At 46.7% G+C, this 124,676-nt stretch overlaps 1 protein-coding gene across 2 annotated transcripts; it reads right to left on the reverse strand.

Annotated features, from left to right (window-relative positions):
- Nucleotides 1-18,231: 18,231 nt before the first annotated feature.
- NSFL1C (NSFL1 cofactor) lies at nucleotides 18,232-85,831 on the reverse strand. Of its 2 annotated transcripts, XM_029611324.1 has the most exons (9): nucleotides 85,493-85,831; nucleotides 51,186-51,283; nucleotides 48,647-48,721; nucleotides 33,874-34,039; nucleotides 33,603-33,695; nucleotides 33,275-33,384; nucleotides 32,998-33,135; nucleotides 32,696-32,860; nucleotides 18,232-18,595 (listed from the first exon to the last, which is right to left on the reverse strand). In XM_029611324.1, the coding sequence occupies exons 1-9, from the start codon at nucleotides 85,793-85,795 to the stop codon at nucleotides 18,433-18,435; spliced, it is 1,311 nt and encodes a 436-aa protein (XP_029467184.1). In that variant the 5' UTR covers nucleotides 85,796-85,831; the 3' UTR covers nucleotides 18,232-18,432. The 2 variants fall into 2 exon arrangements, with proteins under 2 accessions (XP_029467184.1, XP_029467185.1); XM_029611325.1 differs by lacking the exon at nucleotides 33,603-33,695.
- Nucleotides 85,832-124,676: the final 38,845 nt, after the last annotated feature.

The raw sequence follows: 124,676 nt of genomic DNA on the forward strand, positions 1-124,676 counted from the left end.
AGGCCTTGACTTGTAGAGGTGGAGGCTTGCCTGCCTCTACGTAGGCCGCCTTGATTACTTCTTTGATCCTGCGGACTATGGTTGCCCACGAGGCCGCTTCCCGTTGCTTCTTCCCGCTGAGAAGAACGAATAATCCGTCTTTCGTACAGATTCTGATCTTTCCAGGTATCAGACTAGGAGTCTGCCGACATTCAGGTGGCGAAGAAGGCATGAGTCTTCCGAGTCCTTATGCTTGTCTGGAGATGGCAGCGAGATGGTTTGGTTTAAATGGAAGTGAGAAAGCATCTTTGGCAGGAAGGAGGGTACAGTGCACAGATGTATGGATCCTGGCATGAATCTGAGGAACGGGCTCCCGGCATGATAGTGCTTGAAGTTCGGAGATTCGATTGGCTGAGCAGATTGCCACGAGGAACACCGTCTTCAAGGTCAGGAGCCGTAGGGACAGACCGCGAGTTGATCTGAACGAAGCTCCCACTAGGAAGTCTAACACTAGATTGAGATTCCATAGGGGTATCGGCCACTTTAGAGGTGGCCGAATGTGCTTGACCCCTTTTAAGATGCGGGAGACGTCTAGGTGGGCCGCTAGGCTGGTGCCGTCCACCATGGGTCTGAAGCTGGCCAGGGCAGCCAGTTGCACCTTGATGGAGTTGAGAGACAACCCTTTGTTCACGCCGTCCTGCAGAAATTCCAGGATCATGGGGATTTTGACTGTCTGTGGAAGGATGTCGCGGTCCTCACACCAGACTTTGAATATTCTCCATACTTGTATATATGTTAAGGAGGTGGAGAACTTGCGCGCTCGGAGCAGTGTGTAAATCACTGGTCCTGAGTATCCACTCTTTTTCAGGCGAGACCTCTCAATGGCCAGACAGTAAGCGAGAATCTCGTTGGGTCTTCGTGGAGGATCGGTCCTTGCTGGAGTAGATACCTGTGTGGAAGTAGGTATAGAGGGTTTCCCGCCAGAAGTCTTCGCATGTCTGCGTACCACGGTCTTCTTGGCCAGTCCGGGGCCACTAGAAGTACCAGCCCTCTGTGGTGTTCTATCTTGTGGATGATTCCACCCAGTAGTGGCCATGGAGGGAAGGTGTATAGTAGGTCCTCTTGTGGCCAGGTCTGGACGAGGGCGTCAATTCACTGGGACAGCAGTTCCCGTCTTCGGCTGAAGACCTTGGGAACCCGGGTGTTGGACCCAGTTGCCAGAAGATCCATGGCTGGGGTTCCCCAGTGGTTTACTATCCGCTGGAAGGCTGCTGTAGACAGTGTCCATTCCCCCGGATCCAGACTCTCTCTGTTCCATGCCGACTCTTCTTTGTCCCATTGCCCTTGAGCCATTAGCTCCTGGCAGTGGGCTCCCCATCATCGCAGGCACACATCCATGGTGAGCAAGGTCCATTCCGGTGAGGATAGGCTTGTTCCCTCACTCAGATGGTCTTCTTGTAGCTGGTTCCAAACCTTCGCCGGTAGCTGGAGGGGGGCAGAGTAGTTTTGAGACATCGGGTTCCACTGTGACAATAGGGAATGTTGTAGGGGCCGCATGTGAGCCCTTGCCCACGGGACAACTTCTATGATTAATGCCATGAATCCGAGGACTTGGAGATAGTCCCATGCCATGGGAAGGATGGAGTTCAACAATGTTGTTCCATCAATCTCTTTCTCCTTGTAGGGGGAAGGGTGACTTTGTTCCATTTGGCGTCGAACCAGACTCCCAGGTACTCTAGGGAATGGGAGGGCTGCTGCAGTAGTTCCTTGACTCTGGTGGTTGCTTGATGGCTTTCCACTGGTGATTTTGCTCTGATCAGCCAATCGTCCAGGTATGGGTGCACGAGGATTCCTTCTTTCCTCAGTGTCGCCGCTACTACCACCATGATCTTGGTGAACGTTCGGGGAGCCGTAGCTAGCCTGAATGGAAGGGCCTGGAACTGGTAGTGATGGCCCAGTATTGCAAAGAGTAGGAAACGCTGGTGGATGTGATGGATCGGTATGTGGAGATAGGCTTCTGATAGATCCAGGGAGGTCAGGAATTCTCCCGGTTGTACCGCCTTTATGACCGAACGCAGGGTTTCCATGCAGAAGCGGGGTACTTTCAGGTAGCGATTTACGGTCTTGAGGTCCAGTATGGGCCGGAATGTTCCCTCTTTCTTGGGCACGATGAAGTAGATGGAATAGTGCCCAGAACTTTGTTGGTGCATGGGCAATTATTGCCTTTAGGGTGAGGAGTTTTGATAGTGTGGTTTCCACTGCCTTCCTCTTGGAGGGTTCGTGGCATGGAGAAATCACAAACTTGTCCGGGGGATGCTGTGGAAGTCCAGGTAGTATCCCTCTCTGATGATGGATAGGACCCAATTGTCCAACGTTATTTCAACCCATCTTTGGTAGAATAGAGCGAGTCTGCCCCCTATGATCTCTTCCTGCAGATGGGTCTGCTGATTCTCATTGCATGTTGCGGCTGGGGCCTGGTCCCGAGCCAGCTCCTCTTTTGTTGTGTCTGTTCTGAAAGAACTGTCCCCTGCCGGCGGGGCAAGGGGCTTGGAAAGTGTTTTTGTATGGTCTAAAACACTGGGATCCTCTGCCCTTGGGTGCCTGGGGAGAGGGGAGTTGGTTCCTCTTGTTTTTGTCCTCCGGTAGACGGGGTACTGGGGACTCGCCCCATTTGTCGGCTAATTTGTCCAGTTCGCTTCCAAACAGGAGTGTTCCTCTAAAGGGCATTCTCGTGAGCTTTGTGTTAGAGGTTGCGTCGGCTGACCAGCTTCGGAGCCAGAGCTGTCTTCTGGCTGCCACTATGGATGAGAGGCTCCTGGCTGAGGTGTGTACCAGGTCTGAGGTTGCATCTGTGAGGAATGATATTGCCGGGTCTAATGCCTCGATTGGCGTAGTTGCGTCCCTGGCCATAGCCAGGGAAGCATGTGATACCACGGCGCAGCAGGCAGCGATCTGTAAGGTTATAGCTGATACATCGTGAGACTGCTTGAGGATGGATTCCTGCCATCTGTCATTGGCATTCTTGAGTGAAGCTCCTCCCTCGACTGGTATGGTAGTGCGCTTTGTGGTGGCGCAGACCAGGGCGTCGACCTTGGGAAACATCAGGAGTTCCTTCGTTGCGGGGTCCAAGGGGTAGAGAGCTTCTAGGGCTCGCCCTCCCTTAAAGGTGGCCTCTGGAGTGTCCCATTCCAGGTTGATCAGTTGTTGTACGGCCTGTAGTGTAGGAAAATGGCGTGAGGTCTAGCAGAGCCCGGCCAGGAAGGGGCTTGCCTTGGACTCTGCTGTGTTGCATGTGTCTGGGATGGCCAATGCCTTCAGGCTCGTGGCTACGAGATCTGATAATTCGTCTTCTGGAAAGAAGCGCATCATGGTTCGATACGGTGCTGTTCCTGAAGGGATTTCCCCCTCTTCCAGGGGTTCTGATTCCTCCTCAGAGTCATCTGTGCCCCCTAAGGGGAGGTATTTGTCCAGGGGAGGCTCAACTGGTGGAGGCTGGGAGGGGCCTGGGAGGTTCTGGACTACTGGCAGGGGTTGTGGTTGAGCTGCTGGTGGCCCTGTCTGTGCATGGATGTAAGAATGCAGCTCAGCAAAGAAAGCCGCCCAGGCACTGGGTCCGACGGCACTCCCCGAGGGCCCCCACTGTAGAGGGGCTGAGTCGGGAATAGAGAGGTCTGGGGTAGTCTCGCTGGTGAATCCAGAGTCCTCTACAGGCTGAGGGGGACCTTGTCTCGGTTCCCCCCAAGCTTCTTCGCATAGAAGGCACAGGGCGGAAGTCACCTCGGGCTGCGCCACTCTCAGGTGGCACGCCGGACAGAGGGCTGGACCCTTAGCTGTCTTAGACAGTGGTGCCATGATTTGTGTGTGTATCCTGTACAGGTGTGCGTGCCGGGAAGCCTGGATATGTGCTCTGGGTGCACCTACGTTGTGCGCGTAGGAGCGAAAGATGCAAGCATAGCTGTGCGCACGGGCCTAGATGTGCGCTTGGCACCCTTGAGCATGCCGCTGTGCACCCAGCCCCGATGTGCGCGTCGATGTGTGCACGGCGCAGATGCGCACAAGTACTTTGTGCACCCAGCTGGCCACTGTGCGGACGATGTGGCGACCAGGGGGGGGGGGGGTGTAAGTCGCCGGCGACCACGCGGTAAGATGGCGGCCCCTTCAAGGGGTCTCCACGTGGGAGGACCCTCTTGCTGAATTGGGGTCTAGCCTGGACGGGGCTGCTCAACCCGATTGTACAGACGCCGGAGGGACAATCTGTGCGGCTGTCCGAGCCTCGGAGAGCGGAGACTTAGAGAAAGTTTTCTACCTTACCTTGTCTCGGCGCTTCTCAGTCCTCTGCCAGGCGGTCTCCAGCTACGGGGGGAGAGGGAATTACTTTCACCGCCGCGCTCGGTTTTGCTCCTGCTGCCTCTCAACCGCTCCCCCTTTTCAGGGTGCTAAGTCCAAGCCGGGTCAGCTGCCGGATCGAGGCTGCCTCTCAGCCACTCCCTTTCCCAGGGGCTAAGTCCACACCGGGACCAAGGCTTACTTCTGAGGGATCTCGGAAATCACCTCAGGAAATCTTGACTGGGGGAGAGACCCTTAGGTATCACCGCAGGAGAACGGGGCTCGTTTTGGAAGTAAGGTTTTCTTAGTTTCTTCTTTAAATTTGGAGTTTGGTTTTCTAATGCTGTGCAAGTGTGTGTGAAGTCTCAAACTGCTATGGAGACGGAAAAAACTGAAGATCAGAGCCTCATGCACGGGTATATGTAGTGCTGACGTCAGATTGAAATCTGATCCGTCTCCAACTGCTATCAGGAGCACACTATACCCATTGGTCCTGAGTCCATCTGCTACATGCTAGGAAATTTGGTATTTAAAATGATTTAACATTTTTGGTAAATATGTTTTGTAGAATTGCAATTCCCCTGATGAAGCCGTGAGGGTGAAACAAGGGTCCCATGTAGGGAGCTATCACATGGAAGTAATTGGGTATCCAAACTTTGGAATGACGATCATTTTGTGAAATAGCCAATTGATGTCTTCTCTTTCAGAGGAGAATTGTGAAGGAATGGATCTGCTAAGCGACGAACATTTAAGTGGTGTAATTACAGTGATGCTATGGAACTGTGATTTGATTAACATTTTGTTAAAAAGGATGGTGAAGAAGTGAAAGGTTTTTTTGAGTATGGAAATGATGTAACAACTATTTTGTGAAAACTGATGAACATTGTACAAAACTACAGTTTTGATTATGTATATGAGTATTAGGATGGGATGCTTTTAATGTATGAGTGGGAATGAGTGTTTTGGTATTTACTAATATTTGAGAGTCTGGTGTAATTCCACCCACATTTTGTTACCACAGAGAATCTATACATGCTTCAATGAACTTGATTCTCTCGAGTTGGAATTAGATTTGATTTCTCAAAATTGATTAGAAACCTCAGGGACTGCAGAAGTTGTAATGATATTTGCAATGAGATTAGTACAACTTCCTGGGAATTTTCTGTCACCGGTCAATTGTCCAGGTAAGGGAAGACTTAAGTGCTACTACTACAGCTAGGCACTTCATGAAGATTGTCAGTGCTGATGACAGGCCGAAAGGAAGTGCTGTCTACTGGTAGTGGGAAGAGTCCACTATATAGCACAGGTAATGCCAGTTGGAAGGATGGATGGCAATGTGAGCATATGCATTCTTTGAATCCAGAGCGCACATCCATTTCTCCTTCTGGATGAAGGGGAGGATCATGTGGAGGAAATTTATTTTGAATTTCTGCTGGAGTATGTGCTTGTTCAGGCTTCTTAAATCCAGGATGGGTCTCAGTCCCCCCTATTTCTTGGGGATGAGGAAGTGGAGGGAGTAGAACCCTTGGCCGTATAGATTGGAAGGAATTGGTTCTTTTGCTCACTGATCAAGAAGTAGCTGCACCTCTAGGCAGAGTTGAATTGAGTGAGATGGATCCAAATTGAAGTCTGAACAATGAAAAAGCATGGGAAGCCTGGAGAAATGCAAGCAGTATCAAGACTCCACAAGTTTGAGAACACAGCAGTTTTTTGTCACTCCTTCAGTTAGTAATGGATTCTCCCTCCTGTAGGAGGGAAGTTGCTGGATTTGAAAGCTATTAAAACTTTTATCCAGATTTGGGCTGGATTTATGTGTGGCATTTTGCTGATGGCATTCACGTTGTCTGGGATGAAACAGAAGTTGATGCTGTGGAAGTACGAGGCGACATCTGGTAACACTGGAATTGCCGAAAAGAGCATCTCTGGAAGGATGACCTTTTATAATAGGATGCCTTGTGGAAACTTGTTCTGGTCTTACAAAGGAGGACCGGATCACTACATTGTTCCTTTATTTGCGCCACTGTTTCTCTGAGCTTTTCTCTCCATCTGTCATCGAAGCAGAGCACATCTGTCAACTTTTCGTAGGATTCTTGAAAGCTACTGGCTCTGAACTAGGCTATGCAGTGCACTGTGATTGAGGCTGAGGGGGAACGTGCAGTAGTGTCAAAAACCTTGTAGACTAAACAAATCAGATGGTGGTTGAGAGTAAGTCTAAATGATCAATTTTCTCGATAGAGGAAAGTGAATAGTGGAGTGTCCTAGGGATCTGTACCAGGACCACTGCTTTTTAAAATGGTTATTTATGACCTATAGATGGGAACATGTGAGGTGATCAAATTTGCTGATACAAAATTATTCAAAATTGTTAAATCACAAGAGAATTGTGAGAAAGGACCTGGGACAATAGCATTCAGATGATTTAATGTTCACAAGTTCAAAGCGATGCATGTAGGGAAGAGTAACCCAAATTACAGCTACACAATGGAAGGTTCCACATTGGGAATCATCACCTAGGAAAAGGATCTAGGCGTCATCGTGAATATTTGTATTTTGTATTTATTAAAATGTATTAATCGCTTGCATCAAGGCCCTAAGCGATATACATAAAAACATATATAATTGATACAATAACAAATTTTAAAATATTTAAAACAAACTTACACAAAGACTATGACAATTACTATTTATAATGAAAATAGCCATCTTGAAGTTTATATTCAAGTTACCTGCATAATCAGTAATGGAGTAAAAAGCAGAGTCAAACAAAAGCCAGTCCTAGCAAAAAAGACTTTAGGAGTGTTAAAAATTTTTGTGCACTCTGTAAATCGTAGGGCTTCAGGAATTGTATTCCATCACAATGGCGCAGCAATAGAGAATGCACAATCCCTTGTTACAAGCAATCTTGCTATTCTTACTGATGGGACTTCATTGAGGCCTCTCTGTTGAGATCGACGAGTTTTTGTTGTTTGGGAAATTAATAACAGAGAATTTACCCATGGGAACGAGCTAGTACTGAGCAATTTATGAATTATCAGTAGAACTTTATACTGAATCTGAAACTGGCCAGGTAGCCACTGAAACTGGACCAATGTCAGGATGATATGGTCAGTCATTTCTTTCCACTAATTAGTCAAGCTATAGGATCTATTAGTATCTATAGAGTCTTAGTGTAGAGTCTATTAGTATCTATAGAGTCTTAGTGTAGAGTCCTATATTTACAGCATTTCAATAGTCTATCATAAGTAGTATAGATGCTTGAACTATCAATTTAAATTCATCAGGAGATTTTCTTAGAGATTTTTTAGGCTGCAAAGTACCCAAAGCTTATACAAACCATTCCTTATGACCATTTTGATATGATGGTGAAACAATTTAGTATCTAGCCTTATCCCAAGGCTTCTTGCATGTGGGAGAATGGAAAATTTATGATCATTCAAGATTTTTGAGCAAGGAATGGAATTATCATGAACACTGAATTAACATGAATTCAGTTTTAGAACTGTTCAGGGCCAATTTGTTGTGTCGAAGCCATTGTTTAATGGCTGATAAGCAGATTCCAATTTAGCTAATAGTATCATACCATGTAAGAAGTGCTTTGATGAAAAACTGGAAGTCATCTGCAAATATTCTGTAACCTTCACATCATCCTGCTAAAATCTTGCAGATGGGTGCAAGATAAATGTTAAATAGTAACGAGGAGCAGGCAGAGCCTTGGGGTACACCAGTGTGATTTGTAAACCATGTGGAGCTCTCATCCCATTTTTATTTGAGACAATCATTGAGACAGATAGGACGAAAACCATGATAATACATGACCAGCAATGTCACATTCCCTCAGTTGAAAATGTAGAATGTCATGGTCTAGTGTATCAAACATGGAAGATATAGCCAGCATTACCAATACGTAACTAGAACCACCATCTAGACCTCTCCTTAAATTATCAAGCAGTGATACCATAAGAATGTTGGTATTTAGGAATTTCCTGAAGCCAAATTGATATGGGTCAAGAATGTACCGTTCAACAAAATCTGACAATTGCTTTAGGCCCTTAGATGTAAATTATAAGGAGGAAATTGGCTTATAGTTAGCAGGGTTAGAAGAATCTAATCCATGTTTTTTCAAAAGAGGTCTTACAACTGATTTTTTTAATGCAGCTGGAACAATTCCTTCAGCCTGTGATAAGTTCACACAGTGGTTAGAGCAGGGGCAATGGACAGCTCTACAAACGTTTATAATGGGTATGCTATAAGTGTTTAAAGGACAAAATGAAGATTTCATCTTTGCAATGATATTGGAAACCTCACTCATAGATGAGATGTCAAAATTAGTCCAGATTGGTTCGGATGTAGATGAAATATCCGTATACCAGGATGGTATTGCCTGAAAGGTGATGAGCAAGTCAGAAATTTTAGCATGATTGAATATGTTGAAATCCTCTGCTCAGTGTGCAGCCACAGCCAAGAAAGCAAATAGAATGTTAGGAATTATTAGGAAAGGAATGGAGAATTAAAACAGAGAATATCATAATGCCTCTGTATCACGCAATGCACCTTGGGTATTGTGTGCAATTCTGGTCATTGCATCTCAAAAAAGAGATAACAGAATTAGAGAAGGGCGACCAACAAGAGAAAGGGGATGGAACAATTCCACTGTGAGGAAAGGCTAAAGAGGTTAGGACTCTTCAGTCTGGAGAAAAGATGGCTAAGAGGAGATATGATAGAGGTCTATAAAATAAGTGGAGTAGAATGGGTAGTAAATGAAAATCAGTTTACTCTTTCATAAAGTAAAGACTAGGGGACAACACAATGAAGTCACTAGGTAATACACTGTAGACAAAAGGAGAAAATATTTTTTTCCTCAATGCATAATTAAACTCTGGAATTCGTTGCTGGAGGATGTAGTAAAAACTGTTCGTGTAGCAGGATTTAAAAAAAGATTAGACAAGTCTATAAACCATTATTAAGATGGACTTGGGTATATAACCCTGGGATAAGCGCATGGAATCTATTGACCTTTTAGGATCCTGTCAGGTACTTGTGACATGGATTGGTCACTGTTGGACTTGATGGACTCTCGGTTTTACCCCGTTTGGCATGTTCTTATGAGGGTATATGACACCAGTATCTCTGGCCGGAAGAAAGGGCTTCAATCTTTCTAAACAGTCATGTAAGTATTGGACCACGTAGAATTGGTGGCTAGAAATCCTTGCAGTTAGCATGGAGCTTTGAAATATCTTTTTTTCGAAAATTGTCTAGGAGTCTGGGATCCTTTCCTGGTTCAGTATTTGAGTATATTCTAATTTTCTTTGCTTTCTTTACAGCTAATTTTACCATTACAAATTGATGGGATAGTTATACAATTCCAAATCCTGGAGATATTTGTACCCTGTACATAAGGTTTCGTTTCCTTAATACTAGGATGCAGGTAACAGGATTTTCCCACATTCTCATTTGCAATTCTTGCAGAATTTAATGGATTGGAAGAGATGCTGGCTTGGATGGTATTTATAGAATTTGGAGGAGACCCATAACATTTGTGCAAGGGTCTTTGTCCTTATGCACATTTATTGCAAGGGCTTTTCCCAACTTGTCCAGTATGAAAGGTCTTCCAGGGAAGATAAGTGTTCTGGAAGGGAGTTGGACGGTATCTCTGTTGAATCCTCTTCAAAACTCTGAGGTGAGGGAATACTAATCCAGGACTCCAGTGAAGAAGATGGTGACTGAGGCAGGGTCCTTGGTTACCTTGGAGGGATCTGGTGCACCTCCTGTGAGTGACTAGAGTACTGCGAAAGAAGGTCACAGGCTAGGAACATCCTTGCAGGGGTTCTGATGATGTATAAGTGTGAACTGAAGACAGTGGGATTTCATGGGAGTAAAATGGAAATCCTGGAAATGAGAGCTTGGATGGTATCCTCTTTTGCCTTAGCCACTAAAGAGGTAAAGAACTCCTTCACTAATTTTACTACTTGGTCAAATGGCTGGTGTACCCTTTGACTTGGTGTGAGTGGTAGTACATCCTCCTCTGAGACTGACCAGAATATCTTACGAGCTCTATAAATTTGAGACAGAGGTCAGTTGGAAATTAGAGAGCAAATTGGATCTGATGTCTCTAGTTGCAGTCTTTGGCCTAGTAATTTTCTTGTCCTGACCGTTCTGGTGATTTGATTGAGGGAAAGGTATCATGTCTCCTCTGAACCTATAAACCAACTCGTGTAACCCACATATAGTTGTGTAGGGAGAATTGCATCCAAAACAATGCTTCTGACTGCAAGGGCATCCAGGAATGATGTGTAGATAATTTATGTATCGATGGTGCCGGGGTATAATGCGCAAATGGCACTCCATGCAACTGCCCACTGCAGCTCTGTGCGTCAATAAGGTTTCATATGTCGATGGCACCAATGCACTCAAGTGTCTATGCTTTTTTAATGCAGAGCGCGAGTGTTCCACAGACTGGAGCCCCAAGGATTCAGCTTGTTCTTCTATCCGGGAAGATATTTTGGAAGAGCTCCTGTTCAACTCCTTTCCTGGTGAGGCAGATAAAACTGTGCTGCAGGAGGATAGACTATGGCTTGTCTGATCCTTTCGCAGTTCTTCCATTTTGTAGGCCCTTGCCTTCTGTGTACATGGGGACATCCATCCACAGTTATAACAATTAACCTGGTTGTGGTCAGGACACAGGCAAATGTAACAAAACTCATGTACATCTGTAATTGTTATTTTTCTCTGCTGAAAATACAGTCCTTAAAACCACTTACTGTGGTCTTCTTTCCTGACTCTGAGGAAGAAGGCTTCTTGCTTCTCTTTTTTAGCACTGAAAAGTACTGTTTAGAAGCAGCAAGGCAACTTTTTCATAGCAAATAGTATAGATTATTAGAAAAAGTGAGAGATCATACGCGTCCGTGCTGCTGCTAGGATGAAGAAGACTGAGGGGGCTCACAAGGCAATACCCATGCAGGAACTCCCGTACATATTCAGTACAGCAAAAATGTGGAAATCTTGTCCGAGTACTCGGTATCAACAGTTGTGCAGACTCTTAAGTATCGGAACTTATAGCAGAATCCTGATGCAGAGCAACTTCGAAACATGTTACAATGTCAGGACAGTTTTTGATGACTGTTAATACCAAGTACTTAGAGAAGAATTCCACATTTTTGCAATATAAGTTTGTCATTTATTATTTAAGTTGTCACGTGTGGTGAATATACGATAGTATATTTTCAGTTTGGGACATTCTGAATAGACCATATGATTTTTCAATTCCAAAAATAAGAAGTTATCCCATTATGATGATCATTTAAACATTTTTTTTAATTTGGAAAGGACATATAGATACTGTATATGTTGGTGAATTTTTTTTTTTTATTTATCATTTTTTTCACCTGGTGGGTTTATATTCTAAATCTATGAACATTTCACTGCTTAATGAACTGTTGTACTGATATCCTCAACAACAAATTGTTTTCTCCAGTTGAATAACAAAATCGATTCTGTGCTGGTTAATGGAAACAGTAAACATTAATCAGTTGTTTACTCTTTCGAAAAGTACAAAGACCAGGGGACCCACAATGAAGTTACTGTGTAATACATTTAAAATATGAAAAAATATTTTTTTTTTACTGAATGCATAATTAAGCTCTGGAATTCGTTGCCAGAGGGTGTGGTAAAAGCTTTTTGTGTATTGTGTTTAAAAAAAGATTTTGACAAGCTCCTGGGGAAAAGTCCATAAAACATTAAGGTGGAGTTGCAGAAATCCCCTGCTTATTCTTGGGATAAGGAGCTTGGAATTTATCTACCCCTTGGGATTCTGCCAGGTACTTGTGATCTGGATTGGCCTCTGTTGGAAACAGGATGCTGGGCTTGATGGAACCTTGGTCTGACCCAGTAAGGCAAGTTCTTATGTTTTTATGTTAATACTTTTCTCTAGAGCAGTAATGTTTAAAAGTCTAACTACAACATAATTTGAATTTTTGTGACTTGTGGAAATGTTTTCCCAATCAAGACAGGTTCCCAGGGCAGTGGCACATGCATGAGATGGGGGAGGTGTAAATCATTAAAGCTATAAAGGGCAGGACAGTGGGGGGGATGAGACAGTCCTGGCAGATTTCTAACCCAGGCTGTGTGTGATAAGGAAGGAGACTTCCCTGGCACTACAGGGAAGAACTGCTATTTAGTATTTAAGTTACAGAAGATTAGAGCTGAAACACCAGATCTTATGAGCTGGCATTTCTGCTCTTTTTATAAATCATTACAAGCAGCTCTCACGTTACCCTCTAGCTGCATCTGAGCCCCGATAAAGAACATTTGTTCTTACCTGTTAATTTTCATTCCTATAGTACCACAGATCAGTCCAGACTCCTGGGTTTTGCCTCCCTTCCTCCAGGTGGAGACAGAGAAATTTTCACAGCCACCAGCACATAACCTGGTGTAGCACCTGCAGTCCCTCAGTATTACTATGTACCCAAGCAGATAAAGCAACACCTTCAACAAATTTTAGAATCATTAACCCTCGAACGAGCAGAGGAAGGAATGTATATCCATAAACAATTTTGAAGCCTTTGAGGTAAAAAAAACCAGCCTGTGCCATTCTTCAAACAATAAAGTAAACAGGACAAAAGACAGATCGAGCGGACTCTCTAAATGTACACTCACCCTTGGGCGGGTCTCTGGACCCATCTTTGGGTCTACAGGAACGAAAATTAGCAGGTAGGAACCAATTTTCCTTTTGCTGTACATACCCAGATCAGTCCAGACTCCTGGGTTGTACCAAAGCTTCCCTAACCTGGATGGGTCTTGTAAGAGTCCCACTTGAAGGATGCTCTCTCTGAAACTAGCAACTTCCAGTGCATGAATGTCCAATCTATAGTGTCTGGCGAAGGTATGCAAAGATTTCCAATTTGCCATCCTGCAAATCTCTTGCAGGGACACTAGCTAACATTCTGCCTAGGAGGCTGCCTGGGACCGGGTTGAATGAGCCCTTAACCCCTCCGGGACAGGATGACCTTAACAAATGTAAGCAGAATCAATGGCCTCCTTCAACCAACGGGCAATCGTGGCCTACAAAGCCTTCTAACCCTTTTTTGCACCACTCCACAGCACAAAAAGGTGATCCGACAATCTAAAACTGTTAGTAACCTCTATGTATCGTAGAAAAGCGCATCTGTCATCGAAATGTCTTAAGTTTTTGGCATGAGGCATACCAAGCTCCAGATGTGGAAAAGCTGGAAATTCCACTTATTGACTTAAGTGGAACGCCAAAACCAATTTTGGCAGAAAAGACGGAACCGTCCTCAACAAGACTACCGAATCCGAGATCCGTAAGAAAGGCTCCCTGCATGACAAGGCTTGAAGTTCAGAGATCCTTCTGGCTGAACAAATAGCCATCAAGAATACCACCTTCAAAGTGAGATCTTTTATGGTAGCCCTTTTAAGAGGCTCAAACGGCGCCGCACACATGCCCTTGAAGACTAAATTAAGGCTCTAAGACGGACACACAGAACAAGCTGAAGGCTGTAAATGCTTCGCCCCTCTGAGGAAACACACCACATCCAGATGTGCCGCCAGGGGCTTTCAATGAATCTTACCTCGAAAACAGCCCAGGCCGAGACCTGCACTCTCAGGGAGTTGAAAGACAAACCTTTTGTCAACCCTCTCTGCAGAAAGGACAGACGCTCGCCACGGATCAATCCTTTGATCAGTGCACCAAGACTCGAAAATCCTCCACACCCTAACTTACGCCAAAGAGGTGGAAGTCTTTCGAGCCTGCAACAGAGTAGTAATAACATCCTCAGGCTATCCCTTCTTTCTTAATCGCTGCCTCTCAAAAGCCAAGCCTCAAGACAAAAGTGATCTGCCTGATCTAAAAATGTGAGTCCCTGTCGTAGCAAGTTTGGAAGATATCTCAGCCTCAGCAGGACATCCAGTGCTAGATTGACCAGATCCGAAAAACAAGAACTCTGAGGCCACTCAGGAGCCACTAGAATTACCCTTCCTGGATGAACCTCTATTCTCACTACCTTGCCCACCAGAGGCCACGGTGGACATACATATATCAGGATGTCACTTGGCCAAGGAAGAACCAGGACATCGACCCCTTCTGCTCCTTGCTTTCTCCTGTGACTGAAGAATAGAGGAGCCTTGGCATTTAGCTGAGTCACCATTAGATCCATATGAAGAATGCCCCATCTGCAGGTAATGAGACGCATTGCTTCTTCCAACAGCTCCCATTCTCCAGGATTCAACTGCTGACAGCTAAGAAAGTCGACCTGCACATTGTCGGTCCCCGCAATGTGGGAGGCTGCTATCAAAGACAGATGCTGCTTCGCCCAACACATCAGCATCTCCGCTTCCTGAGCCACTGCTTGACTCTTAGCGGTTGATGCAGGCAACCATCGTCGCATTGTCGGACAGGTATCCTGACCTGGTAGTGGTGCAACAGAAGTAAAAACACCTGGAGGGCTAAAGATAGACCACAATGCTTCCTCTGACGACCATTGCCCTTGGATTGACTGGGACTGGCACACTGCTCAACTGGAGATGCTGGCATCGGTAGTCACCACCATCCACTATGGAACCTCCAAGTCCACTCCACAGCACAAATAGCAGCAAGAAAGCCACCATGACAGACTGGACCTTGATGAGTCGATAAGCGGTAGGGGAAGATGAAACTGCTCCAACACTGGATCTCAGTGGGATAGCAATGCCTGCTGAAGTGGTTTCATATGAGCAAACACCCAGGGAACGAGTTCCATGGTAGATACCAAGTAATCCCAGACCCTGGGCACACGGGCCTGCAAGAGACTCCACACCTTGGACTGTAACTTGAGCATACACTCCTACGTGAGAAAAACCTTCCTCACTCAGGTATCGAAACATGCCCACAGAAAATTCAAGACTTGCGAAGGGAGAAGCTGGCTCTTGGATTGCAAGCAGCACATCACTATCTCTACTGCTTACCTGCATAGATCTTGTGACTTTGCTCGAATCAGCCAGTCATCCAGATATGGGTGCACCAGCCTGCCCTCTTTCCTGAGGGCTGCCACTACCACTGCCATCACCTTGGTGAAGATCCGGGGAGCAGTCGCCAATCCAAATGAAAGAGCGCAAAATTGAAAATGCTCTCCTAGTACCATGAACCGGAGAAATCTTTGATGGTCTGGATGGATCCCAATATGCAGATACGCCTCTGTCAAATCCAAGGATGGCAAAAACTCTCCTCTTCGCACCGTTGCGATGACAGAACGCAAAGTTTCCATTCGAAACCGAGGAACTTTGAGAGCTAGATTCACTTTCTTTAAGTCTAGAATTGGGTGGAACACTCAGTCCTTTTTGGGCACCACAAATTAAATGGAGTAACGACCCATTCCTTGCTCCTGCGGAGGCACGGGAACTATGGTCGCTAGCAGACGTTCGAGAGTCTGAAGCACAATCCGCTTCTTTTCGGCCAAGACACATGGAAACACCATAAATAGGCTTCGCAGAGGGTAACCTTGTTCTATCACGCTTAGAACCCACTGGTCCGACGTGATCTTGGCCCACTCCTCGTAAAACTGAGTAAGATGACATTCTATCACCGGGATGGAGGAGTGGGTCAGCCTCCATTCATTACGAAGGCTTGGCTCCGCCAGACCCCTGGCTGGAGCTTTCCCTGCCCAGTCTATGGGCCCAAAAGGACTGATTCCAGGATTGCGACCTCCCCGAGGCCTGCCTCTTGTCCAGTAGCTGGAGCTCTGCCGGAAGTGCCTCTGCCCCTGGAACCACAAAAGCTTTACCAGCTGATTCAAGTCATCACCAAAAAGAAGCTTGCCCTTGAACAGCAATGCTCAAGCTGAGCCTTTGAGGAAACATCAGCTAAGAACATGCCATACTGGGTCAGACCAAGGGTCCATCAAGCCCAGCATCCTGTCTCCAACAGTGGCCAATCCAGGCCATAAGAACCTGGCAAGTTCCCAAAAACTAAGTCTATACCATGTTACTGCTACTAGTAGTGGCTGATCAATTCCCCAACCAGAGAAGCTTCCTGGCGGAAACTGCGGACATCATCATTCTGGACGAAGTATGGATGAGGTCATATAAGGCATCAGCGCCATAAGCAACTGCAGCCTCTAGGTACTCTGCCTGCTGAGACTCGAGGGTGACATATCCCTATGTTCCTGTACCTGCTGCATCCACCGCAGAGATGTTCTAAGCATAAAACTGCTACAGTCAGCCGCCTGGATGCTTAGCGTTGACACCTCAAATATATTTTTAAGATGCAACTCAAGCTTCTTGTCTTGCACATCTTTCAGAGTGGCGGCCTCTCCTACTGGAATGGTCATCTTTGTAACCGCCGAGATGGAGGCATCCACCTTCAGAACCAGGAGTTGTTCCAAAGTGTCCTCACCTTAAGGCCAGTCTCTGGAGTATCCCACTTTCTGACCATCAACTGCTTGACCGACAAACGGAAAAGGCTTTGCTGGACCTCTCAGGCCAGCCATGACCGGGTCCACATCCTCCTGGTCCGATTCCACTTGGGGTGCCGCTATGCCTAACTCTGCTAGGACATGCGGAATCAAGGGACCCAACTCCTCCTTCTGAAAAAGGTGAAGCACCTTGGGATCATCGCCCTTTACTGACAGAACCTTCTCCAGTTCAATGGACGGGTCCTGCGGGCCCGGATCAGGATCGGTGATTGTGGTGCCAACCCATCGGTGGCAATTCCCTATCAGATTCATCGGAGGAAACCTCCTCTAAAATCACTGACTTAGGAGGACCCTGGATCCACCAAGCTCATGTGGCTCCTGAGAGCTTGGACCTCTTCTCCAGTGGGGGTCCAGTGGCCCGACACTTATGCAAAGGCCAACCCATGGCCTCTCGGGCTAAAAATGCCTTGAGCATAAATTCAGGCGAAAAAGGGGAGAAATAATCCGAACCCTCATCCAGAGGATCCGACTTCCCCTCCAACTTCCCCCCGCAGACCCCTGGGCCTCCCCTCAGGGCTTAAATCGGCCGGAGAAAGTGTGGGTGGGAGATCCCCTCCCCCTGCTGCAAGCTGTGTTTTAGACATGAAGGTCCCCAAATGGCTGTCATTCCTGTGCTCAGTGGGGATGGATCCTCAGCCCCACACCGCACAGCTTTCGGCCCACCAGACTGGCACTGCCTGAGAGACGCTGCTGGCCCCCCCCCCACATGCCCTCACCGGCAGTGAGGCATCTGGTACAGTGGCTGACCCGCGACAGGCACAAAGATTCACTCCTACAAATGGAACATCGGAGATCCCGCAGCATTCTGAGGCGCAGCAGTGACCATGAGGGAAGTGAACCACCGGGAGAGCGAAAAAGAAAAAAATAACTATCCCTCGAACCATTTCCCAGCACCGCTGGCACCGGGAAATCAAAGGAAGGCCATGCAATCTCTTATTTCTTTTTCAACTTTATAAAAAAAGGAAAGAGACCAGAAAACAAAGACCACATATCAGGTTTATCTGAAGCATGGCAAAGGGTTCTTCCTGGACCACCAGCTTTCACCCCCCGACAGGTCACCAAGAGCAATTTAGGGTCCCCTACGGCCAGGAGGGATGGTCCCACCAGCACCTGACAACCTCCTAGGAGGGAAATGTCCTCTGGAGGACAAACTTCTATCCGCTTTCTTCTTTTTTTTTTGAGGTTTAGAACTGCAGGTTTTGCATCTCCTCCATCTGCTGGAGACAGAGAAGTACTGAGGGACTGCAGGTGCTACACCAGGTTACGTGCCGGTGGCTGTGAAACTTTCTCTGTCTCCATCTGCTGGAAGGGAGGCAAAACCCAGGAGTCTGGACTGATCTGGGTACATACAGGGGATGCAGAGTCAGCTGAGAGCTGGTGTGTTCAGCAAGCACAAATCCAGGAGGGACCTGGGAAAACGTTTCTCCTGCAGCACAGGGCTGACACAGCAACTGCACTCTCTGAATTTTCCATTTTCTTTTTTTTTTTTTTTTTTTTTTTATTTCTTAAAGTTCACTGATCACCACAAAATCTGAAAAATGCAACTAAGGAGAGAAAAGAAGTCCAACCAAGAACCCGGAGCTAGGAGACACCATGAGGCAGTTTCAGGCACTGTACAGGGTCACTCGTGAGATGGCACCACCTCTCCAAGGGACACAAGCAGCCTTCATATTAACCTCTGCACAATCACAGCATTAAGCAGGTTGGCTTCCTTCAGTGTTTGGGTCTCGTCCGACAACTCTTTGCTGGGAAAGGTGGTCATGAGAATGAAGCTGGTCGCTGCCATGGCTGGTCGGGCATCCACAATAAAGAGACGAATATCACAAATCCTGAGCAAACATGGTAGGGAGACAAGGGAAGAGGAGAAAAGTTATTTCTTGTACTTGTGGAGAACTTGTTTGATCTTCTCAAGAAAACACAAGAGTAAATCATTCTTCTACTACTTCTCACTTCTATAATGCTACTCAATGTACACAGCATTGTACAAACACACGTAAGAGACAGTCCCTGCTCTGCAGAGCTTACAATCTAATCAAGACAAACATGCAGGGCAAAGGAGACTTGGGGAATTTCATCTATTAAGAAAATGGTTAAAATCCATAAGGCTGCAAGTGGAAGAATCAGGGGTTGAGATTTGGGTTTTTAGACTGGATTTCAATAAAGCCAGACAGGGAGCATGATGCATCAGTTCAGGCAGTCTGTTTCAAGCATATGGCGCAGCCTGGTGGACAGCATGGGGTCGGGAATTGTCAGTAAAGGAGAAGGGCACAGATAGGAGTGACTTGCTTGATGAGGGGAGTTAACAAGGAGGGTGTAGGGGGAAATAAGAGAGGAGAAATAGTGAGGAGCTGCAGAGCGAAGGCTCTTGTTAGCAAGTACGAGCTTGAACTAAACGTGGAAGCTCCTACTTGAACTATATATAGGAAGCCAATTTAGTGACTTGAGAAGAGGGGTTATATAGGTGTAATGACTGGCGACAGTGGTGCTGCTGAATTTTGGACAGTTATGGCTCACTGGGAGACCTGTGAGGAGCAGGCTGCAACAGTCTAAGTGGGAAGTGACAAGTGTGGATCAGGACTCTGATAGTGTGTTCAGAAAGAAAAGGACAGATTTTGCTAATGTTAGAGAGAAAGAAACGACAAATTTCAGCAGTGTTTTGGATGTGTGTACAGCAGGAGAGAGAGGAGTTGAAGATGATCCCAAGAAGATGGGCTGAGGAGACTGGGAAGATAGTGAAATTTATACTTACCAGATAATTTCCTTTCCTTTAGTCCTAGCATTCCAGTCCACACTGCAGGATTCCTGTTTGCCAGTAGGTGGTGGCAGAGAACTTTTTCCACATTCTTTTTATTTTTTTCTTACTCACTCACGTTATATATCCTTGGATTACTGGGAGTTTCCTCAGTAGCCTCTTGCCCTAGCCTATTAGGTTAATATCCTGCATTTCTCTCTTTCTTTTATTTTAACCCCCTCCCCCCTTTTTTTTTTCCTTTCTTTCAAGAGGGTACTTGGAATGGTCTGCTAGGACTAAAGGAAAGGAAATTATCTGGTAAGAATAAATTAGACCTCTTTTCTCATCCTGCAGAACAGTTCACACCTGTGGGATATACCAGAGCAGTAACAAATTCAGGTGGGCTGAGGCCTTAGAGGCCCCCAACACTACTTTGCTAAACTTCAGATCCTCTTCTACCTACAGATCTAACCTGTAATGGTTTGTGAAAGTTCTTCAGGAGGACCATATGGATGCCTTACAAATATCCTGTGGCATTACAGCCCTACTCTCTACTCACGAGGTTGTTTGAGCTCTATTAGAGTGGGCGCACAAGGCCCTCGGGGCCTGCTTTCCCTGCGCAACATATGCCGCCACTATCGCTTCCCTAATCCAGCGTGCAAACAATCCGACTGACCTCCTAAATTCATTGGTGACCTTTAAATAATGTAGCAGCGTCCTCCGGACATCTAGCGAGTGAGGGCTGCCCCCTACCTGTCCCCCCTCTGTCCTCCTCAGAGCTGGTAAAACAATCTTCTGATTTGCGAGAAAACCGATAGCACCTCAGGTAAGAAGGATGGGACAGGACGAATAACTACCCTGTCCTTGTGAATCGACAGGTAGGGCTCCCTATAGGACAACGCCTGGATCTCTGAGACCCTTCGGGCTGAGCATATCGCCACTAGAAAGACTGCCTTTAAAGTGAGGTCCTTTAATGTTGCCCCTGTAAGTGGTTCAAAGGGTGCCTTGGACAAGGCCCTAAGGACAACATTAAGGTCCCACATGGGTATTACCTGGCACTTCGGAAGCCGCATGTGTTTTACTGCCCTCAAGAAACGTGCTATGTCAGGGTGAGTCCCTAGGGAGCTTCCTTGCATTTGGCACCTAAAACAGGTTAATGTGCCACCTGCACTTCGAGAGAGTTTAGGGCTAGCCCTCTCTCTAGGATGTGCTGCAGAACTGCAAGATTCCCCCTGTTTTTGCTGTTTCTGGGGAAACTTTTCTTCCCTTGCACCACTCCTCAAAAACCTTCCAAACACTACCATACCCCTGGAAGGTAGAGTGCCTCCTAGACCTTAACAAGATGGCTACTACTGCCCTTGAATAGCCTTTTTTCTCTCAATTACCAGGCTGTAAGATAATAACGATCTGTCTTACCCTGCCTGAGCATGCTCTCGGTTTTCCCTAGCCTTAGAGGTGCATCCCTGCTCAGCCTCACTAGGTCTGCATAGCACGACCTTCTGGGCCAGTCTGGGGCCACCATAATAATCCAGCCCCCGTAATCTGCTGCTTTCCTCAGTACTCTCACTATCAAGGGCCATGGCGGAAACATGTACAACAGCTGGTCCACCGGCCATGGCTGGACTAGAGCATCTACACCTTTTGAACCCTGCTCCTGGTGCCTGCTGAAAAATGTTTCTGCCTTGGCATTCTTTTGTATTACCATCAAGTCCCATTCTGACCTTCCCTACCACTCTCGAAAACACTTCCTACACTAATTCACCTGCTCCGAGGTCTGATGTATGTCTGTTGTGGTAGTCTGCCTGTGCGTTCTCCTTCCCTGCTATGTAACTGGCAGCAGAGGGGGACTGGAAGGGCAGTAGAGGAGGACTGGAAGCGCGTGCCTAACAGCACGTGAATCTCAAACCCTTCAATTAACTGAGTGAAGATTAATTTAACGGTGGTTAAAGAGGATTGGTAAGTATAGTTTTCAGCAATTTTTGGACTTATAAAAGTTTGGAAAAAGGTGAAATTGTGGGATATATTCTTTAGAGTTTGTGTGTGTCTGAGGTAATAAGCAAGCCAGAGATAGTTAATTCTAGTGTCTGTCTTTCCCACCCACTCAACCCTTGATTTTTAGGCATGAGACACTTTCTCATTAAGAATCAATCAGGGTCTTATCTAAATCATACTATTGTACCAGCCCTTATTGAAAGTTTAATAATCCCCTTTGTAGGACACTAGCTGATTAATTAGTAAATTCACCTGTAAATTTAAAGTACTCTCATTCCAACTCCCTTAGTATCCTAAACTTAACTAGGAATTCAATAAAACTAAGATGAAGGCAGCAGTCCAGCAGCAAGAGGGGGGCTTTCCAGTGTTTTGCACTGAGTGTCACATGTATGATTTTTTACCCGCCGGTGAGAGATTGTATGTGTGCACTCGGTGCAAAGAGCTCCTGGCTCTCAGGGAACGAGTCCGATCTCTAGAGGCTAGAGTAGCAGACTTGAAGTAGCTGAGGCAGACAGACAGGTACATTGGTGAGACCTTCAGGGACATAGTAGCCAAGTCCCAAATCCAGTCTGGCAGCCCCAGTGCTGCCTTGGATCAGAAAAGTCTCTCAGTAGGAGAACATCACCCTGGTGTAGCAGGAAGTGATCCTGTAGCAAGGACCTGCTCTCCAGGTAATGTATTGTCCTCTCGCACTGAGGAAAAGTCTCCCAGGGCTACTGCCCAGGAGGGAAGGGTTAGGCTGGCCATCATAGTTGGTGATTCAATTATTAGAAATGTAGATAGCAGGCTGGCTGGTGGACCTGAGGACCGCCTGGTAACTTGCCTGCCTGGTGCGAAAGTGGCAGACCTCACGCGTCACCTAGATAGGATTATAGACAGTGCTGGGGAGGAGCAGGCTGTTGTGGTACATGTGTGCACCAACGACATAGGAAAATGTGGGACAGCGGTTCTGGAAGCCAAATTTAGGCTCTTAGGTAGAAAGCTTAAATCCAGAACCTCCAGGGCAGCGTTCTCTGAAATGCTCCCTGTTCCACGTGCAGGTCCCCAGAGGAAGGCAGAGCTCTGGAGTCTCAATGCATGGATGAGACGATGGTGCAAGGAAGAGGGATTCAGTTTTGTAAGGAACTGGGGAAACCTTTGGGGAAGGAGGAGACTTTTCCGAAAGGATGGGCTCCACCTTAACCAGAGTGGAACCAAGTTGCTGGCACTAACTTTCAAAAAGGAGATAGAGTAGCTTTTAAACTAGAACAAGGGGGAAAGCAGACAGTCATTCAGCAGTGCATGGTTCAGAGAAATGTTTCCTTGAAGGATACTAATCAAAAAGGAGAGTTAGGGCATCCCAACAGAGAGGTTCCAATAAAAGCAAACATAGTCCATGTGCCTATATGTAAAAAATCACCGAAGCTAATGATTTCCGAATTATCCCTAAGAACTGAATTACCGGCCCTGGGTGGATTTCTATTCTCCGAAGCACCTTTCCCACCAGGGGCTATGGCAGGAACACGTAAAGGAGGAGGTTCCGTTGCCATGGAAGGACTAGGGCATACACGCCCTCTGCGCCGTGCTCCCTTCTGTGACTGAAGAAGCGCAGAGCTTTTGCCTTCCTTTGAGTGGCCATCAGGTCCAGATGGGGGGGGGGGTTCCCTACCGGGCGAAGAGAATTGCCACTGCTTCGTCTGAGACCTCCCACTCTCCGGGATCTATGTGCTGACAGCTTAAGAAATCCGCTTGAACATTGTCCACCCCTGCTATGTGCAACGCCACCAGGCAAGAAGTGGAGCTCTGCCCATGCCATCAACTTGTCCGCCTCCCGAGAGACATGCCGGCTTTTCGTTCCCCCCTGACAGTTGATGTACATTACTGTAATGGTGTTGTCGGAGAGTACTCTTTCAGCTTGTTGAAGAACTAGGGGGGAGGAAGCGCTTCAAAGCGAGCCGGACTGCTCTGGTTTCCAGACGATCGATCGGCCATGTCGCTTGCACTGATGTCCATTGGCCCTGGGCCGACTGCGATTGACACACAGCTCCCTAGCCGGAGAGGCTGGCATCTGTGGTAATGATCACCCACTGAGGGATCTCCAAGTCCACTCCCTGCAGCAAGTGACCCCGACTGAGCCACCAGTTCAGGCTGTCCTTGGCGACTTCCTACAGCGGGAGGAGGGCTTGAAACTCCTGAGAGACTGGCTTCCAGTGGGAGAGTAATGCTCTCTGCAAAGGCCGCATATGCGCAAAGGCCCAGGGAACTAAATCTATAGTTGAAGCCATAGAGCCCAGGACCTGGAGATAGTCCCATACTGTGGGGAGGGCGAGGCAACGGAAACAATGTACCTGAGAGATGAAACCAAGCACGGTCCTGACGAAGGAAGACTTTGCCCAGATTGGTATCGAACTATGCTCCCAAGAAGTCGAACGTCTGAGAGGGAGTAAGGTTGCTCTTGGCAAAGTTGACAACCCATCCAAGAGAGTGGAGAAGAAGCAAAACTCTGTCCACCACCCATTGGCAAAGGTCCAGGGACTTCGCTCGAATGAGCCAACCATCCAGGTAGGGATGGACCAGAATCCCCTCCCTCCGCAGAGCTACTGCCATCACCACCATTACCTTGGTGAAGGTGCGGGGAGCGGTCGCCAGGCCAAAAGGGAGGGCCTGAAATTGAAAATGTTGACTGAGGATCTTGAAGCAAAGGAAGTGTTGATGTTCCTTGCGGATGGGGATGTGAAGATAAGCCTCTGTCAAGTCCAAGGAAGCTAGAAATTCTCTGCGGTGTACCGCCGCTATCACAGAGAGTAACATTTCCATCCTGAAGTGTGGGATCTTGAGGGCCCTGTTGACCATCTTGAGGTCCAGAATTGGACGGAAGGAGTCTTCCTTTTTGGGAACTACGAAGTAGACAGATTAGTGGCCTAACCCTTGTTCCGTCAGTGGCACCGGGAGGATAGCCCCTAAGTCCAGGAGCTGGTCGAGCGTTTGACGCATTATCCGTTGTTTCTGAACTGGTCCGCAGGGAGAGAAGAGAAACCTGTCTCTTAGGGGCCGAGCAAAGTCTAAAGCGTAGCCGTGCTGTAGAATATCCAGAACCCATTGGTCTGAGGTAATGTTGACCAACTCCTCGTAGAAGAGGGAGAGATGTCCCCCTATCCTGGGGGTTGAAGAGTGGGCTAGCAAACCTTCATTGGGAAGACTTGGAAGGGGCTCCATGAGGGAGGTTATCTCGAGCTGGCCTCCTGCCATGAAAGGAATGCGACCAGGACTGTGACCATGAGGAAGGCGGTCTTTGTGAGACCGGTCTTGACTGTCGAAAACGCTGCTGTCCTCGGAATTGGCTTCTAGTCGAGTTGAACATCCTGGAGGAGCGAGGACGATCCTCAGGCAGCTTATGCACCTTATTCTCTCCCAGGGATTTGATGATCTATTCTAGATCCTCACCTTAGAAACATAGAAACATAGAAACATAGAAATGACGGCAGAAGAAGACCGAATGGCCCATCCAGTCTGCCCAGCAAGCCTCACACATTTTTTCTCTCATTCTTATCTGTTACTCTTAGCTCCTTGTTCTATTCCCCTTCCACCCCCACCATTAATGTAGAGAGCAGTGATGGAGCTGCATGCAAGTGAAATATCTAGCTTGATTAGTTAGGGGTAGTAGGGGCAGTAACCGCCGCGATAAGCAAGCTACACCCATGCTTATTTGTTTTACCTAGACTATGTTGTACAGCTCTTGTTGGTTTTTTTTTTTTTTTTTTTTTTTTTTTTCTTCTCCCCTGCTGTAGAAGCAGAGAGCCATGCTGGATATGCATTGAAAGTGAAGTATCAGGCACATTTGGTTGGGGTAGTAACCGCCGTGACAAGCCAGCTACTCCTCGCTTTGTGATTGCGAATCCTTTTTTTTTCTTCACCCCTGTCGTTGAAGCTATGCAGGATATGCGTGAAGCATCAGTTTTTTGTTTTTTGTTTTTTTTTTTTCCCCCTGCCCTTGAAGCAGAGAGCTATGCTGGAAATGCGTGATGTATCAGTCTTTCTCCCATGCCGATGCAGGAGAGAACCATGCTGGATATGCATGGAAAGTGAAGTATCAGGCACATTTGGTTTGGGGTAGTAACTGCCGTAACAAGCCAGCTACTCCCCGCATTTTGAGTGCGAACCCTTTTTCTTCTCCTTTGCCGTTGTAGCAGAGAGCTCTGCTGGATGTGTGAAGTATCAGTTATTCTTCTCCCCTGTCATTGAAGCAGAGAGCTATGCTGTATATGCATTGAAAGTGAAGTATCAGGCATATTTGGTTTGGGGTAGTAACCGCCGTAACAAGCCAGCTACTCCCCTCTTTATGAGTGCAAATCCTTTTTTCCATTACCTCTTGCTGTTGAAGCTTAGAGTGATGTAGGAGTCACAGTAAGCATGTGTATGTTTATTTAGTAAGGGTATTGTGTCAATAGCCATCATTCTGGCGAGTCACCCACTCTTCATTGGTGGCCTCTTGACTTTATGGATCCGCAGTGTTTATCCCACGCCCCTTTGAAGTCTTTCACAGTTCTGGTCTTCACCACTTCCTCCGGAAGGGCATTCCAGGCATCCACCACCCTCTCCGTGAAGAAATACTTCCTGACATTGGTTCTGAATCTTCCTCCCTGGAGCCTCAAATCGTGACCCCTGGTTCTGCTGATTATTTTCCTACGGAAGAGGTTTGTCGTTGTTTTTGGATCATTAAAACCTTTCAAGTATCTGAAAGTCTGTATCATATCACCTCTGCTCCTCCTCTCCTCCAGGGTGTACATATTTAGATTCTTCAATCTCTCCTCGTACGTCATCCTATGAAGATCCTCCACCTTCCTGGTCGCCCTTCTCTGTACCGCTTCCATCTTGTCTTTGTCTTTTTGTAGATACGGTCTCCAGAACTGAACACAGTACTCCAGGTGAGGCCTCACCAAGGACCTGTACAAGGGAATAATCACTTCCCTTTTCTTACTTGATATTCCTCTCTCTATGCAGCCCAGCATTCTTCTGGCTTTTGCTATCGCCTTGTCGCATTGTTTCGCAGACTTCATATCATTAGACACTATCACCCCAAGGTCCCTCTCCTGCTCCGTGCTCATCAGCCTTTCCCCCCTCATCGAGTACAGTTCATTCGGATTTCCACTCCCCATATGCATGACTTTGCACTTCTTGGCATTGAATCTCAGCTGCCATATCTTCGACCACTCTTCCAGTTTCCTTAGATCCCGTCTCATTCTCTCTACTCCTTCCGGCGTGTCCACTCTGTTGCAGATCTTAGTGTCATCCGCAAAAAGACAAACCTTACCTTCTATCCCGTCTGCAATGTCGCTCACAAAGATATTGAACAGGACCGGTCCCAACACCGATCCTTGCGGCACACCACTTAAAACCGCTCTCTCTTCAGAGAAGGCTCCATTTACCATCACACATTGTTTTCTGTCCGTCAACCAATTTGCAATCCAGGTCACCACATCGGCACTCACTCCCAAGCTTCTCGTTTTATTCACCAGTCTCCTGTGCGGAACCGTATCAAAAGCTTTGCTGAAATCCAAGTAGATGACATCTAGTGCTCTTCCTTGATCCAATTCCTTGGTTACCCAGTCAAAAAAGTCAATCAAATTTGTCTGACAGGATCTTCCCCTGGTGAATCCATGCTGCCTCTGGTCCATCAATTCTCCAGACTGTAGATAGTTGACTATTCTCTCTTTCAGCAGTGACTCCATTACTTTTCCCACCACCGATGTGAGGCTAACCGGTCTGTAGTTGCCTGCCTCTTCCCTGTTCCCACTCTTGTGAAGCGGGACCACCACCGCTCTTCTCCAATCACTCGGCACCACTCCCGTTTCTAGGGATCTATTGAACAGGTCACACAGCGGACCCGCCAGAACATCTCTGAGCTCCTCAATATCCTTGGATGAATCCCATCAGGCCCCATGGCTTTGTCCACTTTCAGGTTCTTTAGTTCTTCCCACACATTTTCTACTGTAAAAGGATTTCATCTATTCCCCTTCCCTCCAGTTTCTTGTTGTTTAGAGATGGTCCTTCTCCAGGGTCTTCTTTAGTGAACACAGAGCTGAAGTATTCGTTTAATATTTCTGCCATTTCTTCGTCTCTCTCTACACATTGATCATTACCACCTTTCAATTTCACTATACCACTTTGGACCTTTCTCTTTTCGCTGATGTATCTGAAAAATGTTTTGTCACCATTTTTTATCTCCTTGGCAATCCTCTCTTCCGCTTGACTCTTTGCCAACTTGATTAATTTCTTTGTCTCCCTCAGTTGATACAAATATTCTTCTTTGTGCTCCTCCCTTTGGGATCCTTTATATTTCTTGAATGCTGTTCTTTTAGCTTTAATTTTGTCAGCCACCTCCATTGAGAACCAGATAGGTTTCAGTTTTCTTTTGCTTTTCTTTACATTTCTAACATATAGAGCAGTTGCCTTGGTGATTGCTCCTTTTAGATTGGTCCACTGCTGATCCACATCTCTCTCGTTCTCCCATCCTTTAAGTTCTTCCTCCAGGTAGTTCCCCATTTCCTCAAAGTCTGTGTTTTTGAACTGTAAAACTCGGGTCTTTGTGGTTCTTTTCCCTATTATTTTAGTGATATTAAACCATACCGTTTGATGATCACTGCTGCTGAGGTGGGCGCCCACCTGGACATCTGAGACATTATCTGCATTAGTGAGCACTAAGTCGAGTATAGCTCCTTCTCTCGTGGGTTCCAACACCATTTGTTTGAACAAAGATACTTGCATGGCATCCACTATCGCTCTACTATTTTTAGTTTCTGCAGATGGGATTTTCCAGTCTACATCTGGCATATTAAAGTCACCCACGATCACCACTTCTCCCTTCTTACCTATCTTATGGATGTCTTTAACCAGATCTCTGTCCAGCTCTTCCTTTTGGTTTGGAGGCCTGTAAACCACTCCAATATAAATGGATGCTCCGTCATCGTTTTTTAGGTCGACCCATAGAGCTTCTTCAATACCCCAACTTCCTTGTAGCTCAGTTGCTTGGATGTTGTTTCTGACATAAAGAGCCACACCTCCCCCTTTTCTATCCTCTCTGTCCTTCCTTAACAAGTTGTAGCCTGGTATTGTTGTATCCCATTCATGAGATTCTGTGAACCATGTTTCTGTGATAGCAACAATGTCCAATTCTGCCTCAGCCATTAGGGCCTGCAGATCTGGGATTTTATTTCCCAAACTATGAGCATTTGTGGTCATAGCCTTCCAGGTACTCTCTTTACGGTTATTGCATTTCCTGGACTCCTTGTGAGATATTTGTTGAGATTTGTTATTCACTTCACTATTTCTTTTTGCGGTAGTGCCACTGTTGACAGAGTTTTCCATCTCAATTAGATTTTTTTTTTGCTTATGGATCTTTAAATACTGCATGCATTGTGTTTTCTCTCTCTTTTCTGGTAATACTGCAATGCTTTTCTCAAGAACTTCTTCAGTTTTTATTTTAGAGAAGGCTTGTTCTTTTTGCATTTGGTACATTGTGTGTCTCCTCATCACAGGTCTAATTCTACCAGAGCCAACTGTATTCCTGGTTTTTAAAGAATTTCCTGATGACCTGTTTGAGTGGGGCGGTATACCTGTTGGCTGCTGTTCTGTCAAGAATGGGTGACTGTGGGTCCTACCTGAGCCTAATGGATCTCCTTTTCTTGACTCCTGGTTTGTTTGTGGTATTGGGGAATTATTTTCTGAGTAATGCAATGTGGGTGTAATTCTTTTAATTGAAGCTAATTGATCTTTAATCACAGTCAGCTCCATTTTCAAGGATGAGAGTTGTGCACAAATTGGGCAAGCTCTAAGTTTCCAGATGCTTTCCCTCAGAATAAAGGCTCCACAGCAGTTACATTGGATAGTCCTCATCTTGGTAATTTGTGGCTTTATTTCCTTGACTGTAACCAATGTACTAATTTATCTTGCTGCCAATGGTAATCTAGGCAGTCTTTATTAGAAACAAGCCCCAGGGGTGGGTGGGAGTCAAACAGTTTAGCCTGGGACAAGCTGGGTAAAGCAGGGCACTACTGGACAGTTGTCTTTGCCTTTTGGTCAATTCTTTTTTTTAAAAAAACAGTCTTTATGCCCCAGTTTTTTAGTTGTGCCAGCTAACCCCAAACTAGAGAGATTTTCCCAGTTTAAAAGCTGATAGCTTTGCAGACAGGAAATAATCAACAGAAGCTTTCTACACAAGCTTCTACACAAAATGAAACAGACTAGAAAGAAGTTAAAACACAGGCAGTAAATAATCACAGAAGCTTTCTACACAAGCTCCTACACAACTTCAGATCAATAAGCAAAAAGAAGTAAAATAAGCAGAAAATACTTAGCCAGAATGAAGATTTTGCAATGCAGTTAAACAGTTCCACCAGAGAAATCCCTTAGCATGTGCTCAGGACAACAATGGCTAACAATGGCTCCCTTCCTTGCTCTGATTACCTTGCACAGGTCTGAGCCACACCCAATTTAGTTAGATTACGTCACTTCTGGACTGTTGTCTTTGCCTTTTGGTCAATTCTTTTTTTTAAAAAAACAGTCTTTATGCCCCAGTTTTTTAGTTGTGCCAGCTAACCCCAAACTAATCACCAAACAATAACTTGCCCTTGAAGGGGAGAGATCCCAGCTGAGACTTAGACAACGAATCCGCCGACCAGTTACGAAGCCAGAGGAGATATCTAACAGAAACTGCGGATACCATTGATCTGGCCTGGACGCGGAGAAGATCACATAGCGCATCTGTCCCATAAGCTATTACCGCTTCTAGGCCTCCGCCTGTTGCGCTTCCTCTAGTGGCAGGTCTTGAGTACTGAGCAGCTGGTTGGACCCATCTGAGACCTGCATGCTGCATTAGAGAGCTACATACTGCAGCTCTGACCCCCAGGGCTGATACCTCAAAAATCCTTTTGAGGGACACTTCAAGCTTCCGATCCTGGAGTTCTCAGAGGGTGGCTCCACCTGTCACCGGGATGGTAGTTCTCTTTGTGACCACCGATACTGACGCGTCAATCTTGGGAACTTTGAGGAGCTCTACGTACTCCTCTGGGAGAGGGTAGAGCTTGTCCATAGCCCTGCCTACTCGCAGAGAAGACTGGCGAATCCAATTCTCTGGATAATAATTGAAGGAGCATAGGATGAAAGGGAAACATTTTCGCCAATGGACGCATACCGGCAAGAACGGGGTGCCCCTTCGTGGGTCCCGCACTGGTGCCAGGAGGGTCTTGTGGAGGATCAATATCCAACTCAGCTAGGACATGGGGGATAAGAGAATCCAGCTCATCCCTCTGAAACAGACGTAAGACCCTAGGGTCGTCCCCTTCCATTGCATGTGAGAAGCCAGATCATCCTGGTCCAGCACCGGAGCCCCCTGAGAAGCAGAATCTGGATGGGGAACTACCCTAACCCGAGAGGACCCCTGAGAAACTGCAGCGGCTCCCTGAGGAACCGCAGTGGATCCCAAGGGATCTGCCAACCTGATAACTTTGGGAGGAGGGGGCCCTGAAGATGCATCCTGGTACTGGTCCAGACTGGCCAAGTAGGCATTGTGCAGAAGAAGCATAAAATCCGCTGAAAATAGCCTGGGGGGGTGAAGAACCCAAAGGAGGTATAACAGGAAGGTCCCTCGATGTTGTTCTCTGGTCCGGGGCGTTAACACGGGTCAAAACCGGTGGAGGAGAAAAACTGCCGTCTGATTCTTCATTTGGCTGCATGGGAACGCAGGGCTGTGAAGACAAAATGGCCACCGTTCCCATGTTAGATGGGATTGGGGCCATCTCCTCAGCGAGCAGCCACGCTTGAGAGCGCAAAGCCGACCATCCAGCCGGCCTCGAGGGACCCTCCCCGTTGGGGAGGCACCTTGAACAGATTCCTTCGCGGGAGAGCCGGGCTCCCCGCAGGTGGCACAGCGCTATGATCGCGGCATGGGGAAAATGAGTCTGGCCAAAAAAAAACCAGAGACGGAGCCTGGCAGAAGCCGGTAAGGAAAACCTCTGCTAAAAAATGACGACTTGGCTTTTTTTTTTTTTTTAAATAAGCAGAGGAATGTTGCCTCAGTGCTAGCGCTGCCCCGAGGAAGTCGGCGTCTCAGGGCAGAGTGCCGTTGTATAGAGGGAGAGGTTGGACCACCTACTTTCACCTCAGTAAACCAGAAAAAGCCCGTGAAAGGAAAAAATACAAAACCTACCCTATGTAGGTCCTGAAACAATGCTAGGTAAAACTATCACCAGTTCTGCCTGCAAGCATGGAAGTGATTGAATACTCAGAAAGTAATTTAAACTTTTTTTTTTTGCTAAACTTGATCCATCCAGACAGAGAAATAAAAAATAGGAGAAATCTAAATCTCTATCCCCCCCCTTTTTTTTTTAAACTGAACTAGGGAACCGCAGGATCTGTCACCTTCATCTGCTGGAGTCAGAGAAATACTGAAGGGACGCAGAGGGCGCCCCAGGTTATGGGAGGGCACCCTTCAACTTTTTCTCTGACTCCGTCTGCTGGAAGGGAGACACAACCCACTGTCTGGACTGATCCGGGTACGTAGAGGGAACAAGCTGCTCTCGCGGCTCCCCTGTTCTCCGGCGATTCACAGCCATGACAGCAGGGGCAAAAGGAGCCTGTGAATGGAGCTCCTCCTGCGTGCATTTTCGGCCACGCGTCTTGCCGCTGCAGGGGAGAAGCTTGCGATCCCACTGCTGTGGCTGAGGACGCCGAACCGCTCCCTATGAGCGTGAGCCTCCCCCTCCTGGAACTGCCCCTCTGCAGACCGCGGCTCGCTTAGGACTACTCCAGGTTTGTTTGGGTTTTTTTTTTTTTTTTTAAAGGTAAAGCTTCATCTATTTCTTTGATTTTTTTCTTTTTTGATAGCTCCTAACTAGCCCAGTATACACTCCCACCTCCTGGAGGCAGAGAACTACTGAGGAACCTCCCAGCTATCCCAGGATATATAGCATGAGTGACAAAAGCAGGAAAAAGAAAGAACGCAGAAAACGTTCTCTGCCTCCATCCACTGGCAAGCAGGGGAATCCCACAGGAGTGGACTGGTCTGCAAGACGAAAAGGAAGATAGTGCTAGCCATAGAAATAGGAAAGAGGGGAAGATAAAAGAAGGAGGCACCAACAGCAAACACCCAGCCCCCCAATAAGACTTGGCCCCCAGTGTATTCCCACTGCCCCATGCTGCATTCACATAATGAGATTCCCTTCTTTGGTACCTGTGATTGTGGTTGAATTTCTGGACCAGTCGGCTGCCATCAGCAAGACGGATCTGGATACTGGTGACAGGCTCAGTCTCTCTGATAGTGACAGAGGAGCTAGCTTTGGCTTCGTTCTCTGCCTGCTGTGATGGAGAGCTGGCGCCAATCACCTGTGGGGCCGTGCTGAGGAGAACACCAGCAGGGAAGGGGACACAGAGAACAGCAGCTTAGAACGCAAGAACCTTCTAGCAATCAGAGGCAGCTGCATCCAATCCAGGTCCTATCACCATCGCACAGCCCATCCCAGTCTTCACACATACCTGCCCAGTTTCTGCCCCTCTCCAGTGAAAGCCTTGAAGATGCCCTTCGCTTTTATAAACTCTTCATCCCGATGGTCCTCCATGTCCAGATTGACCTGCCCTCCGTGTGCCAACCTGCGCAGCTCTGATGGTACCTCTCTGCCAACAGAGAGAAGCTACAGTGTCAGAATCCAGATGCCAAGAAGCAAGTCACCCATTTCACCATGCCAGTCCCCTGCCTTCTCCCAGCATGCCACTCAGTAAGGTCACAGCCCCTGCAAGGAACGCTCCTTCATACCCTCTGCGGATGGACTCCAGAAACTGAGCGTTGGCTGGGTCCTGATAGCTCTGTAGCTCCCCATTGTCCAAGCTAAATCCGTTCTTCCACAGTTTCAGCACCACATGCACCTGCACGAGAAAGGGAGAGACGAGCTACGGCACAAGGGTCTTCAGTGTCACATTACTCCCTTAATCCCCTCTTCCCCACCTGAGGATTCAGGACTCCAAAATAAGGAAAGGAATCTGTTTCTATACAGAGACTTCCATAAAAATGGTACTTTCTCCCCAGCCAGAGAACCGGCTGTGTGCACACTGGAGAGGGCGGCACTGCAGCAGCCTATACTCACATCCTGAGCAAAGTGCTGCGCTCTCTCTGCTGCTACGTACGCAGATGCCTCCTCCGGTGCTGCCCCCAAACGGTATCCTCCCCCAGCAAAGGGCTGCAAGAGAAACAGACCAAATTACAGCCCGCAGCCCGCAGCACGAGTTTCTAGACCTGTACTCAGACCCAAAGCAAGCTGCATTCTCCGCAGGCTCGGATCCTGCTGTACAGGAGCTCTCAGAAGCAGACTGGGAAACGAAAATATGCAGCTGTCATCCCAATGGGGTCAGTCTCACCGTGGCTCTACTGCTTTCACCGGGGCTCTTCGCTGCCCGATCCACGGCCACAGCTCCGTGCTCTTTGGCCCCTCTAAATAAGTCCTCTACCAGCTCATTGGGACTTTTCTTTCTGGGAGGCCCAACAATCTGCTGCCCGCTTCTTTCAGAGCCCCCAGCATAAAACCTGCACAGAAAACAGCACAGGAATACCAAGGCTCTGTCATGGGTTCTCACAACATTTAGAAAGGCTCCAAGTGAGCTGGGCCCATAGAACAGATAAACACATAACCAATCCCAGGACGTGCACAGGCACACACAATGGGGGAGACCACTAACCACACAAATGAGAAATGACCACTTACCTCATAATTTCCTGTTCTTTAGGACAGTCAGATGAATCCAAAACACAAGGGTTATGCACCTCTACCAGCAGATGGAGATGGAGCAAACTAAGGTCATCTGCAGCGATCCCAGCCTGCCAGTATTTCCCTTCAAAAGCAACTGTGGACAGACTAGCAAAAAACTTGATTAAAAACATAACCATTTCAGTACTCAGCCAACAGGCAACACTGAGCTCAGATAAGAATGTAATAACAGTCCAGGGACTGGACTAACACTCATCAGTAATCCCTGTAACACGTACCCACACAGGAGGGCTATAATACAATCGTTTGTCAGCCAAGGGAGGGAAGCTGGATTCATCTGTCTATCCTAAGGAAAAGGAAAATTATCAGGTAAGTAGTAATTTTTCATTTCTTAGCATCTAGACAGATGAATCCACAACCAGTGGGATGTACCAAAGCTACTCCTGAATAGGGCGGGAGGCTGCCCGCAATCCAGTCAGAACCGTATGTACGAAAGCTGCGTCCTCCTGGGCTTGAACATCCAGACGATAATACCTGGAAAAAGTGTATAAGGAGGACCACATCCCAGCTCAGCTTAGCAAATGTCGATGGGAGACAATCTAACTTCTGCCCATGACACTGCCTGAGCCCTAGTGGAATGAACTCTAACCTGACCAGGTAACGGCTGCTCAGGATTTACATATGCAGCCGCCACTACCTCCTTAATCCAGTGAACTATTGTAGCCCGTGAAACCAGCTCGCCCTGTTTACATCCACCGTGAAGAACAACAGGCGATCTGATTTCTGTAAAGTCTCAGTAACCTCCAATTACCGGATGATATGTCTCCTGACATCCAAGGATCACAACAGATGATACTCCTCTACATCTCTCTCTGTCCAGACACGGCAGGGAGATGGACTGATTCAAGTGAAAAATCAGTGACCACTTTCGGTAAAAAAGAAGGAACAGTACACAGCTGTACCGCCCCTGGAGTTACCTGGAGGAAAGCCTGGAAACTCCCCGCAAAACAAATTGCCACAAGAAGCACAGTTTTCAAAGTCAGTAACTGCAAAGACAAGCTACGCATCGGTCCAAACATAGGACCAAGAAATCCAAGACCAAATTTAGACTCCATAAGGTTACTGGAAACAGCAAGGGAAGATGAAGATGTTTTGCTCCTTTCAGGAAATGGGCCACATCAGGATGAGCCAACAAGGAGCCACCATTCACCTGGCCCCTGAAACAGGAGAGAGCCGCTATCTGTACCTTTACTCATCCCACAATCCAGTGGGAGCACTGAGAGGAGAGGATCACCTTGCTGCTGGCTGAAAGGAATCAGTAAGATTTTGCTTGGGAAATTTTCTTTTTTAAAAGTATTGGGACGAAGTTAACTATTTGGTATTATTATTTAGTTTGTTTGTGATTTTAATAGTCAGTAAGGCAGGGAATAAACTGAAGTTAGACTGTATTTTTAAATAGTCAGTAAGGCAGCTAGTAAGCAGTAGTTAGTGTGTTTATTTTTAATAGTCTGTAAGGTAGCTAATAAGCAGTAGTTAGTGTGTTTATTTTTAATAGTCTGTAAGGCAGCTAGTAAGCAGAAGTTAGAGTGTTTGTATATTAAAAAAAATGTAGCCAGAAACTAGAAATAAGCTAGGAGCAGTGTATACCTAAGTAAAAAGGTTAAAAAGTTCAGCACTCACCTTGGAAAAGTGTTAAGGTAGTGTGATTTGGTTTGCTTAGGTACCAACATTGTTAATCAAGAGAGAGGTGAGTCACTCTGGCTGACTAACTGAAGTTAGACTGTTTGCCTACTGCCCAGGAGGGAAGGGTTAGGTCGGCCGTCATAGTTGGTGATTCGATTATTAGGAATGTAGACAGCCGGGTGGCTGGTGAGCGTGAGGATCGCCTGGTAACATGCCTACCTGGTGCTAAGGAGGTGGACCTCATGCGTCACCTAGATAGGATTTTAGACAGTGCTGGGGAGGAGCCGGCTGTCGTGATACATGTGGGCACCAACGACATAGGAAAATGTGGGAGGGAGGTTCTGGAAGCCAAATTTAGGCTCTTAGGTAGAAAGCTTAAATCCAGAACCTCCAGGGTAGCATTCTCTGAAATGCTCCCTGTTCCACGCGCAGGTCACCAGAGGCAGGCAGAGCTCCGGAGTCTCAATGCGTGGATGAGACGATAGTGCAAGGAAGAGGGATTCTGTTTTGTTAGGAACTGGGAAACCTTTTGGGGAAGGGGGATGGGCTCCACCTTAATCAGGGTGGAACCAGACTGCTGGCGCTAACATTTAAAAAGGAGATAGAGCAGCTTTTAAACTAGAACAAAGGGGAAAGCTGACAGTCGCTACCTTACCACCCTTCCTTGGTCCAGTGAATAACACAAAAAGGTGGTCTGAGGTCTGAAATTCATTAGTCACCTTGAGATATCTTAGGAGAACCCGACGCACATCCAAAAGATGAAGCTCCCTCACATGGGGAGAATTGGGATTCAAATGCAAAAACCCCAGCAACTCCACAGTCTGGCTAAGATGAAGAGCTGACACCACCTTGGACAAAAGGAAGGACCACTCACAACAAGATCCCATCATCGGAATTCCGCAAAAAGGGCTCCCTGCACGATAAGAAAACAAAGAGGTAGGCGATTCTATGATACCTTCAGGCGAACACAAAAAGAATAGATGTCTGGATCTTTTTCAGCGCTTTATTGGTGCAGAGACGTGTCAAATAAAATCGCCCGACTCAGGCCGAGTTTCACAGCTTTACAGCCGCTGCCTCAGGGGCTCCACAATTCCACTTATCCAATCATCGACGTTGTTTCATCCAATCTATAACTGAATCAGACGTAAGCAGAGACTGCTGATTGTTATGCTGGCATGCGTTTCGAACCTTTGTGTATAAGTTTGCTTTTTTACTGCCGGCATACCAGTACAATAGATTGGATGAAACAACGTCGATGATTGGATAAGTGGAATTGTGGAGCCCCTGAGGGCAGCGGCTGTAAAGCTGTGAAACTCGGCCTGAGTCGGGCGATTTTATTTGACACGTCTCTGCACCAATAAAGCATTGAAAAAGATCCAGGCATCTATTCTTTTTGTGTTCACACTCCCTGCACGATAAGGCTTGGAGCTCAGAAATCCATCTTGCTGAGCAAATCACCACTAGAAAAACCACCTTCAGTGTCAGATCCTTCAAAGTAGCCCCGCATAAAGGCTCAAAAGAAGGGCAATACAAAACTCGCAGAACCAAATTAAGATTCCAAGATGGACAAAGTCTACGAACTAGAGGATGAAAATGCTTTGCTCCTTTCAAAAAAATGCACTACAACCGGATGTGAAGCTAAAAGTCTTCCCTGCAACCTTTCTTTAAAACAACTTAAGTCTGTAACCTGGACTCGGAGAGAATTATAGGCTAAACTTTGACAGCCCCTCCTGCAAAAAGGCCAAAACCTGGGCCACATTTGCCTGCAAGGGATCAGTGTCATGGACACCACACCAGGCCTCAAACACTCTCCAAATTCTGATATATGCTAAAGAGGATCTCCTAGCCTAAAGCAGAGTAGAAATCACTGGCTTGGAAAACTCCTTCAGGTGGAAACGTCGCCTTTCAAAAGCCAAACTCCTAGCCACCTGTTCCGACAAGATGGGTTCCTGATACAGCAGACACTTCAAATGGCTTAAGCGAACGGGTACATCCACCGCCAGCTGCATGAGATCCGCAAACCATGGATGTCAAGGCCACTCCAGCACGACCAGAATCACTCGTCCCTGATGCTTCTCGGTGAAACGTAACCCCCAACCTACAAACGGCCACGGAGGAAACACATACAGCAGTAAGAACATAAGAACATGCCATACTGGGTCAGACCAAGGGTCCATCAAGCCCAGCATCCTGTTTCCAACAGTGGCCAATCCAGGCCATAAGAACCTGGCAAGTACCCAAAAACTAAGTCTATTCCATGTTACCGTTGCTAGTAATAGAAGGCTATTTTCTAAGTCAACTTAATTAATAGCAGGTAATGGACTTCTCCTCCAAGAACTTATCCAATCCCTTTTTTAAACCCAGCTACACTAACTGCACTAACCACATCCTCTGGCAACAAATTCCAGAGCTTTATTGTGCATTGAGTGAAAAAGAACTTTCTCCGATTAGTTTTAAATGTGCCACATGCTAACTTCATGGAGTGCCCCCTAGTCTATTATCCGAAAGAGTAAATAACCAATTTACATTTACCCGTTCTAGACCTCATGATTTTAAACACCTCTATTATATCCCCCCCTCAGCTGTCTCTTCTCCAAGCTGAAAAATCCTAACCTCTTTAGTCTTTCCTCATAGGGGAGCTGTTCCATTCCCTTTATCATTTTGGTTGCCCTTCTCTGTACCTTCTCCATCGCAACTATATCTTTTTTGAGATGCGACGACCAGAATTGTACACAGTATTCAAGGTACGATCTCACAATGGAGCGATACAGAGGCATTATCACATTTTCCGTTTTATTCATCATTCCCTTTCTAATAATTCCCAACATTCTGTTTGCTTTTTTGACTGCCGCAGCACACTGAACCGACGATTTCAATGTGTTATCCACTATGACACCTAGATCTCTTTCTTGAGTAGAAGCACCTAATATGGAACCTAACATTGTGTAACTATAGCATGGGTTAATTTTCCCTACATGCATCACTTTGCACTTGTCCACATTAAATTTCATCTGCCATTTCAGTGCCCAATTTTCCAGTCTCACAAGGTCTTCCCGCAATTTATCACAATCTGCTTGTGATTTAACTACTCTGAACAATTTTGTATCATCTGCAAATTTGATTACCTCACTCGTTGTATTTCTTTCCAGATTATTTATAAATATATTGAAAAGTACGGGTCCCAATACAGATCTCTGAGGCACTCCACTGCCCACTCCCTTCCACTGAGAAAATTGTCCATTTAATCCTACTCTATGTTTCCTGTCTTTTAACCAGTTTGTAATCCACAAAAGGACATCGCCACCTATCCCATGACTTTTTACTTTGTCAACTGCCTTCTGAAAATCCAAATATACTACATCTACCAGTTCACCTTTATCTACATGTTTATTAACTCCTTCAAAAATGTGAAGCAGATTTGTGAGGCAAGACTTGCCCTGGGTAAAGCCATGCTGACTTTGTTCCATTAAACCATGTCTTTCTATATGTTCTGTGATTTTGATATTTAGAACACTTTCCACTATTTTTCCTGGCACTGAAGTCAGGCTAACTGATCTGTAGTTTCCTGGATCTCCCTTGGAGCCCTTTTTAAATATTGGGGTTACATTAGCCACCCTCTAGTCTTCAGGTACAATGGATGATTTTAATGATAAGTTACAAATTTTTACTAATAGGTCTGACATTTTTTAGTTCCTTCAGAACCCTGGGGTGTATGCCATCTGGTCCGGGTGATTTACTACTCTTCAGTTTGTCAATCAGGCCTACCACATCTTCTAGGTTCACCGTGATTTGATTCAGTCCATCTGAATCATTACCCATGAAAACCTCTCCATTACGGGTACCTCCCCAACATCCTCTTCAGTAAACACCGAAGCAAAGAAATCATTTAATATTTCCGCGATGGCCTTATTTTCTCTAAGTGCCACTTTAACCCCTCGAACATCTAACGGTTCAACTTACTCCCTTCACTGGCTTTCTGCTTCGGATATATTTAAAAACGTTTTTACTGTGAGTTTTTGCCTCTACGGCCAACTTCTTTTCAAATTCTCTCTTAGCCTGTCATATCAACGTCTTACATTTAACTTGCCAACGCTTATACATTACCCTATTTTCTTCTGTTGGATCCTTCTTCCAATTTTTGAATGAAGATCTTTTGGCTAAAATAGCTTCTTTCACCTCCCCTTTTAACCATGCCGGTAATCGTTTTGCCTTCTTTCCACCTTTCTTAATATGTGGACTAAATCTGGACTGTGCTTCTAGGATGGAATTTTTTAACAATGAGGACGCCTCTTGCACACTTTTTACCTTTGTAGCTGCTCCTTTCAGTTTTTTTCTATTTTTCTCATTTTATCAAAGTTTCCCTTTTGAAAGTTTAGCACTAGAGCAGTGGATTTGCTTACTGTCCCCCTTCCAGTTGTTAATTCAAATTTGATCACTATTGCCAAGCGGCCCCACCATCATTACCTCTCTCACCAATTCCTGTGCTCCACTGAGAATTAGATCTAAAATTGCTCCATCCCTCGTCGGTTCCTGAACCAATTGCTCCATAAAACTGTCATTTATTCCATCCAGGGACTTTATATCTCTAGCATGTACCAATGATACATTTAGCCAGTCAGTATTGGGGTAATTGAAATCTCCCATTACTACCGCACTACCAATTTGGTTAGCTTCCCTAATTTCTCTTAGCATTTCACTGTCCGTCTCACCATCTTGACCAGGTGGATGGTAATATACTCCTATCACTATAGTCTTCCCCGACACACAAGGGATTTCTACCCATAAAGATTCAATTTTGCATTTAGTCTCGTGCAGGATGTTTATCCTGTTGGACTCTATGCCAGCCCGGACATAAAGCGCTACACCGCCTCCCGGGTGCTCCTCTCTGTCACTGAGATATAATTTGTACCCCGGTATAGCACTGTCCCATTGGTTGTCCTCTTTCCACCATGTCTCTGAGATGCCAATTAAGCCTATGTCATCATTCACTGCTATACATTCTAATTCTCCCATCTTACTTCTTAGACTTCTGGCATTAGTATACAAACATTTCAAAGTTTGTTTTTTGTTTGTATTTTCATTCTGCTTTTTAATTGATAGGGATAAGTTAGAATTTTTTAGCTCAGGTGAGTTTCTAGTTACAGGCACTTGGACTACTTTTCTTATTATTGGAACCTCACTGTCGGGATGCCCTAATTCTAATGCATGCATGGAATAAATGATAGCTTTATGGAGCAATTGGTTCAGGAACCGACGAGAGAGGGAACAATTTTAGATCTAATTCTCAGTGGAGCACAGGACTTGGTGAGAGAGGTAACGGTGGTGGGGCCACTTGGCAATAGTGATCATAATATGATCAAATTTGATTTAATGATTGGAAAAGGAACAGTGTGCAGATCCAAGGCTCTCGTGCTAAACTTTCAAAAGGGAAACTTTGATAAAATGAGAAAAATTGTTAGAAAAAAACTGAAAGGAGCAGCTACAAAAGTTAAAAATGTCCAAGAGGCGTGGTCATTGTTAAAAAATAACATTCTAGAAGCACAGTCCAGATGTACTCCACACATTAAGAAAGGTGGAAAGAAGGCAAAACAATTACCGGCATGGTTAAAAGGGGAGGTGAAAGAAGCTATTTTAGCCAAAAGATCTTCATTCAAAAATTGGAAGAAGGATCCAACAGAAGAAAATAGGATAAAGCATAAACGTTGGCAAGTTAAATGTAAGACTTTGATAAGACAGGCTAAGAGAGAATTTGAAAAGTTGGCAGCTGTAGAGGCAAAAACTCACAGTAAAAACTTTTTTAAATATATCCGAAGCAGAAAGCCTGTGAGGGAGTCAGTTGGACCGTTAGATGATCAAGGGGTTAAAGGGGCACTCAGAGAAGATAAGGCCATCGCGGAAAGATTAAATGATTTCTTTGCTTCGGTGTTTACTGAAGAGGATGTTGGGGAGGTACCCATAATGGAGAAGGTTTTCATGGGTAATGATTCAGATGGACTGAATCAAATCACGGTGAACCTAGAAGATGTGGTAGGCCTGATTGACAAACTGAAGAGTAGTAAATCACCTGGACCGGATGGTATACACCCCAGAGTTCTGAAGGAACTAAAAAATGAAATTTCAGACCTATTAGTAAAAATTTGTAACGTATCATTAAAATCATCCATTGTACCTGAAGACTGGAGGATAGCAAATGTAACCCCAATATTTAAAAAGGGCTCCAGGGGCGATCCGGGAAACTAAAGACCAGTTAGCCTGACTTCAGTGCCAGGAAAAATAGTGGAAAGTGTTCTAAACATCAAAATCACAGAACATATAGAAAGACATGATTTAATGGAACAAAGTCAGCATGGCTTTACCCAGGGCAAGTCTTGCCTCACAAATCTGCTTCACTTTTTTGAAGGAGTTAATAAACATGTGGATAAAGGTGAACCGGTAGATATAGTATACTTGGATTTTCAGAAGGCGTTTGACAAAGTTCCTCATGAGAGGCTTCTAGGAAAAGTAAAAAGTCATGGGATAGGTGGTGATGTCCTTTCGTGGATTGCAAACTGGCTAAAAGACAGGAAACAGAGAGTAGGATTAAATGGGCAATTTTCTCAGTGGAAGGGAGAGGACAGTGGAGTGCCTCAGGGATCTGTATTGGGACCCTTACTTTTCAATATATTTATAAATGATCTGGAAAGAAATACGAGGAGTGATATAATCAAATTTGCAGATGACACAAAATTGTTCAGAGTAGTTAAATCACAAGCAGATTGTGATAAATTGCAGGAAGACCTTCTAAGACTGGAAAATTGGGCATCCAAATGGCAGATGAAATTTAATGTGGATAAGTGCAAGGTGATGCATATAGGGAAAAATAACCCATGCTATAACTACACAATGTTGGGTTCCATATTAGGTGCTACAACCCAAGAAAGAGATCTAGGTGTCATAGTGGATAACACATTGAAATCATCGGTTCAGTGTGCTGCGGCAGTCAAAAAAGCAAACAGAATGTTGGGAATTATTAGAAAGGGAATGGTGAATAAAAGGGAAAATGTCATAATGCCTCTGTATCGCTCCATTGTGAGACCGCACCTTGAATACTGTGTACAATTCTGGTCGCCGCATCTCAAAAAAGATATAATTGCGATGGAGAAGGTACAGAGAAGGGTTACCAAAATGATAAGGGGAATGGAACAACTCCCCTATGAGGAAAGACTAAAGAGGTTAGGACTTTTCAGCTTGGAGAAGAGACGACTGAGGGGGGATATGATAGAGGTGTTTAAAATCATGAGAGGTCTAGAACGGGTAGATGTGAATCGGTTATTTACTCTTTCGGATAGTAGAAAGACTAGGGGGCACTCCATGAAGTTAGCATGGGGCACATTTAAAACTAATCGGAGAAAGTTCTTTTTTACTCAACGCACAATTAAATTCTGGAATTTGTTGCCAGAGGATGTGGTTAGTGCAGTTAGTATAGCTGTGTTTAAAAAAGGATTGGATAAGTTCTTGGAGGAGAAGTGCATTACCTGCTATTAAGTTCACTTAGAGAATAGCCACTGCCATTAGCAATGGTTACATGGAATAGACTTAGTTTTTGGGTACTTGCCAGGTTCTTATGGCCTGGATTGGCCACTGTTGGAAACAGGATGCTGGGCTTGATGGACCCTTGGTCTGACCCAGTATGGCATTTTCTTATGTTCTTATCCTTTGAAGATACCTCCCTCCGAACCATGCGCTGCTGAGCAACTGTCAGCTTTCCCCTTTGTTCTGGTTTAAAAGCTGCTCTATCTCCTTTTTAAAGGTTAGCGCCAGCAGTCTGGTTCCACCTTAAGGTGGAGCCCATCCCTTCGGAAAAGACTCCCCCTTCCCCAAAAGGTTCCTCAGTTCCTTACAAAACTGAATCCCTCTTCCTTGCACCATCGTCTCATCCACGCATTGAGACTCCGGAGCTCTGCCTTTCTCTGGTAACCTGCGTGTGGAAAAGGGCGCATTTCAGAGAATGCTACCCTGGAGGGTCTGGATTTAAGCTTTCTACCTAAGAGCCTAAATTTGGCTTCCAGAACCTCCCTCCCACATTTTCTTATGTCGTTGGTGCCCACATGTACCATGACAGCCGGCTCCTCCCCAGCACTGTCTAAAATCCTATCTAGGTGACACGTGAGGTCCGCCACCTTCGCACCAGGTAGGCATGTTACCAGGCGATCCTCATGCCCACCAGCCACCCAGCTATCTACATTCCTAATAATCGAATCACCAACTATGACGGCCGACCTAACCCTTCCCTCCTGGGCAGTAGGCCTTGGGGAGACATCCTCGGTGCGAAAGGACAATGCACCACCTGGAGAGCAGGTCCTTGCTACAGGATCACTTCCTGCTGCATGAGGTTGATGCTCTCCAATCATGAGACCTTCTTCCTCCAAGGCAGCACCAGGGCTGCCAGTCTGAAGTTGGGACTTGGCTACTATGTCCCTGGAGGTCTCGTTAATGTACCTCTCTGTCTGCCTCAGCTCCTCCAGGTCTGCCACTCTAGCCTCCAGAGATCAAACTCATTCTCTGCGAGCCAGGAGCTCTTTGCATCGCATGCACATTTATTTATTTATTTATTTAACATTTTTCTATACCGACCTTCAAGGTTGAATACCATATCAGGTCAGTTTACATCGAACATGGGGTAGATAAATATAAAATAAGGAACAACTTTTATAATTAGAGGAAGCAAAAAAGCAGAAAAAGTTACATAAAACAAGGACCATGAACTTGGAAGCTGATTCAGCTGGAAGAAGAAAGGCCTTAAGAGGGTATTAAATTAAATACAGTGAGTCATGTCCGAGTCTGGTCTAGAGCCAGTTAACTTATTAGGGTAAGTTTTTGCCCTAATAAGTTTTGCCCCAATGCACATGTACAACTTCTCACCGGCGGGTAAAAAATCATACATGTGACCCTCTATGCAAAAGACTGGGAAGCCCCCCTCGTGCTGCTGGACTGCTGCCTTCATCTCAATTTTGTTCAGTTCCTACTTAGGTTTTAGGTTGTCTAAGTAACGTCCTTTAAACGTATTAGTTAATTCACCATATGTTTGGTAGTGGCCTACAGGAGAATGATCAAACTCTCAATAAGGGTTTGTTTTTTTTGTGAAAGTGGCACCTGCCTATAAATTAAAGGATGAGCTAGGGGTGGGAAGGTTGGGAAATACAAACAGTCTAACTTCAGTTAGTCAGCCAGAGTGACTCACTGCTCTCTTGATTAACAAATGTTGGTACCTAATCAAACCAAATCACACTACCTCAACACCTTTCCAAGGTGAGTAACTGAACTGAACTTTTCAACCTTTTTACTTAGGTATACACTGCTCCTAGCTTATTTCTAGCTTCTGGCTACTTTTTTTTTTTTTTATATATATATATACAAACACTAACTTCTGTTTATTCGCTGCCTTACTAACTATTAAAAGCACAAATACACAAACACACTAAATAATATTCCCCAATAGTTAACTTTGCCCCAATACTTTTAAAAAAAGAAAAATTTCCCAAGCAAAAACTTACTGATTCCCGTCAGCCACCAGCAAGGTGATCCTCTCCTCTCAGTGCTCCGCCCAGGCAAAGAGCTTATGAACCTCTCTGGCCATGGCTGTACTATGGCATCTATCCCTGCGGAGCCAAATTCCCTCCGTCCACTGAAAAACATGGTTGCCTTGGCATTCTTCCTTGTTGCCATGAGATTGAATTGGGGTTCACCCCACCTGTGCCAAAGAAGCACAAAGGCCTCCGCCGACAACTCCCAATCTTCTGAGTCTAGTTGTTGCCCGTTGAGATAGTCCGCCTGCACATTGTCCACGCCTGCTATGTGAGACGCAGCAAGAACCGCTAGATGAAGCTCCGCCCAGGCAAAGAGTCTGTGAACCTCCTGAGCCAAACAACTCCTCTTCGTTCCACTCTGCCGATTGATATAGGCCATCGTCGTTACAATGTCCGAGAACACACATACTGTCCGGCCCTGAATACAAGGTAGGAAACAGTGCCCTTGTTTCCAGATGGTTGATCGACCAGGACACTTCCACCGGGGGCCACTGCCCTTGGGCTCCCAATCCTTGACACACCGCTCCCCAACTGCTGAGTCTGGCATCTGTGATCACTAACACCCAGTCTGGAACATCTAGATCCACGCCCTTCTCCAATCTGGACCGCAATCGCCTCCACAAGAGACTGGACCTGGCCTCTTCCTGGAGCAGCAACTGCACTTACTCCTCTGACATCTGATTCCAATGGGATAGGAGAGCTTTCTGTAAGGGATGCATGTGTGCAAAAGCCCATGGCACCAGATCTAGCGTAGAAGACATGGACCCTAGGACCTGCAAATAATCCCAGTCCCTGGGGACCAGCAGGTCCCTCAGACGAACCACTTGCGACTGCAACTTGAGAATCCTTTCTGGGGTGAGGAACATCTTGCCCACCATGGTGTTGAATCTTGCACCCAGATAGTCCAAGGACTGAGATGGGAGTAGCTGACTCTTTGCCTAGTTTATCACCTAGCCTAGGGACTCCAGGCGCTCCGTCACTGGCCAAGTGGAGGTGAAGCACTCTTCTGACTTCGCCCAAATCGTGAATGTTTGCGGTGCCGTAGCCAATCTGAAGGGCAGGGTTTGAAACTGAAAATGCTCTCCTAGTACAGTGAATCAAACAATCTCTGATGATCTACCCTGATGGGAATATGGAGATATGCCTCCGTCAGATCGAGGGAGGCCAGGAACTCCCCCTTGTGCACCACTGCAATCACTGTTTGCAACATCTCCATCCGAAAACTTGGGACCTGCAATGTCACATTGACCCTTTTTGCAGATCCAGAATGGGTCGAAATGAGCCCTCTTTCTTGGAACCACGAAGTACACGGAATACCTTCCTTGACCATGCTTCTCGGGCGGCACCAGGAGAATGGCTTTCAATCGCTGTAGGCGTAGCAGAGTGTCCCACACCACCGCTCACTTGGCGAGCAAAGCACAATGGGACACTATGAAGGCCTCCTTAAGGGGTCAAGAAAATTCTAATGTGTAGCCATCTCTTATTACTTCCAGCACTCATTGATCCAAGGTAATTCTAGTCCACGCCTCATAAAAGTGAGAGAACCTTCCTCTGACAGCCACAAGGGAGCAGTGGACCAGCCTGCCTTCATTGGGCGGGCATGGCACCTCCAGAACCCTTTCCTGCCGGTCTATGGTCTTCTTATCCTCGGGCAAACTATTCCCCTTAGAGTCTGCCAGATGCCTCATCAGCTTCTTCAGGTCCTCACCAAACAATAACTGACCCTTAAAAGGGAGATTAGCAAGTTGCGCTTTCAACCAAACATCTGCCAACCAACTGCGTAGCCACAGAAGCCTTCGCGCAGACACCATATTCCTAGCTGAAGTACAAAGCAAATCCTAGAGGGCATCCACCACATAAGCCACACACACTTCTAAGCGAACATCCTGGCCAGCAGCTGCAGGGGTACCTCCGGTAGTCTCCTGTGCCTTCTGCACTCAGCACAAACAAGCCCCCTGCATAAGGCTGGCACAGACTGTAGCCCTCAGGCTCAGCTGAGACATCAAACAGCCTCAACAGGATCTCCAGCTTCCAATGCTGGACACATAGAAACGACGGCAGAAGACGACCAAATGGTCCATCCAGTCTGCCCAGCAAGCTTTCACACTTATTTTTTCATACTTTTCTGTTACTCTTGTCCCTTTTAAGTAACTTTTTGGTTCTATTTTCCTTCCACCCCTGCCATCGATATAGATAGCAGTGCTGGAGCTGCATCTAAGTGAAGTATCTCGCTAATTGTTTTGGGGTAGTAACCGCCATAATAAGCAAGCTACTCCCACGCTTGTTTACCTATCCTTTGCAATTCAGTCTTTGCTGGTTGTTTGAATATAAATAATCTTTTCTTCATTCCCCCTGCTGTGGAAGCAGAGAGTTGCGCTGGATATGTATTCCAAGTGAAGTATCAGGCTTGATTCGGGGTAGTAACTGCCATAACAAGCAAGCTACACCCATGCTTATTTGTTTTACCCAGACTATGTAATTCACTCCTTGTTGGTAGTTGTCTGAATATAAATCATCTTTTCTTCATTCCCCCTGCCGCTGAAGCAGAGAGCTACGCTGGATATGCATCCTTCAAATCCGCCGACCTCAGTGACTCTATCTGCAGGTGGAAGTGCATAACCCACTGGTCTGGACTGATCTGGGTATGTACAGGAACTGCTATTAATCAAGTTGACTTAAGGAATAGTCACTGCTATTACTGGCATCAATAGAATGGGATCTATTTAATCTTTGGGTACTTGTAGCCTGGATTAGCAACTGCTGCAAACAGGATGCTGGGCTTGATGGACCCTTGGTCTGACCCAGTATGGCAATTTCTTATGTTCTTTTGTTCATCTGGTGGTGGAAGTGCATAACCCATGAGTTCTGGATTCATCTGACTGGTCGCTAAGAAAGTACAATTTGCTCACACAGATATAATCAGCTCTAATGACAACTCATCTCCACACACACAACAGATAAAGCCACCACTGACACAATGGATGAAGATACCAATAATAACACAAACCACATTCAAACACACCCAAGACACACATCAGAGGACTCTGAAGAGCTTGGCCATTAACTACCCTCAAAGACCCTCCCACCCAGTGAAGTCTGAATAATGTGCAACAAGAAAGCAGAAATTCCAATCCTGCCCTCTCAGGTCTCAGCAAAAAGCAGACGTATTCTTCTGACCTTTGCCCTTCGTCCTCATCCTCGTCTTCTTCCTGAGCATGGACCAGGTCTCTGAAGGAAGTTACCCTATGACCACTGCCAGCATAAGCCAAGAGAGAAAAAGAAAGCAAGCATCAGAAAGCAGCTGATGTGTGCACCACACAGAATTTTAAAAGTACATATAGCAGGTAACAATGTGCACTCTGTAGCAATTCAAAATTGCACATTTTTAAAACGCCTCCTAGAACATCCCAGAACAATTCGAGGTGCAGTATGTTGTGTAATCTAAAGCCGAGGTGGAGCTTTTGCAGGCAAACCTGGGCATAAAACATTGTGAAAACAAATACATCACAGTTAAATCCATTTATGTAACTGCTTCAGCGTTATACATTTCAGGTAGACAGCATGAGCCATAGTTGCAGTGTGAGACTCTAGATTTAAAGCAAACAGTCTAACACTCAGTGTCTTGCCTCGGGTACCTGATGAAAAGGTGAATCCTCAAGTGTAGAGAAAATATGTATTTCTGAGAGCTTTAGTCTCTGCTTTCAGCATCTTTAACAGTTCTTGTATTACCATGGGAAGTAGTGAGGAGACGGAAGTAAAACAGCTGACAGGAAAAACGGGCACAAGACTTTTTTTTTGTTTAGGATATATTAGTGATACGAAGAAATGCAAAAGTGGAATTGGAAGACTTAGAAGAGAAAAAGGGAAATATGTAGAGGCTTAACAAATATATTTGTTTGGTGTTCACTTAATATGTTTAAATTGCTTAATTTTTATTTCTTTTATATTCTGCTTTTTGGCACATTACACTCAGGTACTGAGGGAGGGCCTGGAGCAGGGCCACATTAAACAAACAAATAAGATTGGAAGTGAGGTAAACCTCAAATGATTTTCAGAAAACTGTGAGGCAGAGCTGAACTAAAAGTAGATAAACGATGGGGCCTGATGGGATTCAACCCAGGGTATTAAGGGAACTTAGAGATGTCCTGGCAGCTCCGCTGGTGACCTGTTCAATGCTTCCTTAGAGCTGGGAGTAGTTCCGGAGGACTGGAGACAGGAGGATGCAATTCCTGTTCATAAAAGTGGAAGTAAGAGGGAGGCTGGGAACTATAAGATAGTTAGTCTGACCTCTGAGGTGAGCTCACTAATGGAATCGCTGCTAAAACAGAGGATGGTGCAGCTTTTGGAATCCAATGGACTGCAAGATCCGAGGCAGCAAGGTTTTACCAGAGGTGAATCCTGTCAGATGAACCTGATCAGTTTCTTTGATTGGGTGACCAGAGAGTTGGATCAAGGGAGAGCACTAGACGTAATGTACTTGGATTTCAGTAAAGCCTTTGACCCAGTTCTGCACCGAAGGCTTATAACCTGAGAGCCCTTGTATAGCCCTAAACTGACTAAGTGGGTTAGAAATTAGTTGATGGGAGGCAACAAAGAGTAGTGGTAAACGGGGTTTACTCTGAGGAGAGGGCGTTACTAGTGGTGTCTACAATAATCAGTCTTTGGATCGGATCTTTTCAACATTTTCATAAGTGATACTGTGGGAGGGCTTTCAGGAAAGGTTTGTCTTTTTCCCAATGATACCAAAATCTGCAACAGGATAGACACCCAAGAAGGAGGGGAAAGTATAGAAGGGATCTAGTGAATGTCGAGGAATGGTCTATAGTCTGGCAGCAGCATAAAGCATTTGTACTCCAAATACCCAAGTATAGGGAGTGAAATTCTTCTAAGCACGAAAGAAAAGCGGGATCTGAGGGGATCGCATCTGATGATCTTAAGAGGGCCAAAAAGGTGGATAAAGTGATGGTAAAAGCCAGAAAGATGCCTGGCTGCATAGAGAAAGGAATGGTCAGCAGAGAAAGGGAGGTGATATTGCCCCTGTGTAGGTCCCTGGTGAGAGCTCACTTGGGATACTGAGTCCAGTTCTGGAGACCTCACCTTCAAAAGGATAGAAACAGGATGGAGTCGCTCCAGAGGAGGCTACTAAAATGGTCAATGGAGACAGACTTCCAGATCTAAACATATTTGCCCTAGCGGAAAGGTAGGGAAGGGGAAATCTGATACAGACATTTAAATACCTTCAAGATATCAATACACAGGAAGCTGCCTCTTCCAACAAAAAGGCGACTCTGAGAGGAGGGTGAAAGGGGGAAGAAGTCAGGAGTAAAGTAAGGAAGTGCATCCTGTGATACAGCTCCAGAGAAGTGCATGCAAGTCCCAGCCCCAGCCGAAGTGTAAGCCCTTAGGACAGCAGTGTGCCCTGTAACATTCCCAGAGAACTGTCGGATTTTCAATACAGGTTAGGTCATTTAACACATGCCAAAATGTCCCCAAATAAAACGTGTGATGAAAGCTCATCACAGACTATTGAGCCAGTCTCACCTACAGCTTGTTTATTGACCCTTATTTCTACACAGTCAAGTAGACTAAAAGCAAGCGCAATACATTGCCTGCGATTAAATGGGATTTCTTAGGTCCATCTGATTGCTTCAGGCGTGCAGGGACACAGAGAAGAGAATCCTGCAGCGCAGGAGGAGTCTGGACAGTTGCTCCTCACCTAGGCCCAGTGCCGCGGGACCCAGAACTGGGATGTTGCTGTGGTATGGTGATCAGGTCATCCTCGACGCCATCCTCATAGAAACTGGCAAGTGCGAGCTGTAGAAAAACAAAACCCATGAAGGGAGCAGCCCAAGATAAGCTCACCATCTCCACCCTAGCGCTGAGGTGAAAGGATAAAGGCGATGTACCCAGGAGGGGGACAGGGCTAGGGTTTCTCGCTCTTTCATGGCTGGAAAATCAATTTTACATCCCCTCCTGTTAATCTCGACTGTGGCGTTCCCCAAGGATCCTCCCTCTCTTCCACCTTATTTAACATTTACATGCTCCCCCTTACAAACCTCCTCTCCAACCTTGGTATCACACACTTCATCTATGCGGATGATGTGCAAATCCTCATCCCTTTCAAAAACTCTGTTCTCACTGCACTCCAAAACTGGAACACCATTCTCGCCTCCATAAACCAGCTCCTCACTGACATGCACCTAGCCCTCAATCCGCAAAAAAACTGAACTCCTCCTCGTCTCCTCTAGACATGCAGCCACACCCACTCTCTCCACTCTCCATTCCCCCAACTTTCTCTCTGACACAAGAAACCTGGGTGTTATACTTGATAACCAACTAACCTTCAAACCATATATCAAATCTATCCTTAGCAGCTGCTATTTCAAACTACAAACCCTCAAAAAACTCAAACCCCTTCTCTACTTTTCCGATTTCCGTACTGTACTCCAATCCATAATTTTTTCGAAAATTGACTACTGTAACGCTCTCCTACTTGGACTCCCTTCTACCCACATCAAACCTCTACTGCACGCATCCTCACCAATGTCAACAAGAAAGACCACATCACTCCCACCCTCATTGATCTCCACTGGCTTCCCATTCACTCACGAATTATTTACAAGACCCTTACCCTCATCCACAAAAGTATTACTAACGAACACTAAAACTGGCTAAACCCACCCTTCCTCCCTCGTACCTCCACAAGACCCACCCGTGCTTCCCTCCGTGGAACTCTTATCCCTCCTTCCATAAAATCCACTAGACTCATCTCCACCACCAATAGAGCCCTTTCCCTTGCAGGCCCCTCCCTCTGGAACTCTATGCCTCTTGACCTACGCACCGAAACCTCCACACCTACTTTCAAAAAGAAACTCAAAACTTGGCTTTTCCTCCAAGCATACCCCCATTCTTCATCATCTTCACCAACTAACACACTAGCCCAACCATCATCTCTCTCCAACACCCCCCATTCAGGACCTACACCCAACACCCTCCCCCTCTAAAGATTCATACAATTTTTGTATATAACCAGTGTACATATTTCTACCTCGAATCCCTATTCATATCTTATCCCTATGTATCTGTTTGCACCCTCCCCCTGCCCCCCCTTTTGTCTCGACTACCCCCCTCCATCCCTCCCCTAGTTATTTAGTTAATTTTTCCGTTACTGTGTTTATGTTATATACCGTTCTCTGTAAAGGCTATGCCTATATATATTTTGTGGTAAGTTACTTGTAAACCGGCACGATGTGCAAACGGTTGCTGGTATATAAAATTAAATAAATAAATAAAAAAATAAATAAAAAATCTCTCACTGTTGGGGAAAGGGAGGAAGAAAAGGGGGGTAGGGGCAGGAAAGCCTCTCTCTCGGGGCATGGTAGTAAGTCTCTCTCTCTCTCGAGGGAGCCAATATGTTGGTTTCTCTTGAGAGAGAGAGAGAGAAAGAAAGAGGGGAGATGGCGTCTGTCTCTCTCAGGGGAGGCAGTGTGTGTTCCTCGAGAGACGGAGGGAGGAAGGGTATATGTCTGTCTCTCTCTCTCTCTCGAGGGTGGAGGACGTGTGTGTCTTTCTCTCTCGAGGGTGGAGGACGTGTGTGTCTCTCTCGAGGGTGGAGGACGTGTGTGTGTGTCTCTCTCGAGGGTGGAGGATGTGTGTGTGTGTCTCTCTCGAGGGTGGAGGATGTGTGTGTGTGTCTCTCTCGAGGGTGGAGGATGTGTGTGTGTGTCTCTCTCTAGGGTGGAGGATGTGTGTGTGTGTCTCTCTCTAGGGTGGAGGATGTGTGTGTGTGTCTCTCTCTAGGGTGGAGGATGTGTCTCTCTCTCTAGGGTGGAGGATGTGTGTCTCTCGAGGGTGGAGGATGTGTGTCTCTCGAGGGTGGAGGATGTGTGTCTCTCGAGGGTGGAGGATGTGTGTCTCTCGAGGGTGGAGGATGTGTGTCTCTCTCTCTCGAAGGTGGAGGATGTGTGTGTGTCTCTCTCGAAGGTGGAGGATTTGAGTCTCTCGAGGGTGGAGGATGTGCGTGTGTCTTTCTCTCTCTCTTGAGAGTGGAGGATGTGTGTGTCTCTCTCTCTCGACAGTGGAGGATGTGTGTCTCTCTCTCTCTTGGGGGGGGGAGGGGCAGAGGTAGGAAGTGTGTGTCTGCCTTGTGAGAGAGATAGCGAGAAGGGGAGTTGGTGTGTGTGTCTCTCTCTTAAGAGAGAGGGGGAGCCAGTGCATGGGTCTGTCTCTCTCACAGCAGAGATAGAGGGGATGGAGGATGTGTGTGTGTGTCTCTCTCTCTCTCGAGGGTGGAGGATGTGTGTGTCTCTCTCTCTCGAGGGTGGAGGATGTGTGTCTCTTTCTCTCTCTCTCAAGGGTGGAGGATGTGTGTCTCTTTCTCTCTCTCTCAAGGGTGGAGGATGTGTGTCTCTCTCTCGAGGGTGGAGAACGTGTGTGTTCCTCAAGAGAGAGGGAGGCAGTGTGTATATGTCTGTTTCTCTCTCTCTCTCTCGAGGGTGGAGGACGTGTGTGTCTCTCTCTCTTGAGGGTGGAGGATGTGTGTCTCTCTCTCTCTCTCTCTCGAGGGTGGAGGATGTGTGTGTCTCTATCGAGGGTGGAGGACGTGTGTCTCTCTCTCTCTCGAGGGTGGAGGACGTGTGTGTCTCTTTCTCTCGAGGGTGGAGGACGTGTGTGTCTCTTTCTCTCGAGGGTGGAGGACGTGTGTGTCTCTTTCTCTCGAGGGTGGAGGACGTGTTTGTTCCTCGAGAGAAAGGGAGGCAGTGTGTATGTGTCTGTCTCTCTCCCAAGGAGGAAGGGGCAGTGGGTGTTTGTCTCGAGGGGGGTGGGGGAAGATGAAGAGACCACTGTGTGTCTTTCATTCCTTTTTTTTTTTTTAAGGGGCTGGGGCAAGGCAGGGGGGAGAATGGGCAGTGTCTTCTCTTTCTCTCCCTCTCAGGAAAATGGAGAACTCTGTGCATCCTTCTCTTTCTCGGGGGGAGGAGCAGCATGTCTCTCTCTTGGGAGAGAAGGGAGCCAGTGCGTGTCACGAGAGATGGGGGGTGGGTAGGTCTGTGTCTCTCTCAGTCTTGAAGGGAGGCGGTTAGTGTCCGTTTCTTTCTCTCTTAATAGGGAAGGGCGGTACGTGTCTGTCTTGGTGGGGGATCACTTTGTCTCTCTCTCTTGAGAGGGGGAGGCAGTGTAGGTAGTGAGAGAGAGAGAGAGAGAAAGCGGGGAGGCAATATCTGTCTCTCTCAAAACAGAGGCAGGTGATGTCTGCCTGTCTCAAGAGAGAAAGAGGGGGAGGCAGTGTCAGAATCCCTAGAGAGAGGGGTGGGGGGAGCCAGCGTGTGGGTCTGTCTCTATCTCTCAAGAGAGGCAAAGAGGGGGAGCCAGCTCGCCAATAAGTCTCTCTCCCTCAAGCTGGTGCGTGTCTGTCTATCAAGAGAGGGGGGTTGCTGGTGTGTATCTGTCTTTCTCTCTCGGGGGGGGGGGGGGGGCAGAGGTAGGAAGTGTGTGTCTGCCTTGTGAGAGAGATAGCGAGAAGGGGAGTTGGTGTGTGTGTCTCTCTCTTAAGAGAGAGGGGGAGCCAGTGCATGGGTCTGTCTCTCTCACAGCAGAGATAGAGGGGATGCTAGTGTTCATGAACGTCTATCTTTCTCGCTAGGGGTGGGGGATTTGGTGTGTGGGTCTGTGTCTCGAGAGAGGAAGAGGGAGCCAGTGTGTGTTGATCTCTCATGAAAGACAAGGGAAGTGGTGTCTCTCTCTATGTCTCAAGGGAGGCAGTATATGTCTCTTTCTCTTTTAAGAGGGGTGGAAATGTGGTGTGTGTCTATCTTGGGGGGAGGCAGTGTGGGTGAGACTCTCTTTCTGTATCTACAGAGAGATAGGGAGGCAGTGTAGGGATGTCAGAGAGAGAAGGGGGAGCTGATGAGTGTGTCATGTCTCTCAATGAGGAGTGGTGGGGGGAGCTAGTGTGTGGTGTGTCAAGAGAGGGGTGGGGCAGCCAATGTGTGTGTGTGTCAAGAGACAGAGGGAGAGAGAATGTGTTTTCCATAGATAGCAGGATGAACTAGCCATGACGAATGTGTGATGTCATCCAGTAGCACCAAATGGACTTTTCTCTCCAAGTTAGTACAGCTTTGAGCTCTACTGAGCATGTGTGGAAAGTCCCATGCTCAGTACCACAATTTAACAGATGTGTAAAACTCTCCAGGGAGGTGGGTGGGTATTCCATGGATAATTCATCCTGCTCTCTACAGAAAACACACTTGCTTTTTCTTTACTGATAAGCAGGCTGAATTAGTCATTACATGTGGGGAGTCCCAAGCTGAGGGTTACAGTGCAGTATTTACTTAATAAGTAACCCGGACCCCACTGTGGAGAGTGGACTGTAGCAAGAACAGATTGCGCAAACCTGGTATCCAAATTTACTGTCAGTCTTTGAGATATTCTTAAGATAGTTGTGAGAAGTGAAGGTATGAACTGAAGACCAAGGTGCACGTTACAGATTTCTTCTATGGGTATCTCTCAAAGGTGAGCGACACAGGAGACTACAGCTCTCAGTTGATGAGTTGATTTGTAGTCCTGCTAACAATTAGAAGTGCCGAACGCACTCAGCCACCAAATTAGATAAGGTCCGCTTGGTAATTGCCATGCCCAGATGATTTGGGTCGTAGGAGACAAAAAGTTGATTTTTTTTTTTTAATATCTTTACGCAATTTTACATATTTTGCAAATTCATCAAAAATTTGACTGGAAATAATACACAGATCAAAATTAAGTAGGAAATACACTTAAAGAAAATATAAAATCTCTAATACTTTGTTAGATCACAAATGTGGTAAGGGAGAAATCTTCAAAATATTTGAACACCTTTATGTCATGGGAACTACTGACTAGCTGCTGGAGGCACAATATCCTGCCTGCTTCTATCATTAAAGAAAACATTTAAGTGAGAGGGGTCAAAAAAAGCATATTTAACTCTCTGAAATTTAACACCACACTTACAGGGGAAATATAGCGAAAACAAAGCCCCCAAGTTTATAACAGCCGGACGCATCAATAAATGCTTCCTCTTAGATTGGGTCACTTTAGCTTCATCTGGAAACATACGAATTTTAAGCCCTACAAAGGGGATTCAAAATAAAGTCTCGGTCAGAATCTAAAGCAAAGGTGACAATTAAGGTAGATAACTTCTTCATCTGCAGATTTTTCAAGAAATGATGAGAGATGTGATGATTCAAGTAGAACAGCAGAATCTTCTTACGATTTACCGGAACATAATAAGCTTAGATACTGGAGGGAGCAAGTTCTCTGTAACTTTTCCATAAAATATTTACATAACATCCTTATAGGAGATACCAAATTTTTTCTTAGGAAAATTAATGATCCTGATATTCTGATGACGAATGATGTTTTCCAGATTTTCTATCTTATTTTGTAAATATAAATGACCAGAAGAAACAGCGTCAACAGATTTTTGTAGAACTATCTCCTTAGTTTCCCAAAAATCCATTCTCAAAGAAATTTCCAATATTTGAGATTGTGAAGTTTGGAAGGTTTTGGATAAATCTCATCGTTGTAAGTCAAAATGAGCAACTTGAGTAGAAAGTTTTGTTATAGCTTCCCATATTATATCCAAGGTAATATTAGGGGGTTTAACAATAGGTGTAGACATTACCTCTTTGTAGATAACCTCCTCCGTAAAAATTGAAGAAGAAAAAGGAGCGGGCAGAGATTCAGCCCCCTGTGCACACCAGCCAGGTTCCCCACAGCTCAGCTCTGCCGTTCGGGCACCTCCCGACGCTACTACAGCTGGCATTCCAATGTCAACTGGTCGCAACGGAGGCAGCACACTTCCACTGGCAATGACCACAGGGAGGGGCCCAGGTTAAAGAGGAGTTCAGCGCGGCTCTGGAGTGAGAGATAACTCAGTCTGGGACTGCAGCCAACAAACCTTTGCTTGGCAAATTGTTAAAGACTGCTCTACAGAGCCTGGTGGAAGATCTCAGATTCGGAGGAAATGTTTGTCCATTGAGCTAACCGGCATACAGGTTTCAGACATCTCTGGGAACAGTCTCGCTTTGCCCTTCCTCTTACCCATGAGAATGAAAAAGACAAGTTTCTAAATACTGGTAAGAGGGAATTGACGGAGCTACTTCTCTTAGCGTGTGTCCATCTTGGATTCCCCATTAGTGAAAAGTTGATTTGTTTGATGGTGTGGCTGAGTTCGTCTTTTGTAATATGCCAAGGCCTGTGTGCAATCCAGAGTATGGAGGGCTTGACCATGTGGTTTTGGAAAAAAATATAGGCAATACCATGTATTGATTGATATGGAAAGCCAAGACCACCTTTCAAAGAAACATGGGGTGATTTCGAAGAACCTCCTTGTGGTGAAAAAATTGCAGATATGCAAGAAAGTTGGCAAGAGGCTGGATTTCACTGACTCATCTAGCAGAGAGGACCGCAACCAGAAAAATCACCTTTCAAGTCAAACATTTTAGAGAAGCTGATTCCAAAGGCTCAAATGGAGGTTTTATCAACTGAGAAAGAATTATGTTTAAATCCTACAGTAATGGTTTGATTTTCTACAGTTCTTTCATGAAACACAATATTAAGGGATGAGTAGAAATTAGTTTGCTGTCCATTGTATTGTGGCTTGCCCCAATGTTGCTGAGGTGCACTTGCACCGAAGAAATAGCAAGCCCTGAGTTGGAAAGGTAGAATCCACAACAGATGCTGAAGTGAACATTGAGAAAGGGTTGAAAGCATTTTGCAGCTACCATGTGGAATATCTATTCCATTTGAAAGCATAATTTCTTCTAGTTGATCGTTTCCCAGATGAAATCAATATATCCACAATGTCTGCTGGTAAATGGAAATCAGCAATAACCAAGTGCTCAGCATCCAGGCTGTTAGGTTGCAAGCTGAGAAATTAGGATGGAAAGCGTCCTGTCCTCTTGAGTTAGAGCAGGATCTGATCTCAGTGGTATGGAAGGACTGTTGGACAGTTGTACAAGATATGCATACTATGCTTGTCTGAGCCATGCTGGATCTATAAGAATCGGCTGAGCATAATTGTGAAGAACCTTCTGCAGTGTCTTGGCCATGAGTGATATCAGTGGAAAAGCATATATGAGGTTTGCGGCCCCCCCCCCCCCCTCCCCGTCAAGGATGAAAGTGCCCTGAGCCAGTCTGAGGTCGCTTGGAAGAACAGAAGAAGTGATCTAGTTTGCTGTTTACCTGAGAGACGAACAGATCCACTGATGGCTGACCCCACAAGAAGATCCTGTGTGCTACAGATTGGTGCAGAGATCACGTGTGGGCAAATGATTCTGCTGAGGTGATCTGCCAATGTGTTGGAGATTCCTAGCAGGTAGGGGGCTTGTAAGGTGGCTCGATTGTATGCCAAATGCCAGATTCTGGGAGCTTCCTTGGCAGCAGGGCCATAACATACCTTTTTGTTTGCTGACAAACATGGTCACTTGGTTACCGGTCTTGCCCTGAAGAAGATGCATAAACACAATCAGTGAATTCCTTATCACTCGCAACTCCAGCAGTCTGATTTGATACCGACTTTCCTCAGGAGACCAAGTGTCCTGGATGTGACAGGATTATTTATTTAACCAATTTATATTCTGCCGATCTGAGCACCCCATCCCTTTGTGGAGGCATCTGTTAGGGTTATTCAGTAGAGAAGTTGAAGAGGAACACCCTTCTAGACATGAGGCTGTAGCCACCATGTGAGCTCCTGAGTCATGGTCCCAGGAAACCCTGATGACTTTGGACAGTGGCTGAGTCAGCTGAACTCATTGGGAACATAGGCCCTACTGAACATAACAAAGATGAAGTCGAATCAGAGGGACCACGTAGACCATCGCAGCCATATGCACAGGTATGACTAGAAGAGATCTCGCTGTCGTCCACTGGAAGGCAAGCAATCGATGGATCAGTATGTTCATGATGGTTGCTCGATCTGAAGGTAGAAATACTCTCTCTTGCATGGAGTCTATCTACACTCCAATAAACTGAGATGGGACTAGGTTCGATTTCTCAAAGTTTATCAGGAAGCCTAAGCTCTGCAGGAGGGAGACTGTTTCATGTACAGATTTGAAGAGGTGTTAAATGAGCTGCTATTACAGTGAGACGTTTGATGACTAGTTTTGGGGCAGGCACTAGACCAAATGGGAGCACTCTGTATTAGCAGTGGGCAGAATCCACTTTGAACCAAAGATACTGTCAATGTGAATGGTGGACAGATATGTGCAGATAAGCATTCTTGAGATCCAAAGCACACATCCATTCTGAATGTACGGTAGAATCATGCTGAGGGAATTTATTTTGAACTTCTCTCAAAGGAGAATGCCTCAGATCCAAAATAGGCCTCAATCCCCCTGATTTTTGGAGATGAGGAAGTATCTGGAGTAGAAACCCTGTGTATGTTGTGATATAGAAAGGGGCTCTATCACCCATTGCTGTAGAAGCATCTGAACCTCCAGGCAAAGCTGTGGTACATGACATATCCAGTTGAAGACCCAAACACAGCAGATGTGGTAGTCAGGAAAAACGAAACAGGTACCCAGAATGCACAATTTGGAGGACCCAAGAGTCTTTGGTTATGTGGTTTCACTTGTCTAGGAAAAATTGAATTATGCCCCCAACTGGAATAAATAGATGGGAATTAGTTGAAGGGGTCAAAAGCTGGGTTCCAGCTTTGTTTGAGCCAGCTCAATCATCTTCTACTGACATTGCTCCCTTTGTCTAAGCCTGTTGATGTTAACCTGAGAGAAGTTGTGGGAGGTATTGTTGATATGAACAGAAGGGTAATTTGTGAAAGTAGGGCCAATTACGATACAAGGGCCATTACAACGTAGTTGGTTGGTCAAGGACTGGCGAAAGGGATTGAACTGCAACATTTTGATCCTTTATTTGCGCCACTGTTTCTCGAAGCTTCTCTCCAAAGAGATTATCTCCAAGGGAGATCCACTAGATTTTCAGGCACATCTTCCTGTATGCTGATGGCTTAAAGCCACGCACCCTGCAGCGTACTCCAATCAATGATGCAGAGGTCCTGGAAACTGAATCAAAGGCCTCATAGACTGAACGGAGGAAGTGGCAGATGACGTCTTCCGCACTCAGAATTGGTTGAGGATAGGCCAAAGATGCTTCCTCAGGCTGGAGAAAAGGTTTTAATTTTTGGAGACAGTCATGAATATACTGTACCAATACATGCAGTCAGCATGGAAGCTTGAAAAACTTTCTTGCCAAAATGGTCAAGAAACTTCTGGTCTTTCCCTGGTGATGAATTTGAATGGATCTGTGTTTTCTTCATTTTTTTCATAGTGGACTTGATTACCACTGAGTTGTGAGGCAATTGCACAAGGCCAAAACCTGGCTTGCTGGACTCTACTTTAGGTCCAGTTTTCTTGCAGTCTGTGTGCCTGAAATGGACATTTACCACACTCTCATCTATAAAGCATTAAGAATGGCATGAACAGGCAGTGCTACTGGTTTAAATGGTGTATCAAGAATTTGTAAGAGCCATAGAAGTTCTGAACATGGGTATTTATCCTTACAAACATGAACCCCTACGGTCAATCTCATTTTCTCAATGAATTTTGAATAAGAGAGGTCTTTTGGAGGCAAAATATGAAAAGCACAGTGACTCTCACCTATGAGTGGAATGAAGAAGGTAACCCAGGAATACTATAGCTTAGGAGGGGTGAGGGAATGTTGGTGTGTGGCACTGGATGAATCACACCTTCCGATTTACTAGACTTCACTGCAATGGAATGAGATGAGAACAATGCCTGAATAATCAAATCCGTGGAAGTGTTTAGCCTTATGGGCAAAACCAGGACTCCGCTAAGTGAAATTGCTGACAAAGTCTGGAGAGCATGCTGAAGAGAGTCATGACTTCTTTGAAGGGGCAGAGAAGAAAGATATCTAATGTCGCGATCTGATCCAGAAATTGATAAAGTCTCTGATCTGCGGTACAGGATGGCACATCCTCTTGAGACACTAGAATTGGCTCCTACAACTGGGACTATGGTTGGCCAACCATAGGAAGAAGTATACATGAATAGGTTTGGTGGTTTTGAAACCTTCAACTAGGAGCCAAGGCAGCAAAAGTATTCTGGTGATTAGAGAAGGAAGGGGAAGCCATACCTTTTTTCTAATTGAACTTGGGTGAGTCGTATAAAGCTGTGTTGGTAAAGCAACTTGGTTGGTATTAGCAACTTTGATGGAGCAGAATGCTTCGATGACTTTGAAGAGTAGGACTTAGTTTGCTTTGAAGAATGATATTCAGAGCGCATTGTGGAATCCGGATGCTGCATTGATGGAAGTACTAATTGCATTCTCGGAGCCCAAGTGCAAAGTTTCGGATGCATCAAGGAGTTGAAGCACCAAAGTTTCCGAATACGATGATGGGGAATGGTGCTTTACCTTCCATCGGTGCATCTAGTGCTTTGATTGGAGCAATGCACCATGCGTCAAGTGAGGTGATGCGCCATGTGCCAAGTGCTTTGATACTCCATGCATCAAGGGATCCCGCACTGAGTAAGTCGATGCAGGCTGTGACAATAGCGTCAATGAAGGTCATGTCAATAGCACTGGCATACTCCGCTTCAAATGATTATGCTTTTTTGAAACAGGTCCGAATGGCACTTTTTCTTCAATGCAGGATGGCTGTGAAGACTCAACTTAATGAGGGAGTCCTGAAGATCCAGCACGAATGACTTTTCCCAGTGAAGCAGATGAAGGATCTGCTATGAGTCCTGAGAGATTTACGCTATTCCTCAATATGGTGCCCCCTGACTACTGTGAATGCTGGGACATCCAGTTGCAGGTGTAACAATTTGGTGCTCTGGGCCCAAATGAAGCACAGCTCATGGCCATCAGTAATAAACATTACCTGCCCACAAATGCACCGCTTGAATCTGTTTCTTTTTTTCTGTGCCATCTCGAGGGCAAGGTCCCTTGGAGAGAGAAAAAGGAACCTCTGATAGGGTATTTTCCTGTTCCTTCATTTTTTGCCTTTTGGGGGGGGGGGGGGGGGGGGGGGTTTGTATTAGCACTGAAAAGTACTTTTGTGAGGCTGCTGAGGCAGTGAGGCAACTAATATTGAGGAAAAATATGAAGTTAAAAAAAATGTTAGGAGAGACAAAGTACAATTACGTGCAAGTGCTCAGACAAATAAAGGAAAATTGGTTCTTACCTACAAATTTTCATTCCTGTAGTACCACGGATCAGTCCAGATGCCTGGGCTTATGCATCCCTGCCAGCAGGTGAAGACAGAGAAAAAAACTTGTCTGACACTGCTACAAAAACCCTAGTGCCACCGGCAGCTCCTCAGTATAGATCTGTACCCAAGCAAAAACCTTCCAACGCTCAAACCAATGAAGAAAAAGAAAAGTGTAAAACCTTAAAACTTCTTGTCAACGCGAAAACTATAAACAGGCCTGCTATGAATCTTGTACGCATAAGGCAAAACTACAGCTGAACGAGCGACTCTCCAGCTCCAGGATCTGTGGTACCAAAGGAATGAAAATTAGCATGTAAGAACCAATTTTCCTTTCCCTGTATGTACCCGGATCAGTCCAGATACCTGAGATGTACCAAAGCTTCCCTAAATTCGGTGGGAACTGGACAGTCCCACTCACAGAACACTTTCGCCAAAAGAAGGAGACCTAGATGCCCCCAAATCCAGATGATAGTTTCGCGCAAAAGTATGTAAGGATTTCCAAGTTGCAGCTCTGTAAATCTCCTGAGGAGATACCAGCAGCGCCTCCTCCCAGGAGGTCACCTGAGACCGCATAGAATGAGCACGTAAGCCTTCTGGAACCTGCCGCCCAGCAGTAATGTAAGTGGAACCAATAGCTTCCTTCAAGCAGCATGCTATAGTAGCCTTTGGAGCTTTAGAACCTCGGTTCGCGCTGCTCCACAATACATAAAGGTGATCAGACCTCCTGAAATCATTAGTCACTTCCAGATAGCGCAAAAGAGCTCGACGAATATTTAATCACTTAAGCTCCCTCGCAAGTGGAGCAGATGCCTCCATCTCCGGAACAGCAGGAAGCTCCTGATGAAGAAGACCCTTGAGATGTCCCAAACGAATTGGACCGTCCACTGCCATGTTGATGAGATCCACAAACCACAGATGCCGAGGCCACTCCAGAGCAACCAGAATCACTTCCCCATGATGTCTCTCTAAGTGATGAAACAATCTGCCCACCAGTGGCCAAAGAGGGAACACAAAGTAGAACCCCCTGAGGCCAAGGCAGAACCAGCGTGTCGACGCCTTTGGCACTGGGCTGTTGCCTTCGACTGAAGAATCATACCACTTTGGTATTCTGACAAGTCACCATCAAATCCACGTGAGGAGACCCCCGTCTCCGTAAGAGCTGCATTGCAGTTTCCGCCAACTCCTACTCACCTGGATCTAGGCGAGTGCGACTTAGAAAATCCGCTTGGACATTTTCGATGCCGGCTATGTGAGACGCCGCTATCCACCCTAGATGGGTCTCTGCCCAATGCATCAAGATTTATACCTCCTGAGCTACCGCCTGACTCCTGGTACCGCCCTGCTGATTGATATACACCACTGCCGTCGCATTGTCTGACAGAATCCGGACTGAGCAACCTTTCACCAATAAGAGCTCCCTAAAGGCAAGCCGCACTGCCCTGGTCTCCAACCGGTTGACAGACCATGCAGACTCTTTCGTAGACCAAATGCCTTGGATAGAATGGTGCTGACAAACTGCCCCCCAGACGGAAAAGCTGGCATCGGTCATCACCACCACCCAATCCAGGACCTCGAGGGCCATTCCGCGGAGAAGATTGGCAGACTGAAGCTACCAAGATAGACTCTCCTTGGCCTCCCCCTCTAGGGGCAGCGGCAAGCTTCCAACGCGCCAGAAGCGTCCCCTGCAATGGCCTCATATGGAAAAATGCCCAGGGAACCAATTCCAAGGTTGAAGTCATGAAACCCAAGACTTGCAAATAATCCCATACTCTGGGAATTCTTAACTGCAACAACCAGCGAACTCACTTCTGAAGAGTTAGCGCTCTTTCTTCCAACAGAAACAAACACTTTGCCTAACCGGGTGTCGAACCTCACAACCAGGTAACTCAGGGACTGTGTCGGGGTTAGATGACTCTTGGCCACGTTCGCAACCGAGCCGAGAGTGAAGAACATTGCAAACCCTGCGAATCAACCGCCGACAGAGATCTGCTGACTTCGCTCTGATAAGCCAGTCATCTAGATAAGGATGTACCAGGAGACCTTCCTTCCGAAATGCTGCCGCTACCACCACCACCACTTTGGTGAAAGTGCGTGGGGCTGTGGCCAGACTGAAAGGAAGGGCCCTGAATTGAAAATGTTGGCCCAGGATCATGAAGCGAAGAAAACGCAGAGACTCAGAGTGAATCGGAATGTGCAGATAGGCTTCCGTAAGATCCAGAGAAGCCAGGAACTCCCCCTTGCGAACCACAACTATCACCGAACGCAAGGTCTACATCCAGAAGTGGGGGACTTTGAGGGTGGTATTCACTTTCTTCAAATCGAGGTTGGGCCAAAACGTGCCCTCCTTTGGAACCACAAAATAAATGGAGCAGCGTCCCTTTCGAAGCTCTGCCAAGGGCACTGGAATGACCGCTCCCAAGTCTTGGAGGCACCCTAAGGTCTCTCGCACTGCCACCTGTTTGCGCCCTGGTCCAAAAGGTGAAATTAGAAAGAGATCACGAACGGACCGAGCAAATTCTAACGCGGCAACATCCTGCTGCATGGAGGTGAGACAGCAGGCCGGAGGCAGCTTCTTGCCATGAAGAGGCACCCCGACGGCGGCACTTGGGCTGCGTAGGTGGAGGGAGCGGCGGCGGTGGTACTAAGGCAGGGATGCATAAGCCCAGGCATCTGGACTGATCCAGGAATGTACAGAGAACTCAGGAGGTAAAACCTGTTCAGGAACTCCTACACATGCAAATGAAGCTCAAAGATCTACTAGCTTGGATAAGTCCATTCGGTGCTACTGGATAACATCAACCATGTGTAATGGCTAATTCAGCCTGCTTATTGACAGAAAAATCTAACCTACCAGTGCTTACGTTCTTTCCTATTTTCATTTTGATCCATCTTCCAGTTTTTGAAAGATGTCCTTTCACTCACCACTTAACTATGCTGGCAGTCATTTGGTTTTCTTCCTATATTTTTTAAAGCATAAAATACACCTAATCTGGGCTTCTAATATGGTGTAAATGTGTCTCTTTCAGGGTGGAGGGAAGAGTATTATATGTGTCTCTCCCCCTCTGGGAGCACTGTGTGTCTCTCTTTTAAGGTTGAGAGAGCACCATATGTTTCTCTTTTCTCGGAGAAGGGGCAATGTGTCTCTTTCAGGGAGGAAGCACTTTGTGTATCTCTCTCTCTCTGGGGAGGGGAGCATTGTGTGTGAGCACTTCTCTCTCTGTTGAAGGGGTGGAATCTGAATGTGTTTTTTTCTCTGGAGGAGGATTGTACAGTGGCTGAAGAAAGTCTACACCCCTTCCAAATTGTTCACGTTTGTTCCTTTAAAGCCTGAAATAAAATGCATCAAATCAGTGTTTGTTTCACGTATTCACACTTTACCCCACAACTGCCAAGTGAAAAATATATTTCAGATTTCTTAGAAAATAAAGTAGAAATAAAAACATGGAATAGCTTGCTTAGATAAGTCTGCACCCCTTTGTACTTTTGTAGCAATCCTGAATACTTACAGTTCTGGTGTAATTAATCACCTTCAAAAGTATGAAAGTGAATTAGCCCCAACTGTGTTCTGTTGTACTGATTTACAAGATAACAGGATAAATTCAGCAGTTCCTGCTGAGTAATGCAGAGTAATGCATTTCAAAGCAAAGACCCAACCATTAGTAGCAAGGAGCTGTCCAAAGAACTCTAGGACAAAGTTGTGGAAGGGAACCGATCTGTAGATAGGTATAAAATACTTGAATATCCCTTGGAACATGATAAACACGATTACGAAGACGTAGGACATCATCAAGATCCTGTCTAGATCAGGCCATCCCTCCAAACTGGATGAGTGAGCAAGGGGAAAACTGATCATGAAGCACTAATTTCAGGCACCTAAAGTCCGCCATAGACAGGGTTCCCAAGATCGATGAGGGTCCACAAGCACTCCAGGAATTTTTAGTTGCTCCCTCAGAATGGGATGGGGAGGATAACCCTGAAAACTTTAGACGTTACCAAACTGAAGATGAGTTACTTGGGTTTGCCCAGGTGATAGACAGGAGGGAGGCCAGTCTCTGAGTTAGAGGACTGCAACCCAGCTCAGTCCTTTTTCATCATGCAGAGGAATCTAGTATATTGGGCAGTAAAGGGGAATCTAGACAGGGAAACCTATGAGCAAGTCCTAGTCTCCCAAGTACTTCAATTAGCTCACAGCCACCTCCTAGGGTACCACTTAGTGGAAGAGAAGACTTGGGATAAAATCTTGGGCCAATTCTATTGGCCTTGGCTTGTATAGACAAGTCCAGTCCTATATACCAGTTAAAACCACAACAACCTAAACCATACATAGACTGTTAAAGTACAATGACAAAAACACCCCAAAAGGAACAGCCTCGCTCACAACTTATCATTTTAATAAAGTTTATTATGCATCAAAAAGTCTTAGTAATGAGAAATCTCAAAGGTAAAAAAACCTTATGTGCTTTTTCACAAATTTTCACCCTAAAACATAATATAAATCTTCATATACTGTACTGAAATATATAACTTTAAACCATACACACCACACATCACACATCCATTAAAAACACTCATACCTACTCCCCAAACTCTCCCAACCCACCACTCATACATATGGACCATCCCTCCAGGTCCTGAAGATCCAGTTATTGCTACCTTTTTTAGCCTGGTGAAGAAAGATCTAGATTGTATTAAACCAAAAAGACCAATGTATGGCCATAGTGATAATTTATCAAAAGCTGAGAGAAGGGCTATTAATCAATTATAGAGTTGATGATGATGTTTATTATTAAATCGGCTGATAAAGGGGGAGCGATTGTCATCCAGGATGTTGAGGATTATGTGACTGAGACAGAATCTCAATTAGTCAAGAGGGAGTTTTATTTATCACTTGATAGTAATCCCACTCCAGCACTTAAATTAAGAATAGACCAATTGCTTGAGAGAATGCTCTCTGCACATTGGATTACCTCAAAGGAACATACTTTTTTGTTAGTTTCCTTTCCAATATGTCTGTTTTTTTATATATTACCTAAAATCCATAAAAATCTGAATAAACCTCCAGGAAGACTGAGGGGGTCTTTGTTAGAGCTGCGCTCTATTTTTGTGGACAAGTTTCTAAGAAACTCTGTTGAACAGTTACCCTCTTATATTCAAGATTCTGGACATATCAGTATCTTAGAGAACTTGACAATTCCTTCTACTGGACTATAGATGGCCACCATTGATGTGGCCTCCCTTTATACCAATATCCAGCAAGATGAGGCTATTGATATAATTTTGGAATGTATTCAGCAGAGACCTGCCCCTTGTAGAGTTCCTACTGAATTTCTGGTTGATCTAATTCTATTGCGATGAAACATTTTTTTAGTGTTAAGAATTGTTACTTTCAACAGATTAAGGGGGGTCACCATGGGAGCCTCTATGCCCCCCTAACATAGCCAATCTATATATTGGGAAATTTGAAGAGCAAATTCTAGAGGTATTCCCATATAGGTGGGGGAGCAACTCCCCTTGCTCCCCCACCTTCCCAGCTCCCCCTTCTCCCTTACCATTTTAGCTCCCTCACCCTCCCAGCTCCCTCCCTGCTCCCTTCCCCAGCACCCTTCTGCCTCTCTTCTGCTCCCTTCCCCAGCACCCTTCTGCTCCCTTCCCCAGCACCCTTCTGCCTCTCCCCTACCCCCCCCCTCCCTTCCTACGAACAGCCTTTCCTTGAAAGTGCCATTGCCTTAACGATCTCCTATACCCCTACCCCTACCCCCTCCTCTCCTTTCCCCTCCTCGCTCCCCCTCTCCCTGCCCCTGCATTTAACATTAATATTGTAAATAAGTTCATATGTTAAGTTCTTAAGTGTACATGCATCCTTAACATCCTGATGCATATCTACTCTTAACATGGATAATCTTCATCCATTTCTTTTACAAAGTTGTATCCCTGCTCGTTGACTCTCTCTATCCTTGTTCCTAGTTCATTGTAATATCGTTAACTCTCTCTATCCTCGTTCATTGTAATTTCCTTTCTCAGTTAATTGTGAACCGACATGATGTGTCCTACGAATGCCGGTATATAAAAATTGTTAAATAAATAAATAAATAAATAAATTTTTTTTTGTGGAGATGATTCATTGATATCTTATTGTGGTCTGGTTCACATGAGGATTTAGAAGAATTTTTTGGGGTGGTTAAATAGGCAGAATCCCCATTTACAGTTTTCTTCTATGTTTAGTTCAAACCAGATACACTTTTTGGACCTTGCTATTTCTTTGGATTCAGAAGAATTTAATTTCTCAATCTTTAGAAAACTAACGGACCGTAATACTCTCCTTCATTTTCATAGTTGCCATCCTTTAAGACTCAAACAGAATATACCAGCAGGGCAATTCTTAAGGTTAAGAAAACTCTGTTCTTCTACTTCTGAATACATGAATAAGGCACAGGATATGGCATATAGGTTTTCTGACAGGGGTTATCCTAGGAAGGTTCTTAAGCAATCTTTGAAAAGAAGGCGTTGGGTGAATCGTGATCTTTTGTTATGTCCACGAACAACCCAGGTACAATCAAATTTAACATGTATATTACCCTTTACACCAGATACCTGGCTGGTATGGAGAAGTATCTTGAAACATTGGGATGTTTTGAGATCCATCCTATTTTTCATGAAACTCCGTTATTTGCCTTTTCAAGAGCACGCAATTTATTGGTTCATTCAGCAATGCTGACAGCTCTTACACAAGAAACAACAAAGGGTCATTATGCGTGTGGTCAATGCAGCGGTGCTCGCTTTCTTTCAGTGGGGAAAGGGTGATTCTTCCCAAGAGATGTCCTTTCACTTTACGTTCTAGGACATCTTGCGATTCTAGTGGTGTGATCTATTTAATTTGATGCCCGTGTGCCCTATGTTATATTGGCATGACTTCCTGTAAAGTGAAAGTCCGTATTCAAGAACATTTAAATTGTATTCGATGTGGCAGACAGGAAACCCCGTTAGTGAACCATTGGGAGTCTGCTGGGCATTCTCTGGAGGACCTGACTTTTGTGGTTTTGGAGCAATTTTTCCCTCATTTAGGAGGGGGTGATTTCAATAAATTGCTGTTGCTAAAAGAGCAAAGATATATATTTTATTGGAACACTATAGTTCCAGCAGGTCTAAATAAAGAGATTGAGTGGAGTTCTTTATTTTGTTTTGCAATTTTGCCCTAGCACATAGGGATTTCTCATTAGAAAACGTTTTATATTCTCGATACAAGAGAGTTAATGTTATGTTCTCAGTCTATAGTATCAATAAAGTTGCTTGATTGTGCATCTGTAAAACCAGAAGTTGGGGGGTGGGGTTTTTGTGTTAAATACATGAGCAGGCTCACATTCACAAATATCCCTGCTTCGTCAGGCAAGTCCTCTCAAGGGCCAGACCATAAGACAGAATCGAGTTAGGTCCTCGTGAAGGACTGGGCCTTGTTGGAGAAGGTCTCTGTGCGGGGGGAGGAGAAGGGGACTCTCCACGAGAAGCCTCCACATCTCTGTGTACCACGGGCGTCTAGGCCAATCCGGGGCCACAAGAAGGTGTTTGATCTTGTGGATGATCTTGTCCAGTAGGGGCCACGGTGGGGAAGGTGTATAGTAAGTCCTCCTCTGGCCAGGTATGGACAAGGGCGTCAATCCTATGGGAGTGATCTTGTCTGCGACTGAAGAATCGGGGGACCTTTGCATTGAGAGATGTGGCCAGTAGGTTGATGGACGGGAGGCCCCAGTGATCTACTAGAAGCTGGAAGGCTCTGATCGACCATGCCCTTTCCCTGGATCCAGACTCTCCCTGCTGAGAAAGTCTGCTCTAACGTTGTCTTTTCCCACGATGTGGGCGGCCAAGATCCCTTGTAGATTTAATTCCACCCATTCTATAAGGGAGTCTATTTCCAGAGACACTTGTTGGCTTTTGGTGCCTCCCTGGCGGTTGATGTAGGCTACAGTTGTTGCGTTGTCTGACATCACGTGGACTGCCTATCCCTGGAGCTTGTGGCTGAACTGCAGGCATGCTAATCTGACTGCTCGGGCTTCCAGGTGATTTATGTTCCAGTGCTCTTCTTCCTCGGTCCATCGCCCCTGGGTTGTCAGTTCCTGACAGTGAGCTCCCCACCCTCGGAGGCTTGCATCCATCATGAGGGCGATCCAATTCGATGAGGATAGGCCTACACCCTTGCTTAGGTGAGCTTCCTGTAGCCACCACTGGAGCCGAGAACATACCTCCATCAGTAGGTGGAGGCGGATCGAGTAGTTTTGAGACAGTGGGTTCCAACATGACAGCAGGGAGTGCTAGACTGGCAGCTTTCCCTCACCCACGGTACTACTTCCAAGGATGACGCCATGAGGCCAAGGACCTGCAGGTAGCTCCACACCCTGGGGCGCATTGTGTTTGTCAACCCACAAACTTGGCACATCAGCTTCCTTATCCTCGAGGGAAGGAGGAAGATCTTGTCCTGCCTGGTGTCGAACCGGACTCCCAGCTACTCCAAGGACTGGGAGGGGTTGAGGCTGCTCTTTGTCCATGTTCACGACCCAACCGAGTTCTTGTAGGAAGGACCTGACCCTGCTGGTCATCTGAAGGCTCTCTTCCAATGACATCGCCCGGATCAGCCAGTCGTCAAAGTAAGAGTGCACCAGAATCCCTTCTTTCCTCAGTGCTGCTGCCACGACCACCATAATTTTGGAGAATTTATTTATTTATTTTTAGATTTTTATATACCGGTGTTCCTGTATTAAAATACAGATCACATCGGTTTACATTGAAACATAAAAATTATGCCAAGAGGCGGTACATATAACAAGGTTATAGAACTTGGAAAACATGGAAAACAGATTTGAATAATAACACTGATAAAGTTGTAAAGTCTCTGAGAAATCAAATCATAAAATAAGGCGTAATTGTCTAAGATAAATGTGATCTGCAAAAGGGATTGCGATGGTGAGAAAATCTTGATAGCTGGAGGAAAAAATAATCAAAGTTCTGGAAAAGCTTGGCTAAACAGCCAGGTTTTAATTTTCTTTTTGAAGGACGCGAAGCAGATCTCAAGGCGGATGTCTGGCGGGAGCATGTTCCATTGGACGGGTCCTGCTAAAGAAATGGTACGTTTCTGATGTAAGGATATTGTTGAAGGAACATAGTGTGCGCCTTTATAAGCTCCTCTGATAGGTCTAGTTGAAGAGTGAAAACGTAGTTGGGTGCTTAAGTGGAGTGGGGATATGTTGTAAATAGATTTATGAATTGCTGTGTATACTTTATAGAGAATCCTTTGCTTAATAGGCAGCCAGTGGAGGAGTTTTAGTATGGGGGTTATGTGGTCTCTTTTATTCGTATTGGTAAGGATTCTAGCTGCAGAGTTCTGAATCATCTGGAGGGGTTTGATGGATGAGGTTGGTAGGCCAAAAAGGAGCGAGTTGCAATAGTCAATTTTTGTTAGTATAATGGCTTGTAGAACCATCCGAAAATCATTGAAGTGGAGAAGTGGTTTCAATTTTCTCAGGACAAGAAGTTTATAGAAACAGTCTTTAGTGGTGGTGCTTATAAATTTTTTGAAGTTAAGCTGATTATCTATCATGATGCCTAAATCACGTACATATGGAGAGTGATTAATTGTAGGAGTGGTGGAATTGAGTGGGACAGCTGGGTATATTAGATTGTTATTAACGTCATGATTGATAATTAAGATCTCTGTTTTGTTGTTGTTGAGAATGAGGCTGAGACTGGATAGAAGATGATTGATTAGTTGCAGGCAATTATTCCAGTGAATCAAGGTTTTGTGTAGGGATTCTGAGATTGGGATGAGTATTTGGATGTCATCTGCGTAAATGTAGTGTGTTAGGTTTAGATTTTTAAGAAGTCGACAGAGAGGGAGAAGGTAAATGTTGAAAAGGGTTGGAGAGAGGGAGGAACCTTGAGGGACTCCTTGATTTGCTGGGACCGGGTGTGATTCTTTGTTGTTTATCTTTACCTTGAATTGTCTATTAACCAGGAAGGACTTGAACCAGCTGAGTACTGTTCCCTTAATGCCTATGTCTATCAGACCTTGTAATAAAGATGAATGGTTGACAGTGTCAAAGGCCGCAGAGAGATCTAAAAGAATAAGGAGGTGAGGTTGTTTTTTATCCATATTAGTTAGAATATTGTCGGTGAGAGAGATAAGTAGGGATTCAGTGCTTAACGATTTACGAAAACCGTACTGGGAAGGTGCAAGAATGTAGTTTTCTTCAAGGTACTCTGATAGTTGTCTATTGACTATCTTTTCCATAATTTTGGCGATCATTGGCAAATTGGCTATTGGGCGGAAGTTAGCTGGATCTGTGGCCGGAAGATTCGGTTTTTTAAGAAGAGGTTTAAGAATTGCTAGTTTAAGTTGGTCAGGAACTAGACCGTGGGAAAGAGAGCAATTAATGATATCGGCAATTGGCTTTGAAATGGTATTCCTTATAGCGATGAGGAGGTTGTTTGGAATTGTGTCTAAGGGATGAGAGGATGGTTTCATTTTCTTGAGAATATTTTCAATCTCAAGAGCTGATGTGGTTTCGAAAGTTTCTAGAGTCGTATTTAGTTTAGGTGGAGTATTGGGTGGAGATGGAGGAGAAGAACTAGATGAAGAGAAAGAGACAGTCAATTTATCAATTTTTTTCCTTGAAGTAATCAGCTAGTTCGGAGGCTTTGTTGAGAGCTTGATCATCTGGGATGGTAGGAGGGGATGGTTTAGTGAGGGCAGAAACATAGGAGAAGAGTGCTTTCGAATCAAAGATGAAATGATGTATTTTTTTAGAGAAAAAATCTCTGTTTTAAGAATGTTGATCCTGTAGGCATTGAGAGTGGTTTTGTATACAGCTAATGTTGTGGGGGATGGGTTTTTTCTCCATGTGTGTTCTTTATTTCTTAGTTCTTGATTAAGCAGCTTCAGTTCAGTGGTGAACCAGGGTTTCCTGTTGTCAGGTGAAGAATGTTCTGGGGGTGGTTGCCAGGCCAAAGGGCAGCGCCCGGAACTGGTAATGGTGGCCCAGTACCGCAAAGCGTAGGAAACGCTGGTGGTCTTGACAGATTGGGATATGAAGATAGGCCTCCAAGAGGTCCAGGAAGGTTAAGAACTCTCCCGGTTGTATGGCCATTATGACAGAGCGAAGAGTTTCCATGCAGAAGTGAATTATCTGCAGATAATAATTGATGCTCTTGAGATCCAAGATGGGTTAGAATGACCCCGCCAGATGGAATAATGCCCTGTATTTACTTGGGGTGTAGGTACCGGGGCTATAGCCCTCAGACTGAGGAGTCTTATCAACGTGGATTCCACTGCCAGTTTTTTTGTGCTGGGAGTGACAAGGTGACATCATGAACATGTCCCAAGGGATGCTGCGAAATTCCAGAGCGTATCCTTCTCGTATGATGTCCAGTACCCATTTGTCCGACGTGATCGCGACCCACCGCTGAAAGAAGAGGGATAGTCATAAGAACATAAGAACATGCCATACTGGGTCAGACCAAGGGTCCATCAAGCCCAGCATCCTGTTTCCAACAGTGGCCAATCCAGGCCATAAGAACCTGGCAAGTACCCAAAAACTAAGTCTATTCCATGTTACCGTTGCTAGTAATAGCAGTGGCTATTTTCTAAGTCAACTCAATTAATAGCAGGTAATGGTCTTCTTCTCCAAGAACTTATCCAATCCTTTTTTAAACACAGCTATACTAACTGCACCAACCACATCTTCTGGCAACAAATTCCAGAGTTTAATTGCGCACTGAGTGAAAAAGAACTTTCTCCGATTAGTTTTAAATGTGCCACATTCTAACTTCATGGAGTGCCCCCTAGTCTATTATCTGAAAGAGTAAATAACCGATTCACATCTACCCGTTCTAGACCATTCATGATTTTAAACACCTGTATCATATCCCCCCTCAGCCGTCTCTTCTCCAAGCTGAACAGCCCTAACCTCTTTAGCCTTTCCTCATAGGGGAGCTGTTCCATTCCCCTTATCATTTTAGTCACCCTTCTCTGTACCTTCTCCATCGCAATTATATCTTTTTTGAGATGCAGCGACCAGAATTGTACACAGTATTCAAGGTACGGTCTCACCACGGGGCGATACAGAGGCATTATGACATTTTCCGTTTTATTCACCATTCCCTTTCTAATAATGTCCAACATTCTGTTTGCTTTTTTGACTGCCGCAGCACACTGAGCCGACATTTTCAATGTGTTATCCACTATGATGCCTAGATCTCTTTCTTAGGTGCTAGCACCTAATATAGGCTTGTAAGGCCCTCTATTTCCTCATTCCATGGATGGGTCAGCCAAACTTCACTGGGAATTTCGGGACGAATCTGAGCCCGAACCTCTTCCTCTTTTCGGTTGTCAGTTCCTAAAGGACTGAGATCTTCCTGAGGGCCGAGATGTCTGAAATGACGAGTTTCTGTAGGGCCGGAAGCACTAGCAGCCTCTGGCCTGAGGCCTCATGGGAGAGGGGCGCTGCAACCTTTTTTTCTTATCTTCCAGTAGCCGAGGCACTGGAGATTCACCCCATTTACTGGCTAGTTTTTCCAATTCGCTACCGAATAGGAGGGATCCCTTAAAGGGCATCTTTGTGAGGTTCACCTTACAGGTCGCGTCTGCTGACCAATTTCATAACCACAGCTGTCTTCTGGCTGCCACCACTGAGGCTACTCCTATGGCCGAGGTGCATACTAGGTCCGAGCTTGCATCTGCTAGGAAGGCTGCGGCGGGCTCGATAGTCTCTCTGGTATATGCCCCTGAGCTCTCTGCCTCTCTCTCTCTCTCTCGAAAAGCAGACACGAACGAGCCACCAGGGCACAACAGGAAGTGATCTGCAGTGCCATTGCTGTCGCGTTGAAGGCCTGCTTAAGGATGAATTCTAACCATCTATTCTGAGCATCCTTCAAGGCCGCTCTTCCCTCTACTGGGATAGTTGTTCGAGATGGCGCAGACCAGGGCGTCCACTTTCGGGAAATGCAGGCGATCTTTGGCCGCTGGTTCCAGAGGATAAAAGGCCTCCAGGACCTGACATCCTTTAAAACTAGCTTCCGGGGTGTCCCTTTCCAGGTCTATCAACTCCTGGATGGCTTCCAGCATCGAGAAATAACAAGATGCTTTCCATAGAGATACCAGGATGGGATTCTTCCTTGGTTCTGACAGGAACTCCCAGGGTCCGTGCCCTTCCTTGGTCCATGCCAGGAACTCCCAGGGTCTGGGAGACCAGGGCTGGTAATTCATCTCTGTGGAAAAATCAAAGCATGGTCTGGTATGGTTCTAGGCCTGGAGGGATTTCCCCATCCTCCAATGAATCCACATCCCCTTCGTCATCAGTGGTGTCCGGGTCCCTGTCAGGGATACCCTTGGTAAGGTGTGTCCTGAGGCATGTTGATAGGGCTGGGAGGGCAAGACTTTCCCAGCTGGGGCTCTGGCCGGGCAGATGCAGTAGCCGACTGCGCTTGGACAAAGGCTTGTAAGGCCCTGAAAGAATTCCAACCAAGAGAAGGCTGCTGGGTCCATATTTAGCCCTGGAGGAACTGGGATAGATGCCGCTGAACTGCCAGCTCCCCGGGGTGGGGGGGAGGGGGTGGTACACCGCCCTGGAATTGACCAGGTTTGGGGTGCTGCCAGATAAGGTCAAGGCTGACCCATCCTCTGACTGGGAAGGGCCAGACTTGGAAAAGTTCTGAGAGTCCAGCCGTCCAAGGGCTTCCTCACAGTGCTGACACAGGAAGGATTCCAGTACAGGCTGCACAGCCCTAATATGGCAGGCAGCACAAAGGGACTGTCCTTTGAGCCTTCTTTGCTGCTGGGGCTATAATACTCTGTAGCTTGTGCATTCAGCCAGATAGTGCCTCTCAAGCACGTACAGGCCTGACTCGGCGTGCGCAAATCTGAGTGGCCAGTTGTGCGTGTAGTTATGTGCGCAGTTATGCACACAAGGGTCGGCCTGCACTGCACATACCGACAATGGGGGGAAAATGGCGCTGCAACAAAACTGCGCGCAAGATGGCACTGCCACGGCCTACCACGTGGGGTGCCCACCGAGTCTAAAGCAGGGCCTAGCCCATCGGGGGGGGGGGGGGGGGCCGCTCAACCCGCTCGGAAACACCCTTCCTTCGCGCTATCGGGGGTCGGGAATAGCATCGGTACAGCGCACCAAGCAAGGAGACTGGAGGAAAGACTTACCGAAGCCCTTCCACGTCTCTGAATCAGAGGAGTTCTTCGCTACTTACCTGGACTCAATGCTTACCGACTGAGTCAGAGACAGTCTCCAGCTGCAGGGGGAGAGGGCTTAGGCTGTCACCGTCACACTCGGCTTCTTGCACTCACTGTCTTTCAGCTGCTTCAGCAGCAAAGTCCATGTCGGACCAAGGCAAACCTCTGAGGGACCTCTGAAATCACCTCAGGAATTTTCAACTGGGTGAGGGACCCTTAGGTATCACCGCAGGAGAGCGGGGCTCAGTCTTCTCTAAGTAGAAATTTGAAGGTAGAATTTCCTCTTCTAAAGAGTACAGCGATCCCCGTAGGGAAAGCACATCCACATCTGCTGGGAGACGGAGAGATACTGAAGAGCTGAGGTCACTGCAGGGGTGAATCTAGGGTGATGTCAGCTTTGAAACCTGACTCCATCTCCATCTGCTGGTAGGGGAGAATAACCCATTGGTCCTGAGTCCATCTGGCTACATGCTAGGAAATTTCCATTTTTTGTTGCGACTTCACTTTCCTCCTGCTCAGGGTGGGAGTTTTGGATTCAAGTTTCTTAGTGCTGGTTCAACAGTTTAACATCTTGGCTTGGGTACAGGTCAATACTGAGAGACTGCAGGTGACAGTAAGTTATATGGCATTGTCAGTGAAACTCTTCTGTGTCTCCATTTGCTGGCAGGGAGGCAAAACCCAGGAGTCTGGACTAATCTGTGGTATTCCAGAAATGAAAATTAGCAGGTAAGAACCAATTTTCCTTTTTTCAGCCATCTCCTGGAAGCACACCTAGCCAGTTGGGTTTTCAGAATTGCCACAATGAATACACGAGATATATTTACATACATTGGAGGCCTATGGTATGCAAATCTGTTCCATGCATATTCATTAGGGATATCCTGAAAACCCAACTAGTTAGGTGTGCCTCCAGGAGAAGGTAACATAAGACATGCCATACTGGGTCAGACCAAGGGGCCATCAAGCCTAGCATCCTGTTTCAATAGTGAAGACAGGAAAATTGGTTCTTACCCTCACGGACCTCCGGACCAAGCTATCAGAGGGGTCACCAACCCCCTGCTTGTCCACCTCAAACCTGGAGGTATGGCCCCACCAGGACCTCACAACCCCCTGGGAGGATCCAGAAATTTTGTGGGGTTTTTTGGTTCTTTTTTATAATTGACAATTTTTATTTGTTTAAAACAGTAAATACACAATATTGTCAACGGATAGAACTAAAACATATAGAGTGAAGGGTCACATGAAGAGGTACAATACTTCAGAGATCATAGTCTCTAATAAAGAAAACCAGACTATAGAAACTATACAGCCGAAGCTTGCCGCCCTCACGATGCAGCCCCCCCCCCCCAGAGCCCTTCACTCCCCTTTCCCCCCACCCTCCCCCTCAGAAATTTTGTGTTTTAATCTTTTTTTTTTTCTCTCTCTCCAGACTGCAGGTTTTACACCATCTGCTGGAGACAGAGAAATACGGAGGGACTGCAGGTGGCACGCTAGGTTATGTACAGTGTCAGTGAGACTTTCTCTGTCACCATCTGCTGGCAGGGAGGCAAAACCCAGAAGTCTGGACTGATCTGGGTACGTACATGGAATGAACAATTCACTTAAAACTACAGAGGCAGTGCTGCAAAAGTGCTAACCTCAAGAAGTGCAGTATTTGGGATACCCCCTGAGAAAGTTCATCCGCAGGCACAATTCAGAATCCATTACACGCATACCAGTTCCCCAGATCAAGAGTACAATGAAAGCCCTTTTAGGCCTCATCTGCTATCACCGATTCATCCTGAACTTCGCAGAAAGGTCCAAACCCCTCACTTGTGTGCTACAAAAGAAGGCCCTGGAGAAGGTCAGCTGGTCCAAGGAGGCAGAAGAGGCCTTCTAGGGTTTGAAGAACACTATAGGTTTGGAATCAATCATAATGAGCTCTGACTTGAAAAGGCCATTCAACGTGCACATGGACACCTCGGACATTGGACTGGGAGCAGTCTTGGCCCAAAAAAAGAATGGACAAGAACATCTGATGGCCTTCATTAGTAGAAAGAGAAAGCTACTGCCTAGGGAGAAATGGCACTCCACAATTAAAAGGAGGCTTCGACAATAAAATGGGCCTTAGAGGCCTTCTGTTATTATTTACTGGACCACAAATTCACACGGGCGACTGACCACCAACCCCTTGTGTGAATGTTTGTCTATGATATCCCACTTTGAAAACAACTTAAAGCGGCCATCACCTGAAACAAGCAAACATCAGGGATATGCGCTGGTTTTCAGCTCTCCTGCTCTTCATCTTCAGAGTGCAACGCAGGGCTGGGAAGGACAATGAGAATGCAGCCTTTCTTTCCCAGGTGTTGTCTCTGGTGCAGGCAAGCAGTCAAACCAGAAAGGTTGAGCTGAGAGGGGTGGGGGTGTGTGTAAAGGGGCACATAATTTAATAGATCAGGCATCTAGCCTAGTCAACATTAAAAGTCAGCTAGTCAGAACTCAGCTGACCATACGTGTTCCCCTGGGGAAGGGAATGCTCAGGCCTAGGGAGGATCATGGGGCCCAGGATGGGAGGAGGAAGCACCAGGCAGGATGCAGACTTTGTACATAAGAACTGCCATACTGGGTCACACCAAGGGTCCAGCAAGCCCAATGTCCTATTGCACAGCAATTTATCTACTGTTTGACTATTCCTTAAGTCTACTTGGTTAATAGTTTATGGACTTCTCCTCCAGGAACTTCACCACATCCTCTGGCAATACTTAATTGTGCGCTGAGTGAAACAGAATTTTCTCCAATTTGTTCTGAATGGAAACTGTTGAGGTAAGCAAGCGCTTACTGCTTTACTTTCTGTGCATAATAATAGTCTTCAAGAGAAGGATGATGGGAACATACCCTCACCTGAAACATTCTTTAATGGTGGAGATTCTGAGCAACTAAAATAAATATCTGCGACAGTGGAGGCTGTAACAGTCAGACTGACAAACTAAAGAGTAACAAATCACAGGGACCGGATGGCATTCACCTCCAAGGACTAAAACATGAAGTCGCTAACCTGTTACTAGTAATCTGGAACCTTTCATTTAAAATGGCCAAGCTTTCTGATGACGGTGACAGGCTCCAGAGACAATGCGGGAAACTATAGAGTGGTGATCCTGACATCCGAGCCTGCAAAGTCATTCTAATAAACAAATCACCAGTCACATAGACAGACATGGCTTAGTGGAGAAGATTCAAAATGGTTTTAGAACGGAGACATCTTGTCTTATTTTATTTATTTATTTTATTTATTTATTTAGCGTTTTTCTATACCGGCATTCATGATTAGAAACCACATCATGCCGGTTTACTACTTGTTTAGAATTTTACTTGTTTAGAATCTTACTACTTGTTTAGAATTTTTTTGAGGGTGTAAAACATGTAAATAAAGGCGAGGCAGTTGATAAAGTGTATTTGGATTTTCAGAAGGCATTTGACAAAGTCCCTCATGAGTGATTCCTCAGGAAATTACAAAGTGATGGGACAGGAGTCCGTGTCCTATTGCGGATTGGTAACTGATGAAAAGGCTGGAAACAGAGGGTGGGGTAAATGGTCAGCTTTCCAAATGGAGAAAGGTTAGAGGAGTATCACAGGATTGGTAGTGGGACCTGTGCTGGGAAAAGGAACAGTAAGTGTGGTGATCAGATCTGCAGATGTCACACAATTATTCAACGTTGTTAAAACAGCAGAGGATAGTGAGGAACTGCAGAAGGACCTTGTGAGACGAGGAGACTGGGCAGCTGAATAGCAGATGAAATTTAATGAGGAAAAGTGCAAAGTGATGCAGACAGAGAAAAATAATCTCATCTACAGGTGCGCGATGCTGGGTTCTGTAGTGGGAGTCACCACCCAGGAAAAGGACCTTGGACAATACGTTGAAGTCCTCTGCGCAGTGCATGGCGGTGGTGAAAAAACCAAATAGAATGACAGGAATGATTTGGAAAGGAAGGGAGAATAAAACAAAATATCTCATTGCTTCTGTATTGTGCTATAATACAATGGCATCTTGAGTACTGTGTGCAGTTCTGGTCTCCCATCTCAAGAAAGACAGAGCAGAACTAGAAAAGGTGCAGAGGAGGTGACCAAAATGATAAAGGGGAAGGAACATCGCTCCTGTGATGAGAGGCTACGCAGGCGAGGGCTCTTGCGCTTGGAAAGGAGACGGCTGAGAGGGGCAGGATAGGAGTTTATAAAATCATGACTGGGGTGGAACGAGTAAAGGACAATTAAAATAAATCATATCAAATTTACCTTTTTCAAATAATATCAAAACAAGGGGATACTCCATGAAACTAACAACCAGCAGATTCAAAACAGCGTAGAAAGTGCTTTTTCACTCCGCGCACTATCAAGCTGTGGGATCTTTTGCTAGATGATGTGATGAAGGCGATTAGCACAGTGAAGTTTAAAAGAGGAAAAGTCCGTAACAGGTTATTAGCCAGTTAGAATAAAGAGAGTTATTGCTATCCCTGAGCGTGGGAAACAGGAATTAGATCTACTTTATGGGATCTGCCAGGTACTTGGGACCTGAAGTGGCCGCTGTCCGAGACAGGAATTCTGTGCTTGATGGACCTTGGTCTGGCCCAGCCCGGCGATTCTTATGCTCTTAAATCTAGACATGCAAAAATGGTGGAGACCTAGCCCAACAGACTCTGTTGAAACTGCTGCCAAAGGTACTTCCACTAAGTAATGATTTGGGTGGAAGGAGGGTGCAGACTTATCCAATTGTTGGATTTCAGGGTTTTCTTTTCTTTTAACTACGTTATTTGTCTTTGAACCCCAATAAAACATGTTTTGCCCTAAAAGATGTGCAGTATGGTGGACTGATGAGAAGAAAAAGCGAATTGAAATGTAGGCAAGTGTGATACACCGACACTACAAAAAGTGAAAAATCTTCAAGGAGGGGCAAGACTTTCTATAATTACTGAATCTGTCTCTCACTCGGGGGCGAGGGGCAGCACTGTGTGTATCTCTCTTTCTCTGTCGAGGGCAGGACCTCTGAATGTCTCTCTCTCTGGAGGGGGAGGGAAGAGGGAACACTGTATGTGTGTGGCTTGCTCTGGGGGAAAGGGAGGCATTACTATGGCTGCCTGTCTCAGCACTGTGTGTATCTCTCTCAGGAGCAGCAGTGTGTGTCTTTTTGTCTCTCTCTCTAAGGGGCAGCACAGTCTCTCTTGGGAGGGAGCACTCTCTCTCTGACGGGGGTCAGCACTGTGTGCGTCTCTCAGGGGCAGAGTAGGATGGTGTGGTGCACTGTACATATGTATGTCTCTGTCTCATGAGAGAGGGCTACACTATGTGTTGCTCTCTTTCTTGGTGGAGAGCACTGTGTGTGCATGCATCTCTCTCTCAGTGGGAGGTGAGGAGAGGGAGTATTGTCTATTTTCATAGCGGAGAGCACTGTGTGTATCTCTCTCTTTTGAGAGCAGGACCTCTATGTGTCTGTCTCTCTGGAAGGGGAGGGAAGAGGGAATAGAGTGTGTGTGTGTCTTGCTCACAGGGGAAGAGAGGCAATACTATGTATGTGTCTCTGGATGAGTGCAGCACTGGTATATCTTTTCTGTCTCTCAGTGCAAGGGAGCAGCACTGTGTGTGTGTGTGTCTTTCTGACTCTCTAATGAGGCAGCACTGAGTGTCTCTCTCTCTCTCAGTGAGGAGCAGCGCTGTCTCTTTCTTTCTGGGGCAGCACTGTCTCTCTCAGGGAGGGCAGCTGTGTCTCCTTTGTGGGCAGCAATGAGTATCTTTCTGGGGAGGAAATCACTATGTGTATGTCTCTCTTTCAGGGAGGAGAAGCACTGTGTCTGTCTCTCTTGCGGGGAGGGGGGGGAGAGTAGGTCCTTCTGTGATTTGAGAGAGAGAGGGGAGGGCACTATCTCTCTCAGGAAGAGAAGGGCACTGTGTGCGTCTCTGTCTTGGGGATGGAAGGGCACTGGGTGGGTCTCTCTCTCTCTCTCTGGGGAGAAGGGCACTGTGTGTATATCTCTCATTGGGTGAGCAATTTATGTGTCTCTGTCTCCCTCTTGGGGGGAGAAGGGCACTGACTGTCTCTCTCTCAGAAGGAGACTGTCAGTGTTTATGTCTCTCTCTCGGAGAGAGGGACACTGTGTATATGTCTGTCTCGGGGAGAAGGGCACTGTGTGTGTCACTCTCACGTGGGGAGAAGGGCATTGTGTGTTTCTCTCTGAGGGGGGCACTGTATCTTTCTCTCAGGGGGTGGGGAGGAAACTGTTTGTCTCTCTCTCGGAGAGAGAAGGGCACTGTGTGTGTGTTTATCTTTGTCGGAGGTGGGCAATGTGCATCTTTCTTTTGGGGTTGGGGAGGGCAATGTCGCTGTCTCTCGGGGGAGAAAAGCACAGGATGTATCTCTCTCAGAGGTTGAGGGGCACTGTGTGTGCCACTGTGTCGGGGAGGAAGGCACTGTGCATGTCTGTCTCTCTCTCGGAGTGGGCAGGGTTTGTGTGGGTCTCTCTCTCGGGGGGGGGGAAGGGCACTGTGTGTGTCATTCTCACGAGGAGGAGGGGGAAGGGCACTGTGTGTGTCACTGTGTCGGGGAGGAAGGCACTGTGCATGTCTGTCTCTCTCTCGGAGTGGGCAGGGTTTGTGTGGGTCTCTCTCTCGGGGAGGGGGGGGAGGGGAAGGGCACTGTGTGTGTCACTGTGTCGGGGAGGAAGGCACTGTGCATGTCTGTCTCTCTCTCGGAGTGGGCAGGGTTTGTGTGGGTCTCTCTCTCGGGGGGGGGGAAGGGCACTGTGTGTGTCATTCTCACGAGGAGGAGGGGGAAGGGCACTGTGTGTGTCACTGTGTCGGGGAGGAAGGCACTGTGCATGTCTGTCTCTCTCTCGGAGTGGGCAGGGTTTGTGTGGGTCTCTCTCTCGGGGAGGGGGGGAGGGGAAGGGCACTGTGTGTGTCACTGTGTCGGGGAGGAAGGCACTGTGCATGTCTGTCTCTCTCTCGGAGTGGGCAGGGTTTGTGTGGGTCTCTCTCTCGGGGGGGGGGGGAAGGGCACTGTGTGTGTCATTCTCACGAGGAGGAGGGGGAAGGGCACTGTGTGTGTCACTGTGTCGGGGAGGAAGGCACTGTGCATGTCTGTCTCTCTCTCGGAGTGGGCAGGGTTTGTGTGGGTCTCTCTCTCTCGGGGAGGGGAAGGGCACTGTGTGTGTCACTGTGTCGGGGAGGAAGGCACTGTGCATGTCTGTCTCTCTCTCGGAGTGGGCAGGGTTTGTGTGGGTCTCTCTCTCGGGGGGGGGGAAGGGCACTGTGTGTGTCATTCTCACGAGGAGGAGGGGGAAGGGCACTGTGTGTGTCACTGTGTCGGGGAGGAAGGCACTGTGCATGTCTGTCTCTCTCTCGGAGTGGGCAGGGTTTGTGTGGGTCTCTCTCTCGGGGAGGGGGGGGAGGGGAAGGGCACTGTGTGTGTCACTGTGTCGGGGAGGAAGGCACTGTGCATGTCTGTCTCTCTCTCGGAGTGGGCAGGGTTTGTGTGGGTCTCTCTCTCGGGGGGGGGAAGGGCACTGTGTGTGTCATTCTCACGAGGAGGAGGGGGAAGGGCACTGTGTGTGTCACTGTGTCGGGGAGGAAGGCACTGTGCATGTCTGTCTCTCTCTCGGAGTGGGCAGGGTTTGTGTGGGTCTCTCTCTCGGGGAGGGGGGGAGGGGAAGGGCACTGTGTGTGTCACTGTGTCGGGGAGGAAGGCACTGTGCATGTCTGTCTCTCTCTCGGAGTGGGCAGGGTTTGTGTGGGTCTCTCTCTCGGGGGGGGGGGGAAGGGCACTGTGTGTGTCATTCTCACGAGGAGGAGGGGGAAGGGCACTGTGTGTGTCACTGTGTCGGGGAGGAAGGCACTGTGCATGTCTGTCTCTCTCTCGGAGTGGGCAGGGTTTGTGTGGGTCTCTCTCTCTCGGGGAGGGGAAGGGCACTGTGTGTGTCACTGTGTCGGGGAGGAAGGCACTGTGCATGTCTGTCTCTCTCTCGGAGGGGGCAGGGTTTGTGTGGGTCTCTCTCTCGGGGGGGGGGGAAGGGCACTGTGTGTGTCATTCTCACGAGGAGGAGGGGGAAGGGCACTGTGTGTGTCACTGTGTCGGGGAGGAAGGCACTGTGCATGTCTGTCTCTCTCTCGGAGTGGGCAGGGTTTGTGTGGGTCTCTCTCTCTCGGGGGGGAAGGGCCCTGTGTGTGTCACTGTGTCGGGGAGGAAGGCTTTGTGTGTGTCTGTCGGCGGGTGAGAAGGGCACTGTGTGTCTCTCTCTCGGGCGAAGAAAGGCACTGTGTATATCTGTCTCTCTCTTGGAGGGGGTCACTGTGTGTGTGTCTGCTCTATCTTTCGGAGGTGGGGGACACTGTCTCTCTGGGGCCAAGAAGGGCACTGTGCATGTCTGTCTGTCTCTCTCTTGGAGAGTGGGGAGGGCACCGTGTCTGTCTCTTTCTCTTTCCCGGTTGGAGAAGGCAGCGGGGGAACGCAGTGTAAGTTAAGTCCAGCCCAGGTCCCAGAATGACTCGGCATTTCCTTCCCGGCGATGGGATGGATCCCTGGAGCTGACCCCACCGCCACTCCCGGTACCTGCAGGTCCCAGCCCGCGGACTCCAGGAAGAATCGGGCCCGCTCCTCCTCCACCCCGGTCACCGCCACGAACTCCCTCAGCGCGTCCTGCGGTTCCGCCATCTTCCGTCCGTGCGCAGCCACAGCGCTCCGGCGGTGAACACCGTCTGCACTTCCGCTTCCGGCGTACACCAGCCTTGCCCGGCGAAGAACACGGTCCGCATTTCCGCTTCCGGCATCACTAATCATGCCCGGCGGGGAACGCCGCCCGCATTTCCGCTTCCGGCGTACAACAAGCCTGCTCGCGGGGCACACGGCCTGCATTTCCGTTTCCGGTGTCCTCCAGCCCTGCTCGGCGGGTTTCCGTGAGTAGACGGGATGTTGGTCATGGCGCTGGGTGACGTCATCTGATGACCACGTCAGGCCCTGAGCTCTCAGGCTGACCTTCTCGAACTTTCACAGGCATGCGCAGTTGTGTTCGCAGGGAAAGCCGCTGCAGTAGCGCGCGCGTTCTCCTTCACACTCGGTCTCGCCACTGCGATTTGGCTGACAACGGGCGTTCAAGAAAAAGAAATAGAGAGTAGGATTAAATGGACAATTTTCTCAGTGGAAGGGAGTGGGCAGTGGAGTGCCTCAGGGATCTGTATTGGGACCCTTACTTTTCAATATATTTATAAATGATCTGGAAAGAAATACGACGAGTGAGATAATCAAATTTGCAGATGACACAAAATTGTTCAGAGTAGTTAAATCACAAGCAGATTGTGATAAATTGCAGGAAGAACTTGTGAGACTGGAAAATTGGGCATCCAAATGGCAGATGAAATTTAATGTGGATAAGTGCAAGGTGATGCATATAGGGAAAAATAACCCATGCTATAAATTACACAATGTTGGGTTCCATATTAGGTGCTACAACCCAAGAAAGATTTAGGTGTCATAATGGATAACACATTAAAATCGTCGGTGCAGTGTGCTGCGGCAGTCAAAAAAGCAAACAATGTTGGGAATTATTAGAAAGGGAATGGTGAATAAAACGGAAAATGTCATAATGCCTCTGTATCGCTCCATGGTGAGACCGCACCTTGAATACTGTGTACAATTCTGGTCGCCGCATCTCAAAATGGATATAATTGCGATGGAGAAGGTACAGAGAAGGGCAAACAAAATGATAAAGGGGAATGGAACAACTCCCCTATGAGGAAAGACTAAAGAGGTTAGGACTTTTCAGCTTGGAGAAGAGACGGCTGAGGGGGGATATGATAGAGGTGTTTAAAATCATGAGAGGTCTAGAACGGGTAGATGTGAATCGGTTATTTACTCTTTCGGATAATAGAAGGACTAGGGGGCACTCCATGAAGTTAGCATGGGGCACATTTAAAACTAATCAGAGAAAGTTCTTTTTTACTCAACGCACAATTAAACTGGAATTTGTTGCCAGAGGATGTGGTTAGTGCAGTTAGTATAGCTGTGTTTAAAAAAGGTTTGGATATGTTCTTGGAGGAAAAGTCCATTACCTGCTATTAAGTTCACTTAGAGAATAGCCACTGCCATTAGCAATGGTAACATGGACTAGACTTAGTTTTTGGGTACTTGCCAGGTTCTTATGGCCTGGATTGGCCACTGTTGGAGTAAGGATGCTGGGCTTGATGGACCCTTGGTCTGACCCAGTATGGCATTTTCTTATGTTCTTATGAGTTTGCCTGTTCCAGTTGCTACAAGACGGTGATTAGCTGTCACCAACACTGCCTGATTTGGTGAATTGCCCCACCCCCCCCAGGGCTCGTTATAGGGACCTGAAGTTCAAATATGAGACTCTCGTTGCAATTCAGGTCCAAGCGTCTGCCTTAATGTTCTTCTGTTTCTTCTTGTCACAGGGCTTGCTGGGCTGTGAGCAGGGATAGTGTTTTTTCCTGGTGGCCTCCTATCCTTTCCCCTTTGATCATCATTCCCAGAAGTCCACCCAGGAGTCGTGCTTCTTCTGCCCACGTGGGCATTGCAGAAAATGATCTGGGTTCGGCTTCTTGGTCGTCCACTCCCAGACCTTCTTGGCATGAGGATAAGGCCAGATGATCTAATAAGTCTTCTGTGGTTTCTGGGGCTCCGGGGGCACAAAAGCCCCTGAAGAACTAGGGCTATTCTTCATCAATGTCTGTTCTGGCCCGTGAGCTTGCAAAGTATCCTCCCTGCGCCAGTGGGTGGTACCGAGCCCAGACCCCCATGCCTTCACTAAGGCACCAAAGAATAGCCATGGCGCTAAGACCAGCAAGTCTGTTTCTGTGTTGAAGAATGGCAAGAGATCTGATAAGGTGTTGGTAGCCGGCCCTGTGCCTAAACCATTTATGCACACCAAGGTGCAAAAGCACTGAAACCCATCCTGGCATCAGGTGTTGGTGCCGATGTCACTTTAGCAAAGGCTGCAGAGATGCCAAGAGCTCATATTGCTGCCACAGCTCAACCACAAAAAGGGATACAGCCGACTTACTTCACTGTGGGAGACCGTATGCCCCTTGCTGAACGTGCAGCTGGACTGGCGTTTGAAAGCGTGATGTTCCACTATGACCCGCAGCATAAAGTTGAACCATTGTTGGAGTCTAAGGCCTTTTTTCCTGATCCTCTCCCAGACTGGAAGTGCTGGTCTTGTTGACTCTTCTTCCATTTCCTGCAAGGAGCCAGTTCCTTCTATGCCCCCTGCTGCTCCTGTAGTGCCTGATTTGTCTGATCCAGATACAAAGGCCCGATGGGCACTTTTTATAACAAATCTTATGACAGATTGGCTGGTGTGACTGTCTTTGGTGCCTTCCGATGATCCAGCTGTTTCTCCTCTACCTGTCCACCCTCTTCGGGAGAGTCATTGGATTCTTTATATTCTCCAGTTGTGCTTTCATTGTCAAATATTTCCTCTCCTTCACCCGATGTCAATGGGGATTCTACTCCCCCGATGACTCTACGTATGGGGTGTTTCTGGCTAAGTTGGAGTCCAATGGTTTTAGCCTTCTGGGGAGTGACGGTTGCTAAAACGTACGATGGGGTGTTTCAATTTTTACAAACTCCTAAGTGCTACAGAGCTGTTTCCCTTCGTGATGCATTATTTAACTTCTGTTCTCTGTTCCAGCTGTTTTGAAATTCATTGACAGTAAATATAAGATGTAGCCCTGCTCATAAGAGACATTTTCAGTCTTCTTGTTATTCTTGCAGGCCTCAACAAGAGTTGCAGCTATTTTCTCAGCCATATGTGTCTGCTCGCTCTCAACACCCGGCCAGACCTAGGGCCCAAAATCAGGTCAACGTCAGTCTCAGCAGCCTTCATTGCCTCCCCTGTCTTCTTTTTGATAATTCAGAAATGCCACAGACAACTCTTTCGCATCTGCTGGTCAGTAGCCATATTCTCTTCTTTTCGGAGGCTTGGAAGCACATCATATCTGATCGATGGGTCCTTAGCATGTCCAGAGGCTACTACTTAGATTTTCACCTCTCGCCACTTCCATCACCTTCAGTGCCCTGTGAACCTCCACCATACTGAGGATGGAACTTGCTTGTCTGTTGCAGATGCGGGCGGTGGAACCGGTTCTGTCGGAGCAACTTTGAACCGGTTTTTACTCTTGCTTCTTGCTGGTCCCCAAGAAGACGGGGGATCTCCGGCCCATCCTGGACTTAAGCCACTTCAACTTTTACCTCTGGAAAGAGAAGTTCAGAATAGCCACTCTACTGACCATTTTCCCCTCTTGTGGAAAAAGGATTGGTTGATGTCGCTGTATCTCAAGGATGCATATTACCACATCCCAATTCAGCCTTCCCCTTGGCATTTTCTCCACTTTTCACTCCAGGATTCACACTTTCAATTCTGAGTGCTGCCCTTTGGACTCTCATTGGCTCCTCGGGTTTACCAGGTGTCTTGCAGTAGTGGCCGCCCACCTACGCAGGCTCAACATTCTCATCTTTATATATCTGATGACTGGCTCGTCTCGAGCATATCTGCAGACGCTTCACTTTCCAATGCCCTGTGCATGGTACATCACATATACAGTCTGGGCTTCATCATAAATTATCCAAAGTCCCACCTGGTACCTACTCAGCATCTGGATTTCATCAGAGCCCTCCTGGATACTTCATTTATCACAGCATCTCTCCCTCCCTCAAGGGGCTTGCTTTTCAGTGTCCTGGTCTATCGCTGGAATGTTCCTTTGTCTCCTGGGACACATGGCATCCATGTAATGCCCTATGCCAATCTGTTCATGAGGCCTCTACAGTGACACCTTTGAGCAGGCTAGAACCAGTTTCATCATTGTCGTCCAGAATAGCACTGCTGATGAGATTGATGCCCTTTCTGTGTTGGTGGCTACTAGATTTCAATGTTCTTGGTGGCATGACCTTGCTTATGCCAAACGTAGACCTGATTCTCACCACCAATGTGTCCTTTCTGGGCCGGGGAGCCCACCTGCTCCACATATCAATGCAAGGCTCATGGGCGCCTGTAGAGGCGGCTGCACATCAGTCCTCTTGAGTTGCGGACCATATTTCTAGCAGTCCAGGCCTTCGAACACTGGCTAGTGGGCAAATCATTGCAGATCAGGATGGACAATATGGTCGCAATGTATTATGTCAAACAAGCAAGGTGGAGTGGGCTTGTTCTGTCTCTGCCAGGAGGTGTGGCAGCTGTGGGCCATTCCTCCTCTCTATGATATATCTTCTAGGCGTTTCTGGCCAGTTGGCGGATGCGCTGAGTTGGTGCCTGGAACCCCACAAATATTCTCTCCACTCCAGAGTGGTGCAAGACCTTTTTGCCCAGTAGGGTGTTCTGGAAGTCAGGAGAGGCTTCTAAGAAAACTAAAAAGTCATAGGATAGGAGGAGATGTCCTTTTGTGGATTGCAAACTGGTTAAAGACAGGAAACGGAGTAGGATTAAATGGTCAATTTTCTCAGTGGAAAAAGGTAAACAGTGGAGTGCCTCAGGGATCTGTACTTGTACTAGTGTTTTTTTAATATATTTATAAATGATCTGGAAGGAATACGACGAGTGAGGTAATCAAATTTGTGGATTACATAAAATTATGCAGAGTAGTTAAATCTCAAGCGAATTGTGATAAATTGCAGGAGGACCTTGCGAGACTGGAAGATTGGGCTTCTAAATGGCAGATGAAATTATCATAGACAAATGCAAAGTGATGCATGTAGGGAAAAATAACCCTTGCTGTAGTTATACAATGTTAGGTTCTATCTTAGGAGATATCATCCAGGAAAGAGATCTAGGCGTCATAGTGGATAATACATTGAAATTGTTGGCGCATTGTGCTGTGGCGATCAAGAAAGCAAACAGAATGTTAGGAATTATTAAGAAGGGAATGGCAAAATGGATGACATAATGCCTCTGTATTGCTCCATGATGAGACCACATCTTGAATACTGTGTGCAGTTCTGATCGCCGCATCTCAAAAAAGATATAGTTGCACTGGAGAAATTGCAGAGAAGGGTGATCAAAATAAGTGACATGGAATGGCTGCCCTTTGAGATAAGGCTAAGGAAGTTAGGGCTGTTCAATTTGGAGAAGTGAAGATTGAGGGGGGATATGTCAGAGGTCTACAAAATCATGAAATGACTTGATCAAATTAATGTATATCGGTTTCTTTCTCAGATAATAGATGGACTAGGGGACATTCCATGAAGTTAGAAAGTAGCTCATTTAAAACAAATCGAAGCACATAGTTAAGCTCTGGAATTCATGCCAGAGGATGTGGTTACAGCAGTTAGTGTAGCTGGGTTTAAAAAAATTGGATAAGTTCCTAGATGAAAAATCCAAACTGCTATTAATTATTAAGCAATAGTAGCTTGAGATTTATTTAATGTTTGGATTCTTGCCAGGTACTTGTGACTTGGATTGACCACTATTGGAAACAGGATACTGGACTTGATAGACCCTTGGTTTGACCCAGTATGGCAGTCCAGTCTCAGAAGCTTAGTTCTTATGTCAGTGAAGATGTCCTGAACAGAATCCCAAGTGGAATAGTGTCTGATCTTGGTCTTTTTAAATCGTGTGAATATACCTAATAGGTTTGGTAATTGCAAATATAACACTGGAACTGGAGTGATACTGTTGAGTTGATAAATTTATAATTGTTTTCTTAAATGTTCGGTTAAAGCAGGTGGTTGTCTCATTAAAAGTAACATATACTGGAACAAAGGATGGAATTCCACAATTAAAATCCGCCTTATTTATTTATTTATTAGTGGGTTTTATATACCGCTCATCATTTGGAACATCTGATCGGTTTACATTGTAACAGCAATAATTCAGCAACAGGCTTTACAAATAACTTATAGAATAACAAGAGTGGCAGTGGGAAGAGGGAGGGCGTAGAACGTGGCAAGGAATTTTGGGCGCAGGAGAGGGAAGAAAATAAACATTTCTAAATTATATACAAATATTTACAGCTGTCTTATATCAAGTCGTAGCATTGCAGTCTTCAGAGGAAATTTGAGGGGATGATAGGGAGGAGGGGGTTATGAAGAAGGGATAGGGTTAGAGGAGGGACAGAGTTATGTGAAGGCTTGTTTGAGCAGCCACGTTTTGAGGTTTTGTTTAAACTTTTTGTAGCATGGTTCTTGTCGTAGGGTGTGAGGCATGTTGTTCCAAAGTGCCTTATCAGCAAGGGCAGCGTAGCTCCCATTATGGAGAGGGTATATGTCTAGAAAGGGAGATTTAATGAGTTCCAATGTAACAGGACAGTTGGTATTTTCAGTTCAACTACCACATGCTGGAGTTTCAGCAGTGGTGTCACAGATTAGATATTCTTGTAAAGCACAATTTCTCACATTCAAATATTTTATTGATTCATAGTCCTGGTTAATGAATTGAAAAGGATTTTCTATGACTATTTTCAATAAAGCTGTTCCTGATTGATGCAAACGACCTATATTATTAACTTTCCAATTATGATAATAAATACGGTCTGGAATTAAAAGTTCAAGTAGAATGCTTCTGTTATCTGACCCTGTGCAGGTTCGCATATGTCAATCTTCTCATCAGTTTAACTTGTGCATCTGGGAGGTTCAAAACTATTTGTACTATTGCCATATCAAACACATTCAGTCCATCTTTTCATTAAGTAAATGTTGCTTCATGAAAATTAGTTTAGTTCTGACAAACTGTAAAATAGCAAATTCATAAATACCCTCTCCCTGCATGAGATGATCCTGAAGGATATACATGCCATGTGCTATCACATTATTTAGGTCTGACATTTTTGCAATTCTCTGTAGAGCTTCGACTTGTTTTCTGAATGTCCCAGTTATTTATATGTCCACTAACCTTTGATGTCCTTCCTTTCTGTGGTCCTTCTTGATAAGAAGTTGTTGCAGATCTCCTTTTTCTTGTTTTATTGATCATGGCTGTTTTACTTTAAAAGAGCAAATGCTTCTCCCTGTTCCTAAGTTATGTAGTTCATTCTTAAATTTAAAATATTTAATTCTCAATTCTTGTAGATGGGTCTCAAAGGATTCAGTCAGATTAGCATCCTTGGTTATTCAAGCTTGCCTTTCCAGAACCGTCTTGTTAGCTTAAAGCCTTCTCTACATCTCTTACTACACTTCTCTGTTTATTTCTCTCCCTTATATGGTTTGATCTGTTATTAATCTTAGTCTTTTTCATTTATTCTGGTTCCCTCTGAAGAGACCCTTAGTCACTCTTTTGACTTTCCCTTTTATTTTATTTATTTATTTATTTATTTATTTATTTTATCTTTATTATTTTATTTTATTTTATTTATTTTGTTATTATTTTATTCTATTTCATTCCATTTATGTCTTCCACTTTTCCCCACTCCTTTTTATACATACCTGCTCCCTAACTAAGCCTAGTACAAGAACAACAAATTTTGAATTATACATTTACTGGACTTTTATCACTTATGACCTTCATTACTATGTAATCCAATCCAATTCTTATCTACCTTGATTACTATGTAATTTAAATTGTATATTTAGTTTTTCTTCTCATTGACTATTACTTAAAGTTGCTTAAATGTTCATTGTTCCATGTAAGGCCGTCTGGCAAGTTTTTGTTCTTTGTAAACCGGTTTGATTTGCATCTAATGTAGGAAGATCGGTATAAAAAAACAAAAAATAAATAAATAAATACAAGCTATGTACGCTATTAATTTTACTCATATTAAATTGCTTAATTCATATTGGGCAAATCCAGAGAATATAGAAGAGCAGATACTGCACTTAAAAACGAATCAAAGTAAAACACGAAAGTGCAGACAAAATATAATAGTCCAAATGAATCTTATAAACAAGTTGTATTTATTTCAATTTTTTTCAAGCGGCAACTCCACTGTGTCAGAAAGTCATAAATTCAGTAGGGGTCCCCCGACACAGACCCGTGTTTCGCCGAGGCTGCGTCGGGAGGGACATGAAGTTGAAGAATAATCTGAAAACAAGTGTTCAAAAAATCAGCACTATGTACAATAATGGACTTGATTGCCGACCAATGTGAAACATCAACCATAATGAAAGTTAAACTCATGTATCCGTACAGGGAGGAGACCTTGGGGATGGGGAGAGCAAGGGAGAAAGTTCAGGAATGGGGGGAGGAGAAAGAAGGAGGAGAGTGAGAAGAAAAGAGGATTCGGGATGGGGAGGATGGGAGATGGGAAAGATTAGGAAACTGGGAGAGAGGGAGAGAGGCAGGTTCTTGGGTTGAGGAAGATGGAGTAGGAAGGGTTGGGGAGTGGATTCCAGGATCTGACGAGAAGGGAGAGGGAGGATTTGAATTGCAGTGAGTGGGAAGAGAGGAGGGAGGTGTCTTTGCCGTGCTCCGGTCCCCTCTCTAGCGTCCCACCCAGTATGACGCACACATACACTTGCACCAACCCTTCTCTTTCACACACATGAACACTGCCCCTACCCTTGTTCCCCTCTCTCACACAGACGTACATAGCAGCTGATCCTCCTCTCATCCCCCAACCTTTCTTCCCACCCTCCAATTATCTCTACTGTGCCCCCAATCTCCCCCAAATGATCCTTCTGTGCTCTGCCTGCTGTAGGCTCCCTCCCTCCTCTCCTGTTCCCTGAACGCTGCCTGGGAGGGGGAGGGGCTGGAGTAGGAAGCAGAGGGCTGTTCTCTGCTGAGTAAGATTCAGCACCCCTGGAAGGCAGGACATCTTCAGCCTGCTGCCCCCCCTCCCCCCAGATTTTTGTCGCCTTAGGCACAGGCCTCTTACCACTACCCTTTGATACCTCCCACTCAGCCAGTTTCTAGCCCAGGCAGTCACTCTAGGATCCATACCTAGGGCACACTATTTATAAGCCTTCTGTGCGGAACCATGTCAAAGGCCTTAATGAAATCCAAGTATAGTACGTCTAGCGCTCTCCTTTGATCCAAGTCTCTGGTTATCCAATCAAAGAAATTGATCAGATTCATCTGACAAGATTTACCTCTGGTAAAACCAGGCTGCCTCAGATCTTTCAGTCCATTGGATTCCAAATATTGCACTATTCTCTGTTTTAGCAGCGATTCCATTAGTTTGCTTACTACAGAGGTCAGACCAACTGTCTTATAGTTAGCAGCCTCCTCCTTACTTCCACTTTTAAGTATAGGAATCACATCTGCCCTTTCCAGACCTCCGGGACTAGTCCAGACTCTAAGGAAGTATTGAAAAGGTCACCAGCGGAGCTGCCAGGACATCTTTAAGAACATAAGAACATGCCATACTGGGTCAGACCAAGGGTCCATCAAGCCCAGCATCCCACTGTTGCATTTGTCGGTGCTAGACGGCTTCGCCCCGTTTCCCTCACCTTGTTCACGGCTCCTCCCACTTACCTAGGAAAGATGGCTACCGCCGCATTTACAAGCTGACCTCTCCGGCATCCTCGGAACGGCTATGGTGCAGCCTCCCACCATGCTCCTTCCCGGTACCTACTAGGGTGCGTGCGCGCATCACCCACGTTTTTATTCCAACCTTGGCGTGAACCTCGAGAGCGTTCCCCCTTGCTGACGTCACGCCATCCGGGTATATAACCTATTCTAATTTGCTAGCTCATTGAGTTAGCAAGGACTGAACTTGGACTCGTATCCATTCCTGTCTATGCCACTCTGCCGCTTCCATACTGCCGCTGGAAGCTCTCTCTCTGCCCTTCAGGGTAACTGCTAACCTGGGTACCCGCTCCTCGGGGGCCCTCTGCTTTATTTCAGGTACCTTACAGGGAACAGGTACTCGCTCCTCGAGGGCCTTCTCTCCCTGCCTCAGTGCCTGCATTATCTTCTTCAACCTAGTGGCATTGCATAACTACAGCAAACCCCTAGTGAGTACTCTAACTCAGTCTGTCTCATCCACAGTACTTCCCTGCTGGGAGACCTGCTTCGGAATCTTCCTATACCAACGGGGTGAGAAGGGCTCCCTCTGCCAAGGTCCCTGAGACTGCTATTACCAGACTGCCTCACTACTGCCACCTCTGGTGATACTCTTCAAGCTGTACAATAAAGAACTAACTGTGTTTGTGCGTTCTGAGTCTAGCCTAGTACTGTGGCTCCTCACAGGGCTCCTCCCCGTGGGCGTGGTCATCTGCCACAGTACCCAAGGATCCACCCAAACACCGCTTAACCATAACACCCACCTCCAGCAGTGGCCAATCCAGGCCATAAAAACCTGGCAATTACCCAAAGTCTATTCCCTGCTACTATTGCCAGTAATAGCAGTGGCCATTTTCCAAGCCAACTTAATTAATAGGTAATGGACGTCTCCTCCAAGAGCTTATCCAATACTTTTTTAAACACAGCTACACTAACTGCACTAACCACATCTTCTGGCAACAAATTCCAGAGTTTAATTGTGCGTTGAATGAAAAAGAACTTTCTTCGATTAGTTTTAAATGTGCCACATGCTAACTTCATGGAGTGCTCCCTAGTCTTTTTATTATCCGAAAAAGTAAATAACCGATTCACATTTACCCGTTCTAGACCTCTCATGATTTTAAACACCTCTATCATATCCCCCCTCAGTTGTCTCTTCTCCAAGCTGAAAAGTCCTAACCTCTTTAGTCTTTCCTCATAGGGGAGCTGTTCCATCACCTTTATCATTTTGGTTGCCCTTCTCTGTACCTTGTCCATCGCAATTATATCTTTTTTGAGATATGGCGACCAGAATTGTACACAGTATTCAAGGTGCGGTCTCACCATGGAGCGATACAGAGGCATTATGACATTTTCCGTTTTATTCACCATTCCCTTTCTAATAATTCCCAACATTTTGTTTGCTTTTTTGACTGCCGCCGCACACTGAACCGACGATTTCAATGTGTTATCCACTATGACACCTAGATCTCTTTCTTGGGTTGTAGCACCTAATATGGAACCCAACATTGTGTAATTATAGCATGGGTTATTTTTCCCTATATGCATCACCTTGCACTTATCCACATTAAATTTCATCTGCCATTTGGATGCCCAATTTTCCAGTCTCACAAGTTCTTCCTGCAATTTATCACAATCTGCTTGTGGTTTAACTACTCTGAACAATTTTGTGTCATCTGCAAATTTGATTATCTCACTCGTCGTATTTCTTTCCAGATCATTTATAAATATATTGAAAAGTAAGGGTCCCAATACAGATCCCTGAGGCACTCCACTGCCCACTCCCTTCCACTGAGAAAATTGCCCATTTAATCCTACTCTCTGTTTCCTGTCTTTTAACCAGTTTGTAATCCACGAAAGGACATCGCCACCTATCCCATGACTTTTTACTTTTCCTAGAAGCCTCTCATGAGGAACTTTGTCAAACGCCTTCTGAAAATCCAAATACACTACATCTACCGGTTCTCCTTTATCCACATGTTTATTAACTCCTTCAAAAAAGTGAAGCAGATTTGTGAGGCAAGACTTGCCCTGGGTAAAGCCATGCTGACTTTGTTCCATTAAACCATGTCTTTCTATATGTTCTGTGATTTTGATCCTTAGAACACTTTCCGCTATTTTTCCTGGCACTGAAGTCAGGCTAACCGGTCTGTAGTTACCCGGATCGCCCCTGGAGCCCTTTTTAAATATGATTAAGAGTCCAGGTGAAGGTCGGAGGCAGGTAGGAGACAAGAGTGTTCAAAGTCCAAGCTGAGGTCAAGTCCAGAAGTCAGTCCGAGGATAAGTGAAAAGGATGAGGAAAAAGACTGACAGTGACTGGAGGAGACGAGGTAGGCAGGGTTGGAGAGAAGCAGGAGCAGTAACTCACACAACAAGAATGCAGGCAACCTGTTGTTCAGGCAAAAAGCAGAGGTTCCGAAGACCCCTTTATAGGGCTGAAGAGATGATGTCATCAGCAGGAGCTGCAAGTGGTTTCCCGCTGCAGGCCCTTCATATTGCATGCGGTCTGGCGTGCCTACCCCTAGGGGAGCTTCTGGGAGGAGCAACGATGGTGGCATCCTGCCGCGACAAGAGAGGCAGGCATCATCGGGTGAGTGGCACAGCTCACAGGGCCTATCTGAGAGCCACGAAACGTAACACGAGCACACTGTTCTGAAAATCGATGGCGGTTTCCCTCACTTCCAATCTTATTTGTGTTTGCTTTATGTGGTCCTGCTCCAGGCCCCTCCACAGTGAACACCGAACAGAAAGATTTGTTAAGCAGTTTGGCTTTTTCCTCATCAGAGTTTACATCTTCCTCCCCTTCACCTCTGAGTCTCCCAATGCCACTTTCACACTTCCTCCTATCACGAACATATCTGAAATAATGTTTTGTCCTCCCATTTATTTGCTATTTTTTCTTCTATTTGAATTTTTGCACTCCTGACTACTTTCCCAGTTTCTCTTAATTTTTCCAGATATTGTCGCCTGTCTCCCTCTTTCTTGTAATAGGAAGTATGTCCCATTCTTTAATTCAGACTGGAGGAAGGCTCTAAAAGTATTGGGTACAACCAGGGGAGGGACCTATGCCAATGCTCAGAGATCCCAGGCAAGCAGCAGAGCAGAAAGTCACCAAATCCTGAATTCAGGTGCTAATCTAACCAGGGAGGAGGAGCCGCAAGAAGGGAAAGGCTTGGAAAGGAGGAGAGAGGAGCTGAATAAGACGGCTCCATTTCCAAAGCTGTGCTGGTGGATGTTTCCTGGGGGTCTGGTGGTGTTTATGACTTTATGATCTTAGGGGGTCCTAGGATACTGCAGTGCGAATCTGCCCTTGGGATGTCTGGCTGTGAAGTGAACCAAGGTACACAGAGATGGAGCCTTACATTCTGCAATGTCTGATAGTTAATGAACGCTAACCTTTGCTCCTTTACCTTTTTAGTTACTTCTTTAGAAAACCATAGCGGCCTCTTTTTCCTCTTCCCTTTATTTACTTTCCTAACAAAAAGATTAGTTGCCCTTATGATATCTCCTTTTAGTTTTGCTCACTGCCCCTCTACTTCCCCTAGATTTTCCCATCCACCTGACGACTCCTTGAGGTGCTCCCCTATTTTGAGAAAGTTAGTTTTCCTGAAGTCTGGGACCCTCGCCTTAGAATCAAACTTTATTTCTTACGTCCTAATATTGAACCACACCATCCGGTGGTCACTGGAAGCCAGGTGAGCACTACAATATCAGAAACCATCATTAAAACAATAAAATACTGTTAAAATATCAAATTGAAATAAAAAACATATAAATAAAAACATCTGTACTACTACCATCATCATTTTTACTTAAAAGCTTCATAAGCTTAATTCAGACCAGAGGAAGGCTCTAAAAGTATCAGGTACAACCAGGACTGGGGGAGGGAGCTATGCCAATGTTCAGAGACCTATGCCAATGCTCAGTATCGCCCCCTCCCATGTGGTTCCATTACCAGTTGACAGAACAATTCTTGCAATGAATCCAGGATCTCGCAACTTCTAGAAGATACTGCAGCTGATCTGTCCCAATCAATATCTGGAAGATTAAAATCCCCTAACAACAGCACCTCCCCTTTCACAGCAATCCTGTGAATATCCTCCATTAAACCTCTATCTATCTCCTCGGTCTGTGCTGGAGGTCTGTATATTACACCAGTATAAGTAGATGTTCCATTTCCTCTTTCCAAATTATTTTGTAAGCCCAGCAATGCTGTTGCTTTAATACTGTTCTTTATATATAATGCCACGCCTCCTCCCTTCCTTCCTGAATAGGTTGTAGCTGGGTATAACTATATCCCAGTCATGGTTTTCCATGTACCAGGTCTCTGTGACTGCTACTATATCTAAATCAGCTTCCATGACTGCCTCTAGATCTGGGATTTTATTCCCCATACCATGAGAGCATTAGTGTACAGAGCTTTCCAAATATTGAGGAAAAGAGTGCATGGGGGTAACTTGCTGGTGTGGCAGTTATTACCCTTAACCAATAAGCCTTCATACTATTGATGCAACTCCATCATTGCTCTCTGTTTCAACGGCAGTGGGAAAAGAGGAAAAGGGAATTAGAATCAGACAGCAACCAACAAGGACATTGAATTTTACAGTCTAGGAAAACAAGAATGAGAGTAACTTGCTGATGTGGCTATTGCTACCCTTAACCAACAAGGCTGATACTTTTGATGCAACTCAAACATTGCTCTCTGCTTCAATGGCAGGAAGAGTTGGGGAATTGGACTCAGCAGCAACTGAGAAAGGCTCTAATTTTGATGGTTTGGGAAACTAATTATGGGGGTGATCTGTATAGTGAGGCAGAAGCTACCATAAGCTTGCTGTGCAGATTGGATGTGTCCTTTTCAGCTATAATTTCTATATTTCTGTGTTTCCCATTTCTTTATAATAGTATTAATGTTTTACTTACCTTAGGATTGTCTTCACCCATTCCCGATGATTCTAGTTTAAAGCCCCACACAGTACGTTTGCCATTCTATGTTAGCAATCTCTCTCTACTTAGCAATCTTTGAAATATCATCCCATTATCCAGGAAGCCAAAACACTCACATCGACACCACCTACACAGCCATTCATTTATCTCCAGAATGCGTGCTTCCCTGCCTGGGCCTCTATCCACATTGGCATTCATTTGGTCTTCCTTCAACCTTCTTTTAATACAAGGAATACATTTTATCTGGGCTTCCAAAATGGTATTTTTAAAGAATGTCCACGTGTCATGCAAACTTTTAACCCTTGGAATTATTCCTTTTAGGTTTTTTTCTAACTAATGTCCTCATAGTCTCCTTTTTTAAAGTTATATGCTATTGTAGTAGTTTTTATTAATGTCCTCCATTCAGTGATTATGTCAAATTGCCTTATGATCGCTACTGCTTAGCAGCTCCAATTACTCCTCGCACCAAGTTGTGTGTTCCATTGAAGATTAGATCTAAAGTAATTCCCCTCTTGTCAGTTCTTGTTACAGCCGCTGGCCACAGCAGGCCACGACTGGGACCGTCTTCCTGTCCGCAGCGTTGGACTACCCCCAGGGCTCCCACTGTCATGGCTGCCGGCTGCGGCGGTCTGCGACCGGGGCCGACTGTTCACCTGCGGTGTCGGGGCACCTCCAGGGCTTCTGCGGGAGCGGACAGCCTCCTGCGGCGCTCCCCTTGGAGCCGTGGCTGCTGCTGAGGCCTGGTAGCATGGCCTCTTCCGGCCGGGCTGACTCCTCCCCCTCCAGAGTGGCATAGGGCCGTACGCGTGGCTGAAGAGATTTAAAGGAGCCATGACAGGAAGTTGTCATGGCTCCTCCTGGGGATTCCTCCTCGAGTTTCTGTATTTAAGGCAAGGTCTGGGGACGCTCTGAGAGAGAGATGGTAACTCACTGGTGTTGTAGGCAGCGATGACTTCCAGGCAGAAGTGGTATTCAGTAGCAGGTTCGGGTACGTGGGCTCTCGAGGAGTGAGTACCGGTTCCAGACTGCGATCTGAAAAGCAAAGAGAAAGCGAGGCCCCCGAGGAGTGGGTACCCCTGGTAAGTCCGAGGAGGCAGATTAGCAAGGTATGCGGAGAGCGAATCCCATCCGCCTATACCTGGAGGAAAGCCCTTGCTAACTCGATTCGTTAGCGATTTCAGAGACCTTAAATATCCGGTGAGGATGACGTCACCTCAGGGGGACGCCCCTGAGGTTTGCGCCACTGCTGGTACTTGAGTCGGGGCCGCACACGCGCCCTTAAGCTGCTGGGAAACATGGTGGAGTGCAGCGTCTAGCCGGTCTGGGGACGCTGGAGGGGAACAGCATGAAGACGCCATGGCAGCCAAACATCCAACAGGCAAAGAGGGAGTCGCCAAAGAGGTAAGGTGGATGTAGTGGAGACATCGAGCAGCGACGGTCGCAACACCGGGTCCCTACGGGCTCCTGGGGAATCACGAGCTTCCAGGGTGAAGTCTTCATTCAACATCTGCATCTTCAGGCCTTGCCCTCCAACGGTAGAGACCTAAAAGGGGTTGACCCCTTTTGGGTAATTCTACTCTACCTCGGAACAGGGGTCCACCTTCTGATTCGTAACAGAATACCAAGGCTCGCCAGGCAATTCCTGGACTAGCCCAGAAAGTCATGGAGCAGCAATGCATATTAGAATCTATGGCGTCTTCCTTGGAATGACTCAATGCCCATCTTGATTCTATAGCTGCGGCTCAGGCAGCTATAGAATCAATGCTACAGAGTAATACCTGGTCCATGATTCCTTTACCTATTCTGCCATGTTATGCTGGCGAACCTCGCTTGTGCCAGGGATTCCTCGATCAATGCAGCATGCACTTCCATCTTCAAGCCTCCCTCTTTCCGGATAATCTTACGAAAACTACCTATATCCTGTCTCTGTTAGAGGGTAAAGCCCTGGCCTGGGCTTCTCCTTTCTGGCGACGGTCGGATCCAGTCCTACAAAATCTTCCTACGGTAAGTTTTTGGAATTGTTTCAAGCTGTATTTGACGACCCAGGGAAACAAGTGGTCGCTGGCTCCAAGCTTATACAAGTTCGATATGGAAATCGGCCACTGGCTGACTACACCATTGAATTTAGAACCCTTGCATCGGAACTCCATTGGGAGGAGAACTGTCTCCGGTCCACATTTTTGGAGGGCCTGTCATCCAGAATAAAGGATGAAATGGCAGCCCGGGAGTTACCTCAATCATTGGACTCTATCATGGACTTGGTAACTCGAATCGACCGCCTGCTACAGGAAAGAGTTCGTGAGGGATTGAGCACGAGAAGGCACATGGTTACTTCTCCTTCTCGCTCTTTTGCTTCCGTCTCTCGTAGTGCATCTACCCCAGAAGGGACTGTTGAAGAACCTATGCATTTGGGTCGTGGTCCTCTCTCTCCTGAGGAGCAGCAAAGTCGTCACAAGGCAGGCCTCTGCCTATATTGTGGAGGAGTGGGCCATCTAATTGCTCATTGCCCAACACGTCCGGGAAATTCCCAAGCCTAGGCTCCATTGGGGGAGTAACCCTAGGCATCACTTCTACGGCTCCCCCACTAACCCTGCATGTCACCCTGTGTCTCGGAGATAACCAGTTCTCCACTCTGGCTTTAGTAGAATCTGGAGCCAGAGGAAATTTCATTCTGCAAGATGTGGTAAAACAACTGCACATTCCTCCTCGCCTATGTCTAAAGTCATTAATTATATCTTCCATTCACGGAGATCCCCTGCCGGGGAGGATAACTCATCATACAGTTCCGATGGAGTGTCACATTGCACCGAACCACATGGAAAGTATCTCCTTCTATGTTATCCAGAGAGCCATCCATCCGATAATTCTTGGTATTCCGTGGTTGCAACATCATAATCCACAATTTGACTGGACATCTTTAAAACTTACTCACTGGGGCCCAGCATGCCATGAGAATTGCATTAAAGGATCTAACTCCTGTAGTTTCATCTGCACCTCCCAGCTGGAGGGACTGCCAGTACAGTACAAACAGTTTGTGGACGTTTTTTCCAAAAAGGCTGCTGACACTTTGCCTACACATCGAGAATTTGATTGCAGCAGCAATCTGATTCCTGGAGCTACCCCGCCTTGTGGTAGGGTCTATCCGTTATCCGCCTTGGAGACTCGTGCCATGTCTGAATATATCCAAGACAACTTTTAGAAGGGATTCATTGGGCGCTCTAAATCTCCAGCCGGGGCTGGCTTCTTCTTTGTTGGGAAAAAAGATGGGACCTTGCGTCCATGTATAGACTTCCGTGGGCTTAACGCCATTACTATCAAAGACCGGTACCCATTACCACTAATAGCTGAACTCTTTGACCATTTACAGGGGGCCAAGGTATTCTCAAAGTTGGATCTTCGAGGAGCGTATAATCTCATCAGGATTCGGGAGGGTGATGAGTGGAAGACGGCCTTTAACACCAGAGATGGGCATTATGAATATCTTGTCATGCCTTTCGGATTGACTAACACTCCGGCAGTATTTCAACATTTCATTAATGAGATATTCCGAGATTTGCTTTATGTGTGTGTTATAGTCTACCTGGATGACATTTTGATTTTCTCTTCTAATTTACAGACGCATCATCAGGATTCGGGAGGGTGATGAGTGAAAGACGGCCTTCAACACCAGAGATGGGCATTATGAATATCTTGTCATGCCTTTCGGATTGACTAACACTCCGGCAGTATTTCAACATTTCATTAATGTGATATTCCGAGATTTGCTTTATGTGTGTGTTATAGTCTACCTGGATGACATTTTGATTTTCTCTTCTAATTTACAGACGCATCAACAACATGTTATTCTGGTGTTACAACGTCTAAGAGAAAATCATCTCTATGCAAAGATCGAAAAATGCATCTTCGAACAAGAGTCACTACCATTTCTGGGGTATATCATCTCAAAACAAGACTTCCAGATGAATCCCTCCATCTATTGTAGTTTTATTCAGAATTTCTCCAAATTGGCTGCCCCTCTCACAGCTCTTACTCACAAAGGGGCAAACATTAAATCCTGGCCTTTTGAGGCGGAAGAAGCATTTCCGGTGCTCAAGAACTCCTTCCTTAGAAAACCTTGCCTCCGGCACCCTGACCCCAGACGTCCATTTGTGGTAGAGGTGGATGCATCAGCAGAAGGGGTGGGAGCTGTCTTAAGTCAGAAAGACACCACAGGAACCTCTCATCCTTGCTCATATTTCTCTAGGAAATTTTCGTCTGCCGAACGTAACTACTCTATCGGCGACAAAGAGCTTCTTGCCACTAAACTGGCATTTGTCAGATTATCTGGAATTAATTCTGTCAGATTAATTAATAATTATCAGATTAATTAATAATTAATTAATAATTATTATTAATTAATTAATATTATTATTAATAATTAATAATCTGTCAGATTAACTGTCAGATTATCTGGAAGATCATAACATTCTATCCCCAGCCCAATATGGATTCCGAAAACGCCTAAACACCGAATCGCTCTTACTATCTCTCACTGACACAATCCTCGTTAATCTGGAGAATAAACAATCTTACCTGCTCATTCTTTTGGATCTTTCCGCTGCATTTGATACGGTAAAACACTCTACTCTAATAGACCAACTAGCCAACATAGGGATCAAAGGCACAGCCCTTAGATGGTTCCATTCCTTCTTAAGCAACAGATACTACAAAGTAAGGATAAACAACAAAGAATCGCACCCAATCCTGACAGAGCAAGGAGTCCCACAAGGATCATCACTTTCACCCACCCTCTTCAATATCTACCTCCTCCCTCTCTGCCATCTACTCTCAAACCTTAAGCTTACCCATTACCTCTATGCAGACGACATACAAATCCTCCTTCCGATCACAGAATCCCTTCAAAAAACCATCACGTACTGGAACGAATGCCTACAGCCCATCAAAAACCTACTCTCAAGCCTTAACTTAGTATTAAATGCTAATAAAACCGAAATGCTCATTGTCTCCCAGGATCCACGCACAATCTCTTCCAGCCTTTCTTTACCTAACACAAACAACTCGTTCTCATCTGACGTCAGAGACCTTGGAGCATGGCTAGATAATCATCTAAACCTAAAAAAGTTCGTAAACAATACTACAAAGGACTGCTTTTACAAACTGCAAGTCCTTAAAAAACTTAAACCCCTCCTTCACTTCTCCGACTTCAGGCTAGTACTGCAATCCATCATTCTTTCCAAGCTCGACTACTGCAACTCCCTGCTACTAGGTATTCCCGCCAACACTATCAAGCCATTACAGATGGTTCAGAATTCAGCGGCTAGAATTCTAACTAGCACTAACAAAAAAGACCATATCACCCCAATCCTTCGGAGCTTACATTGGCTCCCCATTAAACAAAGGATACTCTATAACAGGGGTCGGGAACCCATGGCTCGCGAGCCAGATATGGCTCTTTTGAGGGCTGCATCTGGCTCGCAGACAAGTGTCGCCATACTTCGCGGTTCCCCGCTGACCCAGCTGCTCCCCGGTCCTCCGCCGCCCGGGCTTAAAATGCTGTCAGCCCGGGCGGAACGCGGCAGGACAGCTGGAGTCAGCAGCACCGGCGTGCTCTCTTCTCCTCCCCCCCCCGCGGCCCGGAAGAGGAAGTGGAGAGCATCGGGTGCCTGCGCGGGAAGAAGAGACCACACTAGCGTGGTCTCTTCTTCCGCGCAGGCACCCGATGCTCACCACTTCCTCTTCCGGGCCGCGGGGGGGAGGAGAAGAGAGCACGCCGACTGGAGTCATCCGGGTGCCTGCGCGGGAGTCATCGGGTGTCAGCCGGGTGCCAGCGCTGGAGTCATCGCGCAGGCACCCGATGCTCTCCACTTCCTCTTCCGGGCCGCGGGAAGAAGAGAGCACGCCGGTGCTCTCTTCTTCCCGCGGCCCGGAAGAGGAAGTGGAGAGCATCGGGTGCCTGCGCAGGAAGACCCGCGCAGGCACCCGGCTGACACCCGATGACTCCCGCGCAGGCACCCGGATGACTCCAGTCGGCGTGCTCTCTTCTCCTCCCCCCCGCGGCCCGGAAGAGGAAGTGGAGAGCATCGGGTGCCTGCGCGGGAAGACCCGCGCAGGCACGCTAGTGTCCGACGGGAAGAAAACTGCAGCGCGGCTCGGAGGAAAATGAAAATCTTCAACCGCGGCCGATGGGACTCCGCCTTCGCCTCCGCGAGGGCTGAAAATGAAGGAGGTTAGCGTTGGGAGGTGGCTGCTGCTGCCGCGAGTTCCCAGGGGGGGGGGGGAAGGGGGAGAGAGAGAGTGAATGAGCGAGCAAGCATGTGTGTTTGAGATCCTGTGTGTGTGAGTGAGAGATTGCATGTATGTGAATGATTGAGAGCCTGTATATGTGAAAGAGAGTATGTCTGTGATTGAGATCCTGCCTGTGAGAGAGAGAGAGAGCATGAATGTAAGTTTACCATTGGGAACCTGTATGTGTAAGTTTGTAATTGAAAACCTGTTTGTTTGAAAGAGTATGTGTGTATGATTGAGATCCTTTGTGTGTGAGAGAGATCATGTGTATGTATGATTAAGAGCCTGTGTGTATAAGTAAGAGAGAGATCATGTGTGTCTGTGTCTGATTGACAGCTGGTTTAGGTGATGGAGCATGTGAGTATGTGATTGAGAGCCTGTGTTTAAATGAGAGAGAGAGACCATGTGTGTCTGTGTGATTGAGAGCTGATTTAGGTGAGGGAGCATGTGAGTATGTGATTGAGAGCCTGTGTGTAAATGAGAGAAAGAGAGGACATGTTTGTAAGCATGTGAATGAGAGTCTGTGTGTGAGAGAAAAAGACAGCATGTATTTATGTGATTGAAAGCCTGTGTGTGTGTAAGCGTGAAAAGATAGCATATGTGTAATTAAGAGCCTATATAAGTGAGAGAGAAAAAACATTTGTATATGTGAGTGACTGAGAGCATGTGTGTATAGGTGTGTCATTGAGAGCCAGTGTGAGAGAGAGCGCTGGTATGTGACTGAGAGAGGAGAAAGTTCCAAGCAAACCACCCCGCCTCCTGCTAATTCAGAACAATCTCAGGACACCTGGATATCAAACATTCCCAGGTATGCAGAGCAAAAAAATTTTTGTATCCTTATTATTTTTCATTACTGGATCTTTGTGTCTGCTATTTTGAAATATTTTGTTGGTATCTGGAAATGTTTTATATGAGTTTTTAATTATTGGATATTCCACTCATCAGCTGTTTCGAAATATGTTCTTTTTGTTAGTACAGTTTTACTGCTGATGATTTTATATTTCTTGATTTGTTTTATAAGGATGTGTGATGTTTCTTTTTTCCTTTGTTACACTGCATACAGAGACTCTGGCTTGTTGCAGTTTCCAATTCATTTTTTTCTGCATGCTTCTAGTTATGCGTTTTGGTCTCTTTATTCTATGTTAGGTGAGGGACAGCACGTGATTCAGGTGAGGTTTTCTGCTGGTGTGTAGTTTCTGTGTAGGACTCTATAACAGCCTGACTTGGTCCGTTTTCCTAATAGGAGATGTATTGGTGTCTTAAGGCCTGGTGTAATATTTTCAGAGACTTATTGTACTTTAAAAGTGTGATCTTACATAAAATGCACACATTTACTTGTATTTAGTTTTAAACATATTGTATGGCTCTCATGGAATTACATTTTAAAATATGTGGCATTCATGGCTCTCTCAGCCAAAAAGGTTCCTGACCCCTGCTCTATAAGGTACTCACTATCATCCACAAAGCGACAAACAATCTAGCCCCCATCACATTAAGCTCTCAACTCCAACCGCACACTTCCTCCAGACCAATCAAAAGCGCATACAGAGGAACACTGCATGCTCCGCAAATAAAATCATCATTGAGCAAACGAGCGCTATCTTCAGCAGGCCCACACCAGTGGAACACGCTTCCCCCAGATCTTAGACTAGAACCCAGTTATCAAGAATTCAAAAAAAGACTGAAAACTTTTCTCTTCCAACAAGCTTTCCCAGACGCTTAATCTTACTATAACTGACAGACTTCCATCCCTTAACTATGGACACTGTATAAAGTACTACTTTTAAGAATCTGCAACTGGACAATTATCTTTGAGCTCAAAAATTCACTTTATTTCATATATATATTAGGCATTGCTTATATTTATATTTATTGCTACGTTAAATAGTTATACTTCTTATATAAAATATTATATTTCTTTATTTATTACCAGTTAAAATATTATCACTTTATTTAGCACTATGTTAAATTTTCAACCAGTTATTCTGTTCCATATGTTATACGGTTCCATGTAAAGCTCCGCTATCTGTTGAGCAGTTCTTCGTTTTATGTAAACCGGAGTGATTTGTAGTCCCTACTAGAACTTCGGTATATAAAAATTAAAAATAAATAAATAAATAAATAAATTTGAAGAGTGGCGGCAGTGGCTGGAGGGCGCCCAGCATCGTATAATAGTCTCCACTGACCATAAGAACCTGGTGTACCTTCAACAGTCCTATCGTTTGAACCTGCGTCAAGCTCGGTGGGCGCTCTTTTTCACACGTTTCAATTTTGAACTGCGATACCGACCTGCTAACAAGAATATTAAGGCCGATGCCCTTTCCCAATCCTTCTCGGTGGAGGATATCGATGAACCTGTCCAACATATTATAGACCCAGTTTGCATCATTCTTTCTGCGACATTTACCGTTCCACCTGGAAAAATGGTGGTACCTAAGAGACTGTGTAATAAAGTACTGGCCTGGGGGCACGACTCTCAGTTAGCCGGGTACCTGGGAAGAGCTCGGACTCAAACGCTCTTACAACAATATTATTGGTGGCATGAGATGCACAAAGATATTCGAGCATATGTGGATTCTTGCCCAATCTGTGCGCAACATAAGATTCCTACTGGGAAGACTTGGGGACTTTTACAGCCATTACCTATTCCCAGGAAGCCTTGGACTCTCAGAGCATTCCCTGGAACCAGGCACTTACTCCTCGAGGGCCTAATGCATACCAACTCCTGGGCTGCCTTAAGAGACTATTGTGTGAGTGTTACCATCAAGGACTTGTTCCAGAACTCTGCATATACTGCCTACTCACTGTCTTAGTTTCTCTACAGCTCAGCCACCCTGGGATCGCTGTTTCAATATCTGAGGGACTACAGCCCAGCTGGGCGCTTCCAGCTCACTACTGCCACCTCTGGTGGTTTACTATATTGTTTAATATAAGAACTAGTGTGTGTCTGTCTCCCACACTAAGCCTGACCAGTGGTCCCTCTTGGGATTTCCCCTGAGGGCATGGTCACCTGCCACTGGTCCAAGGATCCACCCACAACTATTCTAAATAACTACAGATTGCTAATTCCAGCTTTAACAACAGAGCTTTCTGACAGATTGATAACTCCCAGCTTTCTCTACAGTGCTTTCACATCAGATTGCTAACTCCTCACGGAGTCTCTAACAGATTGCTAACTCCGTTCGGAGAACATATCAGATTGCTAACTTCATGGATCCGGCGTGACTACAAGGTGAAGTAACTTCAAGGATCCGGCTTGTGTCCAAGGGTCCGGTTAACTCCATAGATCCGGCTTGACTATAAAGTGAAGTAACTCCAAGGATCCGGCTTGTGTCCAAGATTCCGGTTAACTTCAAGGTTTCGGCTTGACTCCCGAGTTCGGGTAATTACATGGATCCAGCACAACTCAATGCTTTGCAGGCTATACCGGGCCTGGCTCAGCGCATTGCGGAACAACAGGACGCCTTGGAAAAACTTACTTCAGCTTTTCATCAGCTACACACACAGAAAATTCAAAGTACTGCTTCTAACCATGAAAGTCAGTTACAGGAGGTGACTTTAAAGACTGCTGAACCACTGGTGGCTCCGATCCGCTTCTCTGGAGAAATACAGAAGACTCGGGGCTTTTTAAACCAGTGCTCATGCACTTTACTCTACAACCATCTTTATTTCCTACTGCTCTCTCCAAAACTACCTTCATCCTTTCTTACTTGGATGGTAGGGTCTTGTTTTGGGCATCTACCTTGTGGGAGCACAAAGACCCCATTTTGCTGGACATAGAAGGATTTAATTAGAGATGTGAATCGGAACCAGAATCGGATCCGATTTCAGTTCCGATTCACGATGTGAATCGGAACCAAAATCTGATCCGATTTCAGTTCCGATTCACATCTCTAGGATTTATGGACTTGTTTAAATCCGTTTTCAATGAACCTGCTTGAAATTCTGTTGCCGGTTTTGCTTTGGATTTGAAGCAAGGCAACAGATCATTGGCTGCATCTCAAAAAAGATATAATTGCGATGGAGAAGGTACAGAGAAGGGCTACCAAAATGATAAGGGGAATGGAACAGCTCCCCTATGAGGAAAGACTAAAGAGGTTAGGACTTTTCAGCTTGGAGAAGAGACGACTGAGGGGGGATATGATAGAGGTGTTTAAAATCATGAGAGGTCTAGAACGGGTAGATGTGAATTGGTTATTTACTCTTTCGGATAATAGAAGGACTAGGGGGAATTCCATGAAGTTAGCATGTGGCACATTTAAAACTAATCGGAGAAAGTTCTTTTTTACTCAACACACAATTAAACTCTGGAATTTGTTGCCAGAGGATGTGGTTAGTGCGGTTAGTATAGCTGTGTTTAAAAAAGGATTGGATAAGTTCTTGGAGGAGAAGTCCATTACCTGCTATTAATTAATTGACTTAGAAAATAGCCACTGCTTTTACTAGCAACGGTAACATGGAATAGACTTAGTTTTTGGGTACTTGCCAGGTTCTTATGGCCTGGAATGGCCACTGTTGGAAACAGGATGCTGGACTTGATGGACCCTTGGTCTGACGCAGTATGGCATGTTCTTATGTTCAATTCCCCTGGGGAATGCTCCCACTCTTCTCACCCAACAAAAGGGTTCACTTCTCCATCCACTCCACACATCTTTGAATCTCACTGCATGGAGATTGAATGGCTCACGTTCCAAAACCTAAATATATCTCCACCACTTCAAGATATTTTAGTGGCATCAAGAAAACTATCTGCCTGTCTCAATTATCAGCGTAAGTGGAAGCGTTATGCCCACATGGTGTTCCTCTATGAACATTGATCCACTCACATGCCCACCTGAACGACTATTGTCTTATCTTCGCATCCTTTATACACAAGGTTTGGCTACTGCTTCCTTACGTGTTCACCTCAGCGCGATATCAGCATATCACACTCCTCTCAACGGAGAATCTATAGCATGTCATACTCTAGTTTCCAGATTTATGAAGGGCGTTTTGCATTTACAACCTCCAATCAAAAAACCCCCAGTACCTTGGGATGTTAATCCAATTCTGGAACAACTTATGTTACCACCCTTTGAACCACTACACAGCTGCCATCCTAGATACCTTTCCTGGAAAGTACTGTTCTTAATCGCCCTAACGTCCGCACGAAGAATCAGCGAACTTCAAACACTGGTTCACTATTCTCCTTACTTGGAATTTTACCATGATAAAGTTACACTACATACGCATCCTAACTTTCTACCTAAGGTAGTTTCTGCATTTCATTGAAATCAAACCATTATACTACCTATTTTTCATCCAAAACCACACGCAAATGACAATGAGCGGCGTCTTCATTCCTTAGACTGTAAACATGCTCTTGCATATTATAAACAATGCACTCAATCTCAGACGAGACCTTCGCAACTCTTCCTCTCATTTAATCCGAACGTGCCAGGCCTTCCTGTATCAAAGAGAACATTATCTTCCTGGCTTACCAACTGCATACAATTTTGTTATCTCAAACGTTCGGAATCCTTGTCTACCACACCCAAAGCACACCAAATCCGTGCCATGGCTACATCTGTTGCTCACTTTAATGATGTGTCTCTATTAGATATCTGCAAAGCAGCCACATGGTCTTCACTTCACACCTTCACATCCCATTACTGCTTGGACAAACAGGCAGAGGATGATGCAAAGATGGGGCGGATAGTTCTCCAGAAGAACACTAAATAGTGCAACGACTTCAGAACTGTCCACCTCCTATTATGTATTGAGCGCTCACTGACATACAAATGACTACACGCTACTGCGCTCAATACTTCTGCTGGGGACTCCCAGAAAGCATGGCTAATTCAGCTGCTTATCTATGGGAAAAAAGCAAGTTTGCTTACCATAAACTGTGTTTTCTGTAGATAGCAGATGAATTAGCCATGCTGACCCTCCCGCCTCCCCAGACAGTTCACACATTGCATATAGTCTTGAGCAGGCACAGGGACAGGCAGGAGGGAACACCTCATCTAAAGACTTAGGGTGATCTTAGAGAGCTCCGCCACCTAGTGGTACAGAGGACGTACCCAGACAGCATGGCTAATTCATCTGCTATCTACGGAAAACACCATTTATGGTAAGCAAACTTGCTTTTTTCCTAATTGGTATCTGTACAATTAATATATTGTACTTTCCCTGACATTACATAGTCATTTCAGGGTTTAATAGTCCCTGTCCAGTGATGTTGCATTTCTCTGCCATGGTTTTAAACAGCACATTTATTCTTTAAGCTTTCACATGTGGTACTGTCTTTTGTGATCTGATTCTACTTCAGAAGTGGGCTCAAACAGCAATGTCAGAGAAGTGCAGACAGAAGAGCCTTATGGCCATAAACATCTGGGCCACTGGGTGGCAACAGGGATAGCTATAGAGGGAGAGATAAAGTCAGTTTAATTTTCCAGCTCAACATGGTGTTCATGTTGCTTTGTTAACAGCACAATCATCTTCTGTTTCTCTATTACCAAAAGCAATTAATGAGCCAGAAACTCTTGATATCTTTTTTTGCATCTGTTAGTAGAAGGTGCCATCAGCGTCTCTAGTATCATTCCTGTTCTGAGCACTAGGGGGAGCTTTTGCCTAAAGGCAGCCTGCCGCTGCAGGGAGCTGCACAGCTCTGCTTAGAAGGAGGGGTAATGCTGTCTTTCCAGCACTGCCCGGAGCACTAGGTTATTACAGACAGAAGCACCAGGGGTGTTTTTTCTCTTTTTTGCATACAGTTTTATTGTGATGTAGGTTTGCAGGATAAGATGTCCTAAACAAATATGAGAAAGGGATGTTAGGATAGACAGTTTCCCCCAGCTAGGCAGACATGCAGCAGTGATTTGCAGAGAACCGAGCAATGCAACCTTCTGCAGAGCAGTGTTTCTCAACCCTTTGTATGCCGGGTATGTGGAAGGGTTTGCAGTGCTGGGGAGAGGTGGTATAAGAGAACCTCCCAAGTAATCTGGATTGTTAGATTCAGATAAACCAAGTTAATTTAAGAGGTCCCAGTTAAGACACACTTTTTGAGGTAGATGTAATGAAAGTGTCCAGAAATTTCACTTTGTTCTCTATCAGCAAAAGGTAATAATTCTCTTCTTATTTAAGTACGTGGAGAATACCCCATGCCTTCTTTCATCTGAAGTTGCCCTTTAAATTTTTATAGTAAATCCTAAATCCCTAGCATACAAATAGTAAAGCTGCTGGCTTTACACGCATGCGGAGCTGTCTGAGCAGTCTGAGTCTGCTGCAAGGCCCCGGGCAGCCAGCTATACCCCCGGCACGACAGCAGTGAGAACCCCAAAGCCTGACTCTGTATCTCACCAGCAGAGGGAGACTCAGAGTCTGGCACCCGAGGCTCAGCCCTGATTCTCTCATCACAAGAGCCTTTATTACCTAATACCATGCTATCGTTCTTATGTTCTCTTTAATCCTTATTACGTATCCCATGTTCAGTGTATTCACTCATTTTTGTTTGCTGTAATTTCCAGTTGTTGGTTCTCTGTAAACCGAAGCGATATGTCCTGGTACATGATCTTCGCTATATAAAAGCCTATAAATAAATAAATAAACCAGGGCTACATACAGATGCATAGGATGTGATTGGACATTGCCCTGGGATTAGTGGGCTTCAGAAGCTGTTTTTGTCTGGGCTGGCATTTTCACATAGATCTCATGTAGATGACTATGTCGGGGAAACTACCTGCTTAACCGGGGTTGATCTCTTAATTAGACCGAAGTTTGGTGAAATTGGTGTGTAGGGGGACCGTCCAATTATAAAGAAATGTACTGTTCATCCAGCACTTACAAAGTGTGAAAGGTATCACATGCTTCTGACTTCCGTTATCTGTCAGTCCCTACAGACCCCCAGGGGATTTATGCAGGGAAGAGACACAAGAAATGTCACACTGGGTCAGAGCAAAGGTCCATCAAGCCCAGCAGCCTGAATCTGACTGTGGCTAAGCCGGTTTATGAAAATAATTTGTTTTTTAAATTGCTCATATTAAAAAAAAAAAACAAACAGATCCCTCTCTGTCTTCCCGTTCCTTCTTCCATCCTTGAAAAAAATCCCTCCCTTCTCTCTGCAGCCATTCTCCCTCTCTCCTTCCCTCCTGCCTGCCAGCCACCAGCACTATTATAATTAATAGATCTTTTTTTCCAGTTGGGGCCGGTCCCAAGGCCTGATCTCTGGGAGGGGAGCAGCGACACCTGAATGTTAATGAAGTGGCATAAATCTGAATCAGCATCTGCCCTATGTTCAGGATTTAGGACGTCCCACCCCTTTCTGGCTTCTGACAGCAAAGCAGATCCCGACTCAGTCTCACACTGGTTAAATATTCAGCTGCAGCCGCTCCTCTCCCCAGGCCGTTTTAAGCCCTTTCCCCTCACTAGGGGAAGTCCTATCATGAGGCAGGTCAGGCTGCAAAAAATGCCCCTTCAAAACACCCCTGCTGCAGCCGCTGCCTCCAGATCAGGCAGGTATAAACCAAACCCCTGCCCGAGCCAGTCAGTAGCAACACACAGCCCTAACCCCGGTCAGCACAACTCGTCCTTATCCCAACATCATCTACTACCGCGGGGCCTGTCTCGCAGCTTTTACCTTGAGACAGGCCTTGTGGCAGCAGAAAATGATGTCTGGATAAATGCGACTCCTGCTGCTGCCTACCCCACAACTCAGCAGGCCACCGCAGAGCCCATCCCACTGGCGGCCAAAGAGAGAAGGAGGACCCAGAGGTTGTTGGTGAACCCTATCCCGCCAGTGGTAGAAGAGAGAAGGTGACTGGCAGCTGAAGAAGAGGCCCAGGCTCTATGGGGGAGTGTGGGTGAGAGCGTGTGTGTGTATGTGAGACTGGGGGATGAGAGTTGAGAGCATGTGTATATGGGGGTGAAAGCCTGTGTATATATGGATGGATGGACGGAGCGGCCGTGTGTGTGTGTGTGGCTGGGTGAGAGGCTGTGTGTAAGTGTAACTACTTATATGTGGATGACTACCTGGGTGGGTGGGTCAGAGCCTGGGTGTGAATTTGTGGGTGAGTGAGATCCTGTGTATGTGTGGGTGAGAGACTCTGTGTATGGGAGTGGCTGGGAGCCTGTGTATGTGTATATGGGTTGGCTGGGTGAGAGCCTGAGTGTCGGGGTGTATGTGTAAGTGTGCTTGTGTGTGTGGATGACTACCTGGGTGTGTGGGTAAGAGGCTGTGTGTATGTGGGAGACTGTGGGGATTGGGGTGTGTGTGGGGGGAATGAGAGCCTGTATGTGTGGGGTGGGAGACTGTGTGGGGAGGAGTGAGAGCTTGTGTGGGAATTGGGGGTGTGTGGGGGATGAGAACCTGTGTGTGGGGAGAGGGGTGAGCCTGTGGGTGTGGCTGGGTACAAGGCTGTGTGTGGGTGCATGCATGTGTGAGAGAGAACAAAGTTTGTACAGCTCCCCCTTCCCCAATCCACAACAATCTCAGAGTGACTAGAAATTGAAACATCCTAGATTTGGAGAGCGGGAGATTTAAAAAATCCTTATTAGTTTCATTATTGGATGTTATTTGATGTCTTCTGTTTTGAAATATATTGGTATTTTGGGAAATTTTATAACAATTTTTATGAGGTTTTAATTATTGGATATTATACTCATCAGTATTGAAATATTCTTTTTATTAGTATGGTTTTCCTTTTATGATTAATGTATTATATTTATTTTGTTTTTGTTGGTCTCTTATTTTGCCCTTGGCAAGGATCTGTCTGTTCTGTATCTGTGATTGAGATGAGGGATTTTGCTGTGTATGGTTTTCGTGTAAGGTCTATTGCAGTCCTTCTTCTTCTGTTTTCAATAGGAGGTGTATTGGTCTTCTAGGGCCTGATGTAATATTTGCAGTGCTGCTCTTTCCTGGCTAGGGTTGTTACTGTTTGACTCCTGGCAGTTAGTGTTTTGATGTGGCAGATTTGTCTCTGGGGGCAAACTGTATGCTTGGCAGCCTGTGATAGCTTTTATTGGAGCTAAGTAAATATTATCCAAAAATACTGTACGTGAGTTATTGAGAAAGTCTAGGACCCATCTTTCGATGTGAATGTCTCTGATGTGACATCTGAAGAAGGGACCTGTGTAGTTTTATGTAGCTTTTCTATAATATTTTAGATACATGCATTTTTATGTTGTACAGGTATTTAGGACAGCCTGGCTTGTTCTGTTTTCTAAATTGGAGGTATGTTGGTGTTTTAAAGCCTGATGTAATATTTGCAGTGCTGCCTTTTTGTTGGTAGGGTTATAGTTTGCGTGCTGGCAGTTAGTGCTGTTTTTGGTCTGGGAAGTTTACTGTATTGTAATTGTTTATTCATGGTTTCTGAAGGCCAAGCCCTCACCTATCACATGTTACACAACATGCCTAATGTCATAGGGGTTCCATGTGTCTTTTTTGTCTCTAGGAGGGAGGGGGTTGAGGAAGCGAGACTGCCGTAGACTGGGGAGGGGGAGAGGGGACTGAGGGAGCGACACCGAATCCCCTGTTATGAATGTCTCTGCACGCTGAGAAAGAAAGAGGTGGTGGTGTTTGTGGCCTGCCCGCGAGGTTCCCATCCCCCCAGCAGGCAAGAAGAAGCAGTGAGACCGGGCATTAAAAGAGGAAGGTGAGTGAGAGAGAACAGCTTAGCCCCCTTCCCTCCTTTCTTAATGAGAAGAGAAAGGAAGAGGAGAGTGAGTGAGAACTTACCCATCCCCTAGCTGACTGAAGACGTTCTCATTCTCCCTCCCCTTCCCTTCCCATAGCTCTGCTCCCCTTCTCACTGAGAAGGAAGGGAGTGAATGAGTGAGAAGGAGAAGGGCGTGGAGCTGAAAGAGGGAAAGGGGTGAGTGAAGAGAGGTGAGAAGAAAGGGGAAGGTGTGGGGGAGATGGAGGGGAAGGGAAGAGGTGAGAAAGGGGGAGGAGAGGAGAGGGAAGGAGATAGAAGAGAGGAGGTGTGGGAGAGAATAGCCACTGCCATTAGCAATGGTTACATGGAATAGACTTAGTTTTTGGGTACTTGCCAGGTTCTTATGGCCTGGATTGGCCACTGTTGGAAACAGGGTGCTGGGCTTGATGGACCCTTGGTCTGACCCAGTATGGCATTTTCTTATGTTCTTAAATGGGGGAAGAAGGTGTGAGGGGAAGGAAGGACAGGGAAGGGGGGTGAGTGAGTGAGTCAGCTGTTTTTAAATATTCTTTTTATAGTTCTTGATTTATGAGGACTGGTGATGTTTCTGTTTTTCCATTGTTGCACTGCATACAGAGCCTGGCTTTTTGGGATTTCCCTTGTCTGCATTCTATCTGTACTTTATGGTCTCTTTGCTCTGTATTTGGTGAGGGTTTTCCTGTCGTGGGACGGAGGTGAGGTATTCTTCTACTGTGTAATTTCTATGTATGGGTCTATAGCAGCCTGGCTTGTCCTGGTTTCCTAATATTGGTGTTTTGATGTTTAGGGCCTGGTATAGTATTAGCAGTGCTGCTTTTTCATAGGTAGGGTTGTTACTATTTGAGTGCTGGCAGTTAGTGCTGTTTTGGTATGGAAGGTTTATTATATTGTAACTTGTAATTCCATTTACCTATGTAAACTGGCACCTAACGCACGTCACAATAGGCCTAATACGACATGGCTTCCAAGTGTTTTTTATTGCAGGGTTTTCTGGTTGGCCCAGAACGGTGCATGTAAATATAATATCTATGTTGTAAGTGATGTTTTCACCTCACAGCCTGTACTTGGTCCTGTTTCCTGTAAGATCTCTTGTTACGAATGGATAATGTTTAATTGTGTATGGGGAGGGATGAGGAGTGGAGGCAGGGGTTGGTTACAGGCTGTAAGGCTCTCACACAGAGCCACATCATTCACCGGGGAAGGTTGGGAGGCAGGACAATCATTGGCACTCTGTCTGCCACTCCTCTGGGAAGCCTGAGCCCGCATCCTCCCTTCCCTCAGCATTTCAAATAACCAAAAGGGCTCGACACCGAGGGGCAGGGAGCTCCCCTTTTTTGCTGATTTGAGCTGTGCAGGGCTGGGCTGGGGCAGTAGATTGTCTTCAGCTGCCCCTGCCTCACCATATAAAATTTGAATACAATTTACCAACCATGGACTCAGTTGATCCTTGTTAAGACTCAAACAGGATAATCCTGCAGTTCCTTAGTACTTTATTTTACCTTCTCTTGTTTTTTATTTTCATTTTTTTGCCATTTTACTCTTTAAAATTTTTTTTTTTTTTATCAATCTGGGCCCTGGTAAGGCTTTGGGCCTTGGGAAAGTGCCCCATTTGCCCCCTGGATACAACGTCCCTACCCCTCCCAGAGATGGGGGCTTCATGATCGGCCCCAACTGAAAAAGAAAGGTCCGCAGGGTGGGAGGAGGGGATAGGAAAAGTGGCTGCTGGCTGCACGGCCTGGCAGAAACGCTGGTCCTGCCACCCGGGCTTCAGGTGCGCTGGTCCTGCCACCCGGGCTTCAGGTGCGCTGGTCCTGCCACCCGGGCTTCAGGTGCGCTGGTCCTGCCACCCGGGCTTCAGGTGCGCTGGAGTCTGCCACCCGGGCTTCAGGTGCGCTGGTCCTGCCACCCGGGCTTCAGGTGCACTGGAGTCTGCCACCCGGGCTTCAGGTGCGCTGGTTCTGCACCCGGGCTTCAGGTGCGCTGGAGTCTGCCACCCGGGCTTCAGGTGCGCTGGTTCTGCACCCGGGCTTCAGGTGCGCTGGAGTCTGCCACCCGGGCTTCAGGTGCGCTGGTCCTGCCACCCGGGCTTCAGGTGCGCTGGAGTCTGCCACCCGGGCTTCAGGTGCGCTGGTTCTGCACCCGGGCTTCAGGTGCGCTGGAGTCTGCCACCCGGGCTTCAGGTGCGCTGGTTCTGCACCCGGGCTTCAGGTGCGCTGGAGTCTGCCACCTGGGCTTCAGGTGCGCTGGTTCTGCGCCCGGGCTTCAGGTGCGCTGGTTCTGCGCCCGGGCTTCAGGTGCGCTGGTTCTGCGCCCGGGCTTCAGGTGCGCTGGAGTCTGCCACTCGGGCTTCAGGTGCGCTGGTCCTGCCACCCGGGCTTCAGGTGCGCTGGAGTCTGCCACCCGGGCTTCAGGTGCGCTGGTCCTGCCACCCGGGCTTCAGGTGCGCTGGTTCTGCGCCCGGGCTTCAGGTGCGCTGGTTCTGCGCCCGGGCTTCAGGTGCGCTGGTCCTGCCACCCGGGCTTCAGGTGCGCTGGTTCTGCGCCCGGGCTTCAGGTGCGCTGGTTCTGCCACCCGGGCTTCAGGTGCGCTGGTCCTGCCACCCGGGCTTCAGGTGCGTTGTTTCTGCGCCCGGGCTTCAGGTGCGCTGGTTCTGCGCCCGGGCTTCAGGTGCACTGGAGTCTGCCGCACGAGCAGTACAGGGAAGAATCAGTTTGGTATTTCTTTTGCTTTGTGTTGTCGCAGACATTTCCTCTCTGGAATGAGGAACAGCCAGAGGAGTTTCCTTTCATTGTCTTTCTCTTGAGAAACTGTTTGCAGGGGGAAATGCTTTTGTCCTTCTTAGAATAGCAATGGCTTAGAAGTGTTGGGGTGCAGAAGACCTTGCTCTTAGAAGGGTGAGGGAAGGAGCTGGGACATTCTGCGGCTTATATTCAGGAAAGATTGTCCCATGGGTCTCTGATGACTGGGACGCCTAAACGTTTTGTTATCTGCTGTTTTCCGTACTCCCATTCACAAATATCTCTTTCTGCCTTGCTTTGAGTCCCTGCTTCCGGAGCACAGTCCTGCCTGCCCTAGTGGGCATTAAGGAGGGTTAAACCTCAGCGCCCTCTCTCTTCTGCAGCTTTCCTGCTCTCTGTCTTTCTGGTATTGGACTTGAATGGATGGAGAGGGTTGCATTTGAAATGCCCAAGCACTGCATACCATGCTGAAGGGAAGCAGAGAGCTGAAGGCGGCTGATGCTGGGAGGAGGTTGTGCTGTTCTCATCATGTTTTCGGGTGCTCTGGCAGTGAGGAAAGATGCGCACGTTTTGGGAGCATGTTGTTATCTTGGTCATTGACAGTGGGTGCCACACGGCATCTGAGGCCTTAGGTGGCTCTGATAACAGTGGGTGCCACGCGGCATCTGAGGCCTTAGGTGGCTCTGATAACAGTGGGTGCCACGCGGCATCTGGGGCCTTAGGTGGCTCTGATAACAGTGGGTGCCACGCGGCATCTGAGGCCTTAGGTGGCTCTGATAACAGTGGGTGCCACGCGGCATCTGAGGCCTTAGGTGGCTCCGATAACAGTGGGTGCCACGCGGCATCTGAGGCCTTAGGTGGCTCCGATAACAGTGGCTGCCACGCGGCATCTGAGGCCTTAGGTGGCTCCGATAACAGTGGCTGCCACGCGGCATCTGAGGCCTTAGGTGGCTCCGATAACAGCGGCTGCCACGCGGCATCTGAGGCCTTAGGTGGCTCCGATAACAGTGGCTGCCACGCGGCATCTGAGGCCTTAGGTGGCTCCGATAACAGTGGCTGCCACGCGGCATCTGAGGCCTTAGGTGGCTCCGATAACAGTGGCTGCCACGCGGCATCTGAGGCCTTAGGTGGCTCCGATAACAGTGGCTGCCACGCGGCATCTGAGGCCTTAGGTGGCTCCGATAACAGTGGCTGCCACGCGGCATCTGAGGCCTTAGGTGGCTCCGATAACAGTGGCTGCCACGCGGCATCTGAGGCCTTAGGTGGCTCCGATAACAGCGGGTGCCACGCAGCATCTGAGGCCTTAGGTGGCTCCGATAACAGCGGGTGCCACGCGGCATCTGAGGCCTTAGGTGGCTCCGATAACAGCGGGTGCCACGCGGCATCTGAGGCCTTAGGTGGCTCTGATAACAGCGGCTGCCACGCGGCATCTGAGGCCTTAGGTGGCTCTGATAACAGTGGGTGCCACGCGGCATCTGAGGCCTTAGGTGGCTCTGATAACAGCGGGTGCCACGCGGCACCTGAGGCCTTAGGTGGCTCTGATAACAGCGGGTGCCACGCGGCACCTGAGGCCTTAGGTGGCTCTGATAAAAGTGGCTGCCACGCGGCACCTGAGGCCTTAGGTGGCTCTGATAACAGTGGCTGCCACGCGGCATCTGAGGCCTTAGGTGGCTCTGATAACAGTGGCTGCCACGCGGCATCTGAGGCCTTAGGTGGCTCTGATAACAGTGGCTGCCACGCGGCACCTGAGGCCTTAGGTGGCTCTGATAACAGTGGCTGCCACGCGGCATCTGAGGCCTTAGGTGGCTCTGATAAAAGTGGCTGCCACACGGCATCTGAGGCCTTAGGTGGCTCTGATAACAGTGGCTGCCACACGGCATCTGAGGCCTTAGGTGGCTCTGATAACAGTGACTGCCACACGGCATCTAGGCCTTAGGTGGCTGTGATAACAGTGGCTGCCACACGGCATCTGAGGCCTTAGGTGGCTCTGATAACAGTGGCTGCCACACGGCATCTGAGGCCTTAGGTGGCTCTGATAACAGTGGGTGCCACACGGCACCTGAGGCCTTAGGTGGCTCTGATAACAGTGGCTGCCACACGGCACCTGAGGCCTTTGGTGGCTCTGATAACAGTGGGTGCCACACGGCACCTGAGGCCTTAGGTGGCTCCGATAACAGCGGGTGCCACGCGGCATCTGAGGCCTTAGGTGGCTCCGATAACAGCGGCTGCCACGCGGCATCTGAGGGCTTAGGTGGCTCCGATAACAGCGGCTGCCACGCGGCATCTGAGGCCTTAGGTGGCTCTGATAACAGTGGGTGCCACGCGGCATCTGAGGCCTTAGGTGGCTCTGATAACAGTGGGTGCCACGCGGCACCTGAGGCCTTAGGTGGCTCTGATAACAGTGGGTGCCACGCGGCACCTGAGGCCTTAGGTGGCTCTGATAACAGTGGGTGCCACGCGGCACCTGAGGCCTTAGGTGGCTCTGATAACAGTGGGTGCCACACGGCATCTGAGGCCTTAGGTGGCTGTGATAACAGTGGGTGCCACGCGGCACCTGAGGCCTTAGGTGGCTCTGATAACAGTGGCTGCCACGCGGCATCTGAGGCCTTCGGTGGCTGTGATAACAGTGGCTGCCACGCGGCATCTGAGGCCTTAGGTGGCTCTGATAACAGTGGGTGCCACACGGCATCTGAGGCCTTAGGTGGCTGTGATAACAGTGGGTGCCACACGGCACCTGAGGCCTTAGGTGGCTCCGATAACAGCGGGTGCCACGCGTCATCTGAGGCCTTAGGTGGCTCCGATAACAGCGGCTGCCACGCGGCATCTGAGGGCTTAGGTGGCTCTGATAACAGCGGCTGCCACGCGGCATCTGAGGCCTTAGGTGGCTCTGATAACAGTGGGTGCCACGCGGCATCTGAGGCCTTAGGTGGCTCTGATAACAGTGGGTGCCACGCGGCACCTGAGGCCTTAGGTGGCTCTGATAACAGTGGGTGCCACGCGGCACCTGAGGCCTTAGGTGGCTCTGATAAAAGTGGCTGCCACGCGGCATCTGAGGCCTTAGGTGGCTCTGATAACAGTGGCTGCCACGCGGCATCTGAGGCCTTAGGTGGCTCTGATAACAGTGGCTGCCACGCGGCATCTGAGGCCTTAGGTGGCTCTGATAACAGTGGCTGCCACGCGGCATCTGAGGCCTTAGGTGGCTCTGATAACAGTGGCTGCCACACGGCACCTGAGGCCTTAGGTGGCTCTGATAACAGTGGCTGCCACGCGGCATCTGAGGCCTTAGGTGGCTCTGATAAAAGTGGCTGCCACGCGGCATCTGAGGCCTTAGGTGGCTCTGATAACAGTGGCTGCCACACGGCATCTGAGGCCTTAGGTGGCTCTGATAACAGTGACTGCCACACGGCATCTAGGCCTTAGGTGGCTGTGATAACAGTGGCTGCCACACGGCATCTGAGGCCTTAGGTGGCTCTGATAACAGTGGCTGCCACACGGCATCTGAGGCCTTAGGTGGCTTTGATAACAGTGGGTGCCACACGGCACCTGAGGCCTTAGGTGGCTCTGATAACAGTGGCTGCCACACGGCACCTGAGGCCTTTGGTGGCTCTGATAACAGTGGGTGCCACACGGCATCTGAGGCCTTAGGTGGCTCTGATAACAGTGGGTGCCACACGGCATCTGAGGCCTTAGGTGGCTGTGATAACAGTGGGTGCCACACGGCACCTGAGGCCTTAGGTGGCTCTGATAACAGTGGCTGCCACGCGGCATCTGAGGCCTTCGGTGGCTGTGATAACAGTGGCTGCCACACGGCATCTGAGGCCTTCGGTGGCTGTGATAACAGTGGGTGCCACACGGCACCTGAGGCCTTAGGTGGCTCTGATAACAGTGGCTGCCACGCGGCACCTGAGGCCTTAGGTGGCTGTGATAACAGTGGGTGCCACACGGCATCTGAGGCCTTAGGTGGCTCCGATAACAGTGGGTGCCACAAGGCATCTGAGGCCTTAGGTGGCTCTGATAACAGTGGCTGCCACACGGCACCTGAGGCCTTAGGTGGCTCTGATAACAGTGGGTGCCATGCGGCATCTGAGGCCTTAGGTGGCTCTGATAACAGTGGGTGCCACGCGGCATCTGAGGCCTTAGGTGGCTCTGATAACAGTGGGTGCCATGCGGCATCTGAGGCCTTAGGTGGCTGTGATAACAGTGGCTGCCATGCGGCATCTGAGGCCTTAGGTGGCTCTGATAACAGTGGGTGCCACGCGGCATCTGAGGCCTTAGGTGGCTCCGATAACAGTGGGTGCCACGCGGCACCTGAGGCCTTCGGTGGCTCCGATAACAGTGGGTGCCACACAGCATCTGAGGCCTTAGGTGGCTCTGATAACAGTGGGTGCCACGCGGCATCTGAGGCCTTCGGTGGCTCTGATAACAGTGGCTGCCACACGGCATCTGAGGCCTTCGGTGGCTCTGATAACAGTGGCTGCCACACGGCATCTGAGGCCTTCGGTGGCTCTGAATACAGTGGCTGCCACACGGCATCTGAGGCCTTCGGTGGCTCTGATAAAAGTTGACCAGCAGAAGGTTTCCCTTAGTCTGGAAAGAACCCCCAGACTGGAGGATTTTATTCCTAAAGGAAAAGCTATTCACTTGAATTGGGATTGTAGGGGGAAATTGGGAGATTGAGTAGGGAGGAAGCTGCCAGGCTGTGTTTGGGATGTGGCTGT

This window comes from Rhinatrema bivittatum, chromosome 8, assembly GCF_901001135.1.
Source record: "Rhinatrema bivittatum chromosome 8, aRhiBiv1.1, whole genome shotgun sequence".
In the NCBI taxonomy this organism is placed as follows: domain Eukaryota; kingdom Metazoa; phylum Chordata; class Amphibia; order Gymnophiona; family Rhinatrematidae; genus Rhinatrema; species Rhinatrema bivittatum.

What these genes read in the sequence shown, in the direction of transcription:
- NSFL1C (XM_029611324.1), bottom strand. Translation starts at nt 85,795, where the DNA reads ATGCAGGCCGTGTGCCCCGCGAGCAGGCTTGTTGTACGCCGGAAGCGG. An exon ending in TCCCGCGGCACTGGGCCTAG is followed by an intron (nt 48,722 to 51,185) that starts GTGAGGAGCAAC and finishes TTATGCTGGCAG; the next exon opens with TGGTCATAGGGTAACTTCCT. An exon ending in AAATTCAACCACAATCACAG is followed by an intron (nt 18,596 to 32,695) that starts GTACCAAAGAAG and finishes ATGTTTGCTCAG; the next exon opens with GATTTGTGATATTCGTCTCT.